The sequence below is a fragment of the Chaetodon trifascialis genome, chromosome 5, assembly GCF_039877785.1.
Source record: "Chaetodon trifascialis isolate fChaTrf1 chromosome 5, fChaTrf1.hap1, whole genome shotgun sequence".
Lineage (NCBI taxonomy): Eukaryota > Metazoa > Chordata > Actinopteri > Chaetodontiformes > Chaetodontidae > Chaetodon > Chaetodon trifascialis.
In genome coordinates this window covers 26,216,970-26,333,287 of record NC_092060.1, presented here as the reverse complement: position 1 = coordinate 26,333,287, position 116,318 = coordinate 26,216,970, and the positions used below count along the sequence as shown (strand labels likewise).

The following is a 116,318-nucleotide window of genomic DNA, read 5'->3' as shown; positions in this document are numbered from 1 at the left end:
CGGTGAAAGTCAGCAGACATTCAGTTCTTCACCTGCGTCACTGTATTTCACTTCCCTCCAGGTAACTCTCCATCTGTCCCTGCCAACAGATGCTCTCTCTCACTTCCCGACCTTTCACCCCTTCTCCACCCACGGGGCAGACAGAGGATACCTGAGGTGCAGCCCAGAGGGGGGATGTGATTGGCAGAGCAACGATCAGGTGGGCTCTGCTTCTGTCTCTTTGCACAATAACATCCTTGTCCTCTCTCTGGAGCACATGGGGCCCCCCGACTCCTGGAGACAAGGGGGGCTCCTGTTTGGAAAGCTTTGATCAGTGATTCTGAGCACCTTCCTCCACTGATCACACACACTCATTAGACCTGCAGAGGGGTCTTTTAGCGGTGCAGACGGACAGCATGTGATTGGTTGAGGCCTTCCTCTTTCAGTTGAAGCAAAAAAAAAAAAGTTTTTAGAACATTTGTTCTAATAAAAACTCTGATGTAAATATATGCAAAAAAAAAAAAAAAGTCATCCATGCTTGAAACATTTCTGCATCAGGGCCACCGGATGAATTCATTTTCCCTGCTGCCTAATTAGACTCGTGTGTGCTGCTGCTATTTGTCTTCCTCTTTGTCGTTTTGCTTGTATCAGTCTGCAGCGTTGTGCGTGAAGACGCTAAAAGAGCGCCTTCGTTGAGCATGCTCGTGTTTTTGGTAAACGTTGAACTGAACGTTTTAGTTTGCAACTAATGAGCGCGAAGCAGGCCGCGTCGTCAGGTCCTGCGAGAGTTAACGACGCGTTAGAAAAACCATCAATAGATAAGAAAGTGTGACGCACGCTCACAGCAGGGAGACAAAGAGAGCTCGCGTGGACGAACAGGAGTGTGGACAGACGTGCTGACGTGATGTCAAAAGTTTGACCGTGAAGCCTGATGTTACTCTGCAGCTCTGTGGTTTATCAGTGAAGTCTCTGTTAACAGTGACCAACAGATCAATAGATCAGCTTGTCTCCTCTGAAACGTCTGTGTCCTCACTGCTCTCTGCTCTGCCTCTGCCTCCTCACCTCCTCCAGCTCTCACTCTTTAGCTTCATGTTGTTGACTGTAGTACCTGTGGCTGCGTTGACGTACTGTACGCTGGCGGTCAACTTTGCCATCTGTTGTAGTGGAAAAACATTCTCAAATTGATGTAAAGTTTACAAAAGCCGTGAAGTCAAAGTCAAACTTTGTTTCCTGACGAGTAGCAGTTGTGGAAGAAGTATTCAGAACCTTTACTCAAGTACTAATACCACACTGTAAAAATACTCTACTGCAAATCAAAGTCCTGTATTCAAAACCTAGATTGTATTTAAGTATTAGCAAAATGTACTTAAAGTATAAAAAGTAAAAGTACTCATGGTGCAGTAAAATGGTCACTGTCAGTGTTTTCATACTATATCTAATGTGTCTTCAGTTTATTAGCAGAGTTGGAGATACTTGGTTTTCACTGGACAAGAGGGGTATGAAAAAAATGTAACCTGAAAAGCAACCAGTAACTAAAGCTGTCAGACCAGTGTAGTGGAGTAAAGTGAGTACTACTCCTGCTCTACTACGACGACTGTCATCTTGTCTTGACACAGCTTCCTGGTATCTGTGACAGTCTGCAGCAGTATAAGGAGATTAGCCCTCTAAGTCTGCTGTGGATTTACTCTACCTGAGCTCACCTCCACCACAGACAGCGTGTGGCTCGGCCCCCCGGACGCACACCTCAGCTTCCTGCCAGCGACGGTGTTAACAAGCTGCTTTTCACTTCCTGTTATCAGAGTCATGAGCTGATTGCTTCCAAAGGCAGGAAATGTAGAGATTCATAGAGTTTGACAAAACAGCCGCAGCTCAGCGTCCACTTACTGGCCTTTTCTGAGCTTCTGATGATATCACACAGTGTTCATCAGTTGTCTGTGTTGGTTTAAGAGACCAAGACTTGGAAATAGTCATTTGACTTAACAGTCCCGACTCAAGATCTGTGAACCGCATCACACAGAGAATAGCCACTTTATTAGGTACACCTGTCTGATACTGGGTGCCCCCAGAGCAACCTGAATCCTTTGTGTCATGGACTCAACAAGGTTCTGGCAGCATTCCCTTGAGGTTGTGGTCTTTGCTGATGAGATTTCATCATGTAGTTCGAGCTGTCAGCTGTATGGGACTGAGCTGTGGTGACTGTGGAGGCTGTTGGAGAAAACTGAGCATTATTCTGCTGGAAGAAGCTATTCAGCTTGAACCGCTCCGGCCAACATATCATTATTGGTGAGACATAAATGATCAGTTGTTTGGCAAGAACGTGAAGATACATTTTGTCTGTCAGTGGTCAGATCTGCAAAATTATATTAAGATTCATGTGGTTTTTCTGCACATATGAAATACAGCATATTTCCACTGTCAGATAATTTCCTGTGCGGCAAACCAAACATTTTGTAATTTTCTAACACGAAAGAAGTTATGTTGGATTTTTTCATGGCTTTACTTGTGATTTACAAACCTCGTATGTGGAGGATCCACAAGTCAAATGACCGAGTAGCTGATGACTGAACCCAGAAACTGCAGCTGGGGAAGTGAATCAATCTTACTGATGCCGTCGATGAGCGAAGCTTCGGTCGTGGTTTCACATCTGGAGGAAGTTTGTCTCAATGTGACTCTGAAGGAAGCTGACTTGAACAGCTAAGCTCAAAAAACTGTTTCCAAATGAATCCAAGAGACTACAGCAGAGAGGACAGACATGTGGGACATCTTTAGAAAGACAAGGGGGGAAATGTAGTTCTGCTTATCGTTCCATCAAAAAAAACACACTTAAGAAACAAACTTTTATTGATTCAAAAGGGTCATTTTCATACAATATCGAGGTAGGAATTAAATAAGGAACCAAACTGATGAAACAAAGCAGGCAGTGTACTGGACCATCGCAGCTTGCATAACAACATTTTTGCCTCATCTCCATTCGCCCGGTCGAGCCCAGCTGGGCCCAGCTGTGGTTGATCTCCAGCACAGACTGGGACCAGCTGACCGTGGACAGACAGACTGAGCTCAGGCCAGTGGAGACGAGACATTTCACAAAACCACATGAAGGACTGAGAGTCAGATTTCATGCGCAAAACATGTTTTCATATCACAACTGGCAGCTCCAAAAATAGAACTATCTTCCTTATTACAACGGTAATGAACATTATAAAGAACCTTTTCTCCAAAACACAGTCAAATAAATGCTGATATGTGTTTACATTATATACATCTTACTTCTGCTTAAAGTAAAATGAGTTTACATTATGACAGCTTCAATATATTACTACTAGTCATATGTTACTGTAATCAACAGGGCAGTCAATTACTTTTTAAAATAAATTAAGAGTGACAGGAGGAGCAGCAGAAAGAGGAAATTCAACTCAAAGACAATTGATTTCTGTCCTACATTATTTTTACATTTACCAGTTTGATTTGATGGTAATTTCCCTAATTATTATATCTTGTACCAGCCAAGTCACAGCTTTCTCTATCTAATTCTGCTAAAACTACTTCACTTGCTGTAAAATATCTTAGTGGAAATTTTTAAAGAAGCCATAAAGTGCTATATACCATTATTCTTTGATTTTTAACACATTTGGATCAGATAACAAAAGTCACAGAGTTCTGACACAAATTAAACATTTGGCACGGCCGCTGGATCTTCATGGCCTGGCACTGAATTGTAAAGCTCTTTAGGAATAATATATATTTTGCTTCCACTCAGTTACATACATGGGTGAAGAATGGAAGGCGATGATATAAATGGTCTGTTATAGATTAGATTTATAGATTTTTCATAGCAATGAAAGCAAAGTCTAAATCTTAGCAAATAATCTTACAAGGTCAGTCAACAAAATGGAAAACACACATGCAAAAAAAGGCATTTTGTTGTGGAAATATTGCTTCTATTTTCTAAGATGTAAACAGTAGAACGTTACTTGAGACTTGAATGAGAAACATACGTTACATCATCGTATTTAAGACAATACGGTCCATCAGTGCAAACATTCTCAAGACCAAAAATGAATGAGTGAATTAATGAAATACCACTTCCAGAATAAAATGACTCTGGTTCATATACAGTGTACCTGTATATACACTGTGTATAAAGAGATCAGAAAAATGTACCCTAAGCAAGAAGAAAATTAAGATTATCTTCTGCATCTATCAGCATTTTCAGTACTTTATTAATAAACAAGTTTTCCTCTTCATAGTGTTAAGTGGACCTCGTCTGAAACGCGCCTGGCTGCCTGAGCGGCTGGTAGAAGCAGCAGATTTAGTGTCAGCAGTGTTTGACCGGCAGCTTCTGTTAATGTCACTGGATGCTTTAATCAAAGGTCCTTTAGCTGCTGAAGGCGCAGTGAAGGCTGCAAATGACTTTATCTGATGGCCGTGTAAACAAAAGGCTCTACTTAAGGCTGTAATTAAAAGTCACTCTTCTTAGTCACGTTCAGAACTCTGTCGGTGATGCTGGAAAGTAAAACAACGCGTCACTTCAGAATTCGTCTCACTAAGGTAAAGACTTCTGAACTGAGCAGTTAATGGAGCCAACAGCAATGTACAGACCCCTTAAAACAAACCACTGTCTACACTTTGTGGCCAGTTTAGACAAAAAGTCATTTGCGTTCTGCTTTTCTGTGTCATTTCAGTAAGTTTCAGAGACCTGAAAAGATAAAATTATGCAGCAATTCACAAGAAGAAGGGTTTAAATTAGAGAAAAGTCTGTCTAGGCGCGTTTAGGTTGGGAAATACTGACTTCAAGTCTCTTATTGAAGGAAAGTCTTTGCACTTTTTAGCTAATTTCAAATCTAAATTTCTTAGCTGAATTCTTTAAAGGACCAATGTGTAAGATCTATTGGCAGAAATGGCATATACTATTCATGTTCTGTTTTCATCAGTATATAATCACCTGAAAATAAGAACTGTACGCACGCTGCACTACCATATTTGTAGTTTTTCTCAAGTTTCAGGGCCACTGCAGGTTCTCCTAGACTGTGAAAGGAGGGGTGAGGTGAGGAGTATTCAGGTGGTGGCAATCAGCAACTTCATTGCTACATCCCAGTACATCGTGCACGCTGGTCCTGAAAGTGACCTCAGCGTCTGATTATAAAGGCTGTGCTGGAGAAACAGACCATTTCTTCTCACAAACTGGACTGATATGTCAGAAGACATCCAAGAACGTACAAAAAGAAAGTCTTTTAAATCAGGTGCTCTTGAGGAAAAATGAAACACCTGAAGCAATGACACGAGATTCAGAGTCCTGGAAGTTTGTTTTCTGGCTGCTGAACAACCCGAGAAATTTCTCTCCTTCTGGTCCCAGTGCTGCTCAGACAGGAAGTGCTTGTGTGCTCTCACACATACACTGTTTCACACACACTCTGACACTTCTACACTCACTCCAAATACTGAGCCACTCTAACACTTCCACACACACACGCGCACACACACAGACATGACAGCTCATCCTGACGACTGCCACAGTCACACTCTCTGTCTCCTGCTGTTAATCAGTCAGCTGATGTTTTCTTTGTCAAACTTCTCGACTTCAGGCTTCAACGACAGCACGACTGTCTGACACTTGAGTCTCCATGTTCACAATAACTTACTGTATTGCCACTGACTTGAATAAATACTCAGCTTTCTGCTGCTGTTGGCCAGGAGAGCCAGGCTGAAGCGTCCTTCGCTCTGCATCTTTCCTGAGTGGTTAATCGCTACATCGGCGGCTGCCGCTGGTCAGTCGATGCGGTTACCACAGATTGTGAAGCGGTCGATCTCCAGAAGGTCTTTTTTGGGAGTCCTGTGCTTCAGCTCAGAGGCTCCTTGTACCTCGCCCTCCTCTTCCTTGGAGAGTGAAGGTTGCTCAGGTTCGGGTGGGGGAGTCGGAGGACGGTTAGCTGGAGAAGCAGCAGAGGTGTCAGTGGCTGGGGGAGGGAAGAAGTCAGTCCTGGGGGTCGGCTGGGTGGTCACAGAGGAGGATGATGGTGGCCTGGTGGGTGTGGCAGAGATCTGCTCCACCTTGGGTTCACCTGTAAAAAGTAGTGGAACAGCAGAAATTAGAGATGTGTGTGATCAGTGGACAAATGTCGACTCAACGTTGCTACCTTTGCTACTCAGCACCAGAAACACTCGTGATTAAACTTCTTAATTTAGAAATGTACACACTTAAATTACAGGATAATGTGTTCATAACACGCTGCAGGGTTTCTGTTATCCCGTGATTACTGTTGATTGTTGGAACAGTGAAAGTCCTGTCGAGTTTGAATGAAGTCTGTCTTTCGATGATAACACGACTGTTCCTGTAAACACAGTCTGGTGGCTTTGGTGAGAGCGATGCAACGGCTGTGGGATCTTATCTTAAACAAAAAGGTCTATCTCTGTCTGTAATGTTGTCAGACATTTAGCATAACAACCAGAACCTGTCGGTAGCAAAAACAAACACTTTTAGAGGACGCGCACTGACGTCGTCCAGAGAGATTATACTGCAGCCCATTTTCAGGCTGCTGGCAGCGGCGCTCTCGTTCAATACTGGACCAATTTCAAAAATTGGTGTCCCCATTGGTCACTCAAAAACATGAGAAAATAGGGTCCATAAAGACCGATAATAATTGACCGGAAATCTTCCACAACAGTCGGACCAGCACTGAAACAAATACTCTGCACTACGTGCCACATTTCAGCAGCTTTTAAAAGGAGATTTGGTGATTGAAGAATGTGATTAATGATTTCAAATGGCTCTTATACTAGGCTCAGTATTTTTCAGATAATGTTTAACCTTACAGATTCAATTACGCCCAACTTTGACTGTTTCTCTGACTGTTTTCTCACTTCTAAACTAGTCGACTCGTGTAAGTTTAAACTTCCACTAAAACATAAAGAAAATTAGTAGTGAGTTTTGGGTTATTCACTGCTCAGTGTGGCAAATAGTCTCTTATGACATTGTTGACAATGGACGTTAAGCAGAGCAGCAGAAGCTTCTGTCCTCTGTCTATGCAGGTGCAACTTCTCCTGTGTACGTAAGCTGTAACATTTAACGGACATGAAGTACGTTTCTAAGAGTAAAGTAACACTTAAAGGAATATTTTGACAGAGGTAGATTTAAAAAATGGTGCCTTTCTCATGTCTGTGCAGCAAGAGCCAGGAATAGCATAGCTTAACATACAGAGTGGAAGCAGAGGGAAACAGCTAGCCTGCTGCGTCTCGGGGTCTCCGTCTGGACTTGTCTCCAAACTAGAGAAGTCATCTGACTTTGATAACATAATGAGAGACACAGTTGTCAACTGTCTTTATGCAGCTTGTTTTCGTTCCAGACTGACAGTGACTCTGGTCGTTTGACGCCAGACGCATTAAGAAACCAAAAGGAGAAGTGAGACGGTGCGAGAGAAGAGTTTTCTTTTCGCTCAATTTGAGGAAGAAGAAGACGATGCAGTGTGGGAGAGGGCGATGTGCTCTCTTTGTGCACAAATTCTCAGCATGCAACAGCAGAAGCGAAGGTGTTCTGGCTTGAGTGACAGCGAGTGATTCAACCTGCCGGGTCCACAAGCCAGCCAACGTACACCCACCTGACTGCTCGCTTTCAAAGCAGCACAGAGGGAGAATAATGAAATGTAGCCAGAAAAGAAAGCTGACAAGGACCGCTAAGAAGCACAGTTGGTTCTTATCACAACTTCTCTATGAGAAAACACTGCAGAGCCTTTTAACTTTTAGCACACACAGTGTATTACATTAGGAAAATCAACCAAACAGAATAATTCATCATATTAGAGAGAATCGAGCGAAGCAGCATTGGATATTAACAAGGCCGTCCACAGAGACACCCGGCTAGCCCCGGGCTATCTGGCTACAACAAACTTCCAATTCTTCATGTAGACAGAGCTGAAACAACACTTAACTGTACAGAACGACTGCAACCCACAGAGCATATAGAGAGCAAGTTGGAGTAAGGCATTCAAAAGAATTTCAAATAATAGAGGCCATGAAAACACACATTGAAGGTCAGCTGAATAAGAGAAAATGTCAGGTTTGGTCTTATATTACCTTCAGTTCTGCCTGAATAATTCAGTGGCGAAGTGGAGAGGAATTTGGAATCAGGCATGTCAGTAGATATTCAATAAATAAACAAGAGCACACGTCTCTCACGTTCCCCATTAAACCTTTCTTTGCTTCAGTTTAATTTAGAACAGACACAGAGTTCTCAGCATCTTCTAGAAGATATGTGAGCTTTGATAAAAGTTAACCACCATATGGGGCTTGAAATGGCTGATGTGAAACTGCTCATTACCCATTTCTGCCCTCTGGACAAAAACATGCAGTATAGACAGATGGCATATCTCCTTTTATGTGAATACAGATCATTGCGAAGACAAGGACATGCAGATGAACATAATTGTGCAGTGAATCCACTGGAGCAGCAGGTGAAGCTGGAGGCACAGACCAAAGTAGTTTAATGTTAGAAAATGATCATGGGATGCAAGGTCGCTGGTTCAAATCCCAGCAGCTAAACGTGTGGGAAGCAGAAGGAGCCTCACATTAATTTCCCACAACCTCAAAGTAGTTATTATTATACTCTATACGTTGGAGCGCGGCGCCTTAAGCCTGGTAGCTGCTGCTTTCTGAGAAACCAGATCCGTTTGAAACACAGGCGCTAGTTGGAGCTTTGATGTTTGATATGACGTGATGCACCATCAGGATCTTTGTCATTTTAAAGCTCCTGGCTGAGCATGGCGGGCGGGTCTGTGGCATACAGGAGGAAAGATCTGCAGGGATTTGGCTGCGGATGACAGGGAGATACTGCCACCTCCAAATCTGTGTCTGATCGTGTGTGTGTGTGTGTGTGTCGCAGATACAGGGCCTGTTTAACAGAGTGTCAAGACATTTACATGAACGTTAATGAGGAATATTCATATGTAAATATGTGACTGTTGGACTGCTTAATTAATATTATATGTAGAACTAGTATTTTTGTAACTCTTATTGCTAGCTACATGAGATAAAGCCTTTTGGAATGAAAACCTGCATTTCTAATTTAACCAATCATAAATACAAATCTGGCATTTGCAACAAAACAAACCCCTCCTGCCTGCATGCATTAGGAGCCGAGGCTTCCCTGTATCAATACGGTGGTCGTTCCTAAGAATTGTGGGAGTTGGAGTTGGATGTATTGACTCGCAGCCATGGATCTGATTTTTAAGTGAGGACAGACTAGAAATGCCAAGTAGAATAATGATGCTCCATCGATTCACCTCACACACAAACACACGGCTCTGGCCTCGTCTACTCATTGCACAGTTCGATATATCTGTGGCACGTATGACATTTTTGTTACCCTGCTGTACATGATTATTTTTAAACTTTTTTAAATCTTGCTGTCCAGACAAATTCAACTCATTGGCCTGATGGAGGTTCTACATTCAAAAGGTCAAACCTGCTGCATCACCATAACAAACAAACAGTGCCCAGTTCTGCCGCTGGGGTCCCTCCATCAATGACAACCAAAGATGGAAAAACCATTCATTGAGAAAATATGTAGCTAACTAGCTGATGCTAAAAATAATCATTAGTTGCAGCCATACACACAAAACCTGACATTATACTGTACATCAGCCACAATGCCAACAGTAATTATTATAATTTATAGCTTTTTACAATAACTAGAAATGTCACAGATTTGATTTCTCTATTCCATACAGCGGACGTGTCCATCAGCTCCCTGAAGCTGGATGCTGAGCTCCGATCTGCTGACAAATCTGTCTGAGTACAAGAGTCAGCTAAGTGTCTAAATGTAAATGAAAGGGTCAGCTAAATGTCTAAAAATGTTCATGTAAACATGATCCTTTAAAGAGGCCATGTTATGCTTCTTGGGTTTTCCCCTTTCTCTCTGTGTGTTATATTTTTTTTTGCATATAAAACATGTAAAGTTACAAAGTCCATGACCCAACTTCAAACTTAGAAGCTGTAAGTTTTGCCAAGTTTCATGTTGTTTTACTGTTTATTTCTTTGGTTATCCTGTTTAACTTGCTGCTAGCATGCTGCACGGCTAATGTGGCTTCTTCGAAGTTGGACCAGTGTTGTAATATTGAGTGACAGTCAAGAGAAACTGAGTGTTAAGCCTCTTTGAAGTTTATACCACTGCGCTAGCTCAGCTAGCGCTAACCTTGTTGTTATATAAAACCCATTCTGTGTTGCTACTGTATGTAAATGTACTTGAAAGACATACTCTACGCAAGAGTAAGGAATGGTTACACTGCAGGGATTTGTTTGCTTAGGGACATTGTGTAATTTTGATAAGCACCCAGCAGCTAGCTAAACAAGCCCATTAAAAGGCTATAAGGTTGGTGTCCCGATGGGCAGCGAGGACAAGGCTAATACAGAGTAGATTGATGCTCAAACATGTGGTGCTGAATTTTTCTATTTTGAAAGCAGTGGTGATATTCAGGGTCGAGACGTGCAGCTAGCAGGAAGCTAAAAACAGGCAGGGCTGACAGGCTGACATGCCTGCTGAGGCCTGTGTGAACTGACCAATCAGAGCAGACAGGGCTGTTTGGAAGGGGAGCCTTAAGGAGGACTGGAGATAAAACAGGCAGAGAGAAAAGTGGTGCTGCAACAATGGACAGCATGAGAAAAACAATGTGGCTTGAACATTAAAGCATGTAAACTGATTCTAGTAGACACCTAAAATTAAAGCATGAGCATAATATGGCCTCTTCAAGGCGAGGTTTGGTTAGCCTTGTGTTGCTTTAGAAACTGTGCTGCATGCAGTGGACAAAGAATTTGGAAACATTAGCTAGCAGCATTAAAACATTCTGTAAATGAATTTTATCCACCCTTAGTGTGAGATATCAACAAAAGTCCTGTGTTTCCTTTGAACATTTGCTTGATCTTTGGAAGAGCTTTCTGTTTTATTACACTCAGTATGTCAATGTGCAGAGAGACTGGAAAGATCAGCGATGAGTAGGAGGCAGAGAGCAACATGCACATTATTCATAGGCGAGATTAAATCCCAGGACGTCTCATTTACTCGATATCTATTCCAGAGAAGCACCAGGGTATTCTCTCAGGTCTTCACAATTTTCATATCTCCAAAATAGGAACTTCTCAAATGTTACATTGGTAGAATATCTGCAGCCAATGTATTGTGATGAAAAGCATTTGTGTAATTCACAATCAATATATTTTTCTATAGTCCCTGTCCTTGTTTGCACAGTAGCTGAAAACTCTGAATCCCTTTTTTTTAACGTGGTCATGCTGCATTTTCTTAATTTAGACCCAAAATCAAACTGTTGTGTTCACAGTGCATGATGACCTCCTGAGTTCTTCATGCTGAAGATATGAGTGCACAATAACATGTCAGTGTCTAGTGTGCCAGTATTTATTTTGGGATTATTGGTTAAAAAGAGATGGCTTAAGGTCTTGTGCTAAAGTAGTTATTTAATCAGGTAATTATTGAGTTTATTATTGTATAAAAAGCAACTACACACAAAGCTTATCCCATAATAAATCCAAATGTGTCTGTATACAGACCTGAAATACAACTTAAATACTCCAGGACGTACTCTGGTTGTCCTTGATCATAGGACCCCTGAGGCTCCACACAGTGTTATTAGTGAGAGGCCGGACTGAACAAATGTCAGCACAGTGACATGCTGCACACTGGAGGCATCAAACATAAATGTGAACACAGCATTGACACATGATCACCTTTAAGTTGATACAGAAAACTCGTTAGCAAACAGTTGCTAAATTACACATTATCTTTCATTTAGAGGCGCATTTGTGTCCACCTGACGAATATAAGTCCAATATTCACTGTCTTTTAACTCTGTTTTTGGTCTCTACCAACTCCCAAGGGCATTCACCAGCTGGAAAGCCCAGCAGTCCAGTTCAGTTCACATTGTTACACATTGTGTTACTGTACCATTGTCTAAACATATGGATGTTACCAACAGAATGACTCCAGTGCTTGCTGTTTTTTCATTACTCATCCGTTGAGGCACACTGATCCGGTGCTTAAAAGGTGGAGCTACAAACGCTGCCGTGCTTGTCTCCTTGTTAAGACACGAAACATTCAGTACGTGATGTGTGTGCATGGCATGGAGAGAGAATGAATGTCAGCGCAGCAGAGGAAAAGGTTAGAGCTGTTGAAGAGTTGTGAAAGTTGTTTGTGGCTTACCTGCAGGTGTGGGACACCTGTCCTGCTCAGCTTTGCCGGGGTTTTTCCCAGAGGATGGAGTGGTGGAGGGCCTCTCGAACAGCTTGTCCTCCATGTTGGCCCTCTTGACGTAAACACATGATTTCCCCAGCAGCACGATACTGTTCAACACTTTAAGTGAAACCAGCCTAAAGAGGGAGAAGCCTGCTGTTAAGAGAGCTGTTTTCTGCTGTTGAACATAACTTCGGCAGCTGTAATTTGTGAAGTTAAGAATCAGAATATTTGAACGCTGACTATGGTAAAACATTTCACGTTAGCATGTCTGTTACTGCTTTTGGCAACCAATATATTCAATTTTTTTCTTTTTGCAATTTCAGCCTTTTTGTCTGATGGATTCAGCACTAAAATAATCTGTAGATTTTGGTACATTTTGAGAGAACACAGAGACAAGCAACACGTTCTTTCTCACTGTTATCACAGTGCTGTCTTGAGCTGGGCCACAGCCATATTGAATCTCTTCTACCATCTGGTTTCGATCGCCGCTGTTCACATCCCACCACTGACACCAGGATGTTGATGTGTACCATCCTTCTGTGTTTCTGGGCTTTGCTATAAGGCCCAGCCTCTGACACTATGATGAGACAGAGACAGACACATTTGGGTCTGTGGACCACCGCTCGCTGTGACAGGGCGTTTCAGACTGAAAGGCTCAGCGTGGCTGAATCTTTGCCAAAGCACGGCGGTCTGTTCAAGCCAAAGCTATTTTTAAATCAGGGGGTGGGGAAGGCCAGAGATGGCACTAGAGATGACAACATTGTATTCTTCACCCTGAGGGAAACTCTTCAATGGTACGAGCCCAATGGGATCTGGCAAATGAGAATGAGCGAGGCAATCAGCAGCTCAGCACAGGGAGAGCGTGAGGGCACAGAGTTAACGCTTATGTAACGGTGTGTGTCTCTGAATGTGAGTGTGTGTTTATGACAGTGCCTGCATGTGTTAGTGTGCATTCAGACTCTGCGAGCATGTCTGTACACAGCAAATACGAGCCCGTGTTTGTGCCAGAGTCTCCGTGCTTATTAGACACACGATTATTGAATAAGAAACAAACACTGAAATATTTATGTATGTGACTAAATGAATTGTGTCAAGGTTAAAAAATAGACGTTGACCTCAATTTCAATGTTTTAAGCCTGCACTTCAATAAGGACAGCGAAGGAATGACAATGCATCTTATCAGCAGATTAATGTGAACAATTCAGACAACCAAAACCAGTTTCAGCCTTTAAATCTCCTCTCCAGCTGCATTTTACAGTCAGATTAAAATATATGCAGCGTATGTAAAATGAAAATGCCATGTTCAATTCAACTAGTACAGCAATACGAGGCTTAAAAGCTCTGGAAATTTTGGATGCTGGGCAGGGCAATCTACAGTATAATCGTGTACTAACATCAGTCTAACTTTAATAGACTTACCCGAGATAAAAGAGGAACACACACGTGTATGAAAGAGCTCCCTGCACCTTCACCGAACTCATTACCACCCGGATAAGCTGTAGAAACATTAAAAGGCAGAATAAATGGACATTTTGATTTGGAAAATACAATGAATTTAAACAACGGTGACAACCACCAGGCAGCTATTCTCAGCTTGTGGCATTACGAGTCCAAGTTTGAGGGAATTTGCTCGTGTTTATGTGCCAGTGACTAACTGTGCTGGTATTTAGTGCCTGAATAGCAACAGTGCAGCGTCTCTTACCAGAACAGCCAAAGGCAGAGGGATGAAGCCCATCCTCCGGGCCACTGAGTCACTGTAGTCTGTACATGCCTACATAGTGATGGACAAGCACAGATTACAGCCCTTGACAAAAGTGCATTGATTAGCTGCGTAGGCTCAATGCTGTTTATGTAAGTATAATGACAGCGGTATAAAAAAAGAGGCCATTGCTTACATTCTTCTGTCGACTGCTGACGAGATCGAAGGCCAGACTGGCCCTGTATTCACTGTACACCTGGGAAAGAGACAAGCAAAGGGATGCAGTCTGGGAGCCAGCAAAGCTTATTTAGGAAAGACAAAGGGACAAATACACTACTCAGCTGGTGATGAGACTAATTCAGAAATGCTCAGTGTCAGGTTTGGTCCTTACATCTGCAGTGATGTCGTTGAATTTGGTGATGAAAGCGTGTTTAATGATGTCAACAGCAACTTCAGAGGTGACGACCATAAAGACATCCGGGAACAACACCCACAGGTGGTCTGAGGGGAAAACCGGCACAAGAAACGACCTGTTATACGTGAATATTGTAATGATACAGTTCAATGCATGAGTTTGTAAATGTACAGCACATACTGTAGTTCTTTAGCAGCACAGTGCTGACACAATATGCACAATGTCTTATGGCAGCGGATTGGCTCTCATTTCATCTATTTTGACAAACGTGTTTCTCAGGTAATTAGCTGAGAGCAGGTGCTTTAGTTCTGTTTAACGTAAACAAAGAAGTACAGGTGCCACTAATGCAGCACGGACGGTAAGTCAATCACTGGAGGTTTGTGATTTGTGTACCGCTTTAGAGGCAGAAGGCTGTGGCTCTGCTAGTATTAGCACATCAGTGTTATGATTTCATCTGACAGGCCACGTCTGTCATCCAGTGTGTGTCTGGCTTTGAGACTGGCAGAAGGAGCTGACTGTTTTCAGAGGGCTGTCGCGCAGGAACGCCCAGCTCTCATCGCTCACTCTGCTCTGTCGTATTCACTGAGGTTTGTCGGACAGACAGATCCCCGAGGTGTTGCAGTGGGTCAGCCAAAAGCAAAACAGCAGGGAGGGAGCTGCTCAGCACATTTTCTGAACAGCAAGCACTGAGCACTTTTCAAAAATTCAGATTCCAAGATGGATGACGCTGTCTGTTAGCATTTAGCGCAATAGGATTAACAGGCCATTACCTGGGTTCCATGCGAACTGCTCCATATTCCTGAGACACACGATGAGCAAGAGAACGTAGCTGGTGAATCGTTCCTTGATATCTGCAGGATTACATGAACAAATTTGTGATTATGATCTCTGGAACAATTTGGCTGAAAAGCATTAACACAACTACAGTAATGACGCTTCACCCACACTCTCTATCCTCGTACTGCAGCTGTCTGTTTAAACAGGTGCTGACAGTCGGTCTCACTGAATGCTGCTTGGCTAAAAAAGATGCTTTTAGAAGAGTGAAATAAGTCACTGTTCATACATTATGGCAGCATCACACTCATGTTGTCACAGCAATGCACGCTATAAGCATCCATCTACTAGAATTTGAAGACACAGCTGTAAATGTTCAGCACGCCACCATCTGTGCTGATAGCAGTTAGGACCCTGCTCGGCTCCATCAACAGGAAACTTCATGATGTGAGTGAACAGTGAGAGGGCAATGGCAGCTGATTAAGGCTTATTGTCTTCTGCTGTCATTAGAAAACAATAAAGAGTGGCTGAGATAACGACAAGCTGCCTCTGGGAGCCAAAAGGGAACCGCATAATTCTTTAATACCTCTGTATTCAGACCATCAAAGCTAAACGGATGGATTCAAACCAGGGCTGTGTGTAAATAACAGAAAATATTACCTTGACGCATGCTTGACCTTTTTACTTGAAAAACTACATAAATATTAAAGTATCCTTTCCATCGACTAATTGATTAATCTGTTAATTGCTGCAGCTCATTTGCTTTGAAAGGACGCTGGAAAGTATATAAACGAGTATGTCAGTTATACTTGAGGTTTTGGTTTTATCATCAAACAGCTGTTTTCTGAGGAGAGACAGAAAACTCGTCTGAAGGACAAATTCTTTGAAAGCAGTTTTTGTACACTCAGCAGCAGCAGTAAAGCAGTAACAGGCTTGTGGAAGAAACGATAATCACACTGTGACAAACTCAGCCTCTGAATGTTTCAAAGTTTTAGCATTTAATTTTGAAAGTGTAAATTAAATGCAGGCTGACAACGTTACAGAACAAGCCAATTAAATGGAAGCACATGAGTATGTGTTGTGCTCTCGCTCTTTTCGACACTAAAATGATGCATTAAATATGTGATTTCTGATGCGACGTTCAGTATCTTACCACTGTTGGACATTTGGAATAAGTTGTTCTTCTCAAATTTCTTGAACACACTTCCTTTGATCTCCACAAACTGTGTTTGAAAGAACAGAAGAACAAAGAAAGAAATGCAGTTAGCAGCATTTATGACCCAGAAAATGCCACACACACACACACACACACACACACACACACACACACACACACACACACACCATCACGTTGCAGCTGCAACAGTGATGTTTCATCATCAACATGCCAAGTTTAATTTCTCTGGGATACATCTGCATACAAATTATTGAAGTGTAGCTCGTGTGCATATATTTTGTTTGTGGAAGAGCTTCAATAAAGAAGCAGCTACATCAACTAAGCATCATGTTTTTCATTTTAATAAGAACAACTGCAATTAAAGCTACAAAGAAGTCTGAAAGGTGAATTAATGATGCTGAGGCTGCCAATTAAAACTTTCTGAAGCCCGTACATGAACAGTTTGAAGAAAGCAAATGTGCTGAGGGTGAGAAAACCCTGAAATGTCTGTTTTGTGCCTGGGGTTGATGCTGATGAACAATCAGGCTGTTTGTTGTGTGTAAGATCATCTCAGGCTGCATACACATGGTTATCTGTACGTGTGTGTGTGTGTGTGTGTGTGTGTGTGTGTGTGTGTGTGTGTGTGTGTGTGTGTGTGTGTGTGTGTGTGTGTGTGTGTGTGTGTGTGTGTGTGTGTGTGTGTCCACTGACGTTGTTGGACATCATGATGGTCAGCAGGGACTTGTTGTGTGAGTTGAAGGCGACGTTGAGGGTGGAGGCTTGGACCATGATGAGGATGGCGTGGAGGACTGACACACGGCCGCTCAGGAAAACAGCTGATTTAAAGAGCAGCTCTGAATACTACTTGATTCAAACCCAATGAAAAGCAACACATTGTTATAGCTCCACAGACCACTGGGTCAGTGCCTGAAAACAACCCAGCTGTAAATCTAGAAAGATCAATGCAGAGAGATCAATTAAACATGGAATGCACGGCTGACGGACACACTGTAAGCTCAAGAAACCTCCACTGGTTCAGGTCTGTGGTCGTATTATTTGTTGGCTTTTAGTTTCAAGAAGGATACAGACGTAAAAGACGGCCATGATGAAGTGAGGAATGACGCCGATACTGTCTCTTTTCCGTTCTTTGGGCTCTGTGGCCGTCCAGTAGAGAGCGTCCAGGATGTCTTGACCAAAGGAGGAGAAGAGGCGGTCAGCCACCTTTCAGAGGAGAGACAGACGCGATCAGAACTTCATTAAGTCATAAAGGAACGTACTTCATCCAGACGTTTGGTTCATTTCCTCGTTTATCTTACCTTCATGAACACACTCTGCTCTTGTTTTGTTCTCTTTCGAGATCAGATCGTAAGCTCGTCTTTAACAGTTAATGAAATGATCTACAGGCTGCCAGCTGTATTAATCACCCTTCATAACAAAAATCACATGATGTCAAATCTACTGTGTGTACATTCAAGCCCAGAGCTGTGGACAGTGCATGCACAAAACTGGACGCGTGAAAACGCTGGCAGGTTTGAATCCTGCAGGTTTAATCATACAGATGTCAGGTGTGAGCAGATGAAATGCGAGGTACCTCCAACATGTTGTAGATGAGGTAGAGTTTGATGACAGACTGTCCTCTGATCAGGTGGTACATCATGGAGTAATCTACGTAGTGCATCATGGAGAAGCACAGCACCAGGATCAGGCCCTTCAGCATGTCGCACACCTGCGCTGGCTGCAGCAGCCGAGACCCGCTGACCACACACACATACACACACACAAACACACAAAAAAACAAAAAAAAACACATCAAGTTACAGCATCTCTGCTGGAGACAGACACATTTAAACGAGCTTTAGGGACATTCTGGTGTATTTGAACACAGACGTTCATGCTGAGATTACTTTGCATAACATGCACACACGACAACCATTACAGTGTGAACGGCTAAATGTGTTTGTAACCAGGTATGACATACATGTATGCAGACAAAATCACACATTTAACCACATTATGATCGTGACTGCATGGACACAGACAAGGATGTGCATTAACACGTTTTGTCACTGATCTAAGAGGGAGCTGAGCCCTGATTCGTTACAGCACTCGATGGCAAACTTTACCAACTACGACTCTAAAGATCTCTGCTTTTCATAGAAAGCGAGCAGAGTCAGACAATACGAACAGGGGTAAATAATTCTTAATAACATAAAAATCACCACATGAAATATTGAAGTTGCGATCTCTCTTATACTGAAACTTATCTCACTCATCAGATTATTTCCTTTTAATATGTTTCTGTTTGGTTCTGTGCTCCTGCTCTGATAAGATCAAATCTTTGTGCTTCTTATCAGCCAAGCAGACTACAGCACACCAACAGCCTCTGTCTTCATGGAAATATTTCCATTTTGTGACCAAAACGGGTGCAGCGCTTTGGACAGACATGCTTAAAATGGTGAGCAAAATAAATGGAAGAAAACTAATAAGCTGTCACTGCAAGAGCAGCAACATGACTTTTAATGGGTAATAAGGTGTTTCAAACATGTGTAGCTTTCATAGCTAATAGAAACAGTTGGCAGCAGCGGCTTGGGAGCATGTTAAGAGGAGGGCTGACAAATCCATAGTATCCAGTTACTTAGTCTTTACCATGACAGGGATAACTGGGAAGAGCCAGAGAGAGAGCTTAACTTGAAGACGTCCTGCGTATTTTACATGTCAGCTGTGTGACTGCTCTGTATGTCTGCAGCCACCTCGAACTACAGCAAGAAAAATATGCTTCATCTGTTCACCACATGACCTCTTACTGACCATAAATCCCAGTTTCAATAGTCACTAGTATTATGGTTTTTAAACATGATTCAGCCAAATTATACTGTGTTTGCATTTTACTACATGAGCTCAGGAACACAGTTAATCTGCAAATGATGGCATTCTGTTTTTATTTGTTTTACACAACAACTTTTTGAACCCTCTCCTTCAGGTACTACTGAGCAGTTTTCCACTAAATCTCGACAAACACACAGACTAATACTAGACCAAGTCACTGGTACACAAGACATGGCAGGACAACAACAAACTGCTCTAACAGCCATCAGTACCTTCATCGACTTTAGCGGCTGTTGATCGATGTCGCATCGCAACAACAGGGCCGCTCCTCGCTCTTACACTTTTTTAAAACATGGGAGAGGAAAAGAAGTTCAGATGGCGGAAGAGGCTGGAAGGTGTGGAGACCTGAACTATCTTAAGACTCGACTCCAAGCTGAGAGGAAAAAAAGTGCCTGCGTTTGGGAAGACGTGTAAATAAGCTCAATCAAGAGTCTCGCTGTCCTCTGAATCAGTGCGCAGCTGAGCACAGAGCTGTGATGAGGACTGGAAGAGATGGACATCTGGGCCTTTCTGTCCAAAGCATGAAGAGAATCACTGTCTTCTGGTTAGTTTCCTGATGCTCTGGCTCCATCCAGTGGTCAGATCTGAACTTCATCATGTAAATGAGACATGGGCTAAAAATAACAACAGATCACACTTGTCTTGTTGGTAAACAGTAGTTTTGGTATTCAGGTGGTTAAGGTGCTAATGCATCTCATCACCAACATGTGCGACACACACGGCTCACCAGAGGCAAAGCTGCTGCAGCCAGTGTAGCCTGCACAAAGCCGGCCTCACCATCTCTAGTCTACAAGCATTATGTCCATGACACACATGAATATTTCGGATGTTTGAGTGCAGTCAGCTATGTGCTGCATTCCAAGCAGCCATCACTATGTGCCATTCATACTGTATGAGCCTGACAGTGGGCATTAAGACTAAAGAGAAAGCTTGATGTCTGACACAAAACCTTGTTAAAGAAGCTGTTTTGCTTCTGCAGAGCAGCAGGGGGTTTCTGTGCTGGGACGATGAAAACATTTTTTACCTTCCTCAACAGCTAGTGGATGCCCTTAAACAAGACAAAGGAGCCCCAAACTGTTCCAGAGGAGCTGTTCAAGCAGCTGTATCACTGACAGGCAGCATGACTGTGATGAGAATGAGCATGCATGAGCACTCTCAGCAAACCTTCCCTGGATGAAAAACAAACAAACTCAGACTTATGAAGAACCAACATGGCTGCTCCGGGTTGGAGAATGGAACATGGGCTGACGTGCCAAGCTGCGTATTAACAGACACAATGGAGATGAAGAGACGGGTGAGCGGATTGGGAGGCCGTCGGAACAGCGATCACATCTATGAAGCCTCGATAGGCTGTGGGGAGCGTACCTGCTTCTCCTGCAGTAGGGGCATGTGTGTGCCCTGCAGGGGGGAGGAAGGCAAGGGGAGAATCAGACAGAGGGTGAGGCTCAGGAGAGGATAAGCAGCGGGTTTTGGGTACATGCGCCCCAACTTATCAAGTCCTGGAAACACTACCAGATTAAATTCCCGACTTTCCAGGACTACAGTACACAGTAAAATCTATAGGCCAGAAGACAGCAACATAATCCTGGTAAGAGGTAGACTAAACCTCGACAGCTGATGTACAATCAGTGATGCACAGAAACTTTTACCAATAAGTGCTGAAGACCTATTTTGACTCCATGTGGAAGATTAAAGCAGATGCTATGTTCAAATATGGATGTTGCTGTATGTGTTGCCTGTTTATAGAGAAATACATAAACAAAAATAACACACTACTGCAGCAGGTATCACCACCACGCTGAATGTGGAACTTCAACACAAACATTCTCACAAAACCTTTTCAGTTTGGCGCTCATTAGAGAACGAAGTCAGTTTATAAATCCAGAGAGCAAAAAGAAGAAGACGGCATTACTTTAAGACAAGTCATAATGTATCTTCTGCATGGTTTAGCTCCACCAACGTGTGTCAATAATATAATATAGTATAATCAAATGGTTCTTTGTGTGTTCACAGGTTGGAGAGTGTGTTTTAGGCTCGTACCTGAAACCACAGCATGGCAGGGTGAGGAGGCGGAGCACAGCCAGCAGCACCCTGAGGGGCAGCAGAGTGAAGACGTACAGGAAGGCGTCCACACACAGGAAGATGCCAAAGATCATCAGCTGGAAAAGTCACACAGCAACACCTCCAAGTCAAACAACGGCCGAGCGACATGCGGTGAGCAAAAGCTCGGTTTAACAGCGATCATCGGGGGAAAGTGTGGCAAACGTAGACACATTTAATCATCGTCTTCAAAGATAAATTCTCTGTTAAGGTGAAAAAATGCAAAAGCGTCAGCTGGACAGTATCCTCACATCCAAAATATCAGTGCTAGCCGAAAAAGTGACTTCTCTTAATTTGTGAGGAGTTCAAACATGTTTCGTCTGGTTTCAGCCGGAGGAAATACCAGGTGACAGCTAATAACCACCACATGGGAGACTGAAAACAGGCCTCGGTCAAACCCGGTGATGCAGCAGACACATACCTTCACGCTCTCCCACATGTGAGCAGCCATTGCCTCGTCATTTTAAAAAGAACATTTTACAGGAAGTGAGTTCGAGCCAGCTGATGTGTTCTTACTCCCTCTGCATGAAGGCAACGAGGTGCGTTTGGGTCGAGGCTGGTGGGAGGGTTCGCCTCTCATTGGTGGATTCTGTGTCACTTTTCTTGTGAGGCGTGGGTGAGGTTGGTCAGTCTGCTGCTGAGCACAGTGAAGTCACTGAGGTCTTTTTATGTTTACACACATTCCTCTCTTGCCCCCAAGGAAAAACCAGGCCAGTAAGAGCCACATTGGTCTGGGCTCAGATGCATTTCTGCAGAGAGAGGGTCTACTCAGCTCTGAAAACAGTATACAAAGACCTTCAAGCCACATGTAAACACAGTGGAAACACTCAATGAGCTAACTGTGTGACTTTAATCCATCTTTGTAAATTGACAACTTGGGTCAGTCTCCTTAACAGGTTACATGTTAACCTGTGTTTCTGGATATATTTGTTATTGCCAGGTATCATTAAGTATGCAGCATACTCCCAGAGAGAGGCAGCAAGCAGTTCAGATGAATCCACATTCTCTGTTTCAACACTGCCACCTGGTGGCTCATGAGAAGTACAACAAAAATACACCAGCAACAGGGAAGCACGAGGAAAAATAAAATGTTTTTATATAATATCAATTTTACTACTAATAATACAACCCTGATTCCAAAAAGTTGGAACATAAATAAAGCAGAATGTGATGATCAGCTGATCCTTTTTGACATTTACTCAACTGAAAACAACACGAAGGCAAAAATATTAATTGTTTCACCTCATCAGCTTCATTGATTTTTGTAAATATCTGCTTATTGTGAATTTGATGCAGCAACATGTTTCAAAAACTTTGGGACAGGAACGACTAAAGACTGAGAAAGTTGCTCCAAAAACACCTGTTTGGATCATTCAGCGTCCCAAATTTTTTGGAATCAAGGTTGTACAAAATTATTAAAGTGTGCACAAGTGAGTGTGTGTGTGTGTGTGTGTGTGTGTGTGTGTGTGTGTGTGTGTGTGTGTGTGTGTGTGTGTGTGTGTGTGTGTGTGTGTGTGTGTGTGTGTGTGTGTGTGTGTATGCAGCTAATGATTATTTTCAGTATTGAGTCTTTCCATTACTCCTTGCAAAAAATAACAATAATAATTAAATTAGTAATTGTAATAAATTAATCTACGTAATCTGACTGGCTGATTACTTTATATCATCATTTATTTTTGGTATTTTATACTTTACAAATGAGCAAAACAGTTCATTGATTAGAAAGCATGGAGGTGATAAATCGGCCAATGAACTGATCAGTTGAGAGTTAGTGCAGAACATGTTGGGGGACGATCAGGTTTAGACTCAGTTTGGGTGTTTTGTGTGGGAATGACAGCAGGCAGATGGACATAAAGGAAGGCAAAGGTGAGTTCAGGTGTTATACGCTACCTTCTCCAGCTCCTTGGGGATGCGCATGCATGTGTAAACTCTCTCTCTGCGCTCTGTGTACTTTGCCTCATTGTGTTCCAGGAAGTAGCCTCTGGTGAGCTCTGCGGCAATGAAGCGCGTCAGCGACGGATCTGGAAGCACATCAGACCACCAGTGTTACCACGAGGCCATTGTCTGCAACTACTGCAACTGCAGCTATCAACACAATGAGAGCGGCCAGCGTTTTAGCGTCCACTGCAAAGTGAAAGAGAAGGAAACTTCTCTGAGAGGTCAAAGCTGAGGGTTGAACAATATTCTTAGCTCCCTGTTTGATTCAGTGCATCGTGAATGAATCTTTATGAAGGCTGAACATGCAGAACGAAGGTCTTTGTGATCCACAGGAGGTTTATTAGATGGATCTCTGTAAAGAAAGTAAATGGTAATAATGAGTGTACTCATTACTCAACTCAATTCATCACTTAATCATTTGGACTCAAGTGAACCAGAGTGAAAACTGTCCATGAAAAGTTCCCGCAGCCCTAGATGACATCTTCACTTTGGTATTAAAGACTCTTCAGTCAAATTAAAACAATATCTCTTGTTTATGACAAGTTGTTTTTAGGGTCAGCTCTTGTTGAACTGTCTCAGTCTTTATCCTAAACGCTGCCACACTGTCTTCACATTTTGTCCACTTGACTTCACCCTGTGTGAACCTGTCAAACACGCCATGCTTCATAAAGTGAAGACAAAGATGAATTCATTGTACATTAAACATCACATGGCCCAACAGTATAATGTTGGCTCATGTTGGCTGTTAAAGTCACACATGGAGCCGAAACATGTCGGGGGTTTAATGGGGTCAAAGCAAAACATATCAGTTCAAGTAAATTCAGCACCCAAGAAAGTTAGATTTTTAATTAGATTGCAAATTTTCTCTCTTCTGCAAATTTGCTTCTTATAAAAGCTCCAGTGTCTTGAGTATTTGTTCCTTATCCTGTCCAATATTTATTCAGCAGTGTTTACCCAACATCAGGATGTCCCTTTTACTGGTTCTTGACTAGATAAATTCACAATGTGCAGGGTCAAATACAGATCCATGTGACTGTGAATTATAAATTATGGTGTAAAAACAGATGTTAAATCTGTGACTCAATGAGGAATTTCATGTATGCTGCCACTGCTAATGCTTTTATCGGGCTTTATTCTGACAGGTTAACTGTATGTCTTTTGGTTTTGGACTGTGGATTAAACAACATACTTAAATATGCCACGCTGGGTTAATCAGTTAATTGAGAAAATGATCAGCCATACTGAAAGTAATCAGTAGTTGCAGCCCTACAGCAGTGACACCTCACCGGTCAACCCTTTGGTCTTTTTAAGCCGTTAATACTCTCACATCAAAGACACTGATTAAGCCCGTTACCAACCGTGGTTCATCCACAGTATTTACATCACAAACTCTGATACATGAGCTTTTGGCGCACCATCAAATATGACCAAAAAAAAAAAGACTAGAGAAGCTGTGCATGCCTAACATTGATACTGATATTATTATTTGTCACTTATATTAAAGTATATTATAGTTGTCAACTGTTGGGTCTCTAGTCGAGGCCTGCCCTTTTGTTGAGATTTGGTGCTATATAAGTTAAAAAATTATTAAATTATTTGAATTTTGTCTTGAAAAATGACTATGATGATTGACAGATTATAAACTATGAACCGTCAACTGATTTTTGTCTGTCAACGGATAAATTGATCGACTGATTGCTTCAGTCCTGAACTAAGTTTCTGCTATCACATCTATGGTAAGTAGTCACTCTCTCTGTAGCTGAAGGGTCACACTTCATCTGAACAGCTGTCACTGTGGTCCTGTCTAAATACTGGAGTCACCGTTTTATCAGATAACATTTTGATTTTGTTAAAGTTTGCAGAAACTCATCAGGCCACAGAGCCAAAGGGGGGGTCGCAGAATCTGGCTGCAGCAGCTGAAAAACATGATTCATGGACATCCTGAGGTGAAAACTGGTTAGATTAGTGGAGGTTAGAGGTTATTTATGTGAGAAATGTTGCAGAGGTTACAGCAGCTGCAGGCGCAGGTTTACGCAGCCATGCAGACTAACTTTGGACATTAGTGCAGTGAATAGATAGATCCAGAAGTAGTTCGTGACAGTGACTCTGCAGTGTCCTGGTCGCAGGGCTGTCTGAACAGGGAGGTTTAGTGAGCCGGAACACAGTTCCTCATTAGCTAACCAGCTAATCAAGCTAGCACCGACTAATGCTAAACAAGCTTTGACAGTTCTCGACTCGACTTTTACAAAAGCGACAACTCCTGAAGCTTTTAGAGCTTATTTAGATTCAAGTTATCGTTAAAATATGTATACGAAGTCACTACATTAAAGTCACACATTCAGCAGACTAAAATAATACACTGAAGACGTGTAACGTGTAATAGCTGTACGTTACTAAGGGCGGGTGGGGGGGGGGGGGGGCGGCGTCTACCTGCTGCCTGCTCCCGCTGCTGCCTCCTGACGGCACTTATGTCGTAAAATCCCAAAGTTTCTGGCAGTTCTGGGGTGATGCCGATTTTAGCCGACTTGTGCAAATCGTCCCACGGTCGTTTCTGTCTTCTCTTGAGCTCAATGTCCGCTTCCTTCTCCTCTGACAGCTCGGTCCCCGACACGTCCGCCATCTTTGCTTCGACCGCCGTCACTGCCGCTGCGTCGCCGCGCGTGCAACGTCATCGCTATGTAGGTAAAAACAAACGACGTCATCACGGTGAGCGTCACAGGTACGTTCACCGGAATCAACTGCAGGATTTTACTCAGTTTACGTAGTTATATTTATGAAAACGGGGAAAAAAGGACATTTATTCTGCCTTTAAATCTCATGAGACTGTTTGTTGATACTGTGAAACTTATGAAAAAAGCTTTTATCAGACGCCGTACTGAAAACATTTTGTTTTACGCTGAAAACCCAGAAGAGTTGGGCTTCTTACTTTCTGAAACTGTTTAATACATACATACATACATACATACATACATACATACATACATACATACTACTACTACTACTACTACTACTACTACCACCACTACTACCACTACTGCTACTATTAATAATAATAATAATAATAATAATAATAATAATAAAATTATTAAAAAGCTTCACAGGCATAAAAAAAAAATGTATTAACTCTAACTGTATTAACTGTATTAACATGTGGAGGATTTTAAAATGTAATAATTTAATTTGCATAACAATAATAATACATGATAATAACAATGATAGATAGTAACATTAATACTGTTGTTTGTGTGGAGGTAATTTGGAAACATGGAGTCGCTGAATGTTGTTGCAGTACTTGGAATTCTCCACTTGGTGTCGCCATAGCTCCATCAAATCGTTCTGCATTTAAAGTTTACCCAACAACAGTTCTGAGGCCTGTTTGTACAGTTATCTGGGAAAATGTGTAGTTCACGGTCCATGTTCCAGATTTCCCTTTACTTACTTTTTTAAAAATCACTAAAAATACTCTTATAAATAAAAATGTTACATAAGTTAAAGGATGTCAGTATAATCAGGAAAATGTACCAAACTGTGAAAAGTAAAAGTCTCAGTGCAGAAAAGTTGCCCCTGTGAGTGTTATATATCATTACAATATTATGACTCATACATTAATGTAAAAGCAAGACTTCCCTGTTGGCTGAGGTGGAGCAAATTTTTATTATTCCTATTTATATATTTATGTTTAATTTCTATAGGACTGCAACTGATGACGATTTTCTCTACTCACAGACTTGTTGTGTCCAAACCTCAAAATCATTAAAAATACATTAAAATAATTAAAAATAAAAGCAGCCGTTGAGAAGCGGGCAGCATGAAATGTTTAGCATCTTTGGGTTAAATATAATTTTAAAAGAGTTATGTCAATTAATTTTCTGTCAATCGACTAATCACTGTATATTCTTCATGTAGTGATTTTTCCCAGAATTCTTTATGATGCCTTCCACTGCGCAGGGAGCAGCTGAATTAATGTTTGAATACTGGAGTGTGTTCATGATGATATTTAAGACTCTACCTGTCTTGTGGCTGCATTGCACTCTGGTCTGTCGACCTCTATCTGTTCTCCGGTTGCTCTGCAGGAGAATCCTCCCAATGTGATCATTAAACAGCAGCTCTGGAAACAACATTTTGCACTTTTGACACCAAAACAGGATGTTTAGGTTAGATCACAGCATCATTTTCTGCTATTAAACCTGATCACAGATACAGGGAATATTTGGATGTAATTTCCATCATTTTCTCTCACAGCTGTCAGCAGGAACAAGAAAAATAGAGCACAAAACTACAATTTCAGTCCAGAATTGTGGTTTCCTGAAGTGTAAATTAGATTTTTGTTTTTTAAGGTGGAGGTGGGAATGAAACTGCACCCTGTTCCTTGTCCTAAAATGCAACACTGCGACATCCAGTTAGCAGCCATCCAGGAGCTTTCGGTTCTAACACACTTTCTTCCTCAATACGACGACGTCCAGTCGTTATGGGACTGCGCGTCTTCGAATTTCCATTTTTCACTTTAAGGACTTTCACCCATCTTGGACGAGACAGAATTATATTTTCCAATCTGTCGAGGAAGGTGGTGGTAAGGCTGTTTTTGCCAGCTAAACTTTTCAAAGACTTATCAAACTTATCGGAGTTAAAGAAACAGATGCCGCCTGCACACAATGTGTGCGTGGAACAAAGCAAACTCAACTCCTCTGTAAGCACGGTTTATTGGCACACATAATGGTAAAGCATACATACCAGACATCAGATATGACACTGAACACCTCTGCTATATAATGTACAAATGGTGTCTAATAATACTAGGCTCAAACATATTTAGAAATGTGTTAGCTTCCTTACAAATGCACAAATAAATACCCATAAGATCCAATTGTATAAAGACATCTGTCGCTGTCTTCTTGCCCATTTCAAACAAAAGTCCAACAAAAGAGATCAGGGATATAATATCAATTCATTTAAAGATTAAAGAACAATTGTGAACACAAATACAAGGACCTCAAACCATTTCTGTTGGGTGGATGGGATTTTATCTGCTGTTAAAATGTAAGATCATTTTCTTTGTACGTGACTGTTTGTTAACTTTGTGGCTTTGGTTCTGCACTAGCTAAAGAGGACGGGTAACGTTAGAGGCAAACCAGTGTCCATCCAAACCACCCTACAGAAATCTGAACCTCCTGTACAAAACAAAACAGCTGCCATATCCAAACTGGTTTCAGTGGCTGATTTACAGTGGACAAAATAGATTCCACCTCTATTTACAGAGCTACAAACCTTGTAACAGTGTTCCCAAACTGATGAACCCAAAAGTAAAATCAGACTGGAGTGTTTTAAAAAGTACATATATCAAACAAAATAAAAATCCTATAAAATCATGCAGGAGAAGGCTTTAGTATCAGTTTGGGAGTAGGTCGTTAAAGGGAGAGAAGTCCAATTTTCCAGGAGGGAAAAAAAATTTAAAAAATCAACATTAATGCATCAATGCATGTCGGCAAAGTTCACATACTGATCGGCAAAATTACAACGTGATTGCAAAGGATTTCTGAGAGAAGCAAAATACCAATAGACTACGAACACAATCAAACTGGTTTGCATGAAATCACAATCTGTGACGACCGCAGTAAAGTGGAAAAACAATCCTAGGACACGATTTTCCCTCGTTTGAACGGAGTCCATAGCAGAAGAGAACTTTTATTTCCTCTTAATTGGAAATGGAAATAAACGGCAACAGCAGAAACAAACCAACAGCCAACTGAATTTCCAATAAAAATGCAATCGCCTCAAACAATGTTTCATCTGTCTCCATTGTGGCTCGACGCTTCTGTCGCCTCTGCTGGCCGTTAAAAAACAACTTGCCTTCTCCTCCGCCAGCTTGCCATTTTTTTGACACATTTTGTTTGTTATTTTTATTCTTCTTCTTTTCTCCCCACTGTCTGCCGGCATGATGACTTGCGACCTGCGGGTCAACCAATCACAGCTGTCGTATTCCACCAGACGAGAGGTTTGTGTCTGCGGGTCCGAAGAGGAGAATTTGATCCGCAATTTTCCTCTGCGCTCCTGAAAAAAAAAAAAAAAATCCGGCCACCTTGTTATTTTTACATCATCGCTGCATACGACTCGTATGCATGTGTTGTCTTTGACGTGGATATTGCTGTGCAATGCTGCCGGTTCTCAGTGTTCTCCGAGATGTTACAGTGGTTCAGAGAAGAAGAAAATATCCAGACGGACATATTTTGGCTGGACACGCCAGTGGTGGGTTTGCAGACGGGGGGTTCTGATTCAGTACAATGTTATGAGGCGTAGAAGCACTGCCATCAGGGGGAGGGGAGAGGTTAAAAAGTCCAGTCCACATGGAGCCGAGGATCTGCTGTTCTCTTCTTCTTCTTTTGTTTTACTGTGAGGGCTGGGGCGCCGTGCTCTCAGGCTTGCTGTCCTGAGCGGCGGGGGGTTTGGTGCTCCAGGGGGCGTTGTTGCCCAGAGCCGGAGAACTGTTGAAGTCGTCCTCATCGTCCAGGCCGTTGGTGGCGTCGTACTGCGTGTTCTCCAGGCGGGTGATCAGACGCTCGTCCTCGTCGCCGAACTCGCCGCCCATCAGGGTCGGCTCGCCCACCACCATCACGTCCTGGAGAGGGCAGAGACAGAAATGTACAAACTGAAAAGAAGGGAAATTAGTGTGGGTGCACACTTTTTTTTTTTGTTATGCTTGACGTTGTGTTGTTTAAAAACACTTTTTATTCACTTGTCTGAATTCTGGCATTAAGACACAACAAAGGTTTGTTTTTCTGGATTGGAGCAAAGCAACCTTGTTTTTGCTCGGATATCATAAATTTGTAGTTTTTCCAATGGGGTTTTAAATGGGTTTGAATAAGCAGCCTGTCATTTTTGTGTGTGTTTGTGTGTGTGTGTGTGTGTGTGTGTGTGTGTGTGTGTGTGTGTGTGTGTGTGTGTGTGTGTGTGTGTGTGCTGTTAACACTGTCCACTCAAACACCTCTAACTTTTAGCCCTAAAGATCCTCAGTCATCCTTTAAAATGCATTTAGTTTTGTCTTTTGATATTAAAGCTACATAAAGGAAATAGAGACACAAAAATACACAAAATAAATCATCTTTAGTCACAAAAACATACGTTAACCCTTGTTTTCTTCTTTCTTTGCTTCTACTTTTTCTTCCCAGTTTTATATTTTTTAAAACAGCCTCTAACTCAGTTTTAAAACTGGTACACAAATACTGTGTAATTAATTCTTACACAGGCAGCCGAAATGTGTTTTCAGTTTTGTGCAGGGCTGTCCATATTTAGCCTCGGGGTGATTCAAAATTAACATGCTAAAGTGAGTGAGAAATCACCAGAGAAGAAATTAATGCATATCTGTTTCATCTAATTCTGAGACCAGCGCACCAGCTGAATATCAAGTGAACGCACATGCGGCCAGAAAGACCTTATAACATTTGCATTACTTCAAATAAATGAATATGCATGTTGTCCGTTTTCATGTAATCTACAATTTAATCAACCACTTATTGAAATGGAGGTTTAAAAATACCACAGGGTCATGAAGACAAACATTTACAAGCCTTTGTGCAGCAGCTGAAGTGTTTACAGTTGTGGATGTGTTTGTGTGTGTGTCCCAGCTGAGAGAGGGGCCCCAAACCCCCTACGATGGGAGGTGTGTGTTCTCCCGCTTCAACACAGACCCCCTGCTTGCGACGGAGTAACAGCAGGAGTTTGTGTGTGTTTGTTTCGGTGTGTGTGTCTGTTTAGCGCAGGCGTTGGTGTATCCAGTGAACCCATCCACACGGTCGACCCCTCTCCAAGCACTCTGTGCAAATGAAACCTTCCCCTACAGAAAGTGGATTCCCCCCGCGCTCTGTACCCGCCCCAATCAATACTCATCATGTAAGACATATTTCACAGAGATGGCCCTCTCGCAGCGGGTCAAAGCAGGGAAAGAGAGAGATTTATCTGTTATCCACTGCTGTCTGTGACTGTTGTGATGTGAAGGGATCCTGATGATTGTTCAGGAGGGGAAGCACCGGCGTGCGCTCCTTCTGTTCCCCGTTTCAGGGCGAATTCCTCTGCACTTCATGAACAAAGTGAATCAGGTTCTGTTGACAAATAATCACTGGAGTGTAATTTGTGAACTCAAAGGCTGATCAATGAGCTCTGAATCATGGCTGCACTCCTTTGTGTGTGCCGAGTCTGTAAATCTCATCTTCCTTTTGACTGGCTAAGCATCTCCCAGCTGGCGAGCCCCAGCGCCACCCACCGTAACCTGGGAAGAAGCTGTACAGTTAAATGGAGCACACGCTTCACTGGCCATGTGTGTCAACGCTGCCTGGCTTGGGAGATCTCGCTCTTCTCAGCCATCTCGTCTGCAACACGCACACGCGCTGGCACACAAACCCAGATTATCTTACTGTACGATCACACCGTAGCACAAAAACACACACCTGCACACAAACACTTGATTGTAAACTCAGATTAACCCTGTTTACTGCGCACAAGCCACTCAATCCTAAACACTGACGCAGGAGCGCACACCCTCACCTACAATATTACACAAACATCCCACAGAGATACACAAACATGCACAGAACAAACACACATGATCACAACCAGCAAACATTCATGAAAGCATCCAAACAAAACTTAGCCCACTTCAAACCCCCCACCCACCCAAAAATCAAAACACACACACTTGGATGAGAGCATGAATGGGTAAAGGCACTTTATTTATCCAAGCCATCCCCAAAACCCCCCTAGCGACCACTTCTACACCCCACTATGCCTTAATCAGGCTAATTAATTTAGGTGAGCTTTTCAACTAAATGACAATATCCACACTGATTTGTCAATTTGCATAGCTAATTAAGTCATTAGCTAAAAACGTGCTGATTGCCAACAAGCCTTGCATTCACCATCTGTTCCTGTGAGGAGGCCTGTCAACCTACCTCTGGCCAATTTTGGGCCCAAAAAAAGAAAAAAAAAAAACCCAAAACCCTCAGCTGATAACAGCTGGTGGCTAGTCTGAGACAGGGGAGCGCTAATTGTGAGCTAATTAATACTGTCTACTCGTCTACTCATCTCGTTAAGAGTTAGCTTTCGCGGTAGCTAAGCGGCGAGGCTTTGAAAGGGTCGACGTGGCGATGAACGCCTCCCCGGTCCCTTCATTCACTGAGCAGTTCCATTTGCATATTTTTAGATTAGCAGCAAGTCGCTTGGAGGACATTTTGCTCCTCAGGCCTCCAAGACAACAAGTGGGAATTTAAGGAAGATGTGGCAGGACTGTGATGACGAGGGTCCGGAGAGTAAAACTGTCCATTAAAGCAGCAGCGAAAACAAGTTAAGCCGGCTGGCGTGACGCACACGCCAAGTTTACGCTCCCAGTTTACCGGCTGACTTAGAAAAAGGCAGGGAATCTATAGTTTACTCTCTTTTATGCTAATTATTCATTAGTTTTTTGACCACATGCTAACATCAGAACACAACACACCTTTAAAGGAGAAGACTGGCCATGATTTGTTGTTGTTGTCAACAAATCCTGTACCAGCAATGTGCTCTCAATTCTATAACTTTTCATAAAAAGGCTCAGAAATTTCTTGAATCAGCTGCTCATTGTGGTTTTTATCTAATGAGGAGTGAGGACAGCGCATGTGGAATCAACTCAAACTGCAGCATCCGTGTTCATATTAATGCAGGAACATGTCGTCGGGCATAACGGTGTGGCTCATTCTTGTGCTTTTAATAGTTCCTTTTCTGGCTCAGAGGAATATGCTTTGGATGCACAGACAATGCTTGTTTGTAGGATCAAGTCATTGCTGGTTCTGGTCTTTTAATGGGATTTGCTGACAATAAGAAAAACAGTATGACCAGCCTAATCCTTCAGGGGTTCAGAACATGTTGTCGCCACTTGAGCTGCGTTTTCAGAACACAGCGTGAATAAGACTATGAACTACGATTTGAGTCATAATGTTTGTGTGAGTCACCAGGATGTCTTTTTGGCAGTGCCACACGAGCACAGGCGTTGTTTGAGTGGTAGTCGACTCTAACATACAGCGGATGGACAGTTAATTATGGGTTTAGTCCACAATACGTCTTGCACTTGCGTCAAATATGCAGACTGACGCTGATTTACACCAAATGCAAAAACCTTGCTGCTGGAGGCCTGCCTGCTAAAGAAAACACAAGTTCAACACTGAAATCAGGCCACTAGAGGTCAGTGTTGTACATCCTATGAGTGCCCCCCCCCCAACACACCCACTTTCCCCACCTTGCTCCCCCTGCACCTCCTCTCATCCAGCCGCTGGTAACCCCCCCCTTCCCCTTGCGAGGGTCCACTCCTTATTGTCATTGGGCTCACGTAGGCTTGTGCTCAGCCACAAACGAACAACTTCTCAGACAAAGACAGCAGGCGCGCAACATATGTAACCAGCATGTTACCAGCCGCGCTGCCAGTCTTTAAGAGGCACGTGAATGCACGAGAGGTATGGGCAGTGTGTGTGTGTGTGTGTGTGTGTGTGTGTGTGTGTGTGGGTGGGTGTGTGGGTGGGGGGGTGGGAAAGGGATGGTGGGAAGGGGGGGCATTGATGGTGAAGAGTGTGACAGAGGAAGGGGCTGGGGGTGGACAGTGTATACAGATATCGGTGATAATGAGAGCTGGCACACAGCCAAACTGCCTTCTAGAGAGAAAACAATTGTGCAGGCTGTGTGTATACGTGAGCGTGATGTACATTATATATGTGCGAGACGGGGAGAACGAGGGAAAAGAAAGAGAGGGAGCACAACACATCTCAAACGATGACGAGACAGCCAACCACAGGACAGAAATAGAGGGATAGTACAGTATGTGTGTGTGGGTGAGACAAAGAGTGGTCCTGATTTGGAAAGACTGTAAAAACGCCAGGAAAATGAAGTTTTCCAGCCTTAGAGCCAAGCAGACGAACAACCCCAACCTAGCTGGAAATTGGAGTCCATCCAGCATTAAAAATATTCACCCAAATTGGACTTGTGGAGCTTCTCCATGTCCTGATATCCAACCCTGTCTCCTCGAAAGCATGGTTATGTGCTACTTGTTTTGAAAGAAAGAAACGTAAAGCTGCTGAGATTTCAATCAACATAATATGGAAACGTTGCCAATTAATGTATTTTATTGACTTTCCCGACAATATATACTCTTTCAACATCTATAGCAACTAAAGCATATAAAACTTTTTTCATGGTTAGGTTCAGGCACTTGAAGCACTTCGTTAAATAGATTGTGGTTAAATATTGAATCAACTGTCTGGTGTTAAAGTCCTGCACCTTGTACTCTTCCTGCATTACAGTTGCAGGCGGACATAATGAAGGAGGGAATTATGGATTCTTTTAAAAATGTAACAGGGAAAACAAATCAGTAGCATATAAACGTCATTTCTGGATGGATATATTGCACATGTGAGAACAGAAAAACACCGGCACCCTTAAATTTCCCATTAAACAGAATTAGCCCCATGTACAAGATGAACACACACATTAATACCAACCTGCTACCTTCTACGCCAAACAACATCCAGTCACGTGTGGCATCAGCACACTTTGAGCTGCACTGGGATGACCTGTATTCACACACAGCAGCCTGGCTGCAGAACAGTAAACTGGATGCAGTAGTGTAAATGCAATGCAGTGTGTGTGTGTGTGTGTGTGTGTGTGTGTGTGTGTGTGTGTGTGTGTGTGTGTGTGTGTGTGTGTGTGTGTGTGTGTGTGTGTAATGAGCAGTGTATGGAAGAGGTGGAAAACTAGAGGCTCTGCAGCAGATAACAAACTGACAGCAGCATCGAATCCTCCAGGGGAGAACCAGGCATGTGGTGTAATACTCAGCTGTTTAAGAGGCCATTTAACCTCTAACTGTGTCAAGAGGGCTCTCATGGAGACATGCAGCAAAATCAGATGCTCATACCCTCAAACACAGTTTGCATATGAGTCACAGGGGAAGATATTTCGAAACTTGTCCAGGTTACTTTTTCTGAATGATGGCTTTAGATCAGTATAGATCTGCTGTTATTATTTATTGTTGGTTTCTTATTTTGTTTCTTGGACACCGGTTGGTCACACAGTCCACTGCTGATGTAAATAAGGCAGTTAAACTGTTCACTAAAGTAATTTGTGGCACATTTTCTAATTTAAAGGCAGCAATGTGATTCAGAAGTAAAAGCTAATGAGATCTAATGAGAAACGAATTTCATTATTCTGGTTTTACTGTCCCACATTTTATGTCTACGTTTTAACAAGTGTCTATCAAAATGACATTTAAGTCTGTGGGAAACAATGGATGAAACGTATTTTCTTTCTCACAAAATTGCTGAAATTTTACAGATGAGGTGCACAAAATAAAACCTAAATTGTCTCTCTTAAAAACACAGAACAGTCTAATCATATGTTTGACCTTTTTTATCCAGTTACAACATGCATAATGAAATATTGGCATCATAATATTGGGTTATTGTTTTGCATTTGTGTTTCTATTTACAGGTGTTGTTTATGCTGATTAACTGTTCAAAATGTACTATCATCATCCTACATTTGCAGTTCAAAAACAAAACATCGGACCTGTTACATAGTTATTTGGTTTTATTCTTTAATATTAGCATCAGCCTCAGGAATCCTAGTGGCTGAGCTCCAGTTCTTACAGACTGACAGGAAACAGTATTACTGGAGCAGCTGAGTTTACAGATGTTTCACTTTGACCTCCACAAAAAACATTCACCAGGTGCTAAACGACCACATGGCACAGGAAGTGGCTGCAGTTGAACTGCACATGAAGCTCCTTCAGTCATCACAGCCAGTATTCATCCAGCACTCTTTAGCGGCGGCTTTACATTCAGACGGTTGGAGACACGCAGAAGCAAACTCTGCTACCAATCCTCCGGGCAGCTGTGAGTTCAGCGCCTCGGTCAAGGGCATTTTCAACAGTGGTGGCTGAGAGAGGGCCGAGAGTCACTTTCCCCACCCACATTTTCTCATTTGGTCCTGAGATTCAAACCATTTTTTTCAAACCTCTGGGCTACGGCCACTTGGTTGAGCAACGGGGTCAGCTGGGTCTTTTTTAAACAAACATATTCTTAAGTATGTGGAGCATACTCAGAGAGAAACTTCCTTAGAGAAGTAAGGAAGTAGCTACATATTTCCAGTTAGCAATATGATACTACCTGCAGCAAAGGAACACTTTGTAACCTTTAGTTGTTGTTTAAAACTTTCTTCGTTCTTGTATTATTTTGTGCTTTGATCATTTTAATATCATTTGTGTCCCTCTTTATGATATTTGATGTCTTTTGGGGTGAGATGTTTGCACACAAATCTCTTGAGGTTTCCTTGTCTCGTTGCTGAGGTTTGAGTTTCTTTTCTATCGTCTCTTCCTGGTGTTTTTTCTCTTTTGTGCAAATAAATTAAACCTAATAGCTGCAATACCATCAGGAATATCTGGTGCCTGTGTGTAACCCTGCGAGCATGCACGTGGAGTCACAGAAAAAAATAAAAGAGTAGGCAAACCGAGTGGAGCTGATGCTTACAGGTACCTGACTGGAGAGGCTGAAGTTGGTGGTGGGGCTGCGTTTCTTGCCTGCGGTGGTGCCCACGCTGCTGTTGGCGCTGCTGGCTGAGTTCTTCCGTTTCCTCCTCTTCGTGGTTGTCTGTCGGGCGGGCTCAGCTTTGGCACGACCAGCAAAGACAAACAGAGGCAATGCCAAGAACATAATGCATACAGACGGAGACAAGGTGTAGGGTGTGTGCTGTGTGGAGAGTGTGAGCGTCATACTGTTGAGGCATCGTACAGCATGTGGAGGCACAAATTCATGCAGGCAAAACTGCACAAAATTCCTGGATGCATGCATGCATGCAAAGACAGCACACGCACGCACACACACACACACACACACACACACACACACACACACACACACACATATAAAGACATGTTACAGAGACAAGAGCAACTAGTCTACAATGATCCATGCTTTGTTTTCTTCAGAGGTGAAACCGCAAGAGCGCTAACATCTCCCAGGACATGCACTAGTAAGAAAGAGCCCCCTGCTTCATTTGCATAAATGCTCAACAATGGACCGTGATGCTCAACGTAATGTAAATTTGTTAATGATTTCGGCGCTGCACAGACTGCAATGTTCCTCAATAGCATGAGCCAGATTAAAACTGCTCTGCTGAGGCAGAAAACACATTCACGTTCTTACTAAATATGCTGTTATACTGTATGTATTCTTGCACATTTGTTGCATTACTGTAGACCTGATGTGCAGAATGTGAGTGTGTCATTGTTCTAATCGTTATGTTTTAAGTTATGTGCATTAATCTGGCACGTGACCTGTATTTGTTATGACAGGTGTTACTACTGTTTTTGAGCATGCAGCTGAGCATCCATGAATGATGAAACACTACAATGCTGCTTCCTTATGAGAATTCAGACAATTAACAGTGCAAGAGAGAAGATACCTTTTTTGTGATTTGAGGGAAATATTTCCGTTTTGAAGTTCTGTGGGTGTCCAGCTGAAACCGGAGCCAAAATCAGCTTTATTTTATTCAGGTGATTAAATAGTCTCTTAAACAATTCAAGACAGAATGAGACCAGAGATGACAACAGAGAAAAGTGAGAGAAATAATTGAACATTCAGAGCCATACAGATGCTGCTTAACACCACTGGGAAACTTATGCTTGGATGAGAGATGTTTTTCCAATTATGAGCTATACATAATTCCTGCAGGTGCAATTAAATCACAAGTGAGATCATTATTATTAAAAAGATATAAAGTACTGACACAGGTTAAGTAGAGATCTAGGTGTTTCTAGTATTTACAAAATAATTTATGTCGTGCATAATTCATGAATACATGATTTTGTAAATTCTGCCAACATTTGTTAGAAAACATCATTCCTTTTAATCTCAAGAGAGACGAGAAAACACTGCTGTGATCTTCAAACAGATGCCTGAAAATGAAATACATTTTTCGAGGTTCTTGCTAATCACGCCAAGGGAGATGCTTTCATATTCAGTTACAACAACCAGCGACTCGTGATACAAACAGAGCTGGAACTGGAAATCAGAGTCAAAACAATAAGGGGAATTTTTATCGGCGTCTTTTCTCTTTTGATTCCTGACTTTGACAGACGTGTGTGTAAAAAAACGCTCCTATTGTCAGAGACAATCATTTCTGTTATCCGACCGGTTTCCTTCAATGCTGAACCCATGACGCACTAAAATCACTTCCATTTCCACCAAAAGGACTTATCAGAGCATAAATGTGCCTGTGGCTTCCTTCCTGGCTAAATCCCAACCAGTTTCCAAGCTGGAGAAGAATTGCAGGAAAAGGGGAATAACACACCACCAATAAGGAAAACCACAATTCCAGCTCAACTGCAAAGTTCATGTCAAAATATGGCCAGATGACATGAAATTACCCTGAAAACATTCTGTTTGAATGGTGAAACACGCTGAGTTCAAGAGCGCATTAAACTTACTATATTTAATATTTAAAAAGTTACCATGAGAAACTTATAGATCCAAAAGCAGCATTCCCACACACACTGTATCAAATAAAACGATAAAGCTGCATATTATATCAAACTACATTTCACATTAAGCTGTTCCCCGTAAATTACACATCGTGCTTTATGTTATTTAAAAGTGCATTACTCATATAGGACTTCCTATCAAGCTGTGTTCCCTTTCCGTGTGCACAATTAAGCATCAATACAAGAGCTTTTCCCCCTTCAGACTTTATATTCATAAAATGCTTTCCATGTTTTTTTTCCTCTCTCAGTTTTTTCTTTTCTTTGAAGAACGTCGTCGACACTGGGGAGCCGCTGGCCGGGGAGCTGGATCTACTAGTCTGATTACACCCGGCACTCTTAATTAAAGTTACACAGGTCTGAGTCAAAGGCTTTTTGACTGGTGTTGGTTTTTAAAGACATCTCGTCACGCCTCGCTAAGCATTGCTGTAATTTGCAGCCACTCCGATGTGTCCAAAAAACTCGGCTTACTCTTTTCTCTCCAGCTTAAGGCCGCGCAGCCAATTTAAGGCTGCTACTTTTCAGAAACCGCCCTTAAAACATCAATCATAGAAAGCTGAGAGGCCCGTTAAGATTGGCGAGGTTGAGATTCACAAGGCAGCTCTGAATTCTGATTAATTTCGCATACCTGACAGGTAAGACATATTTAAGGGATTAACACATATAATAGCAAATTTGGAAACATAAATGATGCAATAAAAACACAGCGTGAGAAAAAAAATATTCCTGTTCCTACAAAGTGAGTGATGGTACAGAATTAAAAGCTGTTTTTTGTTAGTTAAACCTCAGTACAGGGAACGATTAACACTTAACACCAAGTCCACAACTTAAAAAAAAAAATGTAGATGATTTTCCGCTGTCATTCATTCAAACTGTATTTAATGCCATTTTGGATAAGTCCTTATCAAATTTACTTCTGGGGCTTGTTCAGAGAAGCAGGTAAAAAATCAGCCTTTTTACATTCGTCCATGTTCCAGTGGACAGTACAGATGTGTGTTTCAGTGGTAGGTACTTACCTGGTGGGGCTACCATTCTCTGCCATTTTTGGAATAGGCATGTCTTGAGACAGTCCCGGGGACTGAGGTTGTAGGTCTTGTGCCTTGACATGAGCTCCTGCATGGGCTCCAGAATGACACACAACTGCAGATGCAACGGGACAAACCACACGTTTAGTTCAAGGTGATTTATTCAACATGTGACGAGAGAACAGTGTCCTGTCCACTGCTGCAGCCTCGTATCAAGGTAAAGCAAAACAGCATCCATAAAAACGCTGAGTTTGTTGCTCAATTAATCACCCACAGACTGACTTTGAGTGATTAATTGTGCAGTAAATCTACTTTTTATAGACACTATTAATAAAGTGCCTTTAAAAAACAGGTTTATTGTCAAGCACTTTAGGGAGAAGCACAAGAAGACGGATGGAAAAAGGCAGGCAGGATGACGCATTTTAACATGAGCAGCCTTTGTTGAGACGTTTCCAAATGTGTGACACACTCATGCGTGAATACACACATTGGACACGGTTTTCTGACTGTTTCATCCTTCGACAGAAAGGACTCTCAGAGCAGCCGCTCGTTCCCACACTGAACTCCAACAATATTCTCCAGTTAAAAGACCTTAAGTACGATATTCAGTCTGGAGAAAACTGTAAATCTCTGGTGATCCGCAGTGAGAGGAACTGGGGGTCAGCCTGTCATCTTAAATACATTAGGCTTAGCTTAGCCAGATAACATCTGGATAACATTACAAGCTGGCCCTTCTTTAACAGCAGCAACCACCCAATTCTGTTGATGTGGTCAGAGGACAGTGATTGGACAGTTATACGGCTGTCTTATTGCTGGACCAATCACAGGTCAACACTGAGATCAAACTCCAGGCAACCTGCCCATCTTTTCCCTCTAACTGGATGAAACGGATTTCATCTTCCTGACTTTTCTCATCCCGTTTATGACCAAAAATACCAACAACTCATTTTTTTCAGCAAACTAAAAGACAATGAAGAAGAAAGACACATATAATCTTTGTCCATGTTAGCAAGAAACTTAAATATCTTGCATTTGTACTGTAGAGAGATAAAAAGTCACCATTTTCTATTTTTGAATTGTCATGAACAGCGAATGATTTCCAGATGTATTTCTATGATAATTAGTGTCCTATAGTATTTTGTCTGCATTGATCTGTTATGGCAGGAAGGTTTTGACCTGATTCAGACAACTTCTCCAGAATGATGTCAATGAATGTTCAAATACAGTTTAAAATCAACAACTGCACTTCAAAATCTTGGTATTTTACATTTGCTGTTTTCCCTGACATACGCAGCAGTAAGTTACAAACGTGTCACTTTGGGGAATTTGCAGAAGTTTCTTTGGAATTTCTGCAGACTGTGGACATATTAAAAGAATTATTGAAGTACTTTTTCCAACAAAGAAGAATATATTGGAAACACATTAGACACAACAGAGGTTTTGGTAACTGCAGCCACACAGCTGAAGTAAAGCTAACCATGCAAGCAGTGGATGTAGTTGCTGTCAGTGTTTTCCAATCAAGAGTGTGATGTAAGGTCAAAAATTACAGGACTGGAAGTAGGCGTGGGTTGACTGACTTGCTCAAGGGCACTTTGACAGTGGTTCCTGAGAGAAAGGAGACTGTTAATCATTCACTGCAATGCTCAAATGATCTCATCTGACCTTCAGCATCCCACCACCCCTACATTTCTGATGTCAATTCTCATCAACATGCTCATCCTGTCTTCAGCCATACTGTACAGCCACTTGGAGGTAAAAAGAAAAAAAAACGAGGGAAAAACTCTGAAGGAGGCTGTGTATCACTTACACTATCTATTACATAGTAGTACGTGTTAAACAGGTTCGCAGGCTTTTATATAAATCACCTGACAACACCAGGAGTCCTTGCAGAGATGTTTTAGCACAACGAATTTTCAAACGAGGGCTGTTCACCCATCCTTGGTCTCAAACTAGTCATTCTAACAATCGTACACTCTGCTGCTTACTCTAAATTACCCTACATGAGCATAGTGATGTCTGTTGCCATTCCCTGTGTTAGGACAGCAGTGTTTTGATGCCATGCAGCTCGAGGTAAAGTGAACATCCCTGTAGCAGACTAATCCCTTGTTCTCCTCTGATAGTTCCCTCCTGACACAGTAATATCCCTCCCCAGCTCAGTCAACAAACCCTGGCTCTCAGCCTGAAAACAAGGGCTATTTTCAGGCTGAATAGTAGGAAGCCGGCAGCTCCAATACATGGAAAGGCTTAAATACTCCAAATGAAAAAAAAAAAGAGGGTGAGTGTGTTTGTGAGAGTGAGAGAAAGGCTGGTTGTAACCCTTCAGCCAGGAAACCGTCAGTCTCTTTTGGAAGGACTGATAAACGCTGGCAAAGGCCTTTCACAGGGACATATTATTGTCAGTTTAATGTGAGGAAAGGGTGCATTTTACTTTGACATCCTTGGATAACAGTAGGGGAAAATATAATTTGCTAAGTGTGTGACATGATGTACAGTGACTACCCAGCACTGGTTCAACCTGGGAATCAGGGAATCAGGACCCCGAGAAGGGGTCGTAAGATGAGCCTAAATTAACCATGAGATGGTTTTTGTGATAAGGGAGGAAAGAAAATGTAAAGTCTGTAAAGTGTTTTCAGACTTGATGCTGTGAAATATTGTATAGTTTTATCTCTTCAGGCCTCCATATAGTATCCAAATGAAGCAATCTATCATATTTTTACGTGTATTTTGAAGTATCACATCAGAAAAGGTTGACAGAAATGGCGAAATTTGGAGAAACGTTCTCAGTTTGTGCCCCTTAAAATGTTTTTTGTCCTTTTCGAAAAGAGTTAATGCACTTAATGATGGAAACACCTTTATCGAATATGTTCTGATGCAGCAAACTTTTAACTCACATGACTGATCAGCTGTTTCGGCTTCGAGAGAAGAAGAAGAAACTGCATCTTCTTCTTCTGCAATGATAAAATGTTTTTCAGCTGGGGAACTGGCGCCACCTACTGCTTATATCCATGAACCAGCTGCTAATAATCGCGGTAATGGATGGAAACAAGCATTCATTCGCATTTTCTTTTGCCAATTTTCTCAAAATGTCCAATACATCTGAATGGAAACGCAGCTGCTGAGAGGTGACAAAAGGTGAAAAAAGGTTGGAAACCAGTTCTTTATAGGACACAATAAATCCTCGGTGAAACACTGAATCTGTGCCTGACCCTTCAATTCTTACGTCTGTCTTCTTGACGCTCTTTAAAACAGGAAATCTGGGCAAACTCACATGCTTAAAATGCAAATTCAATAAACATAATATCATTACTTTTGAACTAGTGTAATGATCAAAGTAGTTTATGATGTTTTTATTATTACTGGAATGAAAGAAAACCTCAGAACAAGGTTAAATCCCTCATTAAGATGAACAATTTCTGGAGCATTTAAAATAAAACCACATTGTGCTCTGGGAAAGTCGGCCAATTCCCAATTTAGCAGACGCAAAAGGATTTGCTGTATTTGAAGCAGTTCGGGTTTAGAGTCATTTCAACAAACTGAACCATTGTTCAAAAGCAAAGTTGAGAATATTTATGCACAAACTTAACCTCGTCCATCAAACGCATCCTGTCAGCAAACAGAAAACAGGGCATGATCCTGTTTGCTGGGCGCTGACCATCTGAATCACCGCCACAAGGAGTGAGCAGAAGCCAAATCTTTAGTGTGTAATTACAGATACAACTCTCTTTCAGTGGCATTTCAGTTGCTTTCTACATAGAAAATCATTGTTATAGGAAAACAAAAACATTCACCCTGCTCCCTCTCTCCCTCTCTGTGTGTCTTTCTTCACTCAGTTATTATAAGCAGCGGAGGTGCCGTTCCCCGATTCGCGCGCCATTTCACAATTATGAGTCTCAACAGGGAGCGTTCATTAATGTTATGCTAATTTTCTGTATCCAATTAATTCTTCTCTCTCCCGCTCGCTCTTGTTCTCCCATTTGGAAATCGTAGCTGTCAGTCAACTGTGGTGCCGAAAAAACACAAACAAAACCCTGTGAAATTATCACTAATGTATTCAGCCAGCTTATACTTCCTATTCCCGTAAATTATATTGCTGCCGTCAGGTAGAAAAACATGTATATGCAGAGTAAAGAAGAAATAAGTGCTTATTTTTTGTTTTGATGCCATGAAATTATACACTCAGGTTTCAAACGCCTGAGAGTCATAAAACGTGTTCAGCACATAAATAACAGCAAAAGCTTTCAATTCCAGTAAGACAGAGAAATTTACATTCACTAAAGAGTAAACACAAAGATGTGAAAAAAGAGCAGATCTGGAAAAGGAAACTTAAGTCAAACTTGGACATTCAAACATTGAATATACGTGTAAGTGTAAAATGTGCAGAGCAGGTAATGAAATCATGCAAAGGGCCACATTAAATACGACAACGTATGAATTTTCTACATAATAAAAACATCTTTATGCTGTCTAGACGCATTAGTATAGTTAGTTAGAAAATATGAGCAACATGAATTACTACATTTAAAAATGGACAAGAACTGTTCCCCTGTGTGCATTAAAGTGTGAGGAGTTGAGGACAAAAACAAAAGCAGAATGACAGTCATAGACATTGTCTCTCTCTCTCTCTCTCTCACACGCACACACGCACACACACACACACACACACACACACACACACACACACACACACACACACACACACACACACACACACACACACACACACACACACACACACACACACTTACCCTGAGGTAGTTGAGGGTGAAGTTGGTCAGACCCATGCGAGTGATGTTTTTGGACAGTTGTTCCAGCACCTGAGGGTCTTGTGCCTAAAGTCATCAGCAGGGAAACGACAATGAGAAACAAATACATATGTAGGCTACATATTCTACATCTATATTTTGTGATGTTTGCATTCAACTGACTATAAATAAACTAATTATCTACAGGCAATTAGGCTAATTGGTATTCATCAGATATGCACAATCAACACATTCACACCCTCGAGTCATAAATGCAACTACTTAACATTGTTATTGCAGTTGTGCCATGAAGCTGAATGGAAGCATTTCAGGTCTTCAATTTACACTAATGTCAAACTGTGGGCTAATTAATCAACATCACTTTGTCGTTCCATTTAAATTTCCACACATTTTCAATTTCATATCTTAACTGAATTTGATGATGTTGCTCAGCGTATGCATAAAAGGTTTGGGCAGAGGGGAAAAATTGTTTAATAATGTTAAGTTGCTGAAAAACTGCGGCTATAACCCACACAAACATTTCATGTATTGTGACTTTTGCTTTTGTGACGCATAAACAGATTCAGCGCGATGTGGCCCAGCTGACAGTAGCATCGTTCACACAGATGATTAAGAACTGACCAGCATCTTCAAATGTGTGTTCAAAAAATCTGCACTGAATAAATTGACTGTAAAATAGAAAATGTATGGCAACCCTGCGGTCTATTATACAGTATGTGTAGGAGTAAAAGAGTAAATCCTAAATAAGAACAAAGCAAAAAAAAAGAAGAAGCCAAGATAGCAATTATAGGATGACATCTGATTGAAAAAAAAAAAAAAATCTCATGAAGACACATGATTATTCAGTAAGCTTGTTTGCCGCTCCAAGAATAAGCAGTCAAATCAAAAAAGCTGTAGGTATTGACAGAGCAAAACATAGCCAGACTGAGGAGGAGCAGTGAGCACACTTGCATTCACAGCCTCATGAAAAATGCATAATTCTATCTCCAGTCGCATCTCTGTGTGGAGAAAGTCAAGAGGGAAGCGAGGGAGTTCTTCTGTACCGTCAGCAGACCGACATGAGTGACAGGAGGATTGAATTAGTCTGCATTATTGGCAGACCATCAGAATCTGAACTACTTTGCTCATCAAGTAGAATTAGCCGAAACGTACTGTACAGGAATTCGTCTTGGCAGCACCGGTGCAGCCATGTATCAACAGTTTGTGGAGTAAAATGAGTAAATACTGGCACATATGGTGCAGGAACAACACAGACACTCAGTTCAAGAGGCCGGAGACAGACAAACAACGGAGTACACACTCAACGAGCACACATTCAGAATTTAAGACGCATGGCAATGGGCCAAATGAGACGCTTAAACAGTGAAGGCCATCTGCAGTACATGCACCGAACCTAACGTTAGAGAAGTCAGGACGCTGCTCAGCAGTGGGGACTAAACATATTTACCCAATTACTGCAGTGAAGCACAATTCTGAGGTATCATTTTATGACACTGTGTACTTTTAATCCATCACATTTCAGCTGGAAATATTACTCTTCCCGGGTCGGGCCTTTCTGTGTTAAGTTTGCATGTTCTTCCCGTGCATGCCTGGGTTCTCTCCGGGCTCTCCGGCTTCCTCCCACAGACCAAAAACATGCTCATTAGGTTGATTGGTGACTCTAAATTGCCCCTGAGTGTGAGTGTGAATGGTTGTGTGTATGTGCCCTGCGATCGGCTGGCAACTGGTCCAGGGTGTATCCCGCCTCTCGCCCGTTGACAGCCGAGATAGGCTCCGGCCCCCCCGCGACCCCGAAAGGGATAAGCGGCATAGAAAATGGATGGATGGATATTACTCTTCACATCTACTTTGAAGTTATAGTTATTTTGCATATATGTTGCGTATATGTTCAGCTTATAAAACATGAGCCATCATTGAGGGTGAAAGTACCCAACCGTATATATGTATTGTAGTAAAATTAGCTGGAGCTTGACCCACCATCACAGTAAAAATGCTGCTTCTACATTAATGCATCAATAATAATTATCCAATAATAAAATGTGAGACATCGTGGTATTTGATATGTATTACTTATAGCACTGTTCCATATCTTCCTGTAACTTGCTATGGAGTATTTGTACGCTGTTGTATTGCTACTTTAACTTCAACAAGATCCGACTATCTCTATCTCTATCCCACTATCTCCTGCCCTCTTAGATATACAAAACAATGTAGTACATATACTGTGTATGTGTTAATGTCTCTTTGGAGACTGCAGATTGTATTATTGCTGCTACTAATGTGTTTAACAGCTGTTGTGAGTCAGCCAAGTTGCATTAGGTGTAATCGTTTGTAAATGTTCTATTGTCATAAATTTAAATTTCCCTCTATGTCGCTGTTCAAATTCTACCCACAGCTGTACTGCGTGTGTGCAAGTGAATGCATACCGCATGTGTGGGTGGGAGGGGGGTGTAGCTAGCAGATGTTTGGGAGGGGAACCATCACCTGAGATAATGCACAGTTTCCATAGTGTTTTATCTGTGTGAATTGTTTTACTGTCTTTGTGTATTTTTACCACCACTCTAACAAGAAAATTAGGTAAGTAGTATTCACTTAAGGACTGTACTTAAGCAGAATGTTGAGGTGCTTGTACTTCATTTGATTATTTCCATTTATACTTCTTCTCAACTACAACTCAAAGGAAAAATACTGTATTTTTTATTGAAGTATAATTATTTTACAGCTTAACTAACAAAGTACTTTGCAAGTTAATTTTAAAAACATATGATGAGTTCTTAAACCATCAATTAAATTATGATTATAAAACATAACAGTTGCTTAAAGAGGTATTATAAAACATCCCAACAGTAAATTTAGGAAAAACTACATCACCTACACCATTAAAATGCTGGTTTGATCACTTCTAATAACACTGTAATGTAATACAACACTGTGGATGGGGCCATTCCGCATGATGAGTACTTTTACTGATAATACTCTAAGTACAGTTTTGTATACCTCCGACCTTTTACTTAAGTACAATTATGAATGCAAGACTCCTACTTACAACTGAATATGTTTAAATTCTGATATCGTTGCTTTCACTTCAGCAAAGAATACTTTTGCCATTGCTTTTTTTGGGTAATAAAGTAAAACCTGATCAAACATGGCATAAAACGTGTGTGTGATAAAAAAGTGTGATAAGTTGAACCACCTGTCAATCATCTCTGTTGGCTCCTTATAATGGAACAAGAACTATTAAAAGCCCCATCCAGACACATGTAAGAATTTACTAAGAAAAAACTCTAAGATTTCAGTGTCCTATTGAAAAAAATAAATAAAAAAATACTGAATTTTGTTACTGACTTCAGTACAGATGAGTCTCTGATGTCAGCATCTAGTGGGCGTTACAGGAACTGCAGATTTTTGGCTGTGGCTTCATCACTCAGCTGTGATGGTTTAGCACATTTTCATAGAGCTGTATTGACACTTAAAATGCCTTTTTTCATGAGGCTTAACTGCACATGGAGTATTATTTGAATACCAGCGTTTATCTGAGAATTGATGCAAAGCTACTTAATTTCGTAAGAGCTTTTATACAAATAAATAATGTTTAAAATTTGCACTTTTCACAGTGTGTAATCATTTCCAAAATTTACCCAAAATTCTTTGCATATTTATATTGTACTTATGCGCGTTTTTTCACCTCCAACACCCCCTGTTGTCCTCATCATACGTACTAATTCCTGTTCATTTTATGCTTCTCAATAATTTTCATTTTGCGTACATTTTAAATTAAGTTAAAATAAGCTACCTTTAATAGTAAGTATTTACAATATGTTGTTCTTGGGTCAGATTTATTTTTTGATACTGAAGACATACTTCTAGTATCTATTAGTAAGAGCTAATATCTATTACAGGCTCTTGAAAACTAAAATAAGTAAGAACAGCTCATCATGAGAGACTGTAAAAGTAGTTCAGCTCACATCAAGAACTTGGCCCTCCACCGTGCCTACATCTGCACTGGTATCTGCAGTTTCAACTCTCTTATTCTGACTCCCATGTGTCTGTATCTGCTTTCATTAGTCCAGGCAGCGATCAAAAGAGTGAACTCACACTCAAGACAAATCACTGAAGGTTTGGCCAGGACCCACAATACCCCACCATATCCCACTCTCCAGGAATTAGTGCTAATGCCCAGAGGGGCCAATTTATTGTTGAATGAAATTCATATGAAGATTTGGCCAATAAGAAATCTGGCTATACAGTCGAAGCTGCCTCTTACACACACCTTTAGGTCGATGGGGGTAAATAGAAAATAGTAGGAAGGAACCTTGTTTAATTTATCAAGCAAATGGCAGCAGCTGCTTGTACTGCACATCACTGCTGAATAGGAAAAACCACATAAGAGCACTATGAATTTTTGTTTCCGACGTGGAATGCATAACACTGCTGGCTTCATCTGTATATTAAGGTGATGGCTTTTGTGATTCAGACATAGGTGGCTTTTATGTAAATGTTCCCTATGGCTTTATTCAAACAAGACAAGACATTTACAGGAAGAGCCACGAGCTGGCGCAGTACTTGGCACCTTCACTTGAAACACTGAGTGTTATGAAGGAAGAAAGGTGTTTTCTGTTCTCTCACAGGTTGCATCGCTGATGGAGTTGAAGAATTAATTAATAAGCATTGTGAGCACGGCGGACACTCGCCCCCTCTCTTCTTCCAGTGAATCTCCGACTACATTTTGTCATCTATTTCTCATTTATTAAATAAGGAATTCTGCTGCCTGTTTCATAAAGACCGATGTTAACTTGGGAATTTCTATTAGCAAGTTGAAAGCTGAAAATATAAGGCGGGAGGACAGCCGTCTAATTACTGCAGTTGTATGAGATTTGAGACTTGTGTCCCGTTTGCACCAAGAGGGAAAGAAAAAAATCTAAACTTATCCGACAGGAGAAGAGTCTCTCTTAACAACATGAGGTCGGTCCATTCAGTTCAGAGTATATTAAGCTGATTTTATTTTCTTTGAGTGTGGGAGAAAATTATTGTGGAGATCTTAATCATGAAAACAACACGTACGTTTAATTTCACTTTGTGGATTTAACCTTGTTCTGCGGTATTCTTTATGTTAATATAAAAAAATTCAAATCAGACTTGTCATCCCAATAAGATCACCATCACGCCGATTACCGAACACTGAGGCTGGCGCATATTCAGACCTGAGACTAACATGTAATATTTCTGTCACATATATTGAGAGAGATGTCTTAAAGGGGCTTAAGAGAGCTTCGGGCCCTTGAAACATACGAAACCACCACAATAGCACTGGGAATATACACTCAGCTGCCAGTACACCTACTGTAGCTAACACTAATGCAGGCTAACACAATGCAATGCAATGAATCCTATAAATCCATTTAGGTTTTTGTTGAAACTGTTTTAGAGAGGTGCTGAATCAACTTTATGGTCACTTCTGAGGCTGCGGTTTACGTTGTTTCTAATATTTTCATGACGGCAGGCTGTATTGTATGACTGCATTCGCTTTAGCCAGGTACGTTTTAGTGTATGTCTAATTTGGCCTCTTTTATTTCTGAAAGAAATTGTGTTTTTTTTCCCACTAACAGCAGTGCCGTATCACGCAGCTTCAGTTCAAAAACATTAGAAATGGAAGACCTTCTGCTTGCTCCAGCTACACTCCACAGCTCCAGTGACTAAATGTGTGTTACACTTAGTGGAATTAAGCAGATTATTCATTCGACCTTGTTTTTTTTTCTCTCTCTCTCCCTTTTCAGACAAGGGCCCTTTTTTATCCTCTGTGGCCTTTGATGTCTGCAAATAAATTGGTTTGCAAAAATCCCTCCAAACTGCTTTGTTGGCGTTTAAATTTCATATGCTCATGAATAGCTTCTGAAAAGTGTCTTGGCAGAGTGCAGAGACCCTCGTTAGGAAACAAAAAGTGACACCTGAAACAGGCAGATCTGGGGTGGGGGGTTGTCGCATGTTAATGATGTCACACTCACGTGCATGGCCAGGATGCTGCGGGGGATGAGCTCTCGGTACTGCCGGATGGTAAAGTGCCACGTCTTGATCCTCATCAGATCATCAAAGGCAAACTCCAGTATCAAACGACCCTCTGTACAAACCTGGACAAAGATCACAGAGTTAGCATTACTGTACATTCTCCTCAGCCTGATATCTCTCTCAGTAATCTTTAACCGGCTGGCAGGCGGCCGTCAGCTGATTTGGACGAAGACAAAACAGAAATCAGTGTTTATTGGCCAGGCGTGATTTTGATAAAAAATGCTGGAAGGGTTTCGTCTCCGTTTTGGAATTTGTTCAAGGATTTCGTAGCATGGAGCGAGCTATTATGCTCCCAATATTTACTCTGCTTGCTTCCCTCATTCAGAGCATCTGTCCTTGGGCCTCTCAACCATCCAGCTATTTCTAAAATGTGAAAATAAATGTAATCTGGAGAGGGGTGTGTTTACACCAGAGACAAAAGAACTTCAGGTCAGAGAGAGTTGCCAATTAGGAGGAGAGAGAGAGCGAGAAGAGAGAGGGAGGAAGACGGAGAGAGAAACAGTGAGGGGAAAAAAAACATTTTTTCGCCCCTTTAGCTGAATTCAGCGCTTGCCGGGGCCCTTGCGCTTCTCCCGTATTTCGTTGCTGTGACAACCAGGGAGAGAGAGGAGAGAGAGAGAAATGGAGAGACAGACAGAGAGAGGGAGAAAAAAATCAGCTGATTAGTTGGCATGGCAACGGCAAAGATGTAATCCCACCAGACACACTCTAATCAATGCCCCCAGCGCAGATGGTCTCCTGAGGATCAGCAAGAAAGAGGCTAGCGGCCATACTGCACCCCCCCCCACCACCACCACCACCACAACCCCCCTCTTCACCCTCATTCCCCATTTCCCACCCACCCACCTACCCCTGCTGATCACGTGTTCCACTGTTAACTCCAACACACTCAAAAAAGAATAAATAGAAGCTCGACAGCGCCAAAACCCCCTGAATGCAGCACTGCTTCGGCCCTGTTTTGACTGAAAATGTGGATGCGGTATAATGTTCTCTCTCCATGTGCAACGGTGCGTTTCCTGAGTTATTCAACCGACTGAGACTACAGTAAGTACATATAGAGAGAGTTCTGTTCCATAATGAAACAGCATCGCATGTTTGGAAAAAACAGTGAGACCTACTATCAAAAAAATACCTGATTACAACAAGTGAAGCAACTTTTCAAAGACACTGGCTGCACCTTCATTCTTTCCATGACTACTGCATACAGACGGCAATACATCAGCACCGCTATGATATTTTGCAACAACACACCTGAACCTCCTCTAGTAGGCTGAATATTGTTATTTCTATAGGAAAAATAGAGTAAGAGTAACATATTTAACACTTCATCACTGTACACTGCTTTACATAACTTATATTACTACATAAGAATACTACATTACTACTGCATTACTTTAGTTATTATTGAGGCTTATACCCATGCATGGACTAGATTTCCTGATTTATTTGCACAATTTACTCAAATAGTCTAAGAGAATGTGTATATTGCACAAAGACTTTAATCTCTCTCATTTTTTATTTATACATTTGCATTGTATTTATTCATGTCATTACATACTTTTTAAATCAGATTTTCTTTCTCTTCACCTGTGCTGTGCTGCTGTAATGCGAATTTCCCCCCCAAGGCTCAATGGAGTCTTTTCTTATGTAACTGACTGTGAAACTTCAGGGTATAATTTTATTTCTTCTTAAAATAGATATATAGCATTTTGGAAATTAACACTTCCATTCAATGACTAACACAATTCAGTGCTGATACAGTGTTTCTACATGCAAACACGTCCAGGATCTGCGTGGTTGGATAATGGGCTTGTCTGAGCTGAGCTAGATAAGTGTGGATTAGACTAAAGCAATGTTTGGAAATAATCCTTGGTGTTTAATGGACAATGAAAACGGTCTTTATTTTACTTTTTTATTTCGTCTATTTCAGCAGTTTGTCCGGCAGCTGACCTCAGAGTTCAGAGTGAAAGGAAGGATGCAACAAGACTACTAACACCTCAACATTTAAAACACTTTCCCAAGAACTCAAACTGTGGGTGTAAAACCATCACTGTCCAGTTAGAGCCCCACAGCCTCATATTTGGCAATCTTTAGTTTTTTAAGATAAACTGACTTCCTGAATGGATTGAGACAATCCTTAAACTTCTTACACTAAATAAACCCTTTAAAAACCTGCTGGATTATCTGAAACATGTACTATCACAAAGCTGAAAACAGAGCTACTTCTCTCCGGTCATGAAAAGTTGACATTTTGGAGATATGTGGATTTCACAGGACAGCCACAAAATGCAAATTTTTAGTTTCAAAATTGATTGAAAAAGCCTTCAAACCACATATACATTCATTGTTTTACAAAAGCGAGTAATTAATCCACTCGCACTCAAACTGATCTTGAAAGGTGAAAAAAAGAACAATGACTGGTGTTTTTTCTTTTCCTTCTGTGAAACGAAATGCATCATGGTCATTATGTGCCCTTTGGGCTGCTGAATCCCATTAAAAGACCAAATACTTGGGCATGTATGAGGAAATATGTTATTTTTTACATATTTCTGAGTGTACTTTTGGAGATTTATGGTTATTACCCAATAGCAATAGTGAAATAAAATGAATTGTGTTTACTGGTGATCCGGTCTCTTCTGATGCTTTCCAGGTGCTGTAGCCTACAGTGAAACAACGTTGCACTATTGATTTCTTTTTCCATAGAGCCAACTGTGTATTTAGCACTGCCTCCACTATTGCTCTTATTTCTCTCTGCACGCTTTCTGCTTCTCTGTAACTGATAAATAAATTGGCAAACCAGCTAAATGAGAACCAGAATAAGAATCACTTTAATTGCCATGTGCAATAAATATGCAGGAATTTGTGTTAAACACACATGGAACCAAAGCAGTCCCCTTTGCACAGATTCCAGAGTAGATTCAATCACATGAGTTATTTATTCCTCCATTCTGAGAGAGAATTGGTTAAAATCTAATATTGCTCACAATGGTCGTAACCAATTTTTTTTTCTTTTTTTTAGCTAAATATTGTTCCCTTATGAAAACTAAAAGGAGGAAAATCCCTTTGAATTAAAAAGTGGTCCATTAAATGGTACAGCCCTTCACAGAGAGTCCCCATTGATTTAAGAGCAGGGTCATAAATCTTCCACAGTACGGGGCTGAGATCAGGGGATCTCCGGCTCAAAAGAGCACCAAAGAATAACAGTGTCCTGCTGCTGAGACGCTATTCAATACTGTACCCCAACATGACAATCAATTAACGGCAGAGGAGATGAAGGTCGTTAAATCGATTATTATGAGCATTAACGCCTGCTCCTGGTGAATATTAATGGGACAGAAGTTGACTAAATATGCTCAATCATTGCAATAAGCTGATGACATACTAAATAACACACATGAACCTCTTTATCATTAAGTACAGAAGAAATAGCAAGAAAATATTAAGGCTATAGCATATATTTTTAATCACAGCTAATGGGGACTCCCTCAAATTTGGTATTCTTGGTTTTATAGCAGCACACACGTCCGTGATCTCTGCGACTGTTACAGCCTGTGAGTTAGGAAGGTAGAGTATATTGAGTTTGTGAGCTGGGACCTGATGAAAATAAATTTATTCTGGGCTACTTTATATGATATCTTTGTAAGAGTGCATAACAAAAATCCTGAATTGTTTTGGGTTGATGAAAATGGCAAAGGGCTAGTTTTATTTCTTTTAAGCACACATACAATATGAGATCAGTGCATGACGAGCATGAAAGCATACAGAATATACTCACACGTCAGAATGTTTTGGCCTTATTTAGTTGTGCATATTTTCCAGTATAACATTATGAATGGACACAGTGAGCTTTTCCCAAAAGTCAGGTTAAAGTCTAAAGTTAAAGTCGGCAGCACAAGAGGCAAAATCTTAGTGTATCATTGGAAAATGATGATGGTAAAAACGATGATGTCTGAGGTAAGAATTAGGGGTGTGGTCTCCTTTAGGTTTAATCTTGGGGTCAAGGTAAAGCTTCGGACAATGAACAACTTCTTAGGTCCCGGTCTTGCTACCTTGCAAGTGAGAGGACAATTCAATGTGAGCGGATGAAAACCTGCATCAGGATCCAATCACACTGTGCAACGCAGGACGTGAGGCACCGCCCCCGAGGGAAATACCCTTTTTTCAGGAAGTCCCATGGTTAATGTATACACCATTAAAATGTCTTACTGTAACGCTGAGTTCAGAGCTCAATTTTTGATACTTGATTAAACAAGTTTTTAAGAAACATTACCCCAAATATTCAGTGGTTGCAGCTTCTCATGTGTGAACATTTGGTTTTCTTACACTTTAATAGTAGTTACCAGAATGTCTTTGGGTTTTGGACAAAAGAAACTATTTCAATGCCAACTTGGGTTTAGCAAACCTTCCTATTATTTGACGTTTTATAGACCAAACAATTGATCAATTGATTAATACTTAAAATGATCATTAGTTGCAGCCTTAGGGGAGTTAAAGCAAATATTTTAAGATGAACGTGGCTGCAAGATGTTATTGAATGCTTTCCCTCAACATGACAATCAACTTACTGCTAGGGGCCTAATTTAACAGCTCTGATATATTAAATAAGAATCTTTTTAGATAAATATGATGTGATTGTGTAGTATGAATATATTTCATCTTATGCAAAGTATATGTTTGGATTGTCCCAGTGGCCTCGCTATTATAAGATGCATGTGTATGCAGTGATTGCAGCGTCGCTGGTTTGATTGCAGCATTTGTTACGGGTTGTCCCCTCTTTCTCTCTCTCTCTCTCTGTTTCCTGAATGTCTGTACTGTTTACCATCAATATTGTTGAAATTGTCAAAAAATCTAAAACTACCTTCAAAATAAAAGTAGTTTACAATCTAATGCAGGCCGCCCGTCAGTCGTGCATACTGCAGGCAAATTAAGCTGAATACAAAAGAGGCAGACTCCTGCGCACAGCCTGTACAAAACGTATTGAGAGACTGGATACCTTGCGGTCAGAGACCTCAATCAGGAATTAAACAAACAATACAAACACCAGCATTTTATAGGTTGCAACAACTAATCACAAAGGAGTCAATTCACAGGAGCATCTGAGGCGAACAGACATTCACTAATTAATGTAAAGGCAAACATAACACATACATAAAAAGACGAATGAAATGAAAACCTGAGAGTGAAAAATGGAGAAAAATCAACACAACTACAATAACTACAAACAACTGCTGTAATAAATAAGAGAAGAAGAGGGGAGCATGTTGTGAACTCTCGGTGTCGGCCTCCTTTCATAACATAATTGTATCAATACCCAATAGTGATATAAGCATGAGTAACATAATGCCAAGCTTAACTGTACTTAAACATACAGGGGGTCATGGTAATGTACAGTATTAAAAGGAATGACAGCAGCTTGTTGCTATGGTCGAGCCTTTGACTCTTGCCTTTGATATTATCTATAGTCACAGAAAGAAGTCATGAATGCTTCACAACTCATGAAAATGTAATAACATTCAGCTCTCCTGTTGACTGCCATGTGAAGGCACAGTATTCAATGGCCTCTATAAGTTTAACACACTTTGCAGTTAGGGGTGACTACTGGTATTTTAAAAGGTGCAGTTACAGATAAAGGTAGATGACTGCGATGTTAATATAAGAAGAATTTATAATAATTCAGTGTTAGTGCAATTATAACAAAAAGTATGGTAGAGTGATAACTCAAACATGGCTGAAATGACTACAATCCAAGCAAAGCTCAGAAAAATACACAGTTAACAACATATCCACTAGTCATCCCCCCCCCCCCCCCAAAAAAAAAAAAAAAAAAAAAAATTACTCAGGGAATTAAATTCACTTGAGCTGAGATCAGTGTGCCACAAACTCGCCTTTTGCTCTTTGCTCTCCTCCCAGCATGCAGAAACCCCCAACTGGGCACCGGTAACGAGGGCCGTGCCCTTACAGCTAACACACACTGGCCAGGGAAAGCGAAGCCTGCTGAGTAGTGAATACAGGTGCTGGGATACCGGGGGAGTCTGGGAGGTTGGGGGCATTTGGTCAAATTGGCACCCTGTGTCACCTTGTCAACACCTTGCCGCCCTATGAACATGCACACGCTGTTCACCAGCACCTGGATGGCACCGCCCACTGTTAGCATCCTGCTAATCCTGCCTACTCGTTAGTCTATACATGAGCAATCTGTGGTGCATTGAGTATAATGATTTGCATTAAATGATTTGTTCTACCTCCATTATAGTATATCATTTGTTACATTTTTAGAAAAAAAGAAGAAAAAAAAGCATAACTGCGGCCTGCCTGCCGTGATCTGGGTACAAGGTGATAACCACTACAGTTAAGTCAGACAGGATAAGAAATACGAGCAAAGAAAACACACCAGAAACAAGGCCACAGTTTGACCAAATTATCTACAAGTGCTTCCTAAAATGGGCACTTTGGGGAAGCCTTAAGATTTGATCATTTCCATTTTTAATAGTACATTTTTAATAATGTTTAGGGACACAATATTAACCACTATTGTATGTTCACAGTATGTTTTCAAGCATATCAAGAAAGGCGAAATAAGCAAGAGACACTACGTTAAAAACTGTTAAATACAGAGTTGTGCTGCAGCTTGGATTGGTGACACGACAGACTATGTTTGCAGGTTTTCATAGGAACACTAAATGCTTTCTCGAACACGGCACATAGTGACAGAAACATGCAGCATCAAGAACCACAAAGGTAATTAGTCTGATCCTTTATTGTTCTACCCTTGATCTTTATGTTAGTGTGTGCGATGCGTCCTTCTTCTTTTAATGTCATCTAAACTAAAGCATGTATGATCCGTTTCTTCACCTGTATGACGTCTTTTTCACGACCCGCATCTCAGCAATTAACTTGGTGACTAAAGTGTCATTCCTACTGTCAGGAATGATGGCCAAAGCTACAAAAATAAGGCCCAAATTGTAATAAACCAGAGTTATTCCTTGAAAATGCCATGCCAATAAACCGAATCTGAATTTGAAATTTTGAAAGAGAATGAGAGATAGAGGGGGAGAGAGAGAGAGAGAGAGAGAGAGAGAGAGAGAGAGAGAGAGAGAGAGAGAGAGAGAGAGAGAGAGAGAGAGACGAGCAAAGAAAGAGACAGATACAGGCAGAGAGAGAGAGTGGGAGAGCAAGAGAGCGAGTTGGGAGCTGGGGATGATTTCTCTAGGGATGAAGGATGCATGCGTGTGTGTGTGTGTGTGTGTGTGTGTGTGTGTGTGTGTGTGTGTGTGTGTGTGTGCATGTGTGTGTGAGTGTGTGTTAAGAGTGCAGGGGAGGGGGGCTGAGAGGAGGGGGGGATGACGAAGAGCGGTGGAGTAGAGAGCGAGGGGAGAATGAGCGAGCGAGCGAGTCAGGCAGGGGGATGAGAGAGGGGGGGTGGTGGTGGAGAGGGAGGAGGTGTGGTGGTGGTGGTGGTGGTGGTGGTGGTGGTGGTGGTTGAGGAAAGCGAGGCGAGGCAGAGCTGATTGAGATTCGGGCCTCCAGAGCTGCAGGCTCGCTGCTGCTGCTGGGAGCTCAGGGAGAACACGCTCAGTTATTGGAATTCTTTCTTTTTTTTTTTTCTAATGAATTAATTCTTCTCATCCAATTTAGGTGAAGATGAAAAGAGAGCGGCGCTGCGAGCATCAAATTTAGCTTTTTGTTGACCAGGCCTGGGCCGCTCTGTTTCTGTTCTGTACGGTTAATATCGGACACTCGTAATATATTATTTATCTATTTATTTTTTGTTCCTTTTAGGGAGCCTTGTTTACAAAAACCAAACAACGGCAACATAAAAGGACATTTCCTGTGTGTGTTATTGAGGATGTTTCATACTCATTTACTGATATGACAACACAAAGAGCCCCAGTCCAACCCTCACCACCCAGCAACCACTGCACAAATACAAAATCATCTTCCCCAAAAAGTACAGAAAGAGTGATACGACCTCATGAACCCCCGCGACACAAACCCACATGTGCGCAGTCATGCATGTAAATATACAAGAACATACACTCAGACACTGAAGTAACTGAGGTAAACACCTGTCATGACTTTGCTATGCTACAGAAAGGTCCTGCACCACACTACTCAAAAACTTTACCAAGTGGAAATGATGACAGCAACAACAATTCATATCAAAATGTGAAGTGTTGCAACATGTTTCTTGATTGTGTGGAAGTCTGAGCTCTTAAACGGGGACAGAGATACAGAGAGGATCTATGTTTACAAGAAAGATGTGAATGCATGTCTATCCAAAAAGTTATTCATGAGTCTCCAGACTCCTTGTGCAAACTCTGCTCATTCACACTGAGCCAAAATCCCATCACAGGGGTGACTAAATCAGAATTATGATTATTATGTCAAGAAACTGACTACTAACATCAAATGATTTGACATAAAATCTACTGGGAGAACTAATCCTAGTCAGCCAATACATATGCAGCTAACTAACAACATGATTCAGTCGGGGGTTTCAGTCAATAATATTAATGCATCTTTGAACGGTGTCACACATGAGTACATGTAAGGAAGAGAATATAGATAGATAGATAGATAGATAGATAGATAGATAGATAGATAGATAGATAGATAGATAGATAGATAGATAGATAGATAGATAGATAGATAGATAGATAGATAGATAGATATGGTAGTATAGTATCAGTTTACAGATATACAAAAGATACTTTTGCAATATGTCAAACTAAGAGCTCTCAAATATCATTATTGATATCAAGAATTTAATATTGTTTGGGCCCCTTATTATTTACTTACTTACCACATCCTTAAAGCATTTCTATTACATCTTGATTCCACTTCCCTGTAATGAAGAATTTGGTCAAAATGAAACAAGACCGATCAGATCACCATCTTAGTGTCAACACACATGATACCAAGAAATTCTTGAATCAAATTCATTTCTATCAGAGACCGGCAAAATAGTCTCCACCCACTGGCATGTTTTGTTCATTCTTTTCAGAAAATAAGACTTTAGATCTTAATAACAGACATTACTTACAATAGAGATTTTCTTGCAGTAAAGTTTTTTTTTTCAAATCGCCTCTTAGTCTCACAGTCCGTGGCAGGTCAGCCAAAAAGTTAATTTCAGACTCTGCACACTACACACACACAAGAGTGAGTGCACACTGTCAAGTCCTGAAAACAAGAGGGCGTGTAGCTGTTTAATGTCAGAACAATCCGGTCTAGTGCTGTAGCTCAGGGTTCATGGTACAGGGAACATGGAATCCCTTTAGCTCGCCTGCTCGGCGCTGACAAGGTATCTGGCCTCAGATTCATTTAGACAGTCAGCAGAAGACCACTAAGAGTCAGCTAGCCATCTGGATCAGACTGTGGTGAAGCAGATATTCACTCCGGCTCGCAGGGGGATTCTCTCCCCAAAGACAAAAGCAGATGAGCTCAGCTTTAGTGCTTCCAGAAGACCTCTGTGTCAGGTTTGGATTATCTCACCTGCGCAATTTGTGTTTCCTCTGCGTTTTTTTGCTTCTTCTGTCTGTGTCTCACTTATACTGCAAAACGCAGCATACTCGTCAGAGACTTTACTGTATTCATGTCCCAGAAGCACTGCCTTTGAGTACCTGAGGGCTTAAGAATCTGTCGACATCTTTAACACAAGAAATGCCAGTGGAGTGTGAGGTCAAGGAGAAGGCCAATATGCCTGTAAGTAAAGAGGGTAAACATGGCTATATGTAACATTTCCTGTATGATTTCTAAACTGAAAAACTGGTTAGTGCCTTTTTCAGCTGAGATAGTTTAATGCATGAATTCAACATAGAGTAACTGTCCATATGACTGCAGGTTCTTTGTGTAGTGTAACCTTACAGGATAGATTCACAGTATTCCAAGTCTGTCCTGAAGCGATAGTGAGGCGCTCATATAAACATCGAAACATGTTTTGCTTGCTGTAATCATTCCCCCTGCTCATACAGGCTGTGAAGAGATCCCTTCCTAGTGTGCTTCCAGTGTAAGTGACTGCTGGAGTTGGTCCCCTATCACTTGGCCTGGAAGCACATTTTTGGGGGGATGTCTTAACAGCCAGTACAAATGGGAGAAGTTATCACAGTGACCAGTTTTAATCTTTACACGTGACTATTGTTGTAAGACAATTTGAAAATTTGTTCACCTGTCCTTTAAGACAAAACAGACTACATGAAGTCCTAATTTGTATATAGTTTATTGTTGTCCCCCCCAAAGAGAAACTTAATACCCTACTTAAACACACACCCTTCACTAAGTCAAGAAATGCAGTCTAGAGGACAGAATTATTAGGCTTTCTCTGGGAGAGGGAAAATTCTTCTGTTGTAATGAACGCTATAAAATGGGGACAGAATCAATTGATAGTATAATAGAGTATGTATAATTTACTAACTCAAAAGGTGTATTTAGGGATAAGTTACTCTTTAAAGCCAAATTTTGCTTCAGAAATCAGGGATTTACAATGTACACAAACCTTGCAGGTAACACAGAATTTTTTTAATCCATGCGGCAGAGCCACCAGGTGTGAATTGATAACACTGGGTTAAAATGAAAAGGGGTGGGGAAAAAAGAATCAAAGGGTGTAAATGGCTTTGCTCTTTAACCAGTTAAACACTTTGCCAAGTCCATTATCATAGCTTGTGATCAATTATTCATGGTGGGAGAAGCTCAGGGGTCAGCCGTTACCTTTGTAAACATTGGCTTCCCGTGCTGGGTGACCATGGTGCACTGATCACAGTCCAGGGTGATGCAGGAGTTGTGGAAGGACTCCTTGGAGTGTTTGAGAATGTAGTGGAGTTCGGTGACCCCTCCCTCGAACACAGTGCTGAAATAACGGGGGATCAACGTCCGGCCGATGGCTGCATGGAGACAAAAGAAAGGATGGAGCTGCTGAATATAGAAAGAGACCAAACAGGAAATGATCTGGACAGAAGACAGTGGGCTTAGATAAGAAAGGAGACATACTGGCATTAATGCAGTAGCACTAATACTACCACTACTAACAACTACAAATAATGCTACTGCTGGTATTCCTGTACTACCATTATATACTGTATATAACTACAGGTTCCTGCTGCTACTATTAGGACTTAAGGCTGGATATTGTTTGAAAATCCCTGCTGATACGATCCCTGAGCTCTGGTGCCGATAGCACCCCCATACCTTAACAGAGTAATTCAACATTTTTGAAGATTCACTTTCTTGAGAGTTAGGTGAGAAGACTGATACCACTCTCAGGTGTGTGCGTTAAGGATGGTGCTGGAGCCTGGCGGCGACCAGCTTCACTCTTAAACCACAAATCATTTTTTTAATATTTTGGTTTGGGGCTGGATTAAACCAACAAGACACAATGGGTTAATCAGTGAGCTTTAGAGGGGTGAGCTAACCACCTCATGGCTCTATATTATGATAATTAATAATAATAATAATAATTTAATAAAGAATAATTTCTCCACCTTCTTACTTACCTGGCTACTTACTCTTTACATCTCAGCATGTACAATTATTTTACTACCTATTTATAAGATGTAACATTTATAAGCTGTATAACAGTACAGTTCTGATCAATGCAAGCTATTGGACAATTTTCAATATTCTGATGACACACTGAGGTCGGTACAATATATTTGTCATCGTAGTTTTTACTGGTAATGCTGCATGTTGCTGTGTTTATCAAATGATAACATGGCACACATAACAAATATCATATCATGTACTACAAATTACACTGGACATTCAACAAACATATGAACAGAAATAGAAAATTATATTCAAGGTTATAAAGATGAAAGATGAAAGAGAGCACAACAGCCAAGAAATGTCTTTATAAGGACATCTGCTGTAGGAGCTCCTCGGAGGAGGAAAAACGGATCAGATGTTCAAATAAATGAAACTGATTAAATATTCGAGAGTAAAGATGTTCTGCTTTTCCTATATGACCCCTTTTCTATCATAAAAAAACATTCTACTGTAGGAACACAGGAAAGATTAGCTCTGCCGTCTACTGATTTGACTTTGACTTCTGTGCTCATTACAGCTGCTTACTTGTAATACTGCCAATGTAGAAGTCTCCATTTTTCATCCTGCCGGACACCCTGAAAGTTTGTCTTTAAGAATATCTATTAAATCATTAATACAAATGTGAAAACTGTTTAAAAATACAGAGCATGCATCCATTCATATTCTTCCCTTATCCAGCCTCATTAAAAGCTGAAAAGCCATCTAATGGGACTAAACAATAACTGCATGGCAATAATCCCACACAAATCATTTACAATATTTTTAGCAGTACTGCAGTAATCATGAGAAATCTGCTGCTACATGTGTGCTATCAGGTAGCAGCTGTCCTCCTCACTGTGGTCAGTCAAGATTCTCGCTGTAATGAAACTATTGGATGGTCTTGAAACCTATTGACTCACTGAGCACCGAACACCAGGCAGCCTTCGGGAAACCCTTTCACCGTAAGAGAAATACTCAAATCCTTTATTCTCAGATTGAGTCTGATTTTCCCCTGAAACAAGTGTCAAATAAATCTTCCAGAGCAGAGAGGTAAATTCAGCTTTTTCCAACACATCTGAAGATTAAAGGTTTTCTTGAAACAACTGACAATATCATGAATTTGGGCCTCTCAATCCACTTCTTCCAAGATGTGACACCTCATATAATACGCTCACTTTTGAATATTCCTCATATAAGTGAGACTGCACAGACAGAAGAGTGTAGTTTCACATATTTTTCAGTATAATATGATTCCATGAGTAAGTTTAGTGTTAAACTGAATTATTAAGATAGACAACTTCTGCCGTGCAAACTTTTTGCAGAAGCCTAAAGAGACAATGAACAGGCTGCATGATGAAAACTGTAGGAGGAGTCAGGGAGGGAGAAAGTGTCTTCAGTGTTTTATAGCCCTCAGGCTTCGTCTGGTTTCTATCTCCTCTGTGTTAGCTGGCTTCAAGGAGAAGAATGGATGATACAGAGAGAGAGAGGCTTACATTTCCCATTACATTATGGATGCACTGTGATGGCATGCAAGATACAGATTCCTGAATACTTGGTAGTATTAAATGTCCTGAAATGCCTTTCCTTCTCAGCCTTTAACTATAGATTCTGTAAACACTACCTGTATATTTTGTTATTAGCTTACTCTTGGTTAATTTGGCAAAAATAAAAAGAAATTTCATGCAGAAGCTCCCTCATCAAGGTTTTTGAACCCATCCACGACGTCTTGAACAGCCGTCACGATCACACCGAGAAGTAAAGTTCAGCTTTACAGCTTAAGGGTTCTTTTGTCTCAGAGCTTCTCGACCTCTGCAACATCGGTGAAAATCCCGCTCTACCTCCTCACTAAGAACCTGAAATCCAGCTGCACCTCTTCCATCCACCAGACCAGACAGCAGGAAGTCCAGCTCTTTATATAATAGACTTCCTTCTGTCATTAGAGTTGTAGGATTTGATATTGACTGACATGCTTTAGGTGAAGAGCTGCACTCTTTGATACACCATATACCATGAAACCAAAATCCATAAACTCTATTGTCACTTCAAAATAAATAAAAATTAGAAAGATTTTAAGAGTCTAAGGTGACACCTCCAAGTGTCCAACAGTCCAAAACCAAAAAGATATTAAATAGTGATTAGTGAATATGAACCAAAACGATTTGACAATTATTTCTCTGCCAAAGTCTTATTATAGCTAATACTTCATTACATGACTTGTTAAAATGGATATTAAGATGAATGCGTACAACTTTATATGTAGATCAGGAATTCTGCAGAGCACCAACCGAGAGCAGCTGCGTCAAACAGCTTTCACTTGGGACTAAAATTGCAGCCTCTTCTGGTAACTGCACAGCTCAATATTGCAGTTTCTGTTACTTGTTGAGCAGCTGTGCAGACACAATTTGCAGAACGACCCATACCATCTAAAATACCACATCCAAGCAGCACATTCCTCCTTAAAAAGCCTCTTTTTCTAGCCTTTATTTTTCCTGCTATAGGGTTTCTGCTGAACACAGATACTCACTTTCAGCACCGCCCTGCTTCACACTCCTGCACACATGCATGGCTGAGAGCTGCACTGCGACCACAGGCTTCATGCAAACATCACTGGGCTGTTCCACTTCAGCAACTTGACTTGCTCAAGGGCAGAGCCAGTAGTTAGCAGAGGGCAGTGTGCTTATCATTCACTCAAATTTAAAAGGCATCTGAACCAGCAATTGTTCAGTTGGAGATTTCTCATCTCTAATGGGATCTTAGCAAAGCACTGATCATTTTTACAATGCACCAATGTCCCATCTATATATAGACAACAATGAGCTACACTGATCACAGTGTTTAAGTGGGCATTTGAAAAACAGTCCAACATTAAAAAAATGTAGTGGACTGTGTTGGCGGGGACAGGTAGGATGTGTTTTTGTGAGACAATAAAATATGATGCAGCAGGATCAGTTTGAGCAAGAGATCTGGGAGTTTATCAGACTTATCAGATGTCAAAACACTGCACAGCTGTTTCTAATGCCACGGGATAGGATTTCTTTCAGCTCTGCAAAGTTGTCGTGGCAGCCATTGTTTTTAATGCAACAATCGCGAGGTTAACAGTAGAACTACACTGTTCACGTTATATAGCAAGAATGTGCTGCCAAGCAGCGCCTTGCCGGATGCTGCCCCATTTCATTCTGACAAATTTGAGCCTAGTTCAACTTTCTTCCAGGGCGTTCCAGGGCATTTTTTTTTTGTTGCCATTGCTTCTGCATTGGCATCTCACCGCGTGATCCAAATGGCTTCATTAAAATGAATGAGGTGGCTGTGCGTTTTTATGCACAGCTAATGTCGGTCTGAGCACAGCCCAAATCAGTGATTCCCAACTGGGGGTACTCGTACCCATGGGAGCACTTTTGCAGTTACTAGGAGGTTCATATGGTTGTGGTGTAGCTCTGGTAAAAAATGACTATGATTTAGTTTAAACAAAAAATAAAACCACATACGTGTGTTAGAGAGGATGAGTGGGATTTGTTGGGGCTGAATTTAGTAAATTTAGCGGAATTAATGAATATATATGAACCCTGATAGGCCAACTGCACCAACCTGAGTCATTTTCAACACCTTTAGAGCATGTGCTGAATGTGAGACCATATGAACAAAGAGGTTCGAACATTAACTTAAGGTTTTGCATAAAATGACTGCAACGTCAAGCCTCTGCCTCTCAAAGTGGTAGTACTACAAATGGAAACTGGATCAAGCCTAAACACCCGCTACTCCAGGCACACTGTGTCTGTGTATACAATTTAAAGTGCACAATAGCATCCAATTTAAAACAAATTCAAATAAAAACTTTTGGATCATGAGGTGATGATGAAGAGGGGGTACACAAGCTCAACTGATAAGGCTGTGTAGATCCGTCAGGTAAAAAAGGTCAAGAAACATGTTAGTATTCCTTTAAACACCACGAGTATACTTGTCTTTCTTTGTTTTGCTTTCATTTTAACATCATTGGTTCAAGTTGGAATCAACCCTCTAATCCCGCTGAGTGTTAGTGACCCAGTCTACCCACTGAGCCACGCCAGACTGTTAAATAACAGGAAAAACAAAACAACCATAAATCCTGACTTTGGGATTATGATGGCGAGCATGTTGGGATTTCCTTTAGCCTCTCGTTCCACGCCTAGTGGAACAAGTCTCTGTGCTCCTCTACATTTTGCTGCCCATCAAATCTCCATCATTAGAACACTGCTAGAAAAAAAAGCGGGACGGCCACATTATCCAGCAGCACATGGCCTCTGATTTCAAGCAGAAATAATCCATCTTAGAGTCAACACTCTGTTGGCTGGAATTATTCTCCTTCTCCCCTTCCCCCAGGGTGGGTGGGTGGTCAGGAGGAGGTATGAGTGTGGGGGGGGGGAGTGAAGCCTGGGAATAAAACTTCATTTAGAAGTGAAATGTCCCCAAAGACAGTGGCTCGAGAGGCTCTTGAGGTCAGACCTGGATGGTAGAGTCTCATTCGAGGGAGAGGGAGAGGGAGAGGGAGATGAGGATGATGTTGGCGACTGGGTGAGGGTGTGGGGGATGAGGAAGGGGAAGGCAAGGGGGAAAGGAGAGGGGGGGTGTACCCGTGACTGGCATGTTTTTCAAATTCGATAAAGTCAGGCATGACTAAATAACACATAAAATGTTTGGCATCGTGAGCAGTGGCTGGGGGGGGGGGAGTGAGCTGCAGGGTCCGCTCGGCGTGGATGACTGTGTAAATGATGCTCTCTCTCTCTCTCTCTCTGTATTACTCGCACTGCACTCTCTCTCTCTCTCCTCTCTGTATCTCGCTCCCTCCCTCGCTCACTCAGCCTCCACCGTGGTTGAAAAACAAAGTACGTCTAGGACTGGAGCTGACTGCTAATGCGGAGGAGCTCTGAGGAGACGAGGGAGAGGGAGGGAGGGTAGAGGGGGAGGAGGTGTGTGGTGGGGGGTAGAGGGATTGGGATAGAAAAAAATGAGCAAGGGATGAAAGAGAGAGAAACAGAGAGAGGGAGGAGAAACTAGGAGGGAAGATGAAAAAATAAGGGCTCACTGAGGGGTAATAGGAGAGAGAGACAGGAAGAGAGGGTGAGACAGCGGGGAAAAAGCGAGGGATAGGGAGACAGGGGAAGGGGGGGGGGGGGGGGTGCTCAGGTGATACGCAGATCTGCTTCTTGCCCACCTCACCAAGCCATGCAGGAGTTCTGGTTGTGTCTTCTCAACCAAAACTGTCCTAATAAAACCCAGTGTGCATAACCCAGGGTGACAGAGTGATAGATAAGCATGTAATGGTAGCCATGCTAGCAAGTTTTGGATCATTTCAAGCGCAGTAGTCTTGTCTTTCTCTTCAAATATTGTCTAGGCTCCCTTACTCAGTATTTACATTGTCGGCAAACACTTGAGCTGAATTGCTCCAAGTCAGCAGGCCTCGTTGTCTTGCTCAAGGGCACTTTTAAAGGACATCTGACTGCAACAATGATTAAACCACTGATACATCAGGTGCATGTTTTGATCTACTGTATTTGAAAGCACTGTTCAGAAAACAGTGATGAAAAGAAAAGATGTCTTAAAATTAGATAACCGGGCATTTTCTGCTTTTCTCTGTTTGAAATAACACAAAATTGCATATCTTTGGCTTTTTGAGACATCACTTTAGGCTTTCAAATGCATTTCATGTTTTACCTGATTAATTGAATGAAAAATGAAAAAAAGGTGATGTTTTCAGATTGCTTGCTTTATTCAGCCAAATACAAAAACATTCAAAGACACCAAAATACTCAATTGAGAATGATATAAAACAGAGAAAAGCATTTGAAATGATGAACGTTTGGATTTTAAGTTGATGGCTCAAGTGATTAATTTTTTTTTTAAAACATTTTCTGTTGACTGACTATGATTAACCAATTAATCAGTTCTAGTTTCAGATGTAGGTTTGGACCCAAAAAAAAAGAAGTACACAGCTGCAAAACAAGAGGAAGAGGAAAATGTCAATACGAGGTAAAAGCACTAAAACAATTAAGAAGTCAACACTTAAGACGTACTAAGTCTAGACAAAAAACGAGCCCCAGTCATTCACCTCACTGCCAAAGAGAAGTCGCCTCATCAGCCCCATGTTGTAGCCCCATGTTGAAACCGCTATCATTTCTCTTTCAATAGGCAGTCAGATTATAGACTCGCCAACAGCGCACAAGACAAACAAACTTCAGAGGAATAACTACAGAATGACAAAAAAACACGCATGGAGTCCAGGCGACATGAAATATATTTGTTGGCAATCTTACTTAATTTCTCCTTTCTCTCTCTCGCTTCTTCTTCTTCACATTTTCTTTTTCCTGCACTGAGCTGATTGGCCCGTCTTCAGACGCGGGGCACTCCAGAGATACAGATTAGCTGGCACTTGTTTGGGCGAACACAACAAGCAGCATATGCCTCTCAAGTAACGTGTACCCAAACATGCAATTTACAAATAATTAACGTGGTGTTAATTAGTCACATTAATTCATGCCACTTTGTTGGGATCGTTTCCCCCCGTCGGTCCCCAGGACTCCTGCCAGCAACGTCAGCCAGTGAGACGGCAAGAGTGATTTTTCTGCTCCGAAGCGAGCGGGGCGTCAGAAGAAAGGAGGGTCGCTGGCTGGTGCACACACAGTGGCACGCATAAACAAACACACAAACACAAACACAAACACACATACACACACACACACACACACACACACACACACACACACACACACACACACACACCACACACACACACACACACACACACAGAATACATACAGGCAACTACACATACTCAAAAACACATTGAACCAGATATCCAGAGTAATATGCATACGTATATGGTTAATAGTCACACTCATGAATATTTATCCTCCCGTGTGCACGCCCACACATCAAACCAACAAACACAATATGTGCAGAAGCATGTGTGCTCATGTTCGGGATAAGTAGAGAAAATGCTAAACTTTATTCTATTCTATATTTATTCTGTTGTTATTCTCAACAAATCCCAACAAAAGACCAAAACCAACACTGCTTTAGTCTGTCTCTCCATACTTTCCCTACTGTGCCTGTGGCGCTCAGCCTCGAGCACATTCATTCCTCCCGATGACACACAGTAAATCTTCAAAATCAGGTCACAAATATGTATTTTCTTCAACAGCTGGGTGGACAGCAGTAACTAGTCCATTTGTTGAGTACGACTCTTAATACACACTGGATGCACTAATGAGTATTTACAAAAACCGAACGATGCATGTGACACCGTCTCAAAATAAACTACAGTGCCTGTGTTTTTTTGTAATGAAGACACATCACCCACTGAAACAGTGATTTGTTTTTAATAGTTTTTGGACAACAGACCTCAGGCTTTGGCTACACAGACAAATACTTTAGTTAGTAGACTTGTGGCGGTGTTGTTGTTTTGGTGTCTAAGAAAAATATAGAATGTCACCAAACTTTTTACTCAAAAATATCTCTAAAAAGTTAAAGCTAGAATTAGTGTTGAATGGAATTATTTGATACTATTACCAGTGCAATACCTGAGTATCCGTTGTGATACCAAAAAAAAACCCTGCAGCTCATACTACTACGAGTCAAACTTCTCACCTATTAAATGTAGTCAAACCAGAGGCAGTCATACGTATATTATTTGGCTAAACAACACAGATCTAAGAATAATGTAAAATAGTGTATGAGTGAAATCAGGCATTATTCCAACTAATAATGAATAAACAACTTTTGCTATTGTTCAATGCTACATGCATCGACAGACTTCAGTCCCATAATGTTATTGAGGTTTGATGCCATCTGCAGTCTTTGTGTGTAAATACTTGAAAAACTCAAGGGTAGTTTGTGTAGGAACATGGTTCTACTTTATCTTGTGTTGTATACATTTTACATTATATGCATTTGCTGTGGTGCATGTGTGTCAATGCTTTTATATGCAGTGCGTATATGTATGGACTTTTATATACATCTACTATATATGTACTTGTACACTGTTCTGTGATTCTCAGTGTGTGTTTGTGTGTGTATACTATACACACTACACGGTGTGTCTGAGTGCCTGTGTGATTCTGCCTGTGCTTGTGTTTCATGTCTGTGTCAATTGGCATTCATGGTGCACAGGAGAGCAGTGGAGCTATATGCTGAGAGCTGGCTGAATGTGTGTTGTCCACTTAAACACACACATACACATACACATACACATACACACACATACAGCATATACATACAGTAATGAAGCACCCTGGGAGTACAGAGGCAGCTAGGTAAACAATATGCACACCCACAAGCATGAACAAAAATAAATACACATAAACATGCAGAGATGTGCCAGGAAACAAAAGTGAACTATGCCATCACCTCTTACATCTCTCATGAGTAAACAGACCATTCATTAGTACTTTTATAGATTTGAATGCAAGATTTTGCATTTAAATAGACAAGAACTTTGAATGAGTTGGTGAATACCAACTCATTATATGTAATAATCTTATAGTAAATGTTTAGATTTTTATTTGTATTAGTGTGTATATTGACAAGACTATATATTCATTTTTATGTACATAAAAGATTAACTGCTTTAGAATGATAGGAAAACGATATAAAACAATATTCAAGCCATCTTTTATTATTATTATTACAGCAATGTGGGCAGACATTAGCTTCAGGGTTAATGCCTCAAATATTCAGTCCAAAACGCTTCCAGTTAAAGGTCTATATATGAGGGAGGAAAGAGCAAATACTGTATAGCTGCTGAGTCAAAGCAGCCCCAGAATTTCATCCTGAATCAAAGACCAAGTATCAATCCCATTTTTCATGAAGTTGAGAGTAAGAGGCTGGAACCATGACTGGTTGAAATAGTAATAACTATAAAAGAGAGCGTGACAGGCTGTCACTAAATACCCTCCATGTGGCAGCAAACACAAGAGGAGTTCTACTCAAAAAGAAAGTCATTACCTGGAAGTCATTACTTAAAGTTCATCATCCAATATCTGCAAAATATAGACAATCTACTGTGTTGAGGGGTAATCATTTTGTGAGCCATAGATTAAAGCTATTTCTATCCTTTGATAAGTACCATCATTTGTGTCTTAATTTTGCAATGTCAATCATTTTGTGCGCTTTTTTTTTTTTAATGGCATTATCTCAATTTGGAATGAGACTAGTGAAACCCGGACCACTCAGACTTGTCAGCACTGTTCTGTCCAACCTGTCCAGGTAGTTGATGACAAAACCACATACTGGTACAGACAAATTAAAAAACAGGGGTGAGGGGGGGAGGCAAGAAAGTCGGGAGATGCTCAGTGGGCGATTATGCAGCAAACGCAGCTCTCCGCAGTGCAGAAGAGAAAAGAATGGAAATGAGAAGGGGGAGAGCAAGGAGAAGCTGGATGATCCATAATGTCTGCATCCTGCAAATATTAATCAGGTAATTGCTGACTCGTGTCAATGGCCAGGTAGAGCTCAATAAACAGAGCAAGGCACCTACTGGTTAGGGGTTCAATTCCCTTTGTAGTTTAGTGGAAAATAGGGGGCACTGACATTTACAAGGTGAGAGGCTTAGTTCCCTGTGTGGCTTCCTGGAAAAACCAACCCACTACAGCTTAGATCAGTTCTCATGTCAAACTGTCAAATACAGATTTTATTTTCCCTTTTCTGAATATTTATTTCTCCAAGGAGTGGGTAATACGAATAAAATAATAGAATATATGTGTATCCTTTATTTCATAACTTTCGATTCTGGGCCATACAAAGACTTTATGAATTATTGCCGTTTGACTGTGTGAGTAGCTGATTAAAGCATCCAAAACTTTAAGGTCAAAGGACAAGTTATATGTAGGCAAAACTACAACTACACTGCTTCCTGTTGACGTCATGGTCAAGTGATCAACTAAAACATATGTAATTACAAAACAACATATTAATAATATAGAATATAAATAGAATATTTATATATCTGACCAGATATGGTGTGTAGGTGACACAAAGAGCAAAGATAAACATACATTTGGGATCACTGGCAGACACTTACTGTGGACTCTACTGTTGTTTCAAGCATATGTTTTCCCGGAGGACTATCTTGATTCTTAACACTTTGGCTCTACAGTTTTACATTTTAAGACATTCAACTTCCTCCCCAAGGGATTCCAGTCCAAAGTGGTTAAAATGACTGACCAGGGATTTAGTCTCTCTCTCAAGGATAATCTCTGGCTTTCGAGTTTCTGAGTCTGGTCTCCTCCACCTCATAACCTATACATAAGGTTAGGCTAAAGCAAACAGATTATGGGACCTGAAAACTGAGTAGATCAACAGACACAGATAGGTAATATTGATTTTTTTTTTTTTCAGCCGGTGACGTGTGTAAACCAGGGCTTGCTTGGACCTACAGTATGTGTTGTAATCAATAAGCTAAGCTAAAAATACTATTAAAATCAATCATTACCCCTCAGTGTAAGCTACTGTTGATGATCGTCGAAAGGAGAGAAGCATGGATGAAAACCAAGCTGACATATTGATCTGTGAGCTTAATCGATGGTTGAGGAGAGCCTACACTACTTGGCAAACAAATGTCTGTCTTCATAGACTCATATCTCTATCTAAATACCCATTATGAGCCACCATTACTTGGTCAATGGGGAGGGGTATTAGATCATTGCCAAACTGATTAGGTTAAGTGTTTATCAAGCCTCTGACAAACAGGATTGTCGCAAAGTGCTTCACAGAGGACATGCGAAGATATGCGAACAACACAGAGAATGAAAACATGCTCTACCTCTACATTTCAAAAACTCTACCTTAATACAGTACTCACATGCCGACATGAACACTGACAGAGACTATGCATTCATTCAGTGCATACTGGTGAACTTTTTTACTCCACTGTAAAAAAAAAAAAAAAAAAAAAAAAAAAAAAAAAAAAAAAAAGTTAAAAGTGTTAACGGGGTTTTGGGCATCACAACTCCTCAATACAGCCACATGCCGGGGCTCAGCAATTACGAAGACACCATGTTGACACCAAGAACTGTGAATGGTCAGCTTTGGCTGCTTGTGGTTTCATATATCAGTTTCCAGTGCCGGTAAAGACTGATGACAATGAAGGCCAGTTGAGAAAGGCTCAGTAATCCTCTCCTTTTCAGAAACATACATCTTGCAAAAACATCTGTACTGTAAATCCTCTCCTTCTGCAATCGTCATAGTCAATGAAACAAACTAAGCACAATGATCGCACAGCAATACTCGTATATTCAGAGATGAAATAAGGAGAAGCTTCCCATCGTCGTCCTGTAACAGTAGAGCCCAACCTGCTGGCCAGGACCCACAAGGTCTCATAAAATGAAAAACCAAAAATGTTGCTTAATTTAGTTTTTTTTATTGTTTTTATTCTATGTGCTTGCTTCCTTTTATCATCTTCTTCTTTGCTTTCGCCTGTGTACTCTGTAAACCACTTTGGTTTGCCTTGAGGTATGAAATGTGCTATATAAATAAATTTGCCTTGCCTCGACTTAATTTGTAAATTACTGGATATTTTTAGTTACTGCAGCTTCAAAAAACTATCAAATACAATCCAAGAAAGTAGTTTCACTTTCTGGCTGAACACATGCCGTGTGCTGATGGGTCCCAAGTAAAAATAGCTTTTCGCTAAGCGAAAAAGGTTTAGAAACACTGCTCTATATCACAAAGTGAATAAAAAAGTTTAAATGCACTTTTAACTGCTGAAGCATGATTTTAGCTTTGGCTCATCTTTTAAAATGTAGTCGCATTAGAAAGAGATCTCTTCATGGTCAGTATGGACAAAAGGAGGGATTACTCAACCCACCAACTCTTTGACTGTACATATGGCATGTGGGTATTGTATTAATTCTGAAATCTGTGTTTACACGTTGACAACACAACATACTATATACAGTACAGAGTCCCAAAAGAGTGGCGAAAGGGTTAAAAACACCCTGCATATATCTAGAAGCACACTTACACATAGACATACCAGAGCCCACACTCAAAAGTGTACACACACACGCGCACACGCACGCACGCACGCACACACACGCACACACACACACACACACACACACGCGCACACGCACACACACACACACACACACACACACACATACACACACTCGCTCAAACACATACCAGAATGTGGGAATCACTGCCCAGAACATGAAATATTCATCAGTCATAAAACTTTAATTCAATCTCTCTCTCTCTCTCTCTCTCTCTCTCTCTCTCTCTCTCTCTCGCTCTCTCTCTCTGTATTTCCTGTCATTTTGGGGGCTGCTGTATTCTATTTTGTGAGGTAAACACTTCCCCCACTGCCCCTGCAACGAGAAACAATAATAGATTTCATTAAAACCCCTTTTGCACAATTGTCGAAACGCACAAGCCAAAGCACATCATTAAAACGCTGCTACATTTCAGATGGAGGAAACCAGTGTTCACGTAGTTCAAAATTACATTTCAAAAAGGAAAGCTGCTGGGTGGCAAAGAGAAGAGTGGTCCATGTTTAATACTGTGATGCTGTGTTTTAGAGGTCCCCTGTTATCAAACTCATGTCACTCAAACCATGGAATTCAAAACCGGACAAGAAAGGTATAATCGTACCAATGCCTCAATATAGTCTGTAAAAAGAAAAGAGAATCAGGAGCATCTGTGCTTTTATGTTGCATTATCACTGCAGCAATGAGTTTAGGTTCAATTTTGCGACCATCAACATTTTAACAACGAAAAGGCAGGACCACAGTGGATCAAAGCTTGACCAAAGACAAGGCAAAAACTCTTTGTTCCTTAAATTATTGTATATATGATGGGGAAAAAAAATGCCCTGGACAGATACAGCATGTTTTTTTTGCATGAGTCCAAATAACTCATACACATACAGAGGTCCAATAAAAATCCAGATGCTTTTTAAAGTGTTAAAATTTGATTTGGCATCATGACTGAAATTAGCCTAAAGGTCATAAAGTAAGCAGGTTTTCTAGAGGTGGTAAGTACTTAACTAGAAAACAGTAATCATATTCACTTTTAGCCCGCATTGGGAAACTGAAATATGTTTTTGGTGGACATTTTTCAGATACAGGACAATACAGGACAAATCAGAATATAAACTTCATGTTTATGAGACAGGTTTGTCTATACATGACTGACAAAGGGTAAGAAAACAGGAGCTTTGTGCTTTTCAGAAATATAACAGACATACAACTCTCTCAATACTTGTGATGTATATATATAAAGATGCTGTTGGACAGAGATTCATTTTGAGTTAACAAGCTACAAAATAGAGTAACGTCACGTGACTTCTGCACTAAGAAATATGCAGCTGTAACAAGGTGGGCATTCCTTTCCTCCCTACTCCTATATCAGCTAACAAGGGTAAGGTTGAGTACACTGCTGGAAAATAACCAACAGTAAACAGTCCCTTCTGTGCATAGTACTGTAAAATGTCACAGACAGTATTATGTGACTTCAGTGCAACAGTCGCCACGTCCACAACGGACCCTATGTCCTTCGCAGCTCTTCAAAACTGCACTTTAATTTGACAAAACATTGAAAAACAACAATAAAATAAGATCATGTGATGAAACAAGTGCAAAAGAGAAGTTCAAATATTTTGAACATTTGAGTTTAAAAATGTCTTCTTATTAGTATATCTTATTAATACACATAAACTATATTGTATATTGTCTATTGATCAGACCTCATACTACATATTCCAGGTTTTGCGAGGAACAAATAACCAAACCAAAGCCAAGAGAAGGGCTTTCAACAGCAGGCGCATACTGCTGGTAATTTACAGAGGAAAAAAAATCAAGATACTCTATGTCTTCGTCTCGTTTTCTCAACATCTGCAGACCAGTTTCGGCTGAACGGACCTCTATCATTTTGACTTTCCCAGCAGAAATCGTGAGGGAGAGGAAGAGAGAGATAAGGACGAAAGTGTAACAAGAGAGAAAGAAAAACAGCAAAGCATAAAGACAGAGAGAGAGAGAGAGAGAGAGAGAGAGAGAGAGAGAGAGAGAGAGAGAGAGACACATCTCCAGTCACCCTCATCCAACCTCACGCCACGCGTGGATGGCGACTGTTTGGGCAGAGAGGGAAGCAGGAGGGAAAAGAGAGGATGGGGGAAGGGTGGGGGGAGAGTCGGAAGTGTTGGGGAAGGAGGAGGGTATGTCCCCCCGAGGCCAGCCCTCATCCCCTCTTCACCTCCATCCATAATTCAACAGGGGCCACCCCCCCAGCCGCACCGACCCCCAGGGCGCAGCTCCGCGGGGAGGACACAACACGCAGAGCAAGAAGAGACAAAGACACCCCCCCATCACCACACAACCACCACACACACACCGCAAATAGTGGACCAAATAGTGTAACACTGAAAAAAATGCCAGACCTCTGCGGTGAGGTGCATCATTTCCTCCGTAAGTTAAGTCAAACTCCCGTCACACATACTGTGAAAGGACAAAAGCAGAATATCATCAAACAATGCATGACGTTGAGTGCTCAACCAGACGCCAAACACTTGATCACGGGATCCTCATAGAGTGAATTAAGAGCTCACGCAAACAAACACACAAACACAAACACACGCAGTCTGAGTGTGACTCAGGCTCCTGGTGAGCAAGAATCAATGGTAATGAGCATCGCTTTGACTGTTTGGCCTCTGATAATCGAGCCCTGATCTAAAAGAGGCTGCGATACCTGCGAGGCTCTCAGCAGCTCACCTGGGAGAGGGAGGGGTGGGTTATGGTTATTGGGGTGGGGGGAGGTGGGGGAGAATCTTTAGGAGCCACTGGTTTTGTAGGTTTTAAAATTAATCAATTCCACCCACTGCAATGCAACAACAGTCTTGAAAATTTAAAGTGAATACCATGTTGCCACAAGGGCAACTGTTAAAGCAAACATTTTTCTAAAAAAAACAAACAAACAAAAAAATGCTCATTTTACATCAAAAATATATTTGGACAAAATGTAATGTCGACCAAATCACATTTTCCATCAGCATAACTGAGAAGACACACAAGCTGAACATACAAGAATCTGCAGGTTCACCAACAACATTTAATATTTGGTTTCTCAACAATATCTGCCTGTGGCAACTAATGTCTGATTTTAGGCAACTAAAGCACTTGTTTAAGTTGAGGGGGGCCTTTAAGGTGCACTGGCAAGCTACTTGCAATTTGCCTCTGATTCACATACACGCTCACGCACCAGCTGCAGTGAGCTACCATGCAAGACGCCAGTTTAATCATCAAGGGCAATTTGGTGCTCGCCGTCTTGCTGAAGGACACTTGGACATGTTGACGGGGGAGCTGGTGATCAAACTGCCAACCCTGCAATTGGTGAACCACTCACTCTTATTCGTATAAGAAAGAAATTCATTGTTACAGTATTTCTAATCAGAATATAAAATGAAGTACTCACTGAAATACACCTATAGTGCAAGAATTGGGTACTACAAGTTAAAATCATGTCATTTTTATGCCATTTATTGTCAAAAAGGTATACAAAAGAATGAGCCAACAAGATGAAAAAGTCATTTTTCATATCATTCTGACTTGTGAATTTCTCGTCTGATTTGAGAAGCTGTTTCTGCCATTGTGAGTGTGTGTGCATGTGTGTTGAAAGAAGAGTTATTGAGGGATGAAAAAGCGGCACATAAACATTTAATACCTTAAGTAAAGCAGTGCAGGTCCTTTCGAAGACTATGGAGACTGATGGGTCTCCACCACACTGTATTATATATAAATATGGATTTCTCCATGTGTCAATAACTTTACACTGTGAACGTGCACATCAGTGGGTGTGTACATGTGCGCTCTGTGTGTTTTTGTACATATGCCAACACTTTTTCTACTGCCTTTGTATTTGAGACCAGGTGTGCCCTCGTTCTGCGATTTTGTGTGTGTGTGTGTGTGTGTGTGTGTGTGTGTGTGTGTGTGTGTGTGTGTGTGTGTGTGTGTGTGTTTGCAGCTGGATGTGTAAGCTTTAAGCACTCTTTCGCCGCTTCACTGTGTTTGTGTGTTGTGTATCAGCATGCTCTCGCTTTTACAGTGTGTTTGTACATGAGCATGTGTGCACAAGCCAGCATGCCTGTGTGTGTGGTATACGTACACTGCACATTTTCCAGGTGGAATTCTTCTTTTACTCTCCAGTGTGTGGATGAAAATGCTATTCATTATTGATAAAACTTCCCTCTCTCTCTCAGAGCCCATCTTGTTGACCTTTCTGGAATGTTCTACTATTAAAAGCTCATGTTGCACTTCACTCGTCATTTTTTCATGAACTGCATGTTTGTCATTATGACTTGTAGCAAACATTCACAAATTCCATTTCAGCAAAACAAATCGCAGATGTGTCGGGTAAGAGACCTCATGGGACTTTCCCTGGATGCTTTAAATGTAATTTCATGTTTATTTCACTTGTTATAAAATGTAGGTTCACAATGATTTATAAAGTAAATTCAAACAGTCTTGGTGATTACTGCAATTACCAAATTCTGAAGATGCTGCAGTATTTTGGGGGGGGATTTCATTGCTTCCCTCCTTTAAAAAAATAACATAGTGTCAAACTGAATTTGGATTGCTGTATGTTTTGTATGTACAAAATATAATATAAACAAATTAAAAATCTAGTTAAGAGTTCCCTCCTCTCCACCATGTACACAGAATGTTTGTCAAACCTATTTGAACCAAGAAAACAGCATTTTTGCTGCCTTTAAAAACTGCCAATAAAAAAATTCTCACTGTATTTACCATCTGAACGGCATGCAACACACACACTGTACATGGTTAGATACATACACACGTATATCCTGTACATATGCAACAATTAGCAGCTAAAACAGACAAGCAAAAATATGAAGGAAAATGAGGAAGGAGAGAAAGTTGATGGAAAGGCAGAAAAGGAGGAGAGATAGGAGGGAGAAGAGGGTGAAGAGGAAATGGAGAAGAAGTAAGGAGGGAAGGAATGATGAAGATACAAAAGGAAGAATGATTTAGGAGACAAAGTAGCACAGGAGGAATAAGAAGATGAGTTGAGAAAAGAGTGGGAAGCAAGAAGAGAAGGAGGAGAAGGTAGGAGAGATCAACATGGAGACAAGGTGAGGAAGGAGAAATAGAGGGAGAAGGGGATGGAAGCAGAGGAGAGCTGTTTGCGCCATCTATTGTTTCTCAAACTGGAAGGGGAAGCTGGTTTTGTTTTGCTCCAGGGCACACAGAGTGTGGAGAAACAGGAAGCCAGGGGACCTGCCCATCCTCACGGACAGCTGGTGCCCTCCGATAGCCATTCCCCCTTCCTGTTAGCTACATTCAATGGTTCCCACCCTGATCCCGGCCACCTGGAAACCAACCCTACTGACCACTCTCGACATAGCCTGTACAAAGACGGTTGATACCATATTGTAGGAAGCCTGGTTTTGTGTAGTTCTTCAGGGTTCCCCCTACCGACAGGCTCACCTCACCATATCTAAGAGTCTGATTTATCAGTGATTAAACAGCTTATAAGTAAAAAAAAAGTCAATATTTTCATCCTCTGTGTCTTGCCCTGTTCGTGCAGGTCTAACAAGAACATCTCCCCAGACTGTCTTTCAGCTCTTTATTAGCTTACTGCAAATATAATGGTAGCCGTGTAGACATCCAATAAGAAACAAGAACTAGATCTGAGGTAATTTAGAAGGTGCCACCATTACAATTTGACTACCAGAGGACAGAGAGGTTCTTCAACTTTAAAATATTCCACTTGGTATGTACAATGAATCTTCCTCACAATTAGAAAGTAATAATAAAATCCATACAGGATGTGTGTTTATGTTATGTTTATAGTACATTCTCTTTTATGGGAAAGTGAATTAATTCTACATTTAAATATAGTCACACTTCAGGAATCATAGGAAATATAAGTATGAAGATGTACCCATTGGGGTAAAAGTATTTTCTTAATCCACAGAGCTTTTTAATATAATTTATAATATCCTATTCATAATTTAGTGCAAAATCACACCACTATGATCAGAATCAAGTTATATGTTTGTAGACTACAAAAAACATTGCAGCATCAAAGTTTTTTTTCTTGCCATGTTGACTCTTTTGCTAACCGAGGAGCTAATGTGCTTGAAATTCTTTACTCTGCAGTTATTGTAAAAAAAAAGTTTTAGCCATTAGTCGTGTGTTGCCATAAAAAAAAGTCCAGAATAGCTAATAGCACATTTTTTACGGTAAATTATGGGCCCTCCTGCCAGCAGCTAAACGTCATAGCTCACTGCTCCACTATCATGCCCATAATCCCAATAAAAAAAGGACCTCTCGAATGTTCTTTCTATAGAAACTAGGTCCGGTTCAAGTCTCTTTCAGGTAAATGCAGAACTGCAGAAACTTAACATATTGTTTTCCAAAATTAGAGCATTCTTCTTATTCCTACGCTTTGTTCCACACATACACAAACAAGTCGGGTGCCATTGCTTAAAAATTCTGAAGTGTGTTCTTTTAATGTTATATTTTCCTCCACGTCCTTTGTTGAAAGCACTCAATAAACAAAACTGATTTGGTGGAAGTGAAGTAATGGCACACAAGAAAATACTAATGGCGCACAATAATAATTTTCAGGAAAGAGTCCTCTGCTTTGTTTTGTTAAAAATGAATTGCAGGTATCTCCTAATGTGCTTTACTTTCCTGCCAGCAGGCTTTTTGTGCAAGAGTAGGCGTCAATTATTTTAGATATTGGATATTGTTTTAGAACGAAAAGGCTACGATTCCCAGCAGCCTCAGAAGAACCCCATTATGTCTTTAAAAGGCCTATCTCTTTCTTCTCTGGTCAAACAGTCCAACAAAACCACTGCTCATGTCTGCGGTTGTATATTTTCATCAGACTCTCAGATAAAATGCACACTGTGCTTACACCCACAGATTCGCACATACTGCATTATACAATCGTTTGGAGAATAACAGAAATCCAAACTGGATTCACATCAATTCGAGCCTCATTCATTGATTGGCATGACTGTTAAATGTTGATTAAGAGAGGAGAATAATAAGGGTATCATTCTGTCTTTGCCTCTTGCTCACTCGGAGTTCACTTTGATGGTAATTCCTACGAATTTTAATTGCAGCTGTTTTTCGGTTTAACCCGTAATTTAAGGCTAAAAAAAACTGTATATCATGGTCTAATATTCACAAATTATTTTCCACTTAGCACAGGGACTTAGAGCTGTATTTGCAGGCAGTATGTTTTCATAAACACTGCATGCATAAAGGGAAGTGACTCATTTAAAATATTCATTATCATAAAATGTTTAATATACTGCAGCAAATTAAACAACAAAATACATTTAATTATTGATGATAAATGCACTCAAAACATATGATTGAGACATTTCTAATTAACTAAACAGTGCAGTATTATCTATTTTAATAGTTTTTCCAAATGTTACAAGCAGTAACAAGGCAAAATGGAAGAAAGTGATATAAACAAAAGGGGAAAATGTATGACAGGAACATATCTCTTTTTTTATGTCATGCCAATACATTGATGGGACCTGATAGGGAGTTGACAGCTCCATACAGACAAGTTGCTTCTGTCTCTCGTCATGTGAATCGAGCGACTGCTTCTGATAATTGCTGGTGCCTTTAAAATGAGCTGGCCTCATTCAGAAATTGCCACAGTAAGAGATCGATTAGTCATTTTAACCATAGAATATCTAGCTTCTATGGTGAAAGAAACATCACTGCCATGTTCATCCTACTCAACTCTAACTCAGACATGTGGCATTCAATCTGATTGGCTGCACAAACCACACACAGAGAGGAGAGGAGCTGGAGGGGCAGGGAGGCAACAATAACAAGCTTATCGCTGGTGACAAGGTCAGAAATAGTAAAACTCTTTTTGTTCTGGCACTGACCAAACAATCAACTACACAAACTCAATACATTGTAGTTAGAGAGTATATAAAACAACAGAACCACAAACTTCAATTCGACTTTGAAACTGATTCCCTTAATATTCATTCAAAATTTGTACTTTTTATATTTTAATGGCCAATTAAGGCAGCTTCACAGGTCGCAAGGTCAAAATAGAGGGCTGCAACAGGATTGGGATCTCATATGTCCTGCTGGACCCAAATCCAATGTTGTGGTTGCAGGATATTTTCACTATTACATATGTGGCGCAGGTGGTCAGCGTCATCATCAGAAGATGAGCTCATGAAGCTACATGAGAACAGGAGAGGCTAGTTGTATTAGATTTAATTCTATACTCAAAAGCACCGCCTTACAGTAAACCCAGTCAAAGTCGGAATGGTTGCTTAACTTTGATTAAATTGGTTTAAATTTTGTCCCAACAGCATGTAAAAAAAATGGAACGTGGACTAGTTTATTCGGCTTTACTTAGTAATCACTTGATTGTAGTCTTTTAGTCATGAAGGTACAAACATCTCATTATGAAAGTTTTGTGAATATTCTTTAACTTTTTGTACAATGATTTTAAAATCGGCACTGTACTCTGGAACTGCTTTATATTTTACTTGTAGTGTACTGCAAGCCCATCCAGGCTGGATGTATCTGTATGAATGATACAATAATAAAAAAGTAAGTGCATCATTATAAGCATTATTGATGCACTTAGGATTACACTACCAAGTAATGCTTCAGTTTAGTTTGCACCTCTTTATCTCTACTTGGTCAGATACTGATCATTTTCCTATAAACATCAATTCCATTTAATTAATTTGCCATCTCTAATTCAGATAAGCCCTGTAAATAATATCTTCCAGCATCTTTTCTGTATTGGTTTCTATGAGAGACCACATTAACTATTAGAGAAACAGGGAAATGGTGCAAAACTTTCTTCATCCACTTTTATTTCTTAGTCTCTCAAGTTGGAGCAGTTTTTAGACATACACTAAGGCTTATTTTCAGTTCACATCTTCGAAAGGTGGCTCATTAAACAGTTGAGTAACTGTAATAGCATTTCTTTAGATTTAGAAAAAAATCTATAAGGGCTAAATGCGTCTTATTTTCCCTGCAGGACGGGTCACACAGGATTTCAGAAGAAAGCATTGTTGCAGGCGGGTGTTCAGACAGGAGAGGGATCGTGGATCTGCGGGAGCCAGCGGTAATGGTCAGACTGTGTGGACTGTGTAGACCTCTGGTAAAAACTTACTGATAGAGACACACAAAGACTGTTTTGTGTTACCACAGAATGAAATGAGCACCTCAGAGACAGCCTCATCAAAACCTGTGTGCTGTGAGCTTCACAAAGCTGGTATTTACTGCTCGACTGTCATTTAGAAACCGTCCCTATCCAAGGCCACAGTACAAAGTTGAATACAGGGTTCGAGACACAAAACATAGATCAGCAAGCTCACTCATTTAAAAGCAGCTTCATAATGACCATGATGAAGTCAAACACCTTACATGGCCTCACCAATTAGCACCTCTAAACACTTTTGAACCTTTTCCACATAGATAAATAAACTTAAAGAAAGGTCCACTATTTTACTACACACACTGACAATTAAATGACCATGATCTAAAAAAAAATAAATAGTAGTGTCAAAGTTTGTGGATTAATCGAAATTCAGATCAAAAGTGAGAGAAAATCTGCAACAACTTTGATGGATGCTTAACAATGAAAGTCATTTATCCAACAAAAATGTCAAACTGTCAAATAGAAAACTGGTTCTGGCCTCACAAATGTGAGGATTTAGCAATATCTCTGTTTTATATCATTGCAAGCCAAGTATCTTAGGGTTTTGGGATTGTCAGTCAAACAATAATTATATTTATAAATATTAATTAAAAAATATTAATAATAAATTAAGTTAATGTGGAGGATGAAATAACCCTACTCTGTATTAAATGTCTATATTCAGATATTGAGGATCATTTACATTATTTTGCCTGATCATATGCATTAAATGGATTTCTACACTCTCACAGTGCTTTTCCACTGTTTCTCTGAAGGGTAAGCTGTCATTCAGTCCTCTTTCCTACTCTCTGCATTTCTCTCCATCATTCTCTCTTTGCCCAATTCATTTTGACACATAGAAACTTGATTAACACATTGTCAGCTGTCAGAAATATCACGAAAACAACACAAGCGTAGTTTACAACAGATGGCAGTGTCGAACTATGCAGGAACAGAAGAGACAGCAAAATGTTAAGGCTATATATATTTTGGTTTAAATCTATAATTTCTATTGCATCTCTCTCCCTCTGTCTCTCTCTTTGTGGCCAATCCAGCACTGTGGTTCCCAGGCTCGGCTCGACTGTCAATCAGCAGCATCCTACATCTCAGCGCTGCAGCTGAGCCAGGGCCGCATCATCCCGCCTGCCAATCACTGCTCTACACCTTCAATCCATCCTATCCATCTCTCTGTAAAGCAGCTTCGCACACCCCCCCCCTTTCAAAACAACCCCCTCCACAGAAGCATTGAGATCCCCCTTTAACTCTCAAACCAACCAACACACGCGCACTAACACATGCACACGCAAGCATTCGCTATCGCTCAAACAGACAAAACACACTCACAATAAGACACAGATACGGAGGCATAGATGCACACACATGAACACACATACACCAGCAGACAGGCAGGCCGACACTGCACCACTCCCATACCTTCATTTGGGACTCCACCTCTCCTTCTCTTCATTCCACCACCCAATTCAATGATACAAGCCCCCTCCGACAAGCCTTCCCCAAACCCTCCGCTGTCAATCTTTTATTCAACAGAAAGGGAGTCAGATCACAGCACTAGACTTATCCTACTCTTTCAGACCTCCATTCAGGTTCGTTTGCACAGATACTGCATTAACCCAATCTGTAAACATCATTCTGATTACAACCCTGATTCCACAAAAGTTGGGATGCTGTATAAAACGTAAACAAAAAAGAATACAGTAATCTGCAAATGAACGATGGTTTCCAAAGTGTTGTTGAGCTCATGTAGTAATATCCTCACCCCTTCTTTGCTTGTGAGGATGTGGTGACGCTGATCGGCCATTAACATTATTATAAAATCATACAGAAAGGACACACTGGATAACAAATAACATTATGATGACCGTAGGAATGGGCTACTGATGGAAAAACTTTATTACATGGCTTTTTATGCTGAAAAAGTCATTTGCACTGATGAATTTCATAGCAACCCTTCAGCTTTATGCAGCTTTTTAGCCCTTATTTAGTAAACTGTTTTAATTTTATGGCACATTTACTGTATGGTTCAGTGAGTCCTGTTTAGCTGCTTTCACCAAACAATTTCTAATAATACCACTGATTTCAAGAATGCAATCTGCCTAGCCACATCACAGAAAAACACAGTTGGCAACTTGCTGGTGAACAAAGTGGAGCATTTAGCAGTTAAAAGACCTACACACTTTCTCAGATAGGAGACCAAAACAGGCAAAAAAAAGCAGAAAATATTGGAATGACATTCCTCATGTGCCCAGAAACATGGCTCCAGAGTGCTGGTAATGTTACTCCATCTGCTGGATGTGTAAGTAGGCAATATTTTGCAAACGCATGAGTCTCAACAACCAGATAAGGCTATAAAGTTTACCCACTTGTCTCAGTTTTTCTTTCCCCTAGTGGTCAGAAATTGATTAAAGCAGCTTTAATATCACTTTGAGACAAAAGAGACATCACATTTTTACAGCACTAACCTCCGTGAATGTAAAGATGACATATTTTCCAGTTCTCGTGTACTTAATTTTAAATGTGTATAGACAACATAATATTTTTGTGAGCGAGGTGAGGGCTTAACAGCAACCATACCAGGTTAGGTTCTCATCATGTTTGTTTCAGGTCTGCTAAAGAGTAGTACGATGTTAAATACATTTTTAAGTGTTTTGTTCGCAGTATACAAATTCCTTTTGTTTGGAATAAAACCATTTGAATCGATACACTGGGTAAAATGATTAATGCCTTTCAGAAGAAGTTTTATAAATGGGACAAAATACAGGAGCCTGGTCATTACTGCAGAGTATAACCCTGATGAGAAACTGCGCATTACATCTTCTGTTGTTCATGCTGAGGCATAAAATAAACTGACTGCAACTGCAAAATGTCACACGTGACTAAAATCTGCTGAAGTCATGTTTAATTGTATGTATAAAAAGCCTATTTTTGGATACAATTAGACCACACTATGACTTGCTAAAACTGCTCATTATTATGTTGCTGGTATGTGCCAGATCTAAGACGTAAGCATCATCACATTTCCAACTGGATATAATGTGTTTACTGATGAAAAACTCCCCAGTTTTAATTCATAGCACCTAGTGAGTTCCTTGTTAAGCTTCCATCATCGAGAGGCAGTTTTGTTCATCCCTTCACTCGTATAAAACTGTTTCCCTGTGTTTTCTTCCTCCTCATTATGTCCTCATGCTTGCTTAAAGATTATTAGCTGTGGTCATTTTATCGCTGCAATTATTGCGTGCTGCAATGCAAGAATAACTAGATGAATTGTAAATGTGTTGTGAATCACTTTCTCAGTTTGCCCTGAATCAGCCCACTAAACACGCAGAGTTTTCCCTCTCTTGTTTGAACTACATCTAAAATGAGCCTTGCTCTTTGATTGCATCATGGAGTGCAGCTTTCATCAGATGCCTCAAAGATTGCAGAGCCACACAAGGTACTGGGGCGAATGTTAAGGCCATGGCAATTGGGGGTATAATTAGACAGAGTTCCTGAATATTCTGCGTAGAAAACAATAATTGGCTTACGACGATGGAGAATTGTTTTATACACATACAGAGGTGCACAAAAATGCACCCAAACACTCTCCCTGTGTAGATGAAATAGGATGGCAACAAGTACACATTAAAAATATAAACTTCTATCAAAGCAATATACTGTCATAGCAATACAAGGCTTTAATAAGTTTTATTTCCAAAGATGCTATAAAATATTATGACATATTGGAGACTACAAATTCTCACTGCTCACATTTAGTGCTCTTCAGATCTTTGCAACAACAAGGCGAGGCAAGAAATAATGCAATCTGTCTGGATAAGCTGCTTATGTCGTCTTCTGACATGGTTATTGTTACTGATACATGTAGATTACAATTAGACCCAACAGACGATCTGGTGAAGTTTGCTTTTCATTAATGACACAGGGTGGGAAATTATTCATGCAGCAGTCACATGCTCTGCCTCTTAAGACAGTCAAATTTCTGCCCTTTCACCAAACTGTCATTTGAAGGTTTTCTATCTCAGTATTCTCCTCTTGCTGGAAGAAGAGTAAAATACCTTCTTAATTTGAGGTTATGCTAACCACAGCAGCCAATGAAAATACCCTGTCTTTGAGATTATGGTAGCAACACATTTCATTTTGATTTGTTGATTATGTTGTGATATATCAAATAACCATTGAGTGAAATGTCAGAAAACAATGAAAACTGCCCATCACAGTTTCCTAAGTCCAAGGTGGCACCTTGAAATTGCCTGTTGTCCAATGCCAAAGGTACTGAGCTCACAGTGAAATAAAATGGAAAAGGCAGCAAATGCTCACATTCAAAAAGAAAAGCTGACCCTTTGGAGAAAAAGATAATCAATGATGTATAAGTGAATCAGTGTCAGGGTGTCTATGTAATATATAGCAGTCGGCCAAACAACATACTGCAAGCGTCCTACATGGTTGTTTCCTCCAACCCATAGTCCAAAACCCAAAGATACTCAGTTTACGATACTTTTAAATAGAGAAAAACGGGAAAATACACAATATTAGGAGGAGCAAATCAGAAAAAATATACTGTAGAGTGGATGAACACAAGACCATCTCTTAACATTTTAACAGCACCACTTCAGTCTTTTGCAACTGCAGACTCAAAAGGTCTGTTAAACTAAAGCTTTGTTGATCTTACATCAAATTGTGTTTGATCTTGTTAATTGTTCTGTCGGGAAATAGTGAAAATCCCCATTATAATTTCACCAGTCTTGACTGGTTGACCGTCTTCAAATAACTATCCTGCCATCAGTCCAAAACCCAAAAGATTAAATATCTAAATGTATAAAATAAAAAAGCAGCACATCCTCACATTTTGAGAAGCAGGATGAAGCAAACATTTTGCATTTTGCTTGATAAATGATAATCGATTATCAAAATTGACAAAGTTGATGATAAATTTTCTGTCGACTAATGAATCTGCCCTGGTTAAGCTGTCAAAATTGATTTATGAATAAAGAATTGCAGGATAGAAAACACAGCAACAGAGTGCTCATGAAGGACTGAAATGCATTAGTGTTCATCCTCCAACAATTATCACACAAGCATTTCCAATATGATGCATTTCCTCTGAGAAGCCACAATGAACACCAGCTGGAGACAAGTTACAAAACACCTTAACACAGGTCCATGCAATAAAAAAAACAGATTAGTTAAATTGGCTTTTCTAATTTTTCCTCTGCTGAACATTATGAAATTAGAGCATGTCAGACTGGAGTGAAATGATTGTTTCCTTGTAATTATCGTATAAGCTACTGTATGACTCAAAAAACATAATTCAGTTTCAACAAGGATTGGATTTCTTAAACTTATACCTCCATATATTACACAGGAAGTATCTCAGTGGAATAATAAAATGCTTATGATTGCTTTAAATGGAGAATCGAATAAACATTTTAACAAAAACAAACTCAAATATAACGTGTTTTACATGCTGCAGTTGTATAATGAAACACATATATGAAGACTTGCCATTTTCATTTGCTTAGTTTGATCTTAAAAGACACAAATATTCTCTCTTCAGTTTAGAAATGCCATAACAAATGATGTGCGATACTGTAGAGCATAAATAAGCTCCAAAATAATAAGCACACCCCACCACTTTAGCCTTAGGACTAGCATCCAGAATCCATACGGCTGCATATTGAGAACTTCTTTTTAAACATGTTGTCCTACTCAATACTGTCTTAAAAGACTTTGTTCCACTGAAAAATGTTACGACCTTTTGTTGTAACTCTCCCAACATGTATGGTTGGCCCTTTTAACCACTGGTGACCACTCTCCACCTCATACACCCACGCATCTCCACTGGTCAGTGCTGCTCTGACCTGTGTGACGATAACTACATATATCTGCACTTTTTGTAGGGCTGCAAGCAAAGATTATTTCAGAGTAAGGCCAGTGGTGGTCACATTTACATTTTGTATGTTAGGCAGTTAGCTGATGCACTTGTACAGAGTGATGAACACTGAGCACAACAGCAGAGTGAGCCTAAATTTCTGGACTGCAAACAGTAAAATCAAAAAAACAAAGGATGCAGGAGTCAAAGCCCGCTGATAACAGACAGGACAGAAATTCCTGCCCCACAAGAATGATTCTGTAAAATAGAAAAGGTGCAGAAGAAAGCTTCAGGGAGAAAAGAAAAGAATCCTGTTTTTGTTCCCCTAAAAAACAGCATATTCACATATGCAAATACTGCAACTGTCTAACATGTGATACACACCAAGCCACATATCAGTATATTTATCTTTACATAACTATTCTATTGTGTTCATTTTGTCACCGCAATCTTAATATCATATAGTCACAGTATAAAGAAATCCTTGCAGCTTATGAAGGGGGTATTTAGTACACACTCAGACATGGCTGCATTTAATTCAGTTTAAATGTACTTAGAAATTCTAGTTTTCTTTGTTTCATCCACAGATGGAAGTTTCGATAAATTCATTTAGATGGGAGTAGACAGTGAAATAAACATTTTAATCTGCCTGCCTTGTGAAGTGAAAGAAAATCACACTACAACAAATGTCTCAAACCCAATGAGTGCAGGTAAAAGGTTACTTCCTTTTTGCTGATATGCAGTTATAAAATTAGGGATTTCATTCATACACTGTTGGATTGCGATATTCTTTGATTTCTCAATCTTAAAATAAATTGGAATAAGTAACTGACAAGCAATGGTTTGAGTAATTTTCTGGAGGAACAAAAATATCAAAAGTTTGTTATTCTTAGTCTTCCATGAGATTAAACTGAAAAACTTTGGGTTTGCGACTGGACAAACAAAACAAAACAAACGAATACACAACATGCAGACCTCAGGTCGGGCTTTGGAAAGCTGTGATGGGAATTTTTTTGACCAGATGTTTAACTGAATGATTGGCAAATTAATCAACAATAAAAGTACTCCATTATAGTTACTTTTTTAATTTTCTCTAGATAAGAGTAGCATTAGCTGCAACAAAAATATCAGAATAGATGACAAATATCTTGAAGGAAATCAAACTGGGTTTAACCATCACGTGATATAAAATCAAAAATAAAGTGATGCACGTGTGTCATAAACATTGCCTTACTTACTTTTCCTGGTTTTCTCACTTTTAAAAGGAAGCCAGTCAGCAAGGTATATCAATACCAAACAGAAATGTTCAAATATGTTAGCATGGAGCACAAGAGCCTCACATCTGCAGTGGATTCTGGATGATGTGTCTACGTTATAATAATTTACGGAAAGTTAACCCATACGTCATTTTCCCAAGTACGGTTACATAACCTAAAGCAAGACATTGAAATCCTCTTACCTGCTGAATCATTCTAAGTCGTTCAGTATCTGCAGCTAAAATTAACAAGGTTACGACAATGAGAACGACAATGACAAGCCTTCGCTGTATGATTCACTGTCCTGTTGTTGCCTACACATAATGCAGCCAATGAGAAGCCTAGACAGACAACATCATCACTTTCGGAAGGTGTCATTCTTAGTTTTTCTTTTGACTCAGATCTGTAGCTGGGTACATGAGGGTGGTGGATTTTCCCCTAGTGTTTGTGTGTCTTTGTGCATGTGTGTAGCATTGCACACCTGAATGTGAATCGAGGAACGCTCGCGAGTGACGGTGAGTCATCATCGCCATGGTGTTAAGCCTCCCGTTCCCGGGGGAACAGGGTTACCGTCTCTACACCACTGGGGATTTTTATTTTTACATTTGAAAAGCAAACCAGGGCCCAGCTCACAACAATCCTCCTCTCTCTCTCTCTCTCTCTCTCTCTCTCTCTCTCTCTCTCTATGACTGGGCTGAATCACAGACACACACATACTGACACACACAAATGCAGCAGACACTACACACATCTCCTCATTTCAGAGCACCACGTCCTTATCTATGTCTGTGTGATATTCAATATGTTTCAGATATCAAAACATGAACCTATGCAGATGAGATGAAGGGGACAATATCACAAACTCAATAACAGCCTCTCTGCTCTGTCATTTGCTGCTGAAGACCACAAACTGTAGCTGCAGTCTTGGTGTTTCTAACTATGTACACAGAATCACGTGTTGAGAACATTTCCTGACATCCAGGCCCTTGCATCCTTTATATAAAACTAACACTGACCTAGAGCCTATGAGAATAGAATAAATCTTCCTACCTGGAAATTTAACTTAAAGCAATAGCTTAACCCTTTATAACACTTTAAGGCTTTATTTCAGAGAGTTACAAGAAATGATCAATACCACTCATGTCTGTGCATTAAGTATGGAGTTAGAGCTAGACAGCAGTGAGCTTGGACTTCACACAGAAGTTACAGGTTAAAATTGACAGGAAAGAATGGGAAACATCTCTGAAGCTTATCAGTTAAACATTTGTGGATTTGAGGGGAGTTACGTGGTGTAAAAGATTAAACTGCCCTCGACCTCACTGAGACGCCAAGATTCCATCAAGTCAATGTTGTTCGCCAAGAAACTCTTAGAGCTAATAACTTCCCCTAAAAACTCATAATGTTGTTTTTACATTTCTGTTTTGGTTTAAACAAACAGCACATGTGTTAATTAGTGTGCTTGAGAGATATTGGTGGGCAGATTTTTGAACTTTGCACAGAGCAGGCTAGCGGTTTCCCCTCGTCATACTTAGCTAAGCTAACCACTTCCTATCTCCAGCTTCATACTTAATGCACATAGTGGTCTTCATCTACCTCTGAGCAAGACAACAACCAACAACTCAAGGAGCACACAGTCGGACCCTTAATTATTGTTCCCCTACTGAAAATTCTCGATTGAGAGTTTCCTTTTAATGATATCTTCTATGTTCATTAACGTAGAAACGAGGGAGTCTCCAGGATAATCCGAAGATACTATAGGTTTTGTTCTGGCCATCGGTTTTAATTATTTAAATGCTGTTTCTAAGATATCATGTTTTATTCTGTTAGTTTGGTAGAGTAGTTGGTCTAAATAGTAGGAATGGGTCATGATTTTTTAATTTTCCATTAATCATTAAATTAAAAAGAACTGAATCTTCAAAGAACGGTGGAATAGTTCCCAGTGAAAATCGAATACTATTTTTGCCCATCCCTACTAAATACTACAGCGCCAATGAGCCTCAGCCACTGTTGCTATGGAGAGGAAGCAGGCAGATGCACAAATCCGAACTGTAGAAAATTATTTTCTTGTTGTTGCAGTTGGAAATAAAACGGCAAATTTTCCAAATTCATACGAAATGACATGGGAACAGGGAACTGATTTAAACTGCTAAATGTTTTATTTTGAAATGCAACGTTTTAGCTTAAGATCGCTAATACTGATTTTTAAAGGCTAGGACTGGGAGCCTCCTTGGGAGTTGCAGTTGCAGACTTAAGTCTTCACATTTATATGTAAACAGTGTCCACTGGACCACTGGGACAAAGTTGAATCATACACTCCTGGAGGCTGTAGATCACGAGTGATATTTCCAAAAACAACGCACATCACATGCCAGTCAGTCCTCGTGAGCTTTATATCAGCAGGTCATTAGTCAGGTCAGTATTGAGAATTGATTCAGAAATAAAAAAGACCTGGATAAATACCAAGGTGAATACATTTTTTCCCACCCTTAATGTCTATGTAGATAATGAACACAACTTTAACATTTGTAAGCTTGGAAGCCCAATATGACTCCTCCAATGTCTCAACTCTATTGGAAATAAAATGCCTAGATAGCAGCATACTGTCGTTGCATTGTCGTGGCATTGTGATCTTGTACAAAGGGAGATGTTTTGTGAAGTTTCTCAATACAGATATACCCAATAATTGGTCTATTTTCAAGACTGTGGTTTACATTTACATCTTTATCTAAAAAGCACAGGCCACAGTACAGGCCTGAGATGAAATTTTCAGAGAGAGGTTACAAGAAGTTATGTGTGGTGTGTACAAATGTGCAGCAATCAGATACATAAGAGAAAACTATTGTTAGAAGATGGAGCAAGTAAAAACACAATGCAAAAATGTTTGACTCAGTGCTACAGATCTCTTCTTTCCTCTTCAGGTTAACAGTTTTTTTCTTAGAGGTGTTTAAAGGAATTCTGGGAAATGTAGGAAATCAATAACATAACTGGATGAACACAAAGCACACTGAAGAAAAGTGGAAATACCAAATTACACCCCCTCCATTTCATTGCCTTTCATGAAGGATGTGCAGACTGAAACGTCATTAATGCATATACTATCAGTAAGCGATGGTGTGCGCGGAGTCTTTTCACTTTCAAATAAAAAGTAAACAAAGATATTCTGCTCATGCATCTTATTTAAACTCACATAAAGAATAATATATTTCAGCTGAGCTAACAGACTTTTTCTTCTAAAACAATTATTCACAATTCTAAAATGTAATTATTGCATTATTTGTGGTATTCAGAAATACTATGGGCCTCTTACTGTATCTCTTTGGTCCATCTTCGAGGCAGAAGGACAGTGTGAGAGTGGCGTCCTCCTCAAAAAACTCTGTAGCAAAGGCATCCCACCACAAACTGTCACTTTCCTGTTGAAGGACAAAAAGAAGAAAACTGTCATACCAACATGAACACTACATTTTCTTTAGCTTAACTTTTAAAATTACAGAATATGTAATATGTAAAAGGTGTGCCCTCCATCATCTAAAACAACCATGAGTTGTTTTAGTTCGGCATGAAACTCTTCTTCTATTATTTAATAACCCAGCGAATTTCCTTTATCCAGGTTGTCGCTCTTGTGCTGCTGCATTTTTTTTTTTACATAAATTCAATATTGATTCATTCTGATAAGACAAAGATATTGTGGCCATGCAGGCTTTTCTTTGAGACAAGATAAAAAAAGAACATTGTTTTTTGATATACAACATGAAGTCAGCAGTGCAGGGCAAGTATTCCCTTTATTGTAGATTGGCTTGCTTGTTCCTTTTCATTAAAGTGAATTTTATGAGCTTTATTTAAATCACTGTTAGGGTTTACAAAGGGCTTCAACAATCAAGTATGGACCGTAAAACAGTCAAATACAAAAACAAATTATGACAGGGCCATAAAAAGACATCACAATATGAAGGATAAGAACAAAAGGCTAACAGCTAGAAAAATGAATTAAAAGCATATCAAAACGTGTCTACAACTTAGGTTTAAAAAAGTGATCCCAAAAAGGATGCTGGCTGCTGGCCTAAGCCTCCCATACAGGTCGATGTAAAACCAAAGCCTGGTAACACCCTTTACTTTTCTTAAGCCTGGACTTTGGGAGAGCCCTGCCTGAGGCTCCGACTACTTTGAATTACTAGCTGAGGTCCAACAGCTTTATAATTCACTGCATCCTCTACTTTTTACAGCAGCTGGAGATACCTTTAGCTTGTATCTTGTATTTTGTATCATTATTATTATTATGAGTATCATTATTATTTACTGTAGTAGTAGTAGTGGTTGTGGTGGTTTATAGTTATTTCCTTTCATGTATTAATAAACAAATGTTTCAAACAGATGCACACTTGAATGTTATCATTTTGGCTGTGGCAGAGAAGTGACCATATTATTCACAGGAGTATTAGTTGTGGTAATAATAGCAACAGTCATAGCAGACTATTAGAAACAGTATCACTAATAGAAGCAGTAATAATAGACGAAGAGTAGATGTGGTAATAGTAAGAGTAGTCTGAGCAGTAATACCAACAGTTATGGACAAATATGGTACCTGTTGTAGTACTAGTGGTATTAATAGTAGTAAAAGTAATAGCATCAATGGGAGTAGTTGCAGCTTTAGTAAAACGGTACTGGTAGATGTGGTTGTAGTAACTGCAGATGTAGTGGCATTTCTAGTAGCATTAATATTACTAGCAGAAGACGTTTTGGTTGCAACACTACTGCATGTTTTAGATGTTTCCTACTCCAACGCACCTGATTCAAATGAGTGGCTTGTTATCAGGCCATTGCAGAGCTTGATGATGAGCTGATCATTTGAATCTGGTGTGGTGGAGGAGGGAAATATCTAAAACATGCCGGGCAGTGGGGCCCGAGGACCGGAATTGAGAAACACTGTACTAGTAGCAACGGGCGGCACGGTGGAGCAGCAGGTAGTGCGCGTGCCTCACAGCACAGAAGGTCGCCAGTTCGATCCCCGGGTCAGTGTGAAGTTTGCATTCGCCTCATGACAGCTGGGATAGGCTCCAGCCCACCCGCAACCCCGAAAGGGCTAGTCGGGTATAGATGATGGATGGATGTACTAGTAGCAACTGTGGCACCAACAACACAACAGTAACAATAACAATAGTAACTGTACAAAGGGATGTCTTTTTTCATGTGAAGCAATTGGTGCACATGATTCACAGCACTCTGAGCTACATGTCTTTTACAAACAGTGCTATACAAATCAAGTTTATTATTATTATCACACTGTACAGTTATTGTATTATTTGTAATAGTAGTTGTGACACTAGCAGTAGGATATTAGCAGTTTTAGTAAAAGCAACAGTAATAGTAGTAATATTAACAATATCAATACTAGTTGCAGTAATAATTGTAGTACTAGTGCTAGTATTTGTGATCAACAACAGAAACAGCAGTCATCTTCTCAGAGCAGGGACAGCAACTCTCTGAGGAAATGCATACATGTAAATCTCTGTGCCCTGAAATTACTCCCTAAACGGCCGTTCACCCTCTTCCCCTCCTCATGAAAACCTCAGATAATGTTGGCGGGACAACCTCCACTCCCCCTGCTCTCCCCCCTCCACCCACTGATGTTTGACTGATGCTAATTTCCTCTGACACGTTATGACAGATCACTACGTTTCATTCTGCACAGGGCTGAGGGACGGCAAGCACTTCCCAGATGTTGACAATTACCGTTGTCACCATCGAGCAGTGTCAAGCTCAATAAGCAGCAACCGGAGCGCCTCGCAGGTCAATGTGTCTCAAGCACGATGCGTCTGATGCAAAGAGGAAAAGATGCTGCTAAGAAGACCTAGACCTGGACCCTCATCCAGCTGGCCAATCAATAGGTGATCATGACTTAGTGGGGAAGTCTTTTGGCAGGCAAACCAATCAGATGAACTGTGGACCACACCAAAAGCAGTTTTAATAATTATGAGGTATTTTGGAAGATTTGTCCCTTAATGGAAAGAGTACAAGTTTTCAAAATAGATGTTTCAGTTTTCATCCAAATCTAATACTTTTTTTTCCAGACTTCTACCAGGAATTTTATGTGACAACATGCTGCCTCTGTTAGGATAAAGAAAAAGTCTGTTTTGATCAAATAAATTTCCTCCCCCAAAGAAGCTTCTGGAAACTGCAGGACACATCCTTATCCCAACTGTTTCAACACTTGGTCTATAAAATCTCAAATAAGGGTGAAACATGCCCATCACAATTGTTGTCTGTATTTTTTACAAATTTACAATGATATGAAACAGAGAGAAATAGGAAATCCTTACATCTGAGAAGCTCAATGCAGCAAATGTATGGCCTTTTTGCTGATGTTTAAATAAAGCAAATTGCAGTTTTGTGAAAACAAAAGCAGCATTACAGCAGTTATAGCCTTCTCAAGTCTGAAACATCTGATCATCCTTGTCCCTTCAACATGATTACTACTAGTAAATCCATCATCATTTAACTGTGCCAGTGCTCCAAGTTTCATCAAAAACTGGACTGCTCAATGAAATCATCATGTGTGGTGTGAAACCAGTAATTATAGCGCTCCCGTTAGGTCACTCAGTGTAATTGTTTAAATGATGGAACACTTCAAAAATACATCATCCACCCTCACAACAAATGGATGTGTGGATGCATGCCAGGGTAGTCTCTGTGTATGCGCATGTGCCGCTGACCAGCTGTCCACTGGGAACCAACTGCATGAGCTGCCGTGTGTGTCTGTCTGAGTGTGTGTTTGACTGGCTGTGTCATACTGTGAGAATCAGCAGGTGTGAACAGCCAGCATGTGTGTGCTGTCTGTTTCATGTGCATACATCTATTTTAGAGAGATGGACGGAGATGAGTGACACACCAGGACTAAGCAGACAGACAGAGAGAGAGAGGGAAACAGACTAGTGCTACTCTGCATTCAGATTGAGTTCAACCCATAATCTAGTACCATGAGGGGGCGGGAACTCCTGGGATTGACAGCCAAGCAAATGGTGAACAACACACACACACACACACACACACACACAGAGCAGCAGCTCTCTATGATTTCACTGTGCAACTATGGATTATCCTGCTCTGTGTAGTTCATTTCTATGTTCTGCTCCTTGAACTGGTTCTAATTACACAAAATAAGAGTAACATAACACAGAGATTAGAACCACTGTTGTGACAAATACCCTCTATATTTAGCATTAAAGGATAAGGCTGTTACTGTCCTATATTTTTCTGCTTATCAACAAATCCCATCGAGAGGCCAAAACAATCTCTCTATTTGTCCCAACTGGAGAAACTGTTTACACTACAATCATGAATTACCCCTTTTTTAACATTACACTACTTCATTACATTACACTACTTCAACTGACATTACGCTACGTCAACTGACTAAATGACAATAAGGTCCTTCAGGTCAAAATGTTTAGCTAGCTAGCTACCAAACTCAATTTGAAGTAGTTAAGTGAATATTTTAAATGCAATGAGTAAAACAAAACCATGGGAAAAACTGGCATCAATATCACACATAAAATCCAGCTTTAACCCATTTAACTTAACAATACTTTGCTTTTAAAACGTTACTGTAGCTAGCTAACGTAATGCACTTCCAGTTTTCGTCTGGCTAGCAAACGTTAATTGACCGTTAAACACTACGGAAACGGCGGTGCACTGAGCTAATATAGCAATCTTGCTAGCTCACACGCACTTAACTCTCAACTTTACAACTACAAAAAAAAAGTTAAAAATATCACTGAATATCAAGTACAATGTCAAATGAAATACTCACAAACCTTGTGCCATTATCAGTCAGGCGCCAAACAAATACTAACTACGACACTTTCAAACACAAAAGCCGACATTTTTCTTCGACAGCCTCTTTTCGGAACCTTCACCAACACTGTACCTTCAAAATAAAAGCTCCAACATTCATGAGATAGCAACGGGTCCGCATAATATTATCTTAATAAAATAAGTATGAACTGGATAAACATGAAAACAACACATTTATTGAGTACATAAGATCTGCAGATCTTATCAAATTTGATACACCAAAAGTATGCAGTTAAACTAAACTCCACCTCAACCTGCTGCTGCATTTAAATGCTGCTTCAACTGCAATGTATCAGTAATTATAATCCAGTATTAAAATGTTAGACGGTGGCAAGAGCTACTTAATCGCCTACAACTTTAGTAGTTCATTTTGATACTTTTATTATGATGATGTTAGTGTAATAATAATTTAGTATTTTGCTCCTTCTATTTTTTTTTTTCTATTTTCTACTTACATAAACGTGAATGCAAGACTTGTACTTGTACTTGTACTTGTGGTGCTTCTATAGTGTAGTACTACCACTTTTACTTAAGTAAAAGTTCTTAGTATGTTGTCCAGGGCACAGAATAATAAGATACAGTATTTCAGGCTTTGATACACAGACAATACTTGAAAGTGGGGTACATTTATTGTTTGTTTTGGCTTTCATGGGATTTGTTGACAACATGAAAATCAAGTGTTTCACTTGATTGACTGTTGAACTTCTATTCCCACTAAAACAGGTTAGATGATTTCATGGAAAAGTGTGATCCCAATTTTGACTTAAACTGCCTGGATTTAGTGCCGGAGATAATTTTTTTTTTTTTTTTTTTTTTGAGTGCTGTCATCCTGAGGGCTCCCATCTCTCTGTTTTATAGACGCTGGTATTCATTAAGCTTCCTCTTACTGTTTTAATGGAAAGTGTTTTACTTAAGCTCCCACTTCTCTGTTTTACAGAATACTGTCTTGCTTAAATCCCTCTTATTCAGTTTTACAGAAGAGGGTTAGTTAACCTTCCCCTTATGACCGCTGCTTTCCAGTATGATATCTTAGACTCACTTTTACTATGATTTTAAAATTGTTTCTCTCTTACGTGTTTTCAAGCATTTTCCTGAAAGCGAACCTTTTCACAAAACAATATCTTCTGTTCTAACTCTATGTAGTTCATTCTGGCAGTCTACAGATATTTGGCTCAGGCCTACCACCCAAAAAGAGCATGTATTTCACAAAGAGCAGAGTTGACAGCAGTGTCAGCAGGGTCCAACCATAGATGATATGGTTTAGTTTGTGTCTCTGTTGAAAAGGCTCCCAGTCAGACAACAGAGGAATCTGAAAATAACAAGCACATTCCATGCGACATGAACAGCATTTAGTTTCAGCATTCACAAAATAAAACAAATGGCACTTGGCAGTTTCATTGCTGTCCTCCAAAGCACCTATTTTGTAAATTAAATATGCATTTAGTAGCACTAGCTAATAAAGCTAAATGTTGCTCAAAACCTTTCCATTATATGCAGGGGACAGTCTATTTAGAATCAGTAACCATTAATTCTCCAAACTAGAGCTTTTGGACAGCTTTTGGACAGCGTCTTGCCAAGTTGTAAAACGTGGCTGGCTGAGCCGTGGACCGGCCAGGTTTGGCCCGGATCTAAAGACAGAGGAGAAGCTGGATCTGAGCCAGACGGGCCGGAGAACAGCTAAAGCCTAGCCAGTGGACACAAGCCATATGAATCCTCTGGCTGAAGCTGAACAAGCCACACTGGAGGCTCATGGTGCCGTGGATGTTGTCTTCAATTTCAATCCCTCTTTTACTGCAGGAAATGTTGGGACTTTTCCTTTTATTCTGTCATTGGTAGCAGGTTAGAAACTTGTAAATGATACATATTTACTACGAAAACAGAAGGCTGCACTGTTCTGTCCTCCAATATCCCATCAGCCTTTTTTTGTTTAATCTCAGCCTGTCTCTCTTTACATCCAGCTCCCTCTCTCTGTCTGTCTCCCGTCCTCTCTGCAGCTGCTGGCTGACAGAAAACGTCCTGCTTTCATTTACACCCGCGGACTCTCTGACGAACCACGTGCCGTGACAATGTTTATTGTCAAATGCTACAAATCAGGCCGACTCCGAGGGACCCGAGGTGAACCGACACGGTCGCAGCCGTGACGGCCGTCAGCCGATAAGGCTCTATTGATTCAAACAGATCGCACCTCATCTGGGGGGGATTTATCAATGTGTCAATTGCCCACTAGGCGACCACAAATCACCAGTGCTGGCCAGGCCCCGGGGATTTATGGGAAATCCAGAGGATTGGAGGGACAGCATAGGAGGATCCTCAGTAAATAGCAACAGAGCTGAGGGTTAAGTCCACGCATATAGAAATGTCCATACAGGATGGATAGGCAGATGACACATGGCAACAGAAAACACAAAGAAGTTTTACTGGATCTAAAAGCACACAACTGCACCCGGCATACAGTATATGCATCTATACACAAATATACTCATGCATATACAGCAGTGCGTACTCACAGTACATACATCTTTATTTACTGCATAGATATTGTGTGCATTCACGCAGCCACATAAAAGAAGATCACCATTTTCTTCCCTCACTCTATCTAACAGTCCATAAACCACTAATGTCTCTATGTTTAACATGAACCATTTTCCCAGCAAGCTTTTGTTAGTCTGTATTTTTTTCGTTGCTTCCAGCCTCTTGTGGCAGAAAAGCCTCCAAGAGTGTAGGCGTGTCTGGGGCCTGACCTTGGAGAATTACCAATGTCTGAAACCCCATTCAGCTCCTGAATAGCATGTAGCCCGGTTGACTGGTGGGCCAAGGAAGTTTTACTGTTGTCAAAGATTCAAACAGCCTCAGGTTACTGAGGAGCATAACAACTTAACAGAACCAAAGACTCTCTAGATGTTTCAAAAGGATCTTTAGCAAGGTGGCTTTTGGTTGATTGCATGGTGAGAGGCATTGAAAGGTGCAACATTTTAAATAGAAGTCTAATAAATCTATTTATTTATTTATTTTTCTAGAGAAAGTCACACCTCCTCTCCACAATCATGATTATCTTGAGTTTTGTGGCAGCGCCTTCACCAGAGGAAACACTCTGCTGCAGCAGTTTATGTCAGAAATGTTCATGATTAGGTATTCACAAGAAAATCTCCAACGCTAATTCAAATTTTAATCCCAATTAAAGAATATTAAAGAGGTTTTAGTATCTAATTCAGTTGCTGAAACAATTACTTGATTCATCAATCAGTCAACCCACAGATGATTAATCTGAGTGCAAAATGTAAAAAATAAAATCCGGGATTTATCTTTTTAAATGTGTAGATTTGCTACTTTCGCTGCTGTTTTGCATCACTGTAAATTGAATATCCATCTCAAAAGCAATTTGATGATAGCAACTTGGGCTCTTTTGGGTTCTTTTGTTAATTCTTTTTAATCATTAACAGATAAAAAAACAATCACTCTAAAAAGAGCTAATGAAAATAATTGTTACAGCGCTTCCCTTAATGTTGGTGCTATAAAAGCGTAGAACGTAACACTGGCTTGACTAAGAAATTTCATGGCTTTCTCAGCACTGCATTATGAATTCTGTCCCACAGGTACTGTTTCTATTTAAGGGTCCTGTGGATGACAAAGCACACGAACTACAGCTTTAGACTACATAGACAACACCTCTTTAATCATATCAGACTCGGTGCAAACTAATGTTTGATATCAGAGCAGTTTATCCTCTCGGTTCTTAAGTGTTTTTATCGAATGCAAACTTAACATGTTGCTGCATTTGGCCACATTACAGCCACCAGCCAAGCATTATGCAAATGAGGAGCAAATGAATGCAGCAGGGGAAAAAAGTCATTGCCCTTGAACAGCCACAGCACGTTCACCGGGAATGAACTTTCTCTCTATAAATGAAGTCAGTGGAGAAGTTCCCACGTTTAATTGCGCGTCTGCCAATTTACTTGTTCCTGCTCTCTCTCTCTTTTTGTGTCAGAAGCTAGGAGCAGCAGTCAGAGGCCGCTGTTTGTGATACAGTATAGATTTAAGGTTGATGCACAGAAGCTGTTTGTCTGCTGTTTTAATGCAGGAAGCATGCAGAGGAGCTGCTACAATGACTTCAGGATACATTCAGCACTACTGGCTTTCACCCAGGAGGTCGTAGGATTGATCCCCACAACAGCTTTAATATCACTGTCCTGCTGAAGGACAAGATCAAGATACACACTAACTGGCTGACGTGGGACTTCAGCTAAATTCCTAAGAACAGCTCGCAAATAACTAGAGCTGAAATTGTTAATCAACCAGATCAACAGAAAACTGAAAACAGTTCTGATAATTTGATCATTTAGTATCAGTGAAGTCACGAGGGAAGTGGTTCCAAACTTTGTCATGACCCTTCATCAAACATTACAGATTTCTATGAGGTGTGGGCTCTTCAAGAATGCAGCAAGCATTCAGATTGTTTAATTTAGATCATTTTTAGAGTCCTGAAGAGGCAAAACTATCCAATATTTTACAAAAAAGACAAATAAATAAATAAATATAATCTTATGGAGCAGATTTATTACTTATTAATGATCTGGTGACCCCTCAGATTTATCTTGTCAGCCCCTTGAGGGGTCTTGACCTTCACTTTGAGAGACACTGGATTAGAGGATTTGCAGCTGTTCTCTGTTTAAACAGTTGTAAATTCAATACTTTTGGGTTTTTGGACTGTTGGTCAGACAAATCAGGCTATTTCAAGATATCACTGTGGATTCTCTGAGAACTCTGACGTTTTGTAAATGAAAACTATTCAATGAATAATCAAAACAAATGTCACACAATCATTAATTCCAGCTCAACATACAAATTCAATTAAAGAGGAAGAAAACAGAAATGTGCAGAGATCCATAAACGCCTCATCTCAATGAGGGCAAACAGAAATAAGTCAATATCACCAGCAGAAACACACAATTATGGCACCACGTTAAGTGACAACAAACATCAATAAGGATGAGAACAACAAAAACAATAACAAACTGCATGAATAACAAAGCAAGGAAGTTAAGTTCTTTACTTCTCCCATGAGAAATTAAAATGAAAAGGAAGGTGAGGATTCAGGTTGACTCGGACACACTTCCCATCCAGTCCGTGCTCTCCACCGCTGAGCTAATTAGACCTGCAGACAATCAACACACGGCACACTTCCTCCCAACGCCTAACAAGAAACTCAATCAATACTGGATTTCATCACATCCCCACATATTGTTTGGTTTAAGTGAATGTGCTCTGGTGTCACTATAGTTAGCTCCTACTTTTAACACACCAAACAAGCTAAAGATAAATATAAGAGTAAAAAGCTCTTATTTATTACTTGACAATATTATGTTTATATTTGGTTCATCTGATAACAATATTTTTAACTGCTACAATAATAATAACTATCTTGGTGAATAAAGTCAAACTGTACAGCAGTTATTGTTCCTAATTGTGTTAAAGCCTGGTTATTGTAACGCTGCGAACATGTTTTTTACTGACAAAAGAGAAAAATGTCATGTATCAAGTGGAGAGCAGCAGTGAATGTGAAACCACTGGATTAGAAATTAGTCTGTGAATGGCAGCATGATCTACAATAATCATTGCAAACCAGCATTTTTTAGGTGCCAGAATGAGAATGATGATGATAAATTTCTAGATCCTCTCAGTGCAATGCTACCAGAGCTGTTGGGCATCCAGAGTCTTGCTTAATGACACTTCAGTAGCACAGGCAGTTGGCTGCACGCAGGATGTTTCGGCAAAGAGCTTTTGACTGACTGAATGATCGTTAGTTCAGATTCATGCCTGGATGATACGGCTGCTGGAGGAGAGTATATATGCTCAGCAACTGTACAAAGAACATGAACAAGTAAATGAAAACATTCAGGCCTGTAATATTCTGTCCATTCATTATTTATTCAGAATAGTTAAGTTTGTCTAACAAGAAAAACACTAAACTACATCAAGGATTCAAACAGCTGATCAGCAAAATGACGAAACACCCAGAAACCGGCGCCGAGCGGAGGCTGGCTCCTGGTGAAACTAATCTGAAGTACAGTGTGTCTCCCCCATGTTCACTGTATCTTGTGCTGCGCTTTTTTCTGCTCAATGATGAAATATTCTAAGCTTTAATATAAGTATACAGCACAAGTTACACTGCTCTCTACAAGCTGTGTGGCATCAAAGCAAATCAATTTTAAAGGACTAGAGTAAATCTCTTTGGGCCAGCTTGTTGTGTGTCTGTATGGAAATGAAGTCCACCCCCTTCCAGTTTAAACAGCACAGAGAAGGGAAAAGGAAAAGTATAGGATGATGGACAATTAGGACTTTCAACTAAAAATTATCATATTCTTGACAAAAACATTCCTGTAGCTTGTCAGCACTTCAGCTAGAAACTGCAATTGCAAAATATGCAGGAGATAATGACGAACTTTGCCGAACAATTCTTGGAAATGGAACAATCAAGAGCAAAAACGAGGCTGCCCCCCCGAGAAACATGACAGCTTTACTCACTTCATCGAATCCCCAAAATCGGCGTATGTTCATGTCCAAGCGAGGCTGTGGTGGATGATGGATGGCTCAATAAAACACTGGACTTTAAAAGGAGAGACCCATTTGTTTCCCATTTCCTACCAATAGAATTCAGTTTTGGTTTCCTTTAACCGTGACTACAGTCATCCCTTAACCTTAACCGAGTGGTCCTTATTGAAGCCATGATGGCGAAATGTCCTTAACAAAGAAGCAATTTTAACATAAACCACAATCTTTCTAAGTAGTTTTTGTGCCTAAACGTCACCAAACCTTGCCATAGCTTTGTCAGATCATAAAACAGATTCATTTTCCCAACTGTGTGTGATGGTTTAGAGAAGGCACTGACAAGCAAACCAGTCCAGATAAAAATAATTACCTGTGTCAATGTAGAGGGCACAGAGAAACAGCATATGTTGTCCATGCCATAAAAAACTGCAGCATAATGTCAGAGTCTACATACTGTTTGAAAATGTTTTAAAGGACCAGGACCCTCACCTCACCCCTGTCTTTCCATGAGTGTAGGAAAACCTACGGTGGCCAAGAAACCTGGAAAACTCAATGTTTGGTTCTGGGCTACTGTAGAAACACGGCGGTGCAATATGGTGGACCCGCTCCCTCTAAGGTAATGAAAACACATCAATTCTTATTTTCAGTTGATTATACAGTAATAAAAGCATACTTATGAGTATTAAAGTGCCTTCCTGCCATATTCTGGCAATAGGTCCCACTAAATTTCACACAGCGGACCTTTAAAAACAATCCTCGAGGCAGGTTTCAGCGTCTCACTCAAACACCCTTCAGCACATCAGCTGTAGGCAAGGATCCAGCCTGTGACCTCTTCGCTTCAGGACGGACTATCTAACCACATCGGGGAGAGAGAACAACAGGACATAGACGGACTACAGGCCCGTCTGTCTCCTCTGTTATCAGAGCGACAGTGCAGCCTGGAAGGAACCATGGGAAAGGGCCAGGAAAAAGGTGGGTCTATTGTCCGAGCATCCTGCTGGATGTGACTGACGCTCATTGTTTGACCAGAGACCTTGTTTTTTTTTCTTCATATGATTTTCTGGGAACATGCTCTCAGAGCATCCCATGCACAGTGTAACGTTACCGGACCAACACGGTGAAATGAGATGATTGTGTGAATAAGTGTCACATAAAGTACACACAATGGAGGATATCATATTTAAACCATATCTTTTTAATGTATTTATTTGCCATCCTTTCATTTTCATTTTGTGTTAAAACTCTTTAAAGGACTGTGAATCTTAGTTTAATAATAAAACCACAATAACACAATGAACACAATGAATATCTTAATTAGAAAACCAAGAAAACAAACTTCTTAAATGAAATAATTAACCCAAAATATATTTGATTTTAATGAATGAAACCTCGGCTGCACGGTGGCGCAGCAGGTAGTGCGCGTGCCTCACAGCAAGAAGGTTGCCGGTTCGATCCCCGGGTCAGGCGGGGCCTTTCTGTGTGAAGTTTGCATGTTCTTCCCGTGCATGCGTGGGTTCTCTCCGGGTACTCCGGCTTCCTCCCACAGACCAAAAACATGCTCATTAGGTTAATTGATGACTCTAAATTGTCCGTAGGTGTGAGTGCGAGTGTGAATGTTTGTTTGTCCTTTCATGTGGCCCTGCAATCGGCTGGCGACCGGTTCAGGGTGTACCCCGCCTCTCGCCCATTGTAGCTGGGATAGGCTCCAGCCCCCCGCAACCCCGAAAGGGATAGGCGGTATAGATAATGGATGGATGGATGGAATGAAACCTCATAAAATGACTGGATCCTAACCCTACCCAATACCAATTCTAAACTGATAACCCACATATACCACATGTACATATATATATAACTCCACTGCTTTGACATTGAGGGAAAACACAAAGCTTATAACATCGATGGATGTCACATTTTATGGAAATATTTGATTTCTCAAGGCTGCTTCTAATAGATTTGACTCAAGATCGCTAGAAAAGGTTTTCGAGGAAAGAACGAGAAGGAAATGTTCAAACCATACTTCAGTTTGAAGGTCATCCCCGGCCTGATGTTTTCACCAGTCTAAAAAGTGTGTGGAGCGACTGGTGAAGGGTGCCAACATACTTCAAAGATCCATTTATACTGTTTTTTATGCCTTCAGCCATGAAACACCTGGATGGCATGTGATACTGGCTTGTTTCCTGAGATACAAGTTGTGTTTTTGACAAATGTAGTTTGTACGTCAAATGTACGTAAACACAACAGGTGTTAGCCAACAGTTGCTTATTCACACATCCAGCAGGGACAGAGTGGATAATCATTCCCTGATTAATGTAAATCCAACATTCACTCTCCTTTAGCTCTGTGTTTGGTCTCTACCATCTGTTGACTGTGATTTGGTGCTGATTTTGGAGGGTTTTTTGCTGAAAACAGCTGCTTGATGTGCCCAGAAATAAAGCTATGAGAGCGGTGAGAGTGAAGCAAAACAGTAAAGTTTTGAAAAACCTGCATTTAATGTATGGTTTTGTCCTTTCTGTCTCTATTCAGTGATTTCCCACCAAAGAGCAGCTTTATAAGGAATGAAATGATAAACAGGCAGAAGGTATTCAGCTAAGTTAACAGTAATGACCACGGTTGTTTAAGGATTATTTATTATTTTAAGGTTACTTTTCCCTTCTTTTCAAATCTATCAGCCTGTCCACTCACCTTTTAGCGGTATTATGCTTTAATTTAGCGAGGGGGATGCAGGCAGAAGCTAATGTTATTCAGTCCTTTCAGTGACTGGCAGCATTATGAAAATATAAAATGTTTTTGTTTTTAATGCAAAAGCTCTGAGAAACATTTTACGGGCACACAAAAGCAGATGTCTGTTCATTGTCAATAAGTCTGTGAATCATAACAACACATATTCAAGACTTGGCTGATCGAGAAATAAATAATAATGCTGTTTAGCCAGTCCGGGCCAAGGAAATCACAAATGTTTTGGACTTATTCAGAACTTGTTCTCCAATGTTTTGTTTGTTTTGTTGTTAGGTGAGAGGGAAGGAGCATGAACAGTGATCTTTGACTCAAAGGTATTTGATAATTTAATGGACCCTGTTAAAAGCAGCACTGTCCAATCAATACTTGTATCTCGTTAACTAATTAATAAAATACCTGTGAAGATTTCCTGCATCACTTAGGGTGGTTTTAATTGAAAACAAGTCATAAACACCAACAATATGCTTCACATTCTGTTCCTTAATAACTGATTTTAAAGCCTTTTGTTCCTTCTTACATCATTAACAAAAAGATTAAAAGTCAGTCGTGACACATGCAAAGCCTTTTCAGTGATACCTACAGTGGCTGGCTTGTTTTCCCTGATGGTAGATAAATCCAACAGTAATGGTTCAGATAAGGGCACTGTGATGTTCAACACCTTTCTGGTAATTACGCTCAGCCAGTTTCACACACGTACACTGCAAAAAATTTACACGTCTTAGTGAGTCCTGCTTGAAGTCGATGTTTAAATGTCTCTCGGTCGGATGGAAGGTCTGTTTTATGCTTTTTATGAAAGAAATTATGAAAAGCTTTGGCACAAATTGTGTGAAGCTGTGATGCTGAACTTTGATGCTTTATGCTAAAGACATGTGAAATGCTAAATATCTGCACATTTACTTCCATACTCTAAACAGATTATTATTTGGTAGAGATGACGATGAAATGAAACTACTTGCTTTATCCACAGCACACACAGACACTCAATGAACTATCACATAAGACAAAGGAAAGCAGCAACGCCTCACAAGCTGGAACTTTGCCATTTTTGGTTAAAAATAACTTAAAGTATATACTAATAACAATGATTAATTGATCATTAAAATAGCTGCAGATTTTTCTTAGCTGTCATGAATCTCATGAATGATTTGGTTCTTAAATGTAGATGTACTGTTGTCATTATTAGCTGTCGTTTGTATTTGCTTGACTCTGCCTTTATTTTGTTCATATGATCTGAGATATTTGAAGCATTTATTTATATCATTCATAGCTTTGTGCTGTTATTGATTTGGTTGTGCTGTTTTAAGGTTAGCTGCTTTGTTTAATCTATTTTTTTTTCCTTTGGATCTCACTGTCATGATTGTATTCATGTTTTATTTGGATATCTTTTAATGTGCGGAGCCCTGGATCATTAGTAACTGCTATGGCAGCAGCCAATGGGCATCCAAGAAAATCAACAATAAACATGCTCGTCTCTTTTGTATCCTCAGTTTAGGATTTGAGCTGATCAAATAGATCCATTCTGACATGAAATCTTGATGTTTTTGTTGGTTTTAAACACTGAATGTGTCTCAGAAATAAAGATGGATGTCTTTATTTGACATGTCTGTAGTCAATCAATCAGTTTTTATAATTCATTGTTCAAATCACTTTTCAGGCAAGAACATGAGCTGCTCCCAGCCAATCAAATGTTAAGATTGCTGCTTTTTTTTTTTTGTTATATATGATAGTAAATGTGACATCTTTGGACTGTGGAAAAGAAGCAACCGGCAGGCAGCAGCTTGGACTCTGAGAAATTGTGAACCAAACATTAAGTGAGAAAATAATAGTCAGACTAATCAATAATTAAAGCCATTCAAACTTCTTTTGAATGCAGATTGTCAGTAAAAGAAATCTCCGGCTGTGTTCGCGGTGTCTCGGTGGCTCATCTTTAATCCCTCTCTGTGAACCTTACAGCTCAGTGCCAACTTGACCTCTACATCATAAGCCTATTCATGTCAATCTGACACGTAGTGCTGATGGGAACAGATCCACTTTGCCCCTCACAGGAACAAGGGATTTTGCCATAATGAACACTCCAGTTCTTCCAGTTCCACGGTCGAGCCAATGAGTCAGGTCTGTGGGCCCATTTGAATAATGAGAATGAGACTAACTATGTGAAATAGACACAAGAATCCAATGAATGGCCTGTCAATCACTGTTACTGATTGCATGTCTATCCACTGCGGAAGTGGGTGACCATTAGACCCACTGTCAGCAGCAGCAGAGAGGTTCCTGAACGCAGCCCTGTGGGTATTATCATGGCGCCTCCATTAAAATGCTTTTGTTTTCCTTCTGTTTCACCCTCTGTGTTGTAGTTTTACTTACAGTGTTATTCTGTGTCCCCGCTCTCTTCTGCTGAATATTAATGTCTTCTATGCTAATGGCCTTACACCGACTGAGGTCGACCAAGCTCCTCCTCTGAATGTTAATCCGCTGCCTCATTTGCATACGCTTAAGTGTCAAATTCCCCCACAAATCATTGCAGCTGCCTCCGTACGGCGAGGCCAGTGCCCCCCGAGCGACAGCGCAGAAACAATGTGGTCACACCGTATGCATAGCATCAAATCCACATCAAAGCCTGTTTAGATTGCCAGGTCACAGCGGGTTCACATTGTGTAAAATGAAGGTAATGGGATAGCAGTCAGCCTGGTGCAGAAATACAGCCAGGCAGGTAATAAGTATGAATGGAGCAGGTAATAAGGTTGGGATAGAAACAGACCCGTGTCATCTCAGGAGCAGGACTGTTTAAGCTGCAGCACAGTTATCAGTTCAAAGGTGAGTGCTGATCCCAGACAAACACACAGGACTTATTGTGTCGTTAGGTTTTATTCTTCCTTATTTCCACGTGTGCTTCTGAGCGCATGGCAGGTGAAAAGGTCGTTACCGAGAAGGAACAGAAAACAGCGCTTCAGCGTGTTTTAATGGAAGCGTTTCACCTGAAAATCAAACATCTGTTTTATTAACAACGATGAAATCTGGGAGCAGAAACCACATAAAACATCATCAGGATTAGTGTTTCAACCCACAAAGGGAGACATCATCAGCACTATAATAAAGTGGAAATAATTAGTTGATTAACTGAAGTGGATTGAAAGAAAACTATTCTGCAGCGATTTTGATGAATGATGAATCATCATCAGAAGTCAATTTGAGCAAAAACACCAAACACTCTCAGACTGCAGCTTCTCATTTGTGAAGATTTGTTGCTTTTTGTCACTTTATGAGATGAATATTTTGGGGTTTTAGGGTGTTTGTCGGACAAAACAGCCGATTTGAAGAAGTCACCTGGGCTTTACGCTGCGTGACTTCTCACAGTGAAATGTTTCATTGAGAAAATAATCTGCAGATTCATCGTTAATGAAAATAATCATGGGTTGCAGGCCTATTATCATCATCACTATAGTAAAGAGGAAAGGATTAGCTGCTTTCTCGATGAGTCAGTTTTCAGAAAATTATTTGGCAACGGCTTTATTAATTAATTAATCATCTATGTGATTTTTTAAAGAAAAATTCCCTGCTTGCAGCTCCTCAAGCGTTAAGACTCGCAGATTTTCTCTCTGTTTGTTTGACCGTTAGTCAGACAAAACAAGACATTTGAAGACATCGCCTTGGATGCAAAGAAAAGATTTTTCACTATTTTCTGAGATTTTATTGACATGCTGATCGACTAATTGATTAACAGATAATGAAGTAATCATTAGTTGCAGCCCTTTCCTACACAGCAACTCTCTCCACCTACACGTACACTTCATAGCTGAAAGCAAACACTATGTTTTTCATTCTGAGGGCTACAGGAAACAGACATATAGATGAGATCATGTGTACACCCAAAAGTAAACTACGAAACATCATAAAACAACCGCTCTAATGCACTGAGCATCACCAAAATTGACTCTTAGCTGTCTATAATAGCACACGAGCATTTGAGGGTGGATTTTTTTCGTGGTAAAAATCATTTCTCTGGCTTTTAAAACGATTCATGAGAGGCGATGCTGCAAACACGGTCCACTTAAAGTTTTAGTCCGTGCAACAATACCGCATGTAAGAAATCAAAAGAGTAAAAACAAGATAACAAGTCTCCGTCTAATTCGAACAACGTGTTATTTCACTCCCGGAGGATTAGCCGCATAAAGCTTTTGTTACAGATGTCACTTATACTCGTACAGACTATAACTTCCTCTGGGGGTAAGTCTCCTCCAAGTGTCAAGTCCTTGAGTCCTGCGCCTGCCAGTGTGAGCGGCAGTTGCACCACCAGCCAAGCAAATTCAAAAGCACACTCATGAATAAGACAAATGGAAGACTTTCTAAGAGAGGAGTGACTTCAGTCGACTCCTTCAACACTTTCCTAAAAGGCGGTGTCATACTGAGGCTTAGTCAGTTCCCCCGCTAAGAAACTACTTGGAACGACGGGACTGCAAACTACAGTGAGACATTTTGCTATGACGGCCTGCCAGCAAGCACGATGTTAAGTACGCTCGGAGCAATTCTTACCCCTAACAATGGCTGTCCTTTCACGATATTAAGCGTCTTTACTTGGATGATAGTTCTGACAAGATGGCTATTTGTGAGCTTGAAATCGTTTTGACTGGATCAACAAAATCTAGCAACAAATCCAGTCAAAGAATGGATTTAACATGTCTCTTCACACTTAAATCCACCAGAAAACTCCATGTTATATGTTCTTTGGATCAGCTTGTTATCTTATTTGTCTTCCACAACAAGACAAAAACAATAGAAGCTCCTGCTCGTAATCTAAATAGACTACAAGGATTTGTCTAACTCTAATGTTCAGCTCAAAAAACATGCCGAGAAGACCCTGATTAAATACATCTACATTTCATTTGTTTTTGGGTGTTGGTAGTGCTATTTATGGAGCACCATCCTCCCAAATCCCAAATAAATCTACCTGTACTTCTGTTTTTGGAGTTTTCCAACGGCTGGTTCACAAGGAGACAACTAACAAAAAACATAAGTACAGTCACTGTGTAGGATAACATACTGGTCAAAATAACAATATATTTGCTCATGCGTAGCCCATATAACATAGAAAATGTCCACATTTGGTGTAATAACAAAGCTTTTTGCCCACTTCTGTATTTTGTTACCTTCCGCAGCAGTGTGGTTGGGTGGGATCCCAACCAATGAGGAAGTAAAGCAAATGTCAACAAATCACAGTGGTTAATATTGTAATATATTTTCAAATTTAGCCAAACTGATACCTGAAGCGTCCGTTCACTGCCAGCACTTTCTATCAAACACAGAAGGATATGGATCTGCAACAGCTGCTAGCGGCAAAACCTTGATGAAATATTCAAGAAACTATCCAGCAGGACAATTCAGCTATTTTCTTCTAATGGAATCCAGATTTTTTTTGTGTGTGTGCGTGTGTGCACAAAAACATCCCAAACTTCCTGTTTTGTAACAACATCGTCCTGACCCCACGCTGATACTGACATGGCCTCGTTTCTAAATGTGAGCTGACTTTTAAAGTCATCTTATAGGAGACGGACTGCGCAGCGGCTCAGTGATAAAAGAGGCAGCAGAATGACCCTTCAGGCACGCATCATCATTAGGGGACCAGCAGCTAACCTCGCTCTCCAGGAAGTAAACAGCTTCAGTAGGTCTGTCTCATCAAGCATATACTATATTTTTGCACGATTGCCCTTCTCAGTCTTAGAGAGACAATTAGACATTATTTATGAAGCCTTTTCAAGGGAGATTTCTATTACAATCTTTTCCCTGCCTCAAATATTTTTTCACATGCAATAGGTTTGTGTAAATTGATGGCTATACTTCTGCATCCACGGGGATAATTGCTATATAATTTTCCTAAAAGCCTGAACTGAGATGTATGGCACATCTGGATGCAAACAAATTGCAAAACTCGATGCATTAATTTCCCACTATAAGACACTACTTCTTCCTCATTATACTCACCACCTGCATTTTAATCAAACAATAAGCACATTGCTAAAGAGAAGACATAATATACACTCCTGCTGCTGAAGAAAGAAAGAAAGAAAGAAAGAAAGAAAGGAAGAGATGAGGAGCTTTGAAGATGCTATGAACACCTACGGGAACAAAAACCTAATTATATTATTATGCAATTATATAATTTAGTCTGAGGTGATGAAGGTAATGGCTTAAACTGACATGTGCTCACATCATGAAAGGCATCCATGTATATTATCAGTCGCATGTTTGTTTGTGCTGGACACACATCTGGTAGTGCGTTAACACAAATGCACGTCATGCTATATCTGTGTACGTGCATGTGCAGGCCGGTGAGTTTGTGCATGTGTGTGTGTGAGTGTGCATGGTGATTGCACTTGGTGTCTGGGCATGTGTGGTACGGGAGTTGAGGTCCACTGGGGCTTGGACCACTCCGTATGAATAATGCATCAGACTGGGCCGTTGCATCTCAGCAACATTGCCTTGGTCTGCTTAAAGTTGCAAGTTCCTCCTTAGGAAACTCAGCATCATTCTGCGGCAGTAACGCTGCTGGATTCCCGCCTTAAAACCACATTTCCAAAATGACTGCAAAAAATTTCACATCACATCATTTAATTATGACATATTTATCCAAAACACTGCAGTTTTTAATGTCTCAGTAGGAACCTAATTCCAGCCTGAAAGACTCCAACAGCAACCAGAAGTCACATTGTTTTTAAAAATTAGATATTTGGAGCTGAAACAAAGAGTCGATTAGTAGCTGATTTGATTGATATAGAATTAATCAGCACCTGTTTTGAGAAAAGTTTTAAAAATGTGTTCCAGCCTCTCAATTGTGAATATTTTCTGGTTCTGTGACAATTACAGTTTTAGGTTTAGGACATTTTCAGAGGTCACCATGATGAGATTTTTTTGCTAGTTGCTGATATTCTTCAGACCAAATGCTGAATTAATCCCCCGAGAAACAACTGTTAGGTTCACGGATAATGTAAACAATTCGTAACTACAGTCCTAACATCTGAAGTTCAAGAAGTGAACAGTCAGGTTGCTAAACGATGCTTTTTATTGCATGATGCTACTGTCTGTTCCCCTAAAGGTTCCTTGCGAGAAGAACCAGACACGTTGGCTGAACTTTTTATCTGCAGGTTTACACGTTTGCGCTCACAGAACAGATGCTGAAGACAGATGCTTGCTATATAATTCACAGTGGGATCGCCAAAGGTTTATTCTGAATGACACTGAACGCCACACTCGCTGAGCGCCCAACTAGTTGAAACATCAGCAAACTGACGTGAAATTAATTCCCCCTCCAGCAGTTATATTAAGACCATCTTATTTTGCAAGCGGGGTCACTTTCATTGAGGAACTCCATCCAGAAACACAGTGGCGGATCATGAATCATGGGACACATTATTTTGCTCTAACAGTTACACCACAAACACTTCAGCGGGCAAACTCTCCACATTCTTGTTGGGCTTGTTTTTAACCAAACACAGCATGCAAATATGTAAAAACGGCGATATGGAAATGTATGGAAATGTGTGCAAATGCATCAAATGCACGTGAAAAGGCTTCTTTGCCTCAGTCTATGCAGCCTGGTTATACTTGAACAGTCCTCTGCACATCAATGATCCTTTTTTTTTTTTTTTTTTTTTTCAATTCCTCGCTGTGTTTTGTTTACATAGGCTGTAACTTTCTGCACTTATATATAACAGTGCAGGGAAAGTCTTGATTCATCTTTAAACTGTTTCACCTGATTTTTTAGTTTTTCATTAAAACGTGACGCCTACTTCAGGTGGATCACGCAGCTCACATAGGTGACACTGAAGTCACGCATTTTAAACAAGCTAATTGGCCACGTGAAAGCGTCTCTTCCACATTTCACCTTTTTTCCTCACTTAAATGTTCGATTTGAAGACTCGTCACTTCAGAGGACGATATTTCTTGCTGCCTGGTCTACACACCGGAGCCTGTTTACTTTCACCTCAGGAATGTTTGGCACTTTGGCATCATCCACATCTCCTGATTGACAGACCTTTATGCTGACCTGAGCTCCCCCCCCCCCCCCCCCCCCCCCCCCTCTCCCCTCCTCCCCGCACCGGACCTCCACAGCCCGCTTCCCTCCCTCCAGTACCGCAGCCTAAACGGGACCGTGCCGCGGTTATCTCCTGTCGGCTCACCTCTGTGCGCGCCTGCAGCCGCTTGTTCATCTCGTAGATCCGATACTCGGGCTGGACCATGTAGGGCGAGTGTCTCCTGTAGAAGGGTCCGAAAGGAGACGAGTAGAATGGGTCGTGGGTCGGATTGGACATGGTGGCTCCTGGCGAGGCGCACGGCGCGATTTCAACATCCAACGGGCACGGCAGCGCACATGGGAGTGCGATGCTCTCCGAAGACCCCCAGTGGGAAGCAGCCGCTGTCGAGGCTGAGCTGCACTCTGCAAGTTGGCCTGCCTAGTTCGCTGCTATAGCGTGGAGCTGGAAGAGGAGGAGGAGGAGGAGGGAAGAGGAGAGGAGCGGAGGAGGGGGAGGAACAGGGGAGGGGGGGCAGAATTGAAGAGGGAGGAGGGAAGTCGTTTCCTGTTCCCTCAAGACCTACACTCAGTTTTGCACTCTTGCAAAGTTCAAGTAAGACCTGTGTGTGCGTGCGTGCGTGCTTGCGTGTGTGTGTTTGTGTGTTTTCTCTAAAGTGATGCAATGTTTTCGTTCACATGAACTGATATTGTGACTATAAAGTCTTGAAATTCAGCGTTCACGTTATGTTTGTAATCA

General features: G+C 40.6%; 2 protein-coding genes across 8 annotated transcripts; both read right to left on the bottom strand.

The window, feature by feature from the left end:
• Window positions 1-2,803: 2,803 nt before the first annotated feature.
• Window positions 2,804-25,823, bottom strand: tapt1a (transmembrane anterior posterior transformation 1a). Of its 2 annotated transcripts, XM_070962963.1 has the most exons (15): window positions 25,610-25,823; window positions 23,132-23,262; window positions 21,182-21,300; window positions 20,507-20,539; window positions 17,847-18,009; window positions 17,341-17,476; window positions 16,967-17,064; window positions 16,253-16,322; window positions 15,096-15,176; window positions 14,302-14,411; window positions 14,107-14,166; window positions 13,914-13,982; window positions 13,631-13,707; window positions 12,179-12,345; window positions 2,804-6,038 (listed from the first exon to the last, which is right to left on the bottom strand). In XM_070962963.1, exons 1-15 carry the CDS (start codon window positions 25,797-25,799, stop codon window positions 5,746-5,748), a joined length of 1,797 nt encoding a protein of 598 aa, XP_070819064.1. In that variant the 5' UTR covers window positions 25,800-25,823; the 3' UTR covers window positions 2,804-5,745. The 2 variants fall into 2 exon arrangements, with proteins under 2 accessions (XP_070819064.1, XP_070819065.1); XM_070962964.1 differs by lacking the exon at window positions 20,507-20,539 and having other exon boundaries at window positions 25,610-25,812.
• Window positions 25,824-27,860: 2,037 nt separating this feature from the next.
• Window positions 27,861-116,013, bottom strand: ldb2a (LIM domain binding 2a). Of its 6 annotated transcripts, none has more exons than XM_070962824.1 (9): window positions 115,728-116,013; window positions 93,731-93,833; window positions 61,276-61,448; window positions 50,511-50,633; window positions 44,491-44,574; window positions 39,737-39,860; window positions 37,646-37,699; window positions 36,712-36,848; window positions 27,861-29,792 (listed from the first exon to the last, which is right to left on the bottom strand). In XM_070962824.1, exons 1-9 carry the CDS (start codon window positions 115,857-115,859, stop codon window positions 29,562-29,564), a joined length of 1,161 nt encoding a protein of 386 aa, XP_070818925.1. In that variant the 5' UTR covers window positions 115,860-116,013; the 3' UTR covers window positions 27,861-29,561. The 6 variants fall into 6 exon arrangements, with proteins under 6 accessions (XP_070818925.1, XP_070818926.1, XP_070818923.1 ...); XM_070962825.1 differs by having other exon boundaries at window positions 27,862-29,792; window positions 36,718-36,848; XM_070962822.1 differs by having other exon boundaries at window positions 27,862-29,792; window positions 36,712-36,861; window positions 37,647-37,699.
• Window positions 116,014-116,318: the final 305 nt, after the last annotated feature.

Excerpts from the sequence above, each read along its gene's own strand:
- tapt1a (XM_070962963.1), bottom strand. The coding sequence starts at position 25,799 with ATGGCGGACGTGTCGGGGACCGAGCTGTCAGAGGAGAAGGAAGCGGAC. Across the intron at positions 16,323-16,966 it reads CCATCATGATGTCCAACAAC|TTTGTGGAGATCAAAGGAAG; the intron begins GTCAGTGGACAC and ends TTTCAAACACAG. Across the intron at positions 13,983-14,106 it reads TCAGCAGTCGACAGAAGAAT|GCATGTACAGACTACAGTGA; the intron begins GTAAGCAATGGC and ends ATCACTATGTAG.
- ldb2a (XM_070962822.1), bottom strand. The coding sequence starts at position 115,859 with ATGTCCAATCCGACCCACGACCCATTCTACTCGTCTCCTTTCGGACCC. Across the intron at positions 93,834-115,727 it reads GGCTGCAGGCGCGCACAGAG|GAAAGTGACAGTTTGTGGTG; the intron begins GTGAGCCGACAG and ends GTCCTTCAACAG. Across the intron at positions 39,861-44,490 it reads TCACCCTCAACTACCTCAGG|TTGTGTGTCATTCTGGAGCC; the intron begins GTAAGTGTGTGT and ends TTGCATCTGCAG.